Source organism: Delphinapterus leucas, chromosome 14 (genome assembly GCF_059928025.1).
Source record: "Delphinapterus leucas isolate spDelLeu-1000000601 "Yukka" chromosome 14, BTC_Dleu_Yukka2, whole genome shotgun sequence".
Classification (NCBI taxonomy): domain Eukaryota; kingdom Metazoa; phylum Chordata; class Mammalia; order Artiodactyla; family Monodontidae; genus Delphinapterus; species Delphinapterus leucas.
This window is the reverse complement of record NC_143142.1, coordinates 69769731-69913909: the sequence shown is the minus strand read 5'-3', so window position 1 is coordinate 69913909 and position 144179 is coordinate 69769731. Positions and strand designations below refer to the sequence as shown.

Sequence of the window (144179 nt, the reverse complement as noted above, 5' to 3'; positions counted from 1 at the left end):
TCAATAGTTCCAATAGAGCCAGTTTTCCCTCCAGCTTTGACACAGAGAGCATTCTTTCTTCAGTTAGCAGCAGATAAAGTGCAGTTGTTGGCCTGCACTTTAGGAATACTTTGTACAGAAATGTATATGTCAAGATCCTAGAGTTATACTTTGGATGGTGAAGTGTTCACACTTTGAGAGGCATGAACCAATGGAAGCAAAACCAATGGAGAGAAAGATTCACATTTCTCATCTTATATTTACACCAGAATATTTATGCTCATTGGGCGGAATATTGGGCTGAATTGCCTAGACAATTATAAATTGGGGGGTTTTTCCCCTCTTTCCATGTTTTCTCTTTCATGTCAAGTGCATGTAATTGAATATGAATAAGTATAATGTAGATATCATGTGACTTCATTGTAATCCAATGGAGGAAGTACATACGCAGGAACTTTGCTAAACAGGTAATGATGGAATTCATTCTCTGAGATTACTATAAAAGTGATAATCAGTAAAAAGAAGCCCTTTCAGCAGTTCAGCAATGATGCCCTGTTTTATTATTACCATTCATTAATCACCTACCACATGCTTGACCATTCGTCTACCTCTAGTCTAATACATAACTCAGCAAGGAAATGTCCCTATTTTACAGATGAGGAAATGGAGGCTCAGAAAAACTACTTAACTGGCCCAATCTAGGTTTGAAATTCAAGTTGAGCATCTCCAAATGACTAATATGTATACTGGTTGAACTTCCCTGCAGCAAATTCCACCCTTAGTGAATTGTGTCATAGTGAGATTTCGGTATACAAGTCTTTTGACATATTTGAAATACCCTGTTAATTTTAAAAGGAAATGTGATATTTCATTTGAAAATTGGTCATATATAATTAGATTTTCTTAAAAATATAGAAATATATAAGAAATCCAAGGTCTTCTAGTTATTAAGTTATTAGGTTCCATTAATAACAGAATGTATCAAGCTAATAAATTATATTTAAGTACATTAACTTAACTATAACAAGATCCTAAAGTGCCTTTTAATCACATATAGTATTGCAGTACATTAAGCGTGTTTTTTAAAAGCCAGAAAAAGTATCAGTGATCTAAAAGAAGTAACTCAATGTTTACTTTAAAAAGTCTACTTTGGCCCTTCATTTCCTGTTCAGAACTATAGTGAAAAATTTATGGGTAATCTCCTTGGTGCAAAGTAAACTTTTCAAAGCAGAGATAAATAACCAACCTTACTTTAATCGCATTGAGATTTCTACTAAAAAAGTTAATTATGTAGCTTGGACACGGGAAAAATTATTCCGATGAGCTTCTATTCTAGAATACCGATTGTAACTGGATTGGTAGCAAAGATCATCTACCTGATAAAGAGGGAAAGAAAACTTTGTGGCTGTTGTTGTTTTCACCTTACAATTAAGAGTGGCATAATTAGATACTATACTTTACAACCCTGTTATAAGATACAGGTTTAAACATATCCCTTACGTCATGAAACCGACAAGTTTCATTCCGGTGCCCCAGCAGCCCTTCTCAGTGAAGTTGAAATGCATTAAAGGTTCTGAGCAGGTAATGTTCTGCTCAAACTCTCGAATAAAGCTAGAACACCAAAGTTCCTCATTTCAGTTCCAAAACTACAGTATCACCTAGGTAATCATTGTTTCCTAAACTTTCCTGATCACAAGAATCAGCTAGGTACCAGTTTAAAATACCGTTTCCTAGACACGCCATCTAGCAACTTCAATTTAATAGATTGGGGTGGGGCCTGAGGATCAGAAATTTAGACAAATGTTACAGGTGACCAGGCATACTTGAGACACAAACTTTTAAAAATAAAATAAAGCATTTGTTGCTCTTACTGGATGCTATTAGAGTACTGGAAAGAATAGGAACTTTGCTATAAGTCAAATTACAGTTTTCCTCATTTATGAATTTTCTAATCTCTCCTTCAATGTCTGCTTTTAAAAAAATAATAATATCTATCTCTCAAATTTATTGTATTAAATATGAAGGATCTAGGCTTTTGCTACACAAACTGTGGTCTGGGGACCAGAATCTAGTAGTCACTGAGAATTTGTTAAAAATGCAGAATCTCAGGCCCTGCCCCAGACCTGCTGAATCTGAATATGTTTGCTAAGAAGATGCTCTGGGTGATTCGTACACACATTAAAGTTGGCCAAGCGCTGACCTCATCACCAAGTAAGGGTTCAGGAAACGCTAGATTCTTTCCTTCTCATTATATTCGTTGTACCAATAATTCAACTCAGCTGGGGTTCAGTGGTTGTCACCACCATTGCTTACTGTTGGTTTAAACCCAACAGGTACACTTTCAGCTCCTACACAGTGGAAAGGCATTCAAAAATAAACAAGTACATGGGCTGGACATCGGACTACTGCAAAAGGTAACTGAGGATTTCAGTTTCAGGCCTCTACTCTCACACACTGCTGCACACGAAGCCTACAGCACATTTTCCAGTCTTTTCTAGGGATTATTTCAGAGCTTCTCAGGTATGCTTCACTGATAGTTTCTTACACAGCTTTCACCACTATTTAGCAATTGTTGGTAGCAGGAGAAGTCAACTGGTCACTGTTAGAATAAAAATTGAGGGAAGGTTTCATAAAAAGGATTGGGGGTTTCCTTTTTTTCCCCCTTTTACTTCCAGAGTTTATCCTTGAACTATGCAGAGTCAGAAGAGGAGAATTAGGTACAGCTTGTCTTACTGCATCAAAGACATTTTCAGTAATTGCCTGCAGTTAAGGTGTAGAGCATGTGTTAGTACACAACAAATGAAAATGAGGACTATATTTTAAACTTTGGGGGTGCACTCAGGGAACAATGGAAAAGGCTGGCTGCTGCAATGAATATCCTAGCTGAAATGCTTTTATTAAAACAGAAAAAAAAATTTAGTTTAATGGTTAAAAATAAATGAATAGGATAATTCTCAGATTTATAGATATTCTGGCCACACACACAAAAAAGGCTTTTTCAATGCCTCATGTGTCTTAAAAAGTGTGCTCTCTGGGCTTCCCTGGTGGCGCAGTGGTTGAGAGTCCGCCTGCCGATGCAGGGGACACGGGTTCGTGACCCGGTCCGGGAAGATCCCACATGCCGCGAAGAGGCTGGGCCCGTGAGCCATGGCCACTGAGCCTGTGCGTCCGGAGTCTATGCTCCGCAACGGGAGAGGCCACAACAGTGAGAGGCCCGCGTACCACAAAAAAAAAAAAAGTGTGCTCTCCATCAGAACATATTGGTATCTGGTCTTTGTAAGTGTTCTGTCACTGATGTGTTCATTATAAAAATATTTTTTGTACATTCTTGCAGAAAGTAGTAAGGTGGGTTCTCACCTATTATTACTAAATTCTTGGGGAAAGATTTGTATACTGAAAAACTGGAACACCCCATTGGGTATGCCTGGAATACCACCTGGTAGGTCTTTGAATTCACTGTCAATCCTTTGCACTATTGTGGAGGGCAAGCCTATCTCTTCTTCCCCACTTCAATGAGACAGATTCAGCAGTGGAAATGAGACATGCCTTGAAACTAAGAAAGTAAAGAAGGGAGAACCATCTCTCACTGAACCCATTGGATCATCAAAGAATTTGGTCTTTAAGAAAAGGACCTACATTCACAAAAGAAACCATTCTTCATGTTATGGGTTGAATTGTTTTGCCCCCAAATTCATATGTTGAAGTCTAAACCCCCAGTACCTCAGATGTGGCCTTATTTGGAGAGTAGGTTTTTACAGAAGTGATCAAGTCAAAATGAGGCCACTAGAGTGGACCTTAGCCCAATATGACTGGTGTCCTTATAAGAAGAGGGAATTTGGGCACAGACACTTGTAGAAAAATACTAGGTGAAGAGGCATAGGAGAAAACAGGCAACCACAAGTCAAGGAGAAAGGCCTAGAACAGATCATTCCCTCACAGAAGGAACTAACCCTGCTGACACTTTGATTTTGGGCTTCCAACTTTAAGAACGTGAGACATTACATTTCTGTTGTGTAAGCCACCCAGTTTGTGATGCTTTGTTACAGCAACCCTGGCAAACTAATATACTTCATGAGTCATTGGGAAGAGAAAAGAGCAGTGGATTTCTGTCTATCAGGATTAGGGCAACTAAATTGTCTATTATGCGTTTATAGTATCAAAAAAGCAAGTCTACCAATCTGATGATTTTTTTTCCAATGCTAACCTTGGTTTTCTTTTAGCTTAATAGTAACAACTGTGTATACATTACAGTTATATTGCCACAGTTCAGGAATGCTTTCACTTTTATTACTCCATTGTCATTACCAAGTACTTTCTCCTTCATTAGCTCAGTTGATCTTCAGGGAAACCTTGAGCAAGACAGGAGTTTAGCATATCCCTCTCAAGAATGGGGCCATGTACCAGGACATAAACATCGCTAATACCTTCTGTCTATAACCTTTGCCTATCTCCCATATCCTTATGGAACTGGGTGGAGTTTTATTCCACCCACAGGAATAATTGTGTCAGACAGCAACAGAAAGCAGAAAGTTTTCTGGTTCGATTTACACCCATACATTATTTTTCTGAACTATTTGGGAGTAGGGTCCATACGTCATTCCCTTTACCCCTTAGTTTTTCAGTGTGCATTTCCTAAATCCTATCACATTTTGGCATATGATTTTGCAGTCACAAACATTTTTTTATTGCAGTCTAACAAAGTTTACATCCTTTCCTAGTCTTGGTTCATTCCAGCATGATACATACTGTGATTTTCGTGTGCCATTGTTTTTCAAATATTTTTAGTCTATGTGTTCTCCTACTTTACCTAGCTAAGCTGTGAGAATTTCCCAGTTCCTTGTGTTTCCTTATGACTTTGTTCCCCTACCGCCTGTACCTTATCTCTACATTTCTGGTAAGGAGTGGCCATACTGAATCATAACGTTGCTCTACATTGCAGCCTCAAACTTACCCACCCAGAGCTCAGCTGTTATCTTTCAATCCCTCATAATTACTCCATATTCATATCACAGTAAAGCACTGGTCATTTTGTTACTTTTATTTCTGTTACTTACTTTGAGTTTAGTGTGATTTAAGTAGCTCAAGGGCGTATCACCAGGAGAAGAAATTCATGCACACAATTAATGATTCCAAACAGTCATGCTTTCTCTTGCATCTTTTGGTGGCCTACACAGGCGTTTGCTGGAGTCAAAAGACCAGAGTTCTTGTTCCAGTTCTGCCATTTATCAGATAGGTAATCTTTGCCAATCACCTAATTTCCCACAATCTTCGTTACCACAGTTAAAATGTTACCCACCTTCTCTATCTGTTCTGCAAAGACCAGCCTTATCAAATTTAATGATTCTTTTGAGGATGAAATGATATGTATGTGAAAGGGCTATATGAGAAATGCCAGGGTATTTAAAAACAGTATATATTCAAATATTCTGAATTGGAAAGGATCATAGAGACTAAAACGACTGGGTCATTTTACAGATGAGGAAATGAACGATCAGAAAGATTAAATAACTTGTTCACAGTCATTGAGCTGTTTGGCAGAGCCAGGCTTCTTAATTCCTAAACCAGTGGTTTTTAATCTCAGCGAACTATCTTCCTAGACAGAGTCTACCTCTCAGGTTGCTCAAGCTTATGCTTTGAGGTTGTAAAGAACACCATCCCAAGTGCTAAAAAATTGTAAAGCGCTAATTGTGCAGAGTATTAAAAAAAAAATACAAGTTTAGAAAGAGGGAGACAATTTAAAGAAAATGCACAAGGATTATAGGTGACAGAATTTTTTTTTTAACATCTTTATTGGAGTATAATTGCTTTACAATGGTGTGTTAGTTTCTGCTTTATAACAAAGTGAATCAGTTATACATATACATATGTTCCCATATCTCTCCCCTCTTGTGTCTCCCTCCCTCCCACACTCCCTATCCCACCCCTCCAGGCGGTCACAAAGCACCGAGCCGATATCCCTGTGCCATGCGGCTGCTTCCCACTAGCTATCTACCTTACGTTTGTTAGTGTATATATGTCCATGCCTCTCTCTCGCCCTGTCACAGCTCACCCTTCCCCCTCCCCATATCCTCAAGTCTGTTCTCCAGTAGGTCTGTGTCTTTATTCCTGTCTTACCCCTAGGTTCTTCATGACATTTTTTTTTCTTAAATTCCATATATATGTGTTAGCATACGGTATTTGTCTTTCTCTTTCTGACTTACTTCACTCTGTATGACAGACTCTAGGTCTATCCACCTCATTACAAATAGCTCAATTTCGTTTCTTTTTATGGCTGAGTAATATTCCATTGTATATATGTGCCACATCTTCTTTATCCATTCATCCGATGATGGGCACTTAGGTTGTTTCCATCTCTGGGCTATTGTAAATAGAGCTGCAATGAACATTGTGGTACATGACTCTTTTTGAATTTTGGTAGGTGACAGAATTTTATCTGACATTATTTGAAGTATCTGTTAAGAAATCATTCTTGCTCACGGAGGTTCAGCCTTTGTAAAAGCATCAACATATAGGATCTATGTAAAGCTTGAACAGATTAGCCCTCAGTTCAAGGTCAATAAATGTCCAATATGAGCTGTCAATAATCCTCATTTGTCAACTGATTTTATTACAAGCATGCAAACACAGTATAACAGGTTAACAGTGGCATATTCTGCCTAAAGCTCAATTCAATATTGTTCTAAAAATTGAGACACACTCATTGAAGAGGCTACTAGCATACTTTTTAGACAAAACAGGCAACAGATTCATTTGTTGATAGTGCTGAGTGTTGGAAGAATATACTCCTGGACGTTGGGTTGAATCTATTCTGTGTCTGTTCAAACAGAATCCCACTGATAGAATTTTTAATAAGGTATAAAGGGAGACAAAGTTTGAAGCTCATGAATCTAGGAAGATTTTTGAACTGTTTTGTAGCAAAAGTCTTCACTGTGTACCCTATTTAAATCAAAGTTTTTATTCCAGTGAAATATATGAAGAGTTATTCCTAGGTTTCAAGAGAAAAGGCTGCAGTCTGCAAAGTTCAGAGCAATTATCTTAGGATGTTAGAGCTGAAAAAGGCCTCCAAAGTTTCTGTCAGGGCTTCTAAAATCTCACACATCAGAGTTATTCTACCGTTCTCAGCGAAGGTTTGAATGCTAAGACCCAAGATTTTACACATATTTTTACAGATAGCACATTTATAATAAGATTGAAAATCACTGAGTTCTCAAATAGCCTCATCCAGATTGTGCCTCTGACCTACTAATCGTGGAAGTTGAAACCTGAGAAGGATAACGTCAGTTGTAGGTTGTTATTGATCTGTTTTTTGAGATCTAGAGGGAAATTTCAATAAATAATAGAATTTGAAAGCCCATGATTTTCAACCAGGTCATTTAAGTCTTCTTTTTTTAACTTAATAACTCCCTCCCCTCCCCCAATATAAAAGCAATATGGCAATCCTTTATCAATTATGGAGGTTAAATTCCTAAAGAGTACTGTGGTTGGCAAAACCACTGTGGTTATGATCCTAAACACAAAAAGTATACAGTGTGAGGAGAAAAATGCACATCATAAAAATGTGATACGTGTTTTTAACTCAGTAAATAAAAGCAGAAGGCATCTGCTTTAGAAAGAAACCAGATTTGTTGGCATTAAATATTTCCTCCAGTAAGTCACCCTTTTCCTGAGTTGCCTTTATCCATTATTCAGGAAAAATTGCTGAGGTAGATATACAAGTTAACAGCATGTTATCAGATTATAACTATTTAATGTTTTCGAATCACCCCTCTCTACCTTAAAATTTACTGTTGTTTTCTTTTCTTATGCTTTCCTTTGTTTTTTGCAAGTCTCAGCAAATGCTTGGGTAACACCCAGACTTTTTACAAGGTATCTCAATATTCAAGTATTAGGGGAGAGAGGAGGGAGTCTGGTTTTGAAGGCATGTCAGAGAGGGTGGGGCAAAAAACAGAGCTGGCCATGAACCTCTGAACTGGGCCATACTTCCATGAAGGGAACAGAATGGAACCACACATTCACATAAGCCAGTGCAAGGTCTTTTTTTGAATCTCAAAGGCCATAGCTCAAATCCCCTCCAGATTCTGCTAACTCAAACACAGCCCCAAGGAGATGGAAGACATTTTGATTCAAAATTTTATTAGCAGTAAAACTAGGTTTGAAGTAAAAAGCTTTTTTCTGGGGCCCCTCCCGTACCTCCCATATTGCCCTACCCACCATGAATTGAAGATAAACAACCAAATATGAACAGCCGCGCTGATTTTTCCACCCAGGAACAGGGTAAGAAGCTGGTTCTCAGAGAACAGAGGCCTGTCAGGGCCTGCAGGAGGCTAAACACACCTGCCAACTTACTGATTAGAACCTGGAAGCACAGTGAACCCACAATGCCTCGGGGGAGGCGGTCCAGGAAGGATTCTAAAGGCTGAGCCTACCTGGCTTTAGGATTGTCAGGCTCTCCCCACTAATTAAATAAATAACTGTTCTTGCCTTGGGGAAGACAAAAGAGAGGATGAAGAGAGTAAAAGAGAGAAGGAAAGTAAATACACCGCCTCTGGGAGAGCAGAGCAGAAGTCCTCTTCATTATTAAAATGTTAAGAGCAAATCTTTAACCAACCACCCCCATATACACATCTGCAATAGTGTGAAAAATAGATCACTGCTATTATTTTGGATGGGACTCCATCTTTTTTATCTGTATTTTGTTTTAACAGGTAGTACAGATTTCAAAGTCTAAGTATGCACACAACTCAGCTCAGAGACAGCTATTCAAGATTTAGAGTAAGGAGATATGTCACCGTCTATAGAGTCCAAAGAATCTACCCTGAGCATGGGAGAGAGCAATGAGAGCTTAATTGTTTTTCAATCTGCCTCTCTCGTTTTAAATAGAAAATTCTAAGTCTAAGGGTAAATATGAGTTATTTAAAAAGTATCCCCTAGATTTCTACTGGCAATATCTCATTTACTAATTGATAGTTAGAGAAAATTTTCTGTTTAAGTCGACATTCTCTCCCTAGAAGGATAACCATAGATACAAAAACACACACACAAAAAACCTTTCTTCCGCTCTACATTGATTGCAAGGAGACTTTCAACAGCCCCTGCACTAATTCTAGTGCTCATGTCTCCAATACTAATATCTACCACAAGGTATGTGAAATAAAGAGGGCACCAAATTGTAACAAGCAGCACATGCCCTGGCAGGAAAGATCTAACTATAGAGATAGGGGACATCCAATATACTAGGTGATCAGATTGAGCAGTCCAGAACAGATTCTTATTATACAGAGAGGAAAGTATAAGTCCCCTCAAGTTCGGTAGAGATCAAAGTGGTTAGCTTATCATTTTCTGAGCCAAAATGTTCAACCTGAGGAAATGGATTATTTGAATGCCAAATCTTTCCCAGACACACTAAAAAATACATTGGACAACCCAGTAAGAAAATGGGCAAAAGATCTGAACACTTCACACAAAAAGATCCTTAACATCATTAGTCATTGGGGAAATGTAACTTAAGACCACTACACACCCATTAGAAAGACTAATCTTCTAAAAACTGTACCAAGTGTGGATGAGGCTGTAGAGCGACTAGAACTCTCATACATTTTTCATGGGAATGCAAAATGGTGCAGTGACTTTGGAAAGCGATGTAGCAGTTTCTTAAAAAGTTAAACAAAACACCTACCATATGCCAATTCCATTCCTAGCTATATACCCTAGAAAAATTAAAACATATGCCCACATAAAGACTTGTACGTGAAAGTTCATATCAGGTTTATTTGTAATAGGCCAAAATTGGAAACAACCCAAATGTCCATCAATATTGAATGCATATCAGAACGGCCATCATCAAAAAATCTGCCAACAATAAATGCTGGAGAGGGTGTGGAGAAAAGGGAACGCTCTTGCATTGTTGGTGGGAATGTAAATTGATACAGCCACTATGGAGAACAGTATGGAGGTTCCTTAAAAAACTAAAAAATAGAGCTACCATATGACCCAGCAATCCCACTACTGGGCATATACCCTGAGAAAACCATAATTTAAAAAGGGTCATGTACCACAATGTTCACTGCAGCTCTATTTACAATAGCCAGGACATGGAAGCAACCTAGGTGTCCATCAACAGATGAATGGATAAAGAAGATGTGGCACATATATACAATGGAATATTACTCATCCATAAAAAGAAATGAAATTGAGTTATTTGTAGTGAAGGATGGATCTAGAGTCTGTTATACAGAGTGAAGTAAGTCAGAAAAAGAGAAACAAATACTGTATGTTAACACATATATATGGAATCTAGAAAAAAAAATGGTTCTGAAGAACCTAGGGGCAGGACAGGAATAAAGACGCAGACATAGAGAATGGACTTGAGGACACAGGGAGGGGGAAGGGTAAGCTGGGAGGAAGTGAGAGAGTGGCATGGACATATATACACTACCAAATGTAAAATAGATATCTAGTGGGAAGCAGCTGCATAGCACAGGGAGATCAGCTCGGTGCTTTGTGACCACCTAGAGGGGTGGGATAGGGACGGTGGGAGGGAGATGCAAGAGGGAGGAGATATATGTATACGTATAGCTGATTCACTTTGTTATAAAGCAGAAACTAACACACCATTGTAAAGCAATTATACTCCAATAAAGATGTTAAAATATATATATATCCCCTAAAAAATAAAAAAATAAAATAAAAATTAAAAAAGAAAAAAGTATTGATGGATAAACAAATGTGGTATATCTGCACACTCAGCAATAAAGAGGAATGGACAGTTGATGTTCACCACAAAGATGCATGTGAAAATGAGTTAGCTGAGTGAAAGAAGCCAGGCAAAAGGAGAAGACATAGTGGATGATACCATTTAATTTCAGAAAATGTTAATTAATCTGTGATAATAGAAAGCAGAGTACTGGTTCTCTGGGGGAGGGGGTGGAGGCAGGGAAGGATTACAAAGAGGCAAAGGAAACTTTTGAAGCTGATGGAAGGGTTCATTATGTTGACTGTGGTGTGCATATGTTAAGATGGATCAAATTGTACTCTCCAGATGTGTGTGGTTTGGTACATTTCAACTGTACCTGAATAAGATTCAGGAGGAAATCCCCTGAGAAACCTAACACTTTAGGACATTTAGATTTAGCTCTTTCCTGACCCCAGTCCAGGAGAGGAAGTTTTTGTCCCATAGGAGGCACAGACCAAGGAATACACTGTGTTTGGAAAATTGTATTATGGGTTTTAGGCAGCCTACGGTTAACTAAAACTTCAGCTGACAGTTGAAAGAACTGACCTTGTCTGGTAAAATGCGACTAGTCAGATCTTAGTGGTAGGAGACTTACTTATTCAGATTTAAGGCTTACTCAGCGACAAAAGAAAGGCTATTGTATATCTCTGCAGCAGAGAATGAACGGGGTCTTGATCAGGTTCAACAAACCTTAGCTAGAGGAGGTGATGTCAGTAGTCCTGTAATCAGACTGGGTGGATATACAAATGATCAAATTATATAAAAGCTCCATTTGTCCTATTCAAGAAAGAATTGAATTAAATTATTAACTTGATTAAGCTCCTGAATTTCCTAGATTCATTTGCTAGCTGAAGATCCAGTCTTCCCAATACTATCTTGTTCAAACTCTTCTGTGGCTTTCAAATCTTTTTAAAGCAATAGACTCCTTAATCAAGCAAAACCTCACTCAGAACACCCACCTCAACCACTGCCCCTGCTGTAGATAAAAGCAGAAACTTATGACCATAAGTCATGTTTATTTTATAAGATTACATTTTAAAATCCTTATCGATGAGTATAATGTAACTAGAGAATAAAACACAGGCTTGGATGATCGTTGCTGATTTATCTACCTCAGCATCCATTTCTATATCTTGTTGGGATTGCCGAGTTTTCAGAAATTCCAGATTCATACAGATAAGGAATTTCAAGTGGTATTTTGTTATCAGCGCTCCTGGAAAACTCTTCAGTTAAACTGTTCCAGAAGCTTAAGAGGATGTTAATAAAGGTTTGCCCCTGAGTGGAATTCCCAATAATACCTAACAACTGATTTCATTCCTTACCAAAAAAAAAAAAAAAAAGGCAGGCAAAAAGCACAAAAGATTTACAATAAGTGTTAAAATCGCTTAACAGGAAAGGATCACAACCCCAGGGCCTGTGCATTTACTCTCATTGCACAACTTCATGGTAAGCACACATAAAGCAGATGTACCCGAGCCTCGCCTGATATTTCACAATGGTGCACACAGGCTGTAACAGTGTCTTTACTTGTACAGTTTTATGTGTTCAGACAGGCAAAAACAAATTAAGATTGAGAAAAGAAAAGCCTGAGTCAGAACCGAGTGACAAACTCAGTCGCCAGTAAAGCAGTGCAAGAGGCTCAAGCATCTAATTTGGATGGCAAAGGTGAAGAGGTTTTGCAAGGTGTAATTAATGTGCCTGATTAGTTTACACTGAGCTGATCAAAAGGGAGATTATCCTTGTAGCCTGACTTAACCAGGTGAACCCTTTCAAAGAGGGTCCTGAGATCAGAAGCAGAAGCCAGAGACCCTTTTGTGGGTCCTGAAGAAATAGGCCACTGTGAGTACTATGGCTACAAGGAATGAATACTGCCAACAAGCACGTGGGCTTGAAGGAAGACTAGGCTTCGGATTGAGACCCTGGCCCCAATCAACGCCTGGAATATTCTCAAAATCAGAGGACCTGGAAAACCATGCCCAGACTCCTGATCCGTGGAAACTGTGTGATAATAAATATGTGTTGTTTTAAAAGGCGAAATTTGTGGTAATTTGTTATCCTGCAATAGAAAAATGAATACAGATGCTTTATTCCCAGGCAAATAAATCCTGTGAGCACTTCAGGGCTGTCATTCAGTGTTAAAAATTCTTTAAGCTCAGAGATATAGCTGAGAGTGATTTCAGATTAGCTCAGAAAATTCAGCTCAGCTAAAGAGAAAACGCTATAAAGAATCACTCAAAATTATATCGTAAGAACCTGAGAAAGATAGTAAGCAACAGGCTAGGCTCTATGCAAACACAAGTTAAGGCAACAACTTGAAATGGCCTCCAAGGCGTTAAAAGTTGATTTATAAGATATTCTAGTGTGTTTTACCATGATTAAAACTTTTTTAGCCTATATACTAAAATACATGCAAATTACAAAAGTAAAAAATGTAACCTTACAGGGGAGGAGCTTGCTAGACACCACCATCAGGTGATCAAAGTTAACATGACCAGTAAGGGGCCAAATAGAAATCCTGTGTCTGCTGATAGGATGTAATGAGAACACAGCATCGCTTCTGTGGTGTTCCTGCCAAAGTTGCACATTACCTGCATTTAATCCCAAGGAAACATCAGACAAACCCAAACTGAACGACATTCTACAAAATAACCAACCTGTAATCTCCAAAAGCTTCAAGGTCGTGAAAATCAATGAAAGACTGAAGAATTGTTCCACAATTGAAGGAGACTAAAAAGACATGAAAACCAAATGCACTGTTATGATTCTGGACAAGATTCTTTTGCTATAAAGAATATTGTTAGGACAATTGGCAGAACTTGAATGGGGTCTGAGGATCATGATATATATAAATGTTAATTTCGATTGATTGAATGGTTTTACTGCTATTGTTTTGGAGGAGAATGTCCTTGTTTGTAAGAATTACACATTAAAGTATTTGGGGTTATAAGACATCACGTTCACAATTTAGTTTCAAATGGTCAGGAAAAAGATGTTCTTTAAATTTTTTTGTAAGTTTGAGATTGTGTTAAAATAAAAGGTACACAGGTCTTCCCTGGTGGCGCAGTGGTTGAGAGTCCGCCTGCCGATACAGGGGACACGGATTCATGGCCCGGTCCGGAAAGATCCCACATGCTGCGGAGCGGCTGGGCCCGTGAGCCATGGCCGCTGAGCCTGCGCATCCGGAGCCTGTGCTCCACAACGGGAGAGGCCACAACAGTGAGAGGCCCGCGGACCGCAAAAAAAAAAAAAAAAAAAAAAAAAGGTACACAAAAAACTACATACTTGGACATTTAAGAAATGATGCGTCTGGGCAACCCCTAAAGTACTTCTCAGGGAGCACTGTTTTTAAAAGGCTTTGGTTTATTTTTTCCAAATATAACACCATGTTAAATAAAACTACCTCTCATCTATATGGCAACCATTTACTTTTCTATTTATTTTAAAAACTGCATAATTTATCATTTTTCTCTTTTGTGGTTTCACTAATTGTTTAATTTTTTTTCCCTTTGTGATTAGGTCATGATTTGTATAATCATAGACTTTGAAAAATTTGTAGGAGATGTTTGCTAAAATAAGTACACATTTCTCTTCTCATATTTTCAGGCATCCACTAATTCTCCATTTCTCTCCAAAATGTAATTTAGTTTGGGATTTTTTTTCCTTATGCATCCTCCAGTGCTATTTATTTTTTAGAATCAGTTAATTACAGTATTCTATAAGTTGTAGGGGCTAATAGCAAATCTACCATGGATGTTCAAATGTTATTTTAGTGTAAACAATAAAAGGTATACAACTGGAAAACCATTTCTTTCTGACTTAAGTTTCGATACTAAAAGAAATCAATGTATAACCCTATCTTCTTTTTATTGTTAACTAAGTAGTTGTGGCATACGGGCTCAGTAGTTGTGGCTTGTGGGCTCTAGAGCGCAGGCTCAGAAGTTGTGGCGCACGGGCTTAGTTGCTCTGTGGCATGTGGGATCTTCCCAGACCAGGGCTCGAACCTGTGTCCCCTGCATTGGTAGGTGGATTCTTAACCACTGTGCCACCAGGGAAGTCCCTCCAAGAGCTTTCTACTATAATTTTCTGCATAGGTATCAGCATAGATAAATGGTCCTCTTTTTTTTTTCTAGAAATTTGCCTCATATAACCTTTGTCCTTTTCGCCCAAATATTGCTCCCTGGGCCTACTGCACATCTCTTAGGAGCTCCTTTCCCCATCACCCTGGGCATTCCTTTGCCTCTCTCCGGTGTTATTGGAATCGCCCTTTCCTGGATGCCCCCATCTTCCTCAATCTTGTTTCACCTCCATGTTTTGGTAAAGAACATCTTTTAGCAGCCTCCTGGGAAAGACCCCTTAGAAGGTTCACTTTTGAGATCTACCTTGCAGTTCTGAAATTGATTGTTGATGGAGTGTAAAATTCTAGTTTAAAAAATAACTTTTTTAAAAAAATTTAAGGCATTGTTTCTTTGCCTCGTAACTTTAAGTGTTGTTGAGAAGTTCAGTGGTATTCTTACTGCCAGCTCTTTGTATGTGAATTCTCCAGAGTTCAATGGTGTTGTTATTGCCAGTGCTTCGTATGTGAATTTTTTTCTCTCTGGAAGTTCAGGATCTCTCCTTTAACTATGATGTTCTGAAATCTCATGATGCTGTATCTAGGGGAGAATTTGTCTTTTTCTTCATTATGCTGGGGTCTCAGTGGGCCTATCCATCTGGAGGAATTTAAGGAATTTAAGGAATATCAATATTCCTTAAATTTTTTCTTTTGATAATTTACTCCTCTTTGCTTTTCCTATTCTTTATTTCTGATACTTTTATTGGTCAGGTATTGGAATTCCTAGGTTTTTTTCAATCTTTTTTCTGGGGGATTTTCTTAATTTTCTAATACTTCTATTGATTTTTAAATTTTGCTATCTTAGTTACATTTCTAAGAGCTCTTTCTTATTCTCTGATTGTTTCTTTTTAATATCATCTTGTTCATCCTGAAACATCTTCTGAATATGTTAATCTCTGAGTATATTAATTAGAATTTTTTAAAGTTTATTCAGTTCTTCTCATTGCTCTGTTTCTTCCAAAATTATTTTTTTCTACTGTTTTTTTTTTTGTTTGTTTTTTTGTTTTGTTTTTTGCGGTACGCGGGCCTCTCACTGTTGTGGCCTCTCCCGTTGCGGAGCACAGGCTCCGGACGCGCAGGCTCAGCGGCCATGGCTCACGGGCCCAGCCGCTCTGCGGCATGTGGGATCTTCCCGGACCGGGGCACGAACCCATGTCCCCTGCATCGGCAGGCGGACTCTCAACCACTGTGCCACCAGGGAAGCCCCCTCTCTGGCATTTTGATGCCTGTCCAGCCCATTTGTTCTTGATTGTTCTTGGCCAGGTTATAAAGACTAAAATTAAAAACCAGGCCCCTGGGGGTGGAGGGAGAGCCCCTATATAGTCTAGTCCTAACCAGGCAGGTTAGTCTATTAAATTTTGGGGTTCGGTGTCAAGCCCATTCAGCTGTCACACTATGCTCTGTCCTCTAGCCAAGCTTTTCTCAGTGAGAAAGGAGTTATTTTGGACATCATCTTTCTTGTTCCTTTTCTTATTTCTTTATTAGATTCACTACTCAAGAGTGATAGAGAGGTTCCAGGCTTTGGGCCTTTCAAGGCCTCACCAGAAGCCAATGAGTGTGATTCCCTTTTCACCTGGAAAACTGTTATCCGGTATCTATAGTGGGATGATCTTAGCATTGCTGCCTAAGCCATGTCGGCATCAGAGGACAGGGGTCAGCTCCTGTGGCTAAATCTGGTGAGTAGGTGACATTGCCAAGGGAGAGCATGTAGAATGAGAAGACAAGTCACCTAAAGAAGGACCTCGAAGAATACCGTTATCTAAGGAACTATTCAAGAAAGAAGCTATACCACAGGCAAGTGGAAAGCGATAGAATGAAAACAGAAGAGTATGATGTCTCATAAGTCAAGGAAGGAAAGAATTTCAAGAAGTAGGAGGTCACCAGAGACGAATAGCAATTTCTCAGAAATCTCTTTGCTTAGGAAGAAAGGATATGACTAGGAGACTGCAAATTAGGGCCCTTTTCCTTAACCTTGAGAAATACACATATTTCTTTTACAAGGAAACAATTCTTGAGGACCCTCCCCTCCCTGTGTTGAGTTAAATTATTGTTCTGATGTTACTTAAATATGTAAAAATATGAAACTTGTTTTAACCTCATTATGCTTATGGTTCCTATATAATTAAAAATGAACAAATTTATAAGTTAAATATAAGTAAAATTATCAAATTAACTCAGTTTACTATTGTGGAGGATTCCCAAACCCTCCAAAGTCTGTTCCCCCTCCCTGAAGCCAAATTACTGACTTCAAGTGAACACGCCACCGATTGCCACTAGTCAGATCGTTTGGGTTTTGGCCTATGAACACCACTGTATTCGTCAAGTAACAAGCTTTCCCACTGCTTTTCTCTCGTTGAAAGAGAGCAAAACTTTTTATTCGTTGTGGCCTGAAGTTATTTGGCTTTCATACGGCACAACCTCATCGTTCACATATTAAGTTGGCAACTGTCCCTCCCTTTGTCATTAGTCAATGTCATTCAAAACAGCACTGTTACCAACTAGATGAATCTTGGGCAGTGAAATAAGGTGGCGTGACTCAGACACCAGGTGTTTATTCTTATGTTAGGGATTTTTTTTTTAAACAAAAGATTTTCTTGAAATGGAATTTTCAGCTGTAGAAAACACTGACTAGGCTCTCCCTCCCCATACTTATTACTCTACTCAGGGCTCAGATGACAGTTGCAATGAAATGATCAAGTTCAAAGACAACTTGAACTCCAGATACTCTCTGGAGCTGGACCTGTCATTGTGTGAAGCAAGGGGATAAAAATTAGAGCCGAAGTAGTGGGGATCTCTTGGAATGCTTTTCCTTCTATCAGAGTATGAAAGGGAGGCCTTTCTTGGTTTGCTACTGTTAGGGGCAAAGCCTACCATCCATTCTCCTTTGCTTTCTCTCTTCCCTTCTCCCTGACTCTCTCCCTTACCCTTTGCAATCTCTTACCCAGCGATCTTAAGCTTGGGAGCTGCCCAATTTCCAGCAAGATACACACACTTCATTGAAGGTAGGAACCGTATCTCAGTAAAGAATGCTTTCTACTTCAGTTATCCAAAAACCCAAAAGTGGTTTAATCCAAACATGGTCTAGTTTCTCAAATAACACAAAGGTCTGGTGATAAAGAGTTTGCAAGATTTGGTTCAGCTGCTCAATAAGGCCATTCAGGCTTCATCCTCTGGCTCCACTGTTCTTAGGATGTCTGCTGTCTATCTTTCTGTTCTTTGCTTCACAGTTGCAAGTGGCTGTCAAGGCTTCAGAAATCATGTCCATATTTAAGGCAGGGACAAAGGGATGAGGGTAGTGCCAATCATGTTTTTGTTTTGCTTTAATAGAGAAGTAAAGACTTTCTCAGAGCCACTGCCAGTTCTTCTCTGTTCTCATTTAAACTACACTGGGATAGCTAGCACTTAGTTTTTTCAGTCTTTATAATAGAAGCAGGCAAGGGAGATTAGTAGTGGGTGTTGCATTAGATCAACCAATGTGTCTGCCACAGATGGTGACAGACAGCTGCTGGATCACTGCTGTTCCCACCTTCCATCTCAGAGGACAGACTTCCAGGCTGTGTAGAAGAATATGTGACATTAATAATAGATGCTTGGAGATAAGCAATATGAGGACTCAAGATTGTCTGTACAATTGTGATTAACTTGTTGGGGAGTCGAGGTAGTTGAAAGGTTGGGATATAAAATTTGAAAGTATTTCAGAATGGAATCAAAAGGCCAAATCATGGGCTTGCTCTTAGTTTTTATAAGCTATGCTAAAAAGTACCACAGATTAGGGGTAAGGCAGAAATTAGCAACTCAAAAACAAACAAACAAACAAAAAACACTCTGAGAACTTTGTAAAAGATTCCAAAATAAACAAAAAGACATTGAAATATATGTGTGCATATAATTTCAGACTATTAGGGGGAGTCAAGTTATTCGAAGTCAAAGAGGAGAAACAAATGTAGATAAATATACCAATTCAGGAATGGTTGTTTAGAAGTAGACTCTTATTTTGTGATTCTTTTATGATATATATTCCTCAAAATTTTTGAGGAACCGATGAATAGTTACTTTCAATTCATGTAGGAGCGACTACCCTAAAAAAATCTTATAACTGTTTTATAATTAAACATGTTTGTAAAATAAATTTAAGCCTCATTTTTAATTAAGTCAAATTTATTGTTAAATAACTCTTGGGACATGGAAACCTACTCATATTTTCTAAGATAAGAACAGCTGTTAATACTCTGATTTCACATAATCCATGTGATTATATATTTCCATTGAGAATAAAATATGCTACCCATTATTTTGAGAGCGCACAATTTTTACAAAATGCATTAATTTGATTTATTCATCAAGTATCTAATAACCTCTCCCATGTTCCAGGCAAGCCCAGTCATAGGTACTGGGATGCAATGGTGAACATGAAGAATGGCCTTCTAGGCTGGTAGGGGAAGAAAGACAAATAACAAATTACAATAAAGTACAATAAATGGATGGGGGAAATACTTAAGGACAGTGTGGCATCCAGCACACAACCCAGGGGGGTGCAGGAGAGGAGGGTTAGCGGAGGTCAGAAAAGGCTCCTTGGGGGAAGTGATGTCTAAGGTGAGACCTAAGGGATAAATAGGAATTAGCCAAAGACAGGTGCTGGGGTGGGAGTGGGGGTAGAAGCAAAGGAGCTTTTTCCACTCTGAAGTAGGAACAAGTTCAAGGGTGAGAAAACCAGAGACAACGGGGCAGTTTGAAAGCAGCTAAGCAGACAAGGCTCTAAACTTGGGAGTCAGGAGGATTGGGGTCTATCCCTAGCTCTGCTACATCTGAGACATATGTGAGACATTGGGAAAGCCACTAAACAGCATGAAATCTCCTGGCAAGATGCGTTTTCTGATTGATTCAGTTACTACTCCTCTACTTCTTGTGAACAGCAGCCATTGTCAGCCCTTACTTCTCTGGATCACGTGTCCTAGCATTCCGGTGGGTTTTTGTTTTTTGTTTTTGTCTGTCTCAGGTTTATTTGTACAAATAGCACAGGAGGACACCAGCCCCATGCAGCCCAGGGGTCACACCGGTCCTTCTGTCCTCACACTGGCGGAATTCATCAAGACATTCTGTCCTCACAAAGGCCTCTACTCTGGAGTCTTTGTGAGGGCCTGGGCATCTTTGGGAGCCTAAGCCTGAGCTGGAGCTGGAGCCGGAGCTGGAGCCACAGCTGCATTTGGCTTGGCCTTGGTTTGAGCCTTGGCCTGGGACTTTGGCCGGCAGAGCCTGAGACCCTTGGCGATGTGGGCACGAGCACGTTTCCCGAGGTTGGGGTGAGCAATGTAGGTAAGTCGCCTGAGGTTTGCGGCTGCCACCCTTTAGGAACTTGGGCTTGAGCATTCTGGTGTTTTGTAGCCAGAATTAAGTTAAAAAACTCACTGTTTGGCGTGTTAAGTGGTATCTTAGGACTCTGAAACCTAAATGTGGTTTTCTTTCTACTCCTAGTACTGTGTTTTCTATTTTTTAGGATGTTAAATCAAATAAGCATCTCTCCACCCCTTAATCCTAAACATTTAATACCAGCCACTTACCTATGGCTAATGTAACAACCAGCAGAAAATTTTAAAAAATACCAGACACTATCTTCTGAAATAATTTCTCTTGGTACAAAACTTACCTTTCCTTGTTTTCTCTTGCCTTTCAGGTAATTAACTCTTCTCTTTTTAGTTTGAACTATGCAGTGTAAGATTCCTCTGGAGTCATTCCAAGCAGCAGGTAAAAAAAAAAAAAAAAAAAAGCAAAAAAACCTTTATTTATACTGCATATACTTGAAAGTGTCATTTGGTTTCCTGACATGCCATGCCAGCAGCATTTTGTTTTAGTTGGGAATTAGGTGAACGGTAGTTGGGCCAACTCAGTGAATCATAAAACCTGCTAATTAGAGCTGGAAAATGGTTTTTGGCTATGCCCTCACTCTTATTTATTGTCTTGATGAATTCTGACCATACTGCTTGGACTCTGTTAAGAGAGGGAAAGTTATACCCCTGTTATCACTTGATGCAAATATGCTCATTAGAAACAAGAAGAATTTCCAACATTTAAATCCTTCATTTACTTAGTATCTTATCACACTCGAAAATTCAAATGCAGGTTATGTATTTGTTAATTAATATACAGATCTCAAAACCAGTCACTACTTCACGTTCTTTTAAGTTTCATTCCCTGAATTTGTTCTATTTTTCTTAATAAAAATCCAAACTAACACCTATTTTTCTTGAAAGCTGCATTTTCTGTAGTGGCTTAAACTCAGTTTTTCCTGGAAATAACAAAGCGAAAGTATTTTAAAGAATAGGTAGTCTTCCAGGGGTGACAGTTGGTGTTTCAGCACCTGCTTTTACACCTGGGAGTAAGAGATCAGAAGTGGTTAAATCTCTGTTTGCTTAATGGGCCAGATTTCATACATAGTTCTCTCTTGTTGTCTTTCACTTTTTCCATTAGGTGAAGCCAGCAAGACCTTTTCCACTGTAAGAGAGATAAAATTGAAAAGTTTGGTCACAGCTGTCCTGCTTGAGAAAAACAATGTTGCTATTCTTCAAGGAGTGATACAAAATGCACTTTCCCAGAATTAGAAAAGGGTTATTATTTGTCCAGTATTTTAAGGGAAACAAAAGGACCTATCTCTTAGGTATTTAGCATCTATCCTCAGTACTTTTAGGTGTCAATCTAATCCCTGTGAGAATTTAATGTTTACTTAATTACACTATTTTCTTCTTTTAGTGGGAGAATAAATGTTTTTTGTTTGTTTGTTTTTATACTTTGGTTTATGGTATCACAACAGAAAAATTCAAATGTGACCAGAAAAGCTTTTGAAATGCTCTAAATGAGATTTTCTTAACAGAGGGAACATTCCACTATGTCTAGTGGGATTTAGCATATAGAATCTGTTAATAGAAGTCAAAGTAATTACCTTAAAATGATAGTGATTTATTCTTTTAAACATGCTTTTATATCCATTACATCATTTGATCTATAGCCTTGTCAGACACAGCATGGAAAGGTAAAAATTTCCAAAAGTACATCTTTTCCCATCTCTTATCTCAACTACCATTTCTACTGAGATTTTTGCTCACATTTATCCTTTTGTTTTTAATTAGGTGTGAATATCAAAGCCCTTCCTCTTACAGAGGTTGTTTTTTTTTTCTGTTTTTCTTTTGTTTTTTTGTGCTTTTTTTGGCGAACTGCGTGGCATGTGGGATCTTAGCTCCCGGACCTGGGATTGAACCTGGGCCCCCAGCAGTGGACGCATGGAGTCCTAACCTCTGGACCAGCAGGGAATTCCCTGTTATCCAAACTTTGATCTCATAATTCTCTTTTACTCCTTCACCTGAGCCTTAAACGTAGGTGTTCCTTAAGATTCAGTTCTTGGTTCCTCTTTCTTTTTTTAATTATTATTTTAAAGATTTTAATTAATTAATTAATTGATTATTTTACCATGCATACTCTTCCTTGGCAATCTTATTGCAGGGTTTCCTTCAATGGTCACTTTCACAAGATGACTTCTAAATGCATGTCTCCAGCACTGACCTCTCTCCTGAGAACTTGACTTTCCAACTCTTTGCTAGACTCATTTCTAGACAGATTTCATGGAGGAAGCTATAGCTTAGCGTATCTCAACTCAAGGACATTAAAAGAAGTCTAAGATCAAGCTCAGAGATTGACAAGTTTGTGTGTTTGAGCTGGTGTTTGAATATGCTGCAAAGGCAAATCAAATAAATTTAGATTTTCCATTATTGTATATTAATCAATATTTTCTATCCATTAAACTTGGCCCTCAACTTTTAGGTCCTACGTATGCAAAAACTGAAGATAATTGAACACTATTTTCAGTATTCCAAACATTTCATAATATATCATCTTAAATTTCAAAAGGCTAAAAAAAGATACAGAAACTGTGCTCCTCCGAAATGGAAATCAGTTTTCTTAATCAATTTGGTATTATTCTTTAAAAATCACTCCTGAACAATGAGTTGGCAGGTCCAAGTGAATTCCATCCAGATTCCTAAAGGCTGGTGACAATGGGTTAAATTGGTCTTTCAACATAAAGGTGTATTTACCAAGTCAAAGGCCACTGATATTTGTCAAAGATCATTAGACAAGGAAGTATAAATTAAGAAAAGATCCTGAGAAATTTGGTAAATTCTAGGTGGATTCAGGAATTCTGGTCATTTTATGGGGAATTTAGCGGTAAAACCTGTAGAACTGGAGGGAACTTTCCAAGTTGTCACTTACCTTCCTGTAGCCTTACAAAGTTCTAAGAGAATAATCAATCCAGGGTCCTAAGGCCCGGAAGCCAGACTCTGGAGTATAGTGATACTCCTCTATGGAGACACTTCGACTCAATCCATCAATCTGAGCTCCCTGGCAAGCTACGATGTCGAGGCACGAAAGGGGGTATCTTCTATTCCTTTAAATGAATAGTCTCATATTTATATAGTAAACATAAAATATGAGATACATTTTGTTTGTTGCTCTTTAATTGGGAAGCAAACGTAGGTAAAATCCTACAGTGAGAGAGGTTAACCCAGTTTGAAACAAATAAACCGCAGTCCTGACATTTCTCTACAAGCGACTCTGGGCCCAAACCGCCCGCCTCGTGGGGGTGGGGGCCGGAAGGGCGCGGCCGGGGGCGGAGCGGGTGGGGCTGGGGGGGCGTGTCCTCGAGGAGGCGGAGACAAGATGGCCGCCCTGACCGCTTGGAGGACCTAAGAGGCGGTGGCTGGGGCCACGCCCCGGGCGGGAGGGCCTCTCTGTGCGCGCCCGCTCTATGATGCTTGCGCGCGTCCCCCGCGCGCCGCTCTGCGGGCGGGGCGGGTCTCCGGGATTCCAAGGGCTCGGTTACGGAAGAAGCGCAGCGCCGGCTGGGGAGGGGGCTGGATGCGCGCGCACCCGGGGGGAGGCCGCTGCTGCCCGGAGCAGGAGGAGGGGGAGAGCGCGGCGGGCGGCAGCGGCGCTGGCGGCGACTCCGCCATAGAGCAGGGGGGCCAGGGCTGCGCGCTCGCCCCGTCCCCGGTGAGCGGCGTGCGCAGGGAAGGCGCTCGGGGCGGCGGCCGTGGCCGGGGGCGGTGGAAGCAGGCGGGCCGGGGCGGCGGCGTCTGTGGCCGTGGCCGTGGCCGGGGCCGTGGCCGGGGACGGGGCCGGGGCCGGGGCCGGGGCCGCGGCCGTCCCCAGAGTGGCGGCAGCGGCCTTGGCGGCGACGGCGGCGTCTGCGGCGGCAGCGGTGGCGGCGGCGCCCCCCGGCGGGAGCCGGTCCCTTTCCCGTCGGGGAGCGCGGGACCGGGGCCCAGGGGACCCCGGGCCACGGAGAGCGGGAAGAGGATGGACTGCCCGGCCCTCCCCCCCGGATGGAAGAAGGAGGAAGTGATCCGAAAATCTGGGCTCAGTGCCGGCAAGAGCGATGTCTACTACTTCAGGTACCGCCTTGGGGGCGGGGAGGGGGCGGCAGGGTCAGGCCGGGGTCAAGGGTCGAGAGCTGACCTGGGTAGGGGATGTCAAGAGGAGAGCAGGGGCCAGAGGGGAGTGGCAGAGACAGACTGGCCTTGTAGTAGAAGGTGCCCGAGCCCTTGGGTGAGAGTTGACCCCAGTGCAGTGACAGTCACAGTGTCTGAATGGTGAGAGCCCATAGGAGGGCCTCTTATGGGTAAAGTGTTGGGGAAAATGGTTTGCGGAAAGAAGGGTTACTCTGGCAGGGATGATTATTCCTCTGAAGGGTTAAAAGAAGGTGTAATTCATCGAAACTATAAAACCAGTCACTGTTGGCTCCTGTCCCAGATTCATCATCACAAGAGTGTTTAATCATGCACATGTGGAAGAAAGGTATCTGCAGTAACAAGGTTTCAATTGCTTTGTGGGATCCACGAAAGTTTCTTATGAAGTAGCCACTTAGAATGCCTGTAGTTTCTTGGTGTTGCAGAATTTACTCCCTTTTGAAAGCAAACACTGTAATACGTTGTTAGACTCCTAGACCAAAATTTGTCCTCCAGGCGTATTTGATAATGTCTGGGGACATTTTTGGTTGTCACACCTTGGAAGGGGGTGCTACTGGCATCTAGCGGGTAGAGGCCAGAGATGCTGCTAAACATTCTACGATGCACAGGACAGCCCTCACAGCAAAGGATTATCTGGCCCCAAGTGTCACAAGTGCTGGATTGAGAAAACTTGGTCTGAATGATAACAGGTTTTCAGCTTGATGGTGAATCCTGTAATCATGCTGTCTGACCCAGTAAGCTCAGGGAAGTGTCTTTGGCTGTTGATACCAATGGAATTTTCTTAACAACAAATTTACTAACTTTTCTTATAAACAGTCCCATTTCTCAGAGAGTATAAATATAAACATGTTATACTCAGTGGCTTGGAGGGCCATGTTTGTGGGCTAATTTAATCATTTTCAGGGACGATATATGGGTGTTGGAGTAGATGTCGTCTGCTATTTAGCCATTGGAGTATTGTAGGAAGGATTTCCTTTTTCCATACATTACTCCTGGGTAAAAGTACACACACACACACACACACACACACACACACACACACAATACAATGTTTATGAATTGAAAATACTCTTGGACTTCCCTGGTGGCGCAGTGGTTGAGAGTCCGCCTGCCACTGCAGGGGACACGGGTTCGTGCCCCGGTCTGGGAAGATCCCACATGCCGCGGAGCGGCTGGGCCCGTGAGCCATGGCTGCTGAGCCTGCGTGTCCGGAGCCTGTGCTCCGCAACGGGAGAGGCCACAACAGTGAGAGGCCCACACACCGCAAAAAAAAAAGGAAAAGAAATAGATTAAATAGATTTAAGAGGTTAAAAAAATACATGTATATGTGTATATGAGTATGTACATATATACATACACACAAGAATGCGATCACTACTGGTATAACATGTAAATATGAACATATTCCTGATAGTTGCTCAAATATATGGAAGAGTAGTTTCAGTGAAGTTATTTCACCTATTGAAGTAAAAAAAAATAAAATGAAAGTGGTGTTGCACTACAACTTATTTTGTCACTTAATCCGAGACCACTCATTTTGAAATCTTAAATGATAATTAGAAAACTTATTTTAAACATACAAAGGTGATAATCTTGTTTTGTATTTCCCCATCATTACATATTAAATTTGTTTCAATAATACTAAGAAAGTTATTGTGGAACAAATGGTTACTCTCAAGTTCACTTGTTTCATTTAGTGCTTTTCACAATTGTTCATTTTTGCATATTCTTTCGTTAACAGCTCCTTCTGTTTTCTTTTTAAGCAAGTAGTATGCATAACCTTTATGTGAACTCTGTATTGATGTCTTTTAGCCAGTTATACGTGACAAGAACATTCTGTGTCTGGGATTGAACTCCTTGAGGAATAAGTGACTAGTCTATTCTCAGTAGAGCATCTTTAACTTTGAATTTCACTCCCTGTGGCATTTCTCCTGGGATATGGTTTGTTTGATTTTGGGATGATGTATTTGTTGGAACTTACTTTTGGTTGCTGCAAAGCTTTTTTCTTGCTCTTCTTCTTTCAGTACCTGGAAAAGTTATTTTAAAAAGGCAGATTGCTGTAGCGCTCATTCTGATGTGTGGTCACCTTTTTTTTTTTTTTTTTTTAATGTGTTGTAAATTTTCGATGTTACCTTTTTTATACAAGCCCAATAGATTATTTTACGGTAGAAAAACTGATATAATCAGTCTAAAACTTTCTTAACAAATTCATCCTGTGAAGAATCACAAACCAGTATAGTAATAATTACTCTCTAAAATTAAAGTCTTGGGCTTCCCTGGTGGCCCAGTGGTTAAGAGTCGGCCTGCCAGTTCAGGGGACACGGGTTCGAGCCCTGGTCCAGGAAGATCCCACATGCTGTGGAGCAGCTAAGCCTGTGCGCCACAGCTACTGAGCCTGCCCTCTAGAGCCCACGAGCCACAGCTACTGAGCCCACGTGCCACAACTACTGAAGCCTGCGTGCCTAGAGCCCATGCTCCGCAACAAGAAAAGCCACTGCAATGAGAAGCCCACGCACCGGGCTTTTAATTTATAAAATTAAAGTCTTTTTTTTTGTTGTTTGTTTTTGCGGTACGCGGGCCTCTCACTGCTGTGGCCTCTCCCATTGCAGAGCACAGGCTCCGGACGCGCAGGCTCAGCGGCCATGGCTCATGGGCCCAGCCGCTCCACGGCATGTGGGACCCTCCCGGACCGGGGCACGAACCCGCATGCCCCGCATCGGCAGGCGGACTCCCAACCACTGCGCCACCAGGGAAGCCCCTGAAGTCTTTTTAAAAATAAATTTATTTAATAAATAAATTTATAAAATTAAAGTCTTTTAAAAAAATAAATTTATTTATTTATTTTATTATTGGCTGCACTGGGTCTTTATTGCTGCGCGCCAGCTTTCTCTGGTTGTGGTGAGCGGGGACTACTCTTCATTGCGGTGCGCGTGATCCTCATTGCAGTGGCTTCCCTTGTGGAGCACGGGCTCTAGGCGTTCAGGCTTCAGTAGTTGTGGCACGAGGGCTCAGTAGTTGTGGCTCGCAGGCTCTAGAGTGCAGGCTCAGTATTTGTGGCGCATGGGCTTTCCATGGCGTGTGGGATCTTCCTGGACCAGGGCTCGAACCTGTGTCCCCTGAGTTGGCAGGCAGATTCTTAACCACTGAGCCACCAGGGAAGTCCCTTAAAGTCTTTTTATGAGACAGTGCAACATGATTTGCTTTTTACTTGTTTATGCCAAATGAAAAGACACATTGAACAGAGTTGTGCCACATGTGCTTAGTTCAGGGCTGGAGGGAGTGTTGTCTATTGTTGTCCACCTACAAAGCTTAGTTACTGTATAAGATTGTAACATCCAGTCTTGATTTCATTCTGAGAGGTTACATTCTGAGACAGGAGGACACATAGAGTGTGATGTGATACTTGTGATATAGTAGTTACTCTAACTTTGACTTCTGCTTTCAGTGATGAATGCTGCAAGTCACCTACTCATATTAGAGGTGAACACACTATTTTTCAATCCGCAGTGTCACTGCTTTGCATATTAGCATCCCTGTATACCTGCCACTCATTAAAAACCAGTAGCTCACAAAATACTAGCCATATCTGTTAATAGGTGGGTTAAGAGTCAACTCTTCTGTTGGTAATGTGAACACCTGCACACAGTTGTGTGCACATAGATTCTAATAATGCTAACTCCTGATTTAGCTTGCCCATGGGAAGATTAATCTAAACAAATCTGTGCCTGTTAATGCAGGGTGTGTCTTACACTTATTTTTTCTTTATTTTTTTGTGGTACGTGGGCCTCTCACTGTTGTGGCCTCTCCTGTTGCGGAGCACAGGCTCTGGACGCGCAGGCTCAGCGGCCATGGCTCACGGGCCCAGCCGCTCCGTGGCATGTGGGATCTTCCCGGACCGGGGCATGAACCTGTGTCCCCTGCATCGGCAGGCGGACTGTCAACCACTGCGCCACAAGGGAAGCCTTTACACTTATTAATTGGACTTAAATTAAGCTCATTGAGAAAGCCTCAAATTTTGGTAGAATTTTTTTCTTTTCTTGCTGTTTCCTGAGATTGCCAAGTTCTAATAGGAAGGTATGCCTCTGGTTGCTAGTTAAGCAATATAATTATGCCTTCTGTCAGGATTACTGATAGTACTGTGGCAGTTTGTATATGATCATCCAAAGTTTCTTTTTTAAAAGGGTGTGGTTTGATCAAGCGTTGGATCCATTGGTATAGTTTCTGAAAAAGTTCATTGCCATCATATGAGCCCATTATTTGAACAATACTTTTCTTACCGATCTACTTGACTCCTGTCATTTCTAGTTTTTGGTTCTTACACTTGCAGGTTGATATTTTTGAAATACTGTTTTCCTCTGCAGAGGAACCTTTAGTAGCTGTCTTATGCCTTTTTTAAAATCAAGTCTATGCTTAACCTTGGTGTGAGCTCTGTATCGATGTCTTGTTGGGTTCTAGACTTCTGGTTATAACTGGATTAAAGGCCTGGGAGTCATGGTAAACTGCTACAGCTGCTGCCATAAAATATCATCTGGTTGGGTATTGGAAACATAATAGTAACCATTTTTGACTCTTTTATCAAATTATGATGCATTCACACCTGATCACTTCTCTGAAAAGATAAAATGGAGCCAGAGAACAATTAAAATAATCATTAAGGAGCAGATGCATGATGAGAGACTAAAGAGATTTCATTAAGAAGAGGACTCAGAGGCAATATAATTGAGGGCTTTAAATCATGAGTGAGATGATAAAAGTAGGAGTCTCTAGGGAAAGCAGCAGGGCACAGGGCGTTAAGGTCTGGAATTGGTATTCTACCTCTGCATTTACCAATGGTGCAGCCTCGAGCATGTCATTTACACTTCCCAGTGCTGTGGTTTCTCTGTTTGTAAAGCGGGTATGATTGTACCTGTACCTCATAGTGCTATAAGGATTCAATTCTAGAACACCAAAATAAATATGTAGATCCCTTAAAGCTTTGGATATGTTTAAGGACTAACTAAGGAAAACAGTTCATTAAATAACTCAAGTTGTATGGACTGAACATATAAATAGGTTTAAAAAAGTCTGTAGGCATATCTCATTTGTTATGAAAGGCTGGTATGGTCTTTGAGGGCATGAATTCTGAATCATTGAGGATGTCAAAGTTCAACTAGGCTCTTTCCCTCTTTTTTTTTTTTTTTTTGGTTTAAAATAATAGACTCTCCCTTGTAGTCTTTGTTGGAAAAAACTAGCTCAGTGGACCAAGGGTCACCGTTCTTTTTTTTTTTTAAATAATTTTTATTGGAGTATAGTTGCAAGGGTCACAGTTCTTAATTGAAGTCTCGTTGACGTTCAGTAAACTGTCTTTCTCCATAATATTTTCTTTCTGGTCATCCCTGTGTAGTTAAACGTGGTGTCTCCTGTATTACTCTTGTTCATTCCCCTACGACCGGTGGCTTTCTCACCTAGCTGTCTTCCTCCCGCCAGACACAGTGCTGAACACACAGATACTAGATAAGTGTTTGATGTATGGCATGTAAAATTTTGTAAAACAGGGATTAAATGACCTCTTAGCCTTTGCTTTATATTACCTGTGATGTTGTGCTGTACAATTATCTCCATTTTATAGGTGGGGAGTTAGGACAGGGAAGTTAAGTAATAGGCTTGAGGTTGTACTGCTAGTAGGTGCAGAGTTAGAATCCTGATGCAGGTGGTTTGACCCCACAACTCTTAGCTACCCTGCTCTGCTGCTGCCTCACATAGAGATCTCTAGTTATATTCTGAAATATTGCAACATCTCTTGCCTAGTCTACTTTATTAAGCTTGGTGTACCACTAAAATAATGTAATTATTTAGTGTTGTGCTTGCATCCTGAAGTTGACAAGGGGTACATTTTAAATCCTATTTCGCAGTGAAGCTGTTGTACCAAAAGATGATCTTCCAGTTCTATGTAATATTGAAGGGGGAAAAAAAAAGGAAAAATTGTGGTAAATTAACATAATTAAAGCAGTTTTTCTCTGGGTAACAGAAGTGACCATTTTGTTCAGAAATATTTCTTTTTCTCTTTTTCTTGTTTATCCTAGGGTTGCCCCTCTTATTTATCAGATATTCAGATAGGCAGTGCTCCTCACATTCGCTGAGGAGCAAGCTATATAGATCTTCATTTTAAAAGCTTTCACTTAAATTAGAAGAAATCACATTGTAACTTGCAGGCTAAATGCAGCTTATGAGATAGTTTTATATGGTTCCTGGGAAAAGCTTTATATGTTTCTTTCAGAGTTAAGATATAGTTGAAATGTATCCTACAGACCAGTTTAAAAAAAAATCCCTTTAGTTGGAGAAAGGAAAAAAATACAATATTTATTAAATTCTTATTGCATAATTGAAAGTTTAACTTGCTTTTAGTCTCTTTTCTTGACGATGCCTGATTAAAGCCTGAATCCAGAAATAAAAGACATAGGTGTGGTGGAAATTGTGCTCTGATAATTCTTTTCTCAACTGTACCATCACATCTTTTTGTGATGTGCTAGAGGGATTTCTGTTAGGTTGCAACATTGCCATCTGTCCTACATCCGATTTTTAGAGTTTGACATGCAAAGTCTCACCTGCCAGAACACGCATAATACCTGTAGTAGAGGAAATACATAGCTCAAAAGGAACTGATACACGTACATTCTAAAAATAATCTCCAACAGAAACTGATGTACGATTTTTTTCAAATTGCTTTTAAAAGTTCATTTGTGAGATATGTAGTCACAATTTCAGTTTTCGTAATTTAACTTTAATTAGTGGGACAGAAGCACATGATTTGTGACGTCGATGATGATTTTGTTTGCTTTGTTTTTGTTTTACACTTTATAGTGGGACTAATAGAGATTCATAATGTTTAGCTTGTATTTGAGATTTGTTAGCCCAGCATGCTGAATTAGAAATAAGTCATCAAGGGCTTCCCTGGTGGCGCAGTGGTTGAGAGTCCGCCTGCCGGTGCAGGGGACACGGGTTCTTGCCCCGGTCCGGGAGGATCCCACATGCTGCAGGGCGGCTAGGCCCCGTGAGCCATGGCCGCTGAGCTTGCGCGCCCGGAGCCTGTACTCCGCAACGGGAGAGGCCACAACATTGAGAGACCCGCGTACCACAAAAAAAAAAAAAAAAAAAAAGAAATAAGTCATCGACTCTTCTTACATGGATTTACTGTTTGACTTGATAGGTATTACTTGCACCTCTTGTCTGTTGATCTTTTACTGTTGTTTGCCATTTCCACTAAGAAATAACTAGACAAATTGAAAAATAAAGTTTTACTTAATTTTGTCAGAACTTCTAAAAACTAAAACTTCTCAAGGAAGTAGAAGTATGAAATAGGGTGAAATTTGAATAATATATGTGGATCTTATGATTTTGCCTTATCTTATTAGAGTATAAACTCAAACTCGTTTGGGAACTTGACTACATAGGCAGTGTGTAAATGCAAATGATAGTAAATATAATTTAAAATTAGATCTTAAAAATTGAACACTTAGCATTTGTCAGGAACAATTATTAGTGATTTACAAATGTGCGGAAGAAGAACATCATCCTCTTGATGATTTCTGACTACTGTATCTTGGTATTCTTTTCCTCTTCCGTTTATACTGAAAGAATCCATAGATTAAAGCAAAAATGAATGTCCTTAGAATTCTTTTTAACATGTATGCAGTGATGTATGCATCTCTTTAAAAAAGAAAGATCTTTCCTGGAGGCCCCTAGCAGAAGTGGGCAATATAATACAGAAGTGGATATATGAAATACACATTGCAACTTTTTGTTGTTAGATGCTACAAAAGTCATAAATTTGCCATGTCATATTGCCATAGCAGTTTCTAAATGCTTTCTCTCCATTTCTGTACTTATTTGAAGACCTTGTTTGAAGTAAGTCTGTCCATAAACTATACTTGCATAGCACTGGTTTAGGATAAAAATAGGGACTCTGAGTCAGAAGATTGGGACTTGAATCTTGCTTTACTGTTTTAACTTGGACAGATTCTTAAACTTCTGTAAGCTTCCGATTTCTCAAGTGTAAATCAGGGGTAGGAATTCTACTTCATGGAATTTTGTGAGATTAAATGAAAATACATGTAAGGCATTCGGCGTGTAGTAGATGGTCAATAGATCAGTAAAATCTTTGTTCCTTTCTCTTCACTTAATTACCCAACATAAATAGAAGCATGTGCTTGTTAATTATGTGAGGATTTGCAATATTTTGTTGTATTTTGAAATGTGTTTAGGGTAGAGCTTAGGTTATACACGTTCATCAGAGGTTTAAAAAATATTCCGTTTTTTCCCTGGTTATAAAAATAACCCATGCTCAGTGTGGAAAATTGGGAAAATAGAGAAGAGTATATAAAGAGAAATGACAATCCTTACATAGTTCTAAAGAGAATCACTGTTAATATTTTGACACATTGTCTTCCATTCTGTTTTCTGAATATATTTGTCTGTGCACACACATATATACATACACACACCCCAACACATATGTGTGTATGTGTGTATGTTCTTTCATAGTTCTTTTCATACTGGAGGAATCCATAGATTAAAGCAAGGATGAATGAATTTAAAATTCTTTTTAACATGTGTGCAGTGATGTATGCATTTCTTTAAAAAGGCCTTTTCCAGAGACCCCTAGCCTCTTTTTAAGAAATACAGTTTGTTTTTTGGGTGTTCTTATCTATCTATGTGTATGTTTTTTTATTATGGGAAAGTTCAAACATATGCAAAAACAAAAGTAGTTAGAAAAGTGTAATGAATTCCACCTGTACTTGTCTACCAGTTTTAACAATTATTGACTCCTGGCCAGTCTCGTTTCATCAATATGCAGTCCCCTTCCCACCTCTCCCGTTATATTTTGAAATAATTTCCAGACATGCTTAATTTCTGACACTTCCATAGCAGTGTTCAGTCTCCAATTCAACCAAAATAACCAGTGTTTTTGCTTTTTCAGAAGGTGAGTGCTTGTGGCAGTGGGATGAGATTAGGTAGAATTCTATGTTCATTCATTTTTTAGTGGATCACCCTGAATTTTTAACCATATTCGTAACCATGATATAGAGATAATAGAATTTGCTGCCAATAATATACTCTTTGCATATAATTTTTGTTAAATAAATGCTAGTTTATGGAATAAGGATGATTGGTACAGAATTTGAATTCTACTAAAGGTCTTTCATACCATTTAAAATTGTGTGGTGATTCCTTAAACATTTAAGTCGAGAGAAAAGGTGGAATGCTGTCCTATCTTATCAGTAGCCAAATTGTAAATACACTTTTTTTCTTGTTGATACTTTAAAAATAATTCTCCACCCCAGCCCCCACCCCAGCTGCTAAGGAAATTCTTTCATGCTCCAATTTACTTGCCCAAACTCTTCATATTTAAAAAAAACTAGTTTTCAGTTTTCATGGGGAAATAGCTTGCATACTTTAATGTTTATATTTTAAGAATTTTATTATAGAACATTTCAAACATATATACAAAAGTAGAATTATATAAAGACCTACCAAGTATCCGGTTCAATAGTTGACAGCCTTATTTCATCCATACCCACATCTACTACCCTGACTCAGCCTTCATTATTTTGAAGCACATTTGACGTCCTATCATTTCATTCATTAATAACTATACTTCAGTATGCTATTTGTGAAGATAAGATTTGAACTTGTAGAAGTTTTACAGCCATACGGAACTCAGTATTTCAAACTAAAAGAGATGCCAACAGGTGGTTCGTGATTATTTACGTAATTCCTATTACTTTGTTCTGTTAAGGCTTTATGGAAGAGGTATAAGATGCATTAGTGTTTCTGGGCTCTTGGGGATTGCGGGTGGAGACACGCATGCTGGACCAAGTAAAATACATGGTTTGCATAGGGCTGAAGAGGGAAATCATTCAGCCTATTGATTCAGAATAGACTTGAATAAACCAATATGGCAGAAGTCACTGGGTAAGAGGGGTGGAAAATAGGGTTGAAAGGTTAAGAGAAGACTAGATGACAGAGGATCCTAAATGCAGGGCTAAAATGTTTGGCTCCCTTTTGCTAATGGGTTGAAGTCTGTTGAAGGCATTTAAACTGGCACTTTGGTAATAGTGGTGTTTGAGGAAGAGCAGTCTGGCTAGTTTAGGATGCAAAGAGGCTAGCAAATAGAAAATCAGCCTACTGTGGTGATTGAGACTTGAGGTGATAAAGATTTGATTTAGGCAGTGGCAATGGAAATGGAAAGGAAGGATGGATTCAAAGGTGATTATGAAGGAACTGGATTTCGTAATTGATCAGAGATGGGAGATAGTAAGATAAGAGTAGATAAATTCTGCCTGGGACACACTATAGAGGAGGGCTGAGGATGTTCATTTTAGGAAAGGCCTACATTTAAAGTTTGGGAGGAAAGGGATTAAGGGGGACTGGGAGCTGACTTTTAGATGGATTTTCCTGTGCGTATGTCATGTAGTTTTGAAAAAATTGGTATATATTTCTTCGAATTAATTGGTTTGGCAGTTTTGTGATTGTACTAAGGTACAAAAAGATAATGTTAATTTCAGATTTTTAGTCTCAGCTAAAATTTGATTTCTGGAGACAATTGTTATTTAAAGGTAGAGAAATCTTTCAATACTTAACACTCTTGTAAGTAACAAGTAAACTTGAACACTTAGAGGGATAGAAAAAATCGAAAGTTGACATTTCTTTATTCTCAAACTTCTCCAATGCTGTAGCTTCTGGAATTTTTATTATTCCCCACAAAGCACTTCCTGATGTTGTTGGAGAGCCATACACCTTAGAACTTACTCTTGAGACATAGACCTAACCATCTGCCATCCACGATGCTCCTTCCTGCTGATAGGCCGGTCCATCTTCTTCCACTCTGGTTGCCGCCACCCCCACAGTTCATCCTGTTAGAAACTGGTTTGAAGTTATACTTGTGTTTGCTCAGACCTCTGGTCTCCTCATAATGGACATAACTGGACATCATGATTATCCATTTTACCAAAGTAACATGAAAAAATACGTTTGCTCTACTACTCATTTTCAGAGTGCAGTTTCACATGCAAGCAGCGGTCTTCAGAGAGTTAATTTTCATATCATAGACTGGCAGGGCATATTACAGTTGTCCAGCTCCAGTAATGCCGTTTACAGATGAGTTTATAGAGTGACATAATGGGAATACTACTAAGTTAAGGTGACCGTTATTTAAGTCTTTCTGGTATCTCAATAAAGTTTTTTCTTAGATTTGAAAGTCAGATGCCAAATAAAATTTCTTTCCTTTTGATAATCTGTAGTTAGAAACCTCTAAGGTAGAGTTAGGTTTAAAAAGTGCTTTAAATCAACTATACTTCAATTAAAAAAAAAAGTTGCTTTAAACAGCTTAATCAAAATGAAGGCAAGCAAAGACATAGTTCAAGTGATGAAATGTTCTAATATGAACCAGAAAAATGTAACTCATGCTTTTGATTTTCATTTAATAGTTACTTTTCTTCAGGGTATTTAGTGGGGAGGACAAGTTAAAGGTGAGATCACAGGTTGGCTCAGGATAGGCAGATCTAGGGGGCAGTTGATAGGGAAATTTTTTGTGGCTGAAAGTGAAATATTAGTATTTCATTACCAGGATTAGAAGTAATCGCTTTGGGCAGAGAAAACTGAAAGTGACTAATATCCTTCACTAGTCTACTAGAGTTTTAAAAAAAATAATTTCCCTGAGTTACAACTTGATGCTTTTAGAATAAAAGCTTAGTCACATTAAGTCCTGGTGTGTCTGAGACTGTTACCTAACAGCAGCCATCTTAGAGGGCAGACAGATGATAACTTAGTCACTTTAGTGACATACAGTCGTTTTGTTTATCTAGCACTGACTTCCTCGGCCACCACTTCCAGAGTCATTTTGCCGTTGTGCAGTGGTCCCTATGGACAGAATTTCTGCTTAACCATTCCCATGGGCCTTGCCTTTCTAATATGCTTGCCTTCATCTCCTGCAGAGGAAGGTCCCTGGTCTTAAAATCCCCTGGGGCAGCCAGGTTGGCTTTCCTTAAAGCACCAAGCACAAGCTATAGCAGTTACGGAGAAGAAAATGGCTTATAGCACGTTCTGAAGGCAACAGTGTGTATGACCAGTACTTGTAGCTGTGCATTACAGATGCTTGTATCTGTATATCAAGTAGTTTATCAGAATCTTATTTACCAGTAACTGGAATATCTGATTATAAGGACTATATGCCTATTTTAGCTTAATTAAAATTATTCATAATTATATAAGGATATAATAACAGGGTACTCTTTACCAATTTTTCATTAACTTGGGTTTTTTAGTAATACTTCTTATGTAGTATAAGATTAACCATGAAAATATTTTCCAGTTCAGTTTTTAAATTCCAGACATTGTAAGTTTTATATAAGCATAGACTTTTCTGTTCCATTGTGTCTGCAAATGAAAACCATGTTCTTAACTATTCAACTGAGAGGTTTTTTTTTTTTTGCTCTCAGAAGTTACTTTGTTCAGTACTAGGCTATATACGTTATGTTTGAGGGTTTTAATAAGGGACATTGTAATTTTTGGTTGTTTACTAATCAAGGGAATGTTTAGAATTGTAATGAAGTAGAATTGAGGGATAGTCGAATTATTTCTAAGTGGGCTTTCAGAATCACAGACAACTTCATAGATGCAGTGATATTTTAGCTGGGCTTGGAGGATTTAATAGTTTTTGTTTTGTTTTGTTTTGTTTTTTTTGCGGTACGCGGGCCTCTCACCGTTGTGGCCTCTCCCGTTGCGGAGCACAGGCTCCGGATGCGCAGGCTCAGCGGCCATGGCTCACGGGCCCAGCCGCTCCACGGCATGTGGGATCTTCCCGGACCGGGGCCCGAACCTGTGTCCCCTGCATCAGCAGGCGGACTCTCAACCACTGCACCACCAGGGAAGCCCAGATTTAATAGTTTTATGATAGACAGGATATTGCTTATGCTCAGCCTTCCACCTGGAAAGACATGGCTGGAAGTCAAAGGTACATGGCATATTTTGGTGATGTTGAATTTAGAATGTGAGGTGTGTTCAAGGCTGGTGGGAAAAAGTCAGGAAAAAAAAAAAAAAACCTGAACAGATGGAAGGCTTTTGATGTTCTGTTAAGGAGGCAAAACTATTTTGTCAGCATTGGGGAGTCTCTGAACATTTAGAACTTGGTATTGGATGTGTGGGCTGAGGGATGGAGCATTGAACATTGTGTTTGGCCTCCTAGCTTGAAGAGTAGTTGCTAAGTAGACAATGATGCTACAGTAGAGGGCAACACAAGAAGATCAGGTTTGGGGGTGGAAGTTTGCAGTGAGCAGAAATGATTCAAGTTTTAAACAGTATTGAGGGTTACGTGCTATTTTATTTTGTGATACTGAGCATATTTGGAAATCTGGATTAGAATGGGAGTTGAGGTTTGTTTATACATAATTCTATATTCTTTGCTGTGTTCTGGTTGTTGTTTGCTTCTTTCTATTCTGTTACATTCTGGTCTTAACTGGTTGTTATCTTCATCTGTAGGCTGAATTCTATACCTTGAATTGTGTTTCAGGAATAGCTATGTCATGTGATTGTGGAAAAAGAATGTTGATACGATCTTCAGTTGTGTTGAAGGCTGTGGTGGCAGAATACCATGGAATTTGTGACAGACTGGGGTGTGTTGATTTGGACTTGACCCAGAGAGAAGTTTTGCTGTTCCAGGGAAATGTAAATTGCTTGGTTTTCCAGCCTTTTCTCTTTTGTCTTCCTGTTGAATTATTTTTCTTTTATTGTAGTCAGTTGGTGCAAGGTTAAGTTCTCAATATGACATGTTGGCTTCTTTGAGAGGTATTTGAGAATTCTCACAATTTTCTTCTGGTGACATACCCCACTGCAGTTTATTCTAGCACATTTGGTTCAGAAAATTTATTAGATGAGACTTTGGGGTATTCTTCCTATAAAATTTTTCTTACATTTAAGTGCAATATGGGAAAAATTTTTTTAGGAAAGACTAGTTTAGTTTAGCCCTCTATATAATTCCGTCACTTCTGTCATTTTCCGGCTTCGACAGTTTTTCTTACAGGAAGTGAGTTATTCTTGATATCCTTCTCTCAGATAAGAGTTAGGCTAACAAAAGTCATGTCGGCATCATACAAACACATTTGCAAATGTTTGCCTTAGTTTTCTTTCAGTAACGTTAGGGAGCATTTAAATATTGTCAGAAATTCAACAAATTTTTTTTTCTGTTGTGAATGTTATGAGTTCAAATCGGTAGCACAAAGATTATACGGGTTCCAAGTGTTGTGTAAATGTGTTGCTAACAAGAGTTGTTGACTTCAGAACAATTTGTTTTGAAGTTCTTTGTGATTACTGTTGGCATTGTGTATGTGTAATACAGAAAAAAAGATTTCAAAAATCAGTTTGGAAAATTTGTAAGATTGAAGACGTTTGCAGTGTGCACATTGTGTTGTGCATGCTGTTTGGGTTGGGATTCTGTTAATGGTTGCTGGGTGAGTGACCAGTGGGATAATCGGTATTCACATCTGTTATGTGCTCCAGGGGTGTACCTAGTGGAGTATTAGGTGACACATTATCTCTTTTTACAGGAGATAAAAAGTTCTAATTAAGTTCCTTTAAAACTTCTAATATTTCTTTGAAAAAAAAAATGTAAAATCGTGATGTGATAGTAATTGGGAGCAGAAAAGAAGGCATGAAGAAAAGGGTTATGTAGTGATCTAGGGTAAATATTGTTGTCTTTTGTACAATTAATGTTATCTTTCTTCTAGTCCAAGTGGTAAGAAGTTCAGAAGCAAACCTCAGTTGGCAAGGTACCTGGGAAATACTGTTGACCTTAGCAGTTTTGACTTCAGAACTGGAAAGATGATGCCTAGTAAATTACAGAAGAACAAACAGAGACTGCGGAATGATCCTCTCAATCAAAATAAGGTTGGTTAATTTACTTATAGCAAATGAGTGCTATTCCAGAAGCTCTCCCAAAAGTATCTTACATTGTACTATGTCACTGGAATTTTGGTTGTCTGAATGTTCCAGTTTGTTTTTCACCTCCCCCTCCAAAGCATTTTGACTTATATATCTGATTAATTTTCTGGTAGTTGGCTTACAGAGAGATAGCCTAAGTAAAATTGTGCACAGTTGAAAACAGCATTTCAGTATCTCTCTAGGCCAACATACATCACACTTTTGGCCCATTGGGACTATTTACAAAAGATTTCTTTGTTGATGTTAATTGTCTCCTTTATTCCCCCCCTTAAAATAGTTCCTGTTGCCCAAAAAGAGGCAAAATTTTATTGTGGCGCAAGTATCCTTACCTACCACATAGTTTATACTTACCTGTTAATTTTCAGGATCAGGATTTGAGAAGGAGCAGTTTTTATTTTGACTTTTTGATGATGTTGAGGATAGTGACCTTTAGGAATAATATTCTGATTCTAATACTGTGATTGGAGATTGTTCCATTAGCTCTTACTTTTACTGAGTTGCTTAGTTGATGGTTTATTGTTCAGGAATTTAAATGAGTAGCATTTGAATTCTGATGCTAATTTAATTGTATTAAAGTACCCAGTATCTTTACAGAGAAAGCTCCCCACCTCCCCGCGGCCCCGAAACAACTAATCTTAGATAACCTTTTTTTTTTTTTTCCAGTTTTTTTCCCTCTAAATTTCAGAGAAACACATGTATGTGTGTTGCCACCACCGTTGTCTCACACTGACCATGAAAATGGTGGAGGGAAAAGGAAGGGCTTTTCTTTCTAGGTATTTGGTTGATGTAGCCCTGTGTGCCCCTTGGGAGTGCCGCGTTCACTTGAGGAACTGGGGCGGCGTATGGAGTGGGGCGGGCATGGTTTGATGTACTGGCTCTGCCTCTTACCAGCTCATGCAGTCATGGGCAACTTTATTAACCTCTGATGGCCTCAGATTTCTCATTTATAAAATTTAGGTAATAAAATCTTTCCTTTAGTTGTTGTGAGGAGTAAACAGGAATTTATGTGAAATTACCTAGCAAGTTCCTTTCCTGTTCCCGTTGTAGCTTCCTAGGCAGTGAGCTACCTCAGTGAACAGTGTTGCCTGGTGGCCAGTGTAGGAAACTTTTCTGACCTGAGCTCTCTTCCTCCTCACCTTTTACTTTTCCTGGAGAATATGGGGTCTCTGCTTCATATCCCTCTTTTTTTTCAGAATTTAGCTTAACAGTTGTCTTTTTTTTTTTTTTTTAAACAATAGTTTGATTTCCAAAAAAATGGTGTGGAGGTGAGAATGCACTGTTTCCTCACATACTGCGTTAGTTACCTGGCATGGTTTCCAAAGGGGCATCAGCAAGTACCATGTTTAGAGGCAGAGTGGGAAGGGAAGGCTGGAATTGCCTCCGTATTGCTTAACTGTGGTGTTACTGTGGGTTGATGGTTCTGAAGGTGTTAAGGAGGGTATGAGGTAGTGGTAGGAGTCGGGGGGTACTCAGGTTGGGACCTTGAGTGTGTCGAGGCGAAGCTGGGTGATTTCAGCTTAAGAAAGTCTTTATTCTGGGCTTATTTTGCTGCTTAGATGTACGGAGGAAAATCACTATTTATTTTTCTGAAACTACCTTTTTAAAACTCTGAACAGTGCTGGATGTCTTTTGAAGGGGCTTAAATATTTATGAAATGAATGGAATGCTTTCAAACTACTCTGTTGTTACCAGAATCACAGTTAAGCTGCGCTAAGTGTAATATGAAGATATACTTCCTGGTAGTTATGATTCACTAAAAACCTAAAACTAATTCGTCTCTTTAGTTTGTATGCACCTTTCCGCTCTAGCTGCGCTGGACCGCTCGTCATCCTGCACCGTGGCATGTGCTTTCAAGATTCTGCTTGCTCATGTGCTGTTTCCTCTGCTTGGAGTGTGCTTCCCCCTTCCCCTCCATCTGCTGGACTGCTCCTCATCCAAGGCCCAGCTCCACTGTCTCCGTCTCTGTGAAGCCCGCTCTGCACCCTCCAGGCAGAACCAGTCCTTCCTTCCATAATGCCTCCCTGGTGCTTGGCCGTTGTATTTGTGATTGCTTGTCGGCTTCAGCTAGAGTGTGAGCTCCGTGAGGGCAGGGTCCGTGTCTTTTGTTTTGTTTTGGTATATTTAGTCCAAAGCCTAGCATACGGTAGGTACTTAATAAATGTTTGCTGAATGTTTGTGTATTATTCACCTCATTCCAGAAGTTTATAGTGGTCATAAATGTTTACTGAATAAATTAATATACCGTGCATATTTTGGAAATGCCTTTTATTATCATTGTTTTCTGAAGCTCTCTGTCTGAATTTTGGGGGGCCTGATTTATTTTTGTATCTGATTCTATTTTAGTTGAGTAGACAGAAGATGGAGTTTTTCCTTTTTTTTTTTTTTTTTTTCCCAAGTACGCTCTCTTTTGGAGTAACACCAACATTAAATATCTCTATAAAGCAGAAAACATGTTTGTGGGTAATTAATAATAACTATATTAGGTATTTTTTATAATAATACAGTATAGAGAAAATTGAGAGATTTAAAGTGATAAACAGGAATCTGAAGTAGTGTTTTGCTATGTAGTTGTGAACCTGGCTGAAGTGCTTTATTAATTGTATTATTATTTCTTAGTATTCACTGGTTTGTTTTATTTTTTAGATTCCACATGTAAATGATAACATACAGTATTTGTCTTTCTCTGTCTGACTTATTTCACTTAGCATAATACCTTCCAGGTCCATCCATATTGTTGCAAATGGCAAAATTTCATTCTTTTTTTATGGCTGAGTAGTATTCAGGTGTGTGTGTGTGTGTGTGTGTGTGTGTGTATCTATATGTATATCTTTATATATCACATCTTCTTTATCCATTCATCTGTTGATGGATGCTTAGGTTGCTTCCATATCTTGGCTATTGTAAATAATGCTGCTTGTGAACATTGGGGTGCATGTATCTTTTCAAATTAGTGCTTTCGTTTTCTTCGGCTGTATACCTAGGAGTGAAATTTTTTTAAAGACTCGTATCTTTAAAGAATTAGAAATGTAATGAACAAAATAAACTTTGAAACAGGCTAAATTGTTTATATTGACTGATTATAAACTGTGATTTTAATGTATCTTTTATATCAAAGGGGAATTTACTGGGTGAATATCTTCCAGTGTGTTTGGAAAAATATCTTTTGAAGATCTTTGCAAAATGGTTTTTAATTCTTTTAGTATTGGTGGGTTCAATGGAGTGGACATTATCTTTCGATTGATACTTACTAAGGTTTTTGCAGTATCTATTCCCGTTTGTCTCAAACTCAGTCTTAACCTTACCCTGAAAATCTGTTCCATTATTGATCACATTGTACCTTATTGATTTTCTTGCCACTGCCTTGATTATTTCCAGCCGCTACTTCCGTCTCTTCAGCTGATAAAGCAGAATTGAAATATCGAGTATGTTACTAAAGATATTCCATTAGGTTAATGGAAAAAGACTAGAGACGGATTTGGAAGTCATCAACCTAGAGCTGATATTTGAAGTCATGAGCAGCTTCCTCAAAGCTTACTCAGAGGGAGAAGTTGTAGAGCAGCACTATCAATAGCAGTTTCTGTGATGATGGAGACGTTTTAGCCACCAGCCACATTTGGCTGCTGAGTACTTGAAATGTGGCTAGTGTGATTGAATAACTGAACTTTTAGGGTTTTTTTTTGCGGTACGCGGGCCTCTCACTGCTGTGGCCTCTCCCGTTGCGGAGCACAGGCTCCGGACGCGCAGGCTCAGCGGCCATGGCTCACGGGCCCAGCTGCTGCACGGCATGTGGTATCCTCCCGGGCGGGGGCACGAACCCGTGTCCCCTGCACCGGCAGGCGGACTCTCAACCACTGCGCCACCAGGGAAGCCCTGAACTTTTAGTTTTATTTAAAGGTTAAGTAGCCATATGTGCCTAGGGCCTACCATATTGGACTGCACAATTCTAGAGCTATGCCTCTCAATACAACTTTTGCTTCGAAAGCTGAGTATTGTCTAGGTATTTATGCAGGCTTTGCTTTTTCAAAGAGGAGATGTTTCAGTGTTTTAGAGATATGATCCTCAACATTTTATGAAGGAAGTTAATTTCTTAAAAAGATACATTTCTTTAAAAATTAGAGAACAGTCTTAAGATTGGGTAAAGAAGAGTACGGTGTTTCTCAGCGCAGGATATGTTTAAGGAACTTGAGCAGCTTGGTTTTCTTGCTAGGAGTTTATTTTAATGTTTCAGATGTGTAAATATTAAACTGAATTCCTTGTGTTTCTAGCTCTTAACAACACTGAAATGTTTATGACTTAAATTCTACAAAACTAATAAAATTCCAGTTCCCTAACATTAACGTGGATATATTTTACAGCTTGCTCACAATATGAATATGGCGTGGAACAAATTGTATTTTAGCTTGACTTGTCAACTCTGCTAATACCTTGGAAAGACTCAGTTCTTTCATCACATTTCACAAATTTGAAACATTTGGAAATAAAGAGCATTATGTTCTCTTGAAGGAATTAATTGTATAAGTCTGCCATTATTTTCTCATGAATTACCTTGGTTTATGGTAGTGTGCTATTGTGATTATAAACACAGCATTGGATTCTGCATGGTTGTGTCCTAAGTACTTAATCAAACCATCTAGCAGGTGTTTGCTTTAATTATCTTCAACAAAATAATAACAAATTCTTGTAGAGAGCTAATGTATCTTGGGAGCAATATTGGTGCAAGTTGAGAAACTTAAGTGAGCTGGTGGTAATGGTGGAAGTCAGATTGGGTATTGGATAGGTGAATATCTAGTAGGTGTGATTTGGGAAAAGGGGAGACTGGAAGTAGGGAGAGCAGTTTGAGTTGTTTTAGTCCAGGAAAATAATGATGGCTTGAATTAATGCTGTGTTAGGAGGTATGAAAAGGTGTGAGACTCAGTCAACAGAAATTAGTAGATATGAGTACCTGATGATTGTAGAGAGAGGGAATTGTTGATGCTAGCTACAATTCTGGCTTGAGTCACTTGGGGCAGGGGTCAGTAGGACAAGAAGAGCAGGTTTGGGGAGGGGGTTGGTGAGGAAGATTGAGTTAAAATACTTTTGTTTCTTGGACGTCTGAAAAGAAATTGTGGACCGCCAGGGTTTCCCAGGTCACACTTCGAGAACTCCTGTCATAGTGGTTTGCTAAAACATATTGAGATCGCCCAACATAGGGGCAAACAGAAAAGTATCTTGTCACACTGTAGGCAGTGAATAAATTAGTTGTGTGGGGAGTAAGAAGGAACTTCCAGAAAGGTAGTAGGAGAATGAAGAGAACATGGTGTTATAAAAGCCTAGGAAAGATTTTTGGTTGGATGCCGTGGAGAGATCAAGGAGGATAAAGACTTTGTAGTATTCATTGGATTTTCAAATTAGAAGTCACCTGACTTTGATATAACCAACTTTTGAGGGATAGAAGGACCAGAAGTCATATTTAGAATGCCAGAAAGTTTCTGGGAAATGAGATATTAGAAGCAAAAATGTAGCCTGCTGTTTTAAAAGTTTAAAAAAATTTTATTTGATATTATTATTGGATTAGGATTTGCACACATGGTAGAAAGGGTATTCAATGAGAAACATCTCTCTCCTCTTTCAGTCTCTCAAGCTCAGCCTCTTCCCTAGAGGAAACTGTTGTTAACCAGTTGGGGTTTTTTTGGTATGTCCTTTCAGAGCTTCTGTGCATTTACAAACGTGTATGCGTATGTGCATTTCTGCATCTCCCCATAAAATGGTTAGACTACTCTTGTGAAGCTTGAATGAGAGGTGGAGGAAAGAGGACAATATTCAGAAGAGAATGCACCATCAAGGAACATTATTATTATTATTATTTTTCCTGTAAAAGTTGAAAGAGGCCAACTTGGCAGGAACCAGTAGAGTTAGGGAGGTGTCTAACCTGAGAGTCCACGTTTCAGTATGCTCTTCAGGAACCTTTGTAATGTGTGTAATACTTTCTGTTATGAATTTTTAAAAATTAATTTATTTTTGACTGCGTTGGGTCTTTGTTGCTGCATGCATGTGGGCTTTCTCTAGTTGCAGTGAGTGGGGACTACTCTTTGTTGCGGTGCACAGGCTTCTCACTGCGGTGGCTTCTCTTGTTGCAGAGCGCGAGCTCTAGGCATGCGGGCTTCAGTAGTTGTGGCTCACAGGCTCTAGGGTGCAGGCTCAGTAGTTGTGGTGCACGGGCTTAGTTGCTTCGTGGCATGTGGGACCTTCCTGGACCAGGGCTCGAACCCATGTCCCCTGCCTTGGCAGGCAGATTCTTAACCACTGTGCCACCAGGGAAGCCCCTGTTATGAAATTTTTAAGGAGAAAGTCTATCTTCATCAACTTCTCAAAGGAGACTGTAGCCGAAAAAGTTAATAACTACTGTTTTACAGACAGGAAGAGGGAGCAAGGCTTTGGCAGAAGATGTTAAAAGACCAGCTCATTTGCTGTAGCTCAAATTAGGCATTTGTTTAACCGATTAGGAATTTTTCAGTTATTGAAGTAGCACCTTAGAGGGGTGATTTATTTCTGTCCTAGGGACCCCATTGTCAGCCAGCACTAAAGGGCCCTGTGGTAGGATCAGTCTGATTACCAACTCCTGGTATTGTGGTAAGAAGTACCCCTTGGCTTCTACCTTCCTAGAATCTTTCCATCCAAACTGAAAACAGAGACCTCATTCCTTACATCAACATTCCTGGCCTATCAGGAAAGTAAAATCTTTCCCAAAGATGCTGGTGCTTTTTTCATCACTGTGTTAAGCCCTTGCTGAACAGAGTGTCTTTTGGTCTCTCTCTGTTGGATATAGTTGGGGGTGGAAGGAGGAGAGAGTAGATTACAGCTGATGAATCCAGCATTTCTAGGCCTTGAAGTCCTTACAGGGGTTACTGGCATCTCACTTAAGTGTGGGCCGCTCTTGAGTACAGGTTTCTGTTAATTGGAAATGAAATTGACAGAAGTGGAAGTGAGGAGCAAGTAGCTGTTAACAGTAGCACAATGAGGAATGACGATGGCCTAGACACGTGTGCTGATAGAAGTGAATAGACCCTAGTTCTGTTGTGAATATAGAATTGACAGAATTTACTAATGAATTGGTTGTGAAAGATGACAGAGAAGACTCAAAGTGTGAGCCCTTAGATTTTAGATAGATTGAGTGACTGGGTGGACTGGATTGCCATCTACTGAGATTGCCTTAGGAAAGAATTTATATGGGTGAATACAATCATTTCAACCTCGAATATGCAGAGTTTGAGATGCTTATTAAACATCCAAATGGACATGTCATGTCATGTGTGTATACTAATTGAGAGGTCTGAGCTGGAAAGTCATTAGCACGTAAGTAGTGTTCCAAGTAATGGGACTGGAGTTTATAGATAGGTAGATAGATAGATAGAAAGATCCAGAACAAAGCTCTGAGAAAGTCTGGTAATTAAAATTGGGTTAGAGTAGAAGGAATCAGCAAAGTGGATTGTGAAAGAATGGCTAGTAAGGTAGGAGAGACATAGAAGAGGAGAAGGTTTCAAAAAAGAGAGTGGTCTGTTAACAATGATTGTTGCTGAAAGTTTGAATGGCGGAAGACAAATTTCCATTGAGTTTGGCAGCATGAAGGTTATTAATAACCTTGATAGCAGTAGTTTCAGTGGGAAGAGAAGCTAGATTGGATTGGGCTGAAGGTGAATGAGAGTTAAAATTGTCAGCATGGACAATTCTTTCAATAAATTTTCTTGGCTAGGAAGGAGAATCACTAGATAGTAGATGAAAGGGATGCTGATTTGGGTAATCTCCCATTTTAATGATTGTCAAAAGGATAAGAATGGGGTCTATAGCACAAGTGGAAAAACCACAGAGGTCAAGAAAGTTAAGCATATTTGCAGTGTAATAACAATGATGATGGACCATGGAATCTATACTGGGTAGGGAGGAATGTGAAAGGTTATGGAAGAGTAAGAAATATGGTCAGTCAGTGGATGGGAAATACTGATGGGTTCAAGGAATGCAGAGAGCAGTCCTCAGTGAGTTACAAGGATGGGAAGTAGAAATTGGAGAGTTGGATGCTTGATTGAGATATTGGAGATGGTGTAGTTACTAGTGTTGGGAAGCCTGTGCCTGTAGTGTTAGGTGGGCGAGGTTGGGTGGACAGATAGGTCAGAGGACTCAGGATGTTGAGTGGATTATCCACATGGGTAGTGAGGCCTTTAAGAATGACAAGAGTTGGGATGGAGAGGAAAACATGAAACAGAAACTAAAGTCTTTAGTGAATAAGGAGAAAGCAGGGAGAAAGGGTAGACAGTAGTATAGTCAGATCCTCTGAGCTTCAGAGGAGCTCCTGTTTTTGGAGGAGGAAAAATAGATGATTTGAGAAAAATGGGGAGAAAGGAGGCAATTACCACTTCCTGATCCTCAGATACGTAGTTGTAAGAGAGAGAGAAAATACTCTTTCTCTTTAAATTTGAAAGAACTTTAGGGGAGATAGGCTCTTTGAGGGACAGCCAAGTTTCAGTAAGCCCAGCAACTTGAGAGAATGTTTAAAGAAAATATTGAGGGTATAGGAGAGCCTGCTGATCAGTCACTCGAGTGTACAGTGCAAGGACTGGGGGGGTGGGATGGGTAAGGTGGGGGGTTGGTTTTCAAACGTCAGATGGTTAAATCAATGTAATTGTTCATGACTGGAATTTTTAAGATATGAAATGCAATAGGATAGAAAATAGTGTCCATCCCACTTAGTAAGGATAAGTATTTTAGGTGACTTTTGTGATACACACCCTTGTGTATACTAAGTCATGATGTAAAGTATATATTTCTACTCTTAGTTAAAGTCAAAAAAGTTTGAGAGCCATTGAACTATGAAGTGGATGTACAGAATATTTTGGAGATGAGTACTGGGTGATGACCTATGATCTGGGGGACTTGGCCGTTTGGCTATTATGAAGATAGGATGTGGGGTGTGATGGGATTAATTTTGATAATTGCTAGAGTATACAAACATTTGAAATATTATTGTCCTGACTTTTTAGAAAGGAGGTACATGTACCTCTTCTAGATAACTATTGTAAGTGAACTCAGAAGAACTTTCTTAGGCAGGTAGGACCTGTCTGGAACTCTGAGCCCCCAGAAAACTGGCTTTATTCCTGCCTTAGTTCCCAGCCTCCTACATGAGTGATCTGCTACAGGACTACTCAGCACAGTATGGGCTCCTTAAACACCTTTGCTTACCTCCCTAAGAGAGAATAGTTTTACAGGCTGAATTCTCACTAAACGTTTTAGGATTCAAGTTGATTAGCTCTGTTTATCTCCAAGTTAATATTCTTCTTTTCTTTTTTTTTGGCTGTGTTGGGTCTTCATTGCTGCGCGAGAGCTTTGTCTAGTTGCGGAAAGTGGGCTTCTCATTGTGGTGGCTTCTCTGGCTGCGGAGCACAGGCTCTAGGCGTGCGGGCCTCAGTAGTTGCAGCATGCAGGCTCAGTGGTTGTGGCTCGTGGGCTCTAGAGCGCAGGCCCAGTAGTTGTGGCGCACAGGCTTAGTTACTCCGCAGCTTGTGGGATGTTCCTGGACCAGGGATCGAACCCGTGTCCCTTGCATTGGCAGGCGGATTCTTAACCACTGTGCCACCAGGGAAGTCCTATTATTCTTACCAATTAAACTTACACCAACAACCAAGAGATCACCTGTCTCATCTCTATAACTTACCTGTTGACATCCTGTTGACTTTACACTTTGGCCCAAGGTTTTAATCTCCATACCAGTCTCCTTTATCTAGACCGCTGCTAAATTTTAGGTTATTTTACTATACAGATGAGAAGTTGTTATGGCCAGTAAGTTATAGTGAGATGATCGAAGTTTTCAGATCCATAATGAACATTTTTCCTAAACCGTGGCTCTCTAGGAGCAATATGGCATGCTTTCTGCCAATGTATAGTTTGTTTTGATGTCTTAATCTCATGTTGGCAGTCTGCTGAGTTATAAGTTTTTTGTACTCTTTATTTCCCATTATTTCATGGTATAACATCACTATAATTGACAGTGACTTTGCCAAAAACACCATCTGAGGATTTATTTTCCCATGGGATGTTTGTATAGGACTGGCTGTGTATCTATAAGCATAACTTCATGTTAAATACTAATAAATGGAACAAGTCTGGGGATTATTTTACATTGGTAATCTTGAGGTATATAGTACAGATGACTATGCTTAATAATTTTGACATGGATATCATAGACCATGTTGAGTTAATAATTTCCACTTAACGTAGTAGCGTGGGTACGTTTCAGGCTGACAATGAGTATTCAGGAGTAAGGGCTGCATAACACAAGACCTTACATGTAACAGACATTTTATGCATCATTTATTCCACAAAAAATATTTAGCACATTCTGTGTGCTCAGACATTATTCCAGATTCTGGAAATATAGTAGAGGAAGATTATGTGTTTGTGGAGCTTATTATTCTAGTGATATGACAAACTAATACACAATATAAGTATTAAATGCTACACAGTAAATTAAGTAAGAATGGTTGAGATGGACTAGGTGGCTATTTTAGGCTGAGTGATCAGGAAAGCTTTTTGGAGGGTGCGATTTTTGGCCAAGATCTGAATGAGAAGGAGTCAGCTCTATAAAAACCAGAGGGAAGGGCTTCCCTGGTGGCGCAGTGGTTGAGAGTCCACCTGCCTATGCAGGAGACGCAGGTTCGTGCCCCGGTCCGGGAAGATCCCACATGCCGCGGAGTGGCTGGGCCCGTGAGCCATGGCCGCTGAGCCTGCGCGTCCGGAGCCTGTGCTCCGCAACAGGAGAGGCCACAACAGTGAGAGGCCCATGTACCGCAAAAACAAAACAAAAAACAAAACAAAAAATAAACCCCAGAGGGAAAAGTGTTCTAAGCAGAGGGAATAGCCAGTGCAAAATCCTTAAGGCCGGATACATTTAGCATATGAGGGGAGAAAGTAGGCCATGGTGGCTGGAGGTTAGTGAGTGGGAAAGGGGTACTTGGTGAGGTCAAGGAAGAAGACAAACCTAATGACAGGACTTGGGAGGCCACCATAAGGAGTGGTATGGAATGCTTATTTGTGGACTTTATGTAGGGAGCGATATGCCCTCTGGCTGCTGTGTGGAGAATATACTGTAGAGGTGCAGAAGTGGGAGCTGGGGGCCAGTTATAGCAGGAGGCTATTTACCCAGGCTGGGATGATGATGCATTGGACAGTGGTCATTTAATGAATAAAGAGTAAGGTGTAGCAAGAGACACTAGAACTACAGTTGACCTTTGAACAACACATTTGAACTGCATGCATCCACTTATATGCAGATTTTTTTCCATAGTAAATACTGCAGTACTACACGATCAGCAGTTGGTTGAATCCATGGATGCAGGACCATGGATCCAGAGGGCTGACTATAAGTTATATGCCAATTTTCATTTGTGCGGAGGGTTGACGCCTAAACTCCCGCATCGTTCAAAGGTCAACTGTATTTAGTATTCCAGAGAACTTCTGATTTTCTCATATGCAGAAATATCCTTAATAAATAAATAAAGGATGTTTATCTTTAGCTGATGAATGAAGATAATGAACAAGTTATTAACAACTAACGGCACTGGTCCATTTTTTGGCTGATTTGAGGTAGGTATTTAGGTATGGATTGTATAAAGATTGCCAGGAAGCAGAAAGTGAACAGAAGAACTTTAGCCATGTTAGCAATAGACTTGCTGATGAGAGTATACTGTTCAGTATGAGAGCAGGTTTAGCATGTTATAAGTTAGTACCTCAAAGGTATCAAAGTACAATAGACCTTTTGGGAGGGTCTGGCTTGGCCTTTGTGCTAATAGTGAAGGTAGACTTGGGGACATAGGTGCCCATGGTATGGTTTTGTCAAGATTTATTTTGGATGCTTGGTTTTCTGTCAACAATTGAGTGAATTTCACCAAGTTTTATAGGTCTTGAAGAGTTAGCTGACTTTGTAGACTCTAGGTCAGCGAGAGAATGAAGCCCTACAGAAAACGATTTGGGTGACTGTTTCCATAATTCTAGGGATGTGTACTCAGCTAGTGCCAACACAGATGTAAAGGAGATAATGAATTCCATGCAGTTGATGCCTTAGTTTGAGTAGAGCTGTTCTGGTTGAAACTCATTAATCTTTTGCCATCTGTCCTTTAATGACCCCATATTAACTAAAGCTCCAAGAAGTTATTTTTTCAAACAAAACTCTTCAAAACTTGATTTCAGTGATGAATTTCAAACCTCCACTTCTTCAGTTAACTACAAGTGTATGTTCTTTTTTAATGAGCTCAAAGTATAGTACACGCATTTCATTATTTTTTTTTAATATTCCGTTGATCTCCTTAAAAAGGTAATATTCCTCATTTAGGATATTACATGAAGTGGATTTTCAGTACAAAATCATAGATCCCAGGTATATTTTTCTTTACTTTTTGCAGAAACCTATGAAGCTTGCACAACCTTCTGCATCTACTAAAACCCACTGAGTTGTATACTTCAAAATGGTGAATTTTATGGTGTGTGAATTATATAAAAAACTGAAGGATTGTAAAGCACTTTGTATTGTTGGCTTTTGATTTTTGTGGAAACGCATTAGCTGTTGGCTACTGTGCATATTCTGGAGAAAGTCCGAAATTACATTTTGAGGATAATCTTGTTTCGACCTGAAGATACCACTCAGGCTCCTCTTTGTGTGAAGCAGCAGATGGCTTCCCTTATGGGAAAGCTTAGTAGGTCAAGTTTCTAAATTTTAGTAGCATGTTCAATAACATGTTAGTGCTGATAATAAAAATAGCTCCTATTTCTTCAGAATTCATGTGCCAACATGACTATAAACTCTACACCTATTTTGTTAATTGTCATCTTATCCCTACCCTGAGAATGTAAGCTCTGAGGGATTTTGGTGTTTTGTGAGTGATACTATACCCAGCGTATGGTCAGTACCTGGCAGATAGTAGGCACTCAGTGTTTGTTCAGTGACTGAATGGAAGCTGCATGAGCTTTCATTATCATACATGAATTATCTTGTTTGATCTTTATAAGAATCTTACGAATAGTTATTGTATTTACCCTCATTTACAGATGAGGAAAGTGACCTTAGAAAAATAAAGTCTTTGCTTCTCAAATTGGGGCATGAATATCTCTTGGGGATATGCAGAGCCACAGCATTAAAATGATACTTAAATGATCAGTTTTCTTTTTTTTCCTTTTGTGTTGTTGCTTTTTAAAACTGAAGTATAGTTGCTGTACAATATTATATAAGTTACAGGTGTATAATATATGATTCACAGTTTTTGAAGGTTACTCTATTTATAGCCATTATAAAATATTGGCTATATTCACCATGTTGTACAGTATATCCTTGTAGCTTATTTTATACCTAAGAGTTTGTACCTCTTAGTCCCCTACCCCTATATTGCCCCTCCCCCCTTCCCTCTCCCCACTGGTAACCACTAGTTTGTTCTCTGTATCCGTGAGTCTGCTTCTTTCTTGTTATATTCACTAGTTTGTTGTATTTTTTAGATTCCACATACAAGTGATATCATACAGTATTTGTCTTTCTCTGTCTGACTTATTTCACATAGCATAATGCCCTCCAAGTCCATCCATGTTGCTGAACATGGCAAAATTTCATTCTTTTATGGCTGAGTAGTATTCCATTGGAGGTGTTCAGTTTTGTTGAAGCATTTTGGGTAGGAGAGCAACATTTTTACATTAAAACAAACATGGCTAATTTCTAAAATAAAATGCAAAATTTGCATGCATTTTAAAGATAAAATGAATCCCCTAGGCGCTTGTTATAGAATATGTACAGTTCTGAACTATCATACTGTTTCAAAGCTAGGCTGAGGAAAGTGGTATTTAGAATATATAATTTAAGTTCCTGCTGTTCAAACTATGCTATGTGGAGGCTTAACATGGTATACACAGCATGGGTGGTTTTAAAGGAATTATTTCTGTATCCTTAGGTTCTGAGAATGTACCTGATATAGAGGTACAGGCTCTTTTTTCCCCAGTTCCTCTTCCATAGTCAACTCCTCCCATTTTATAGAAGAGTATATAATACTCTTCTCGCTTGTGTGCAGTTTTACCATGGTATAAAATGTTTGACCTCCAGTAAAGGGACAATTTGAAATATTGGTGTTGATACTGAGAAAATGAATGACTTGGTAATTGTCAAATCTTTCTACTAGTACAGTTCTTTGCCCACAATAAAATTTACAGAGGACTTAATGTAGATGTCAATTTTTGATCGTTTGCTATGTGATATTTTGACGTATAACTCAAAAGAAGTCCAAAAAATTGACAGACAGACTAAAACTATTCATTTATGTGAACAAGGTTTCTTAGTGTTATATCTATCAAAAAATGAAGAATAGGAATAGAATCGGTATTAAATCTTATTCTGTTCTAGCAATTGGGACTACTCATCTAAGGCTATGGAGTTAATTTTTAAATAAATTATTTTCATGTATAGCTTTTATCTCATATTTAATAATTTATTAAAATGTATAATTTACTGTTTTTGGTCACTTATATACTAATAATTGTCATAAACTAGAAAAAATTTTTTTTTATCACTAAGAACTTTAAGGTCACAGAAAGTTAAAAAAATAACTTTATGATGTATAAATGATTAATTAAAGGTTTTCAAGTTTAAAATAAATAATTCTGGGAATGGAATTGTTCAAAGGGAAAAAGGAGTATAATAAATGTATTACTATTGAAGATTTTGTTTATGTATACATGGCTGATGGTGGGTATATTTAGATTCTGTTAGCTGCATTTTAACATGATGTAACAGTTTATTATTAAAGTGTCAGTATTTAAAATACCTTAGCTCATTCTCCCCAACTCTTTTTTTTAAAATTTTATTTTATTTATTTTTTTATACAGCAGGTTCTTATTAGTCATCTGCTTTATACGTATTAGTGTATACATGTCAATCCCAATCTCCCAATTCATCCCCCACCCCCGCTCCCCAACTCTTTTCATTAAAATGTGAAATACTTCAAAATGTAGGTGGGGTATATATATTTGCAAAAAATTTTTAAGGGTAGGAATGAAACAGTATTTGAAAACGACCGGCTTATGAAACATGCTCTGCATCACCTCTTTAGTTATCCTCTTTTCTAGCCTTAATCACGTTAGATCACTGAAAGTTTACACAGTAATCCGAACACTCTGGTTTAGTCCTTTTCAGAATCATCTTCACTGAGTTGTCCTTTAAATATGTTCTTGGCTTTTATGGAAGGTCATTGGAGAAAGAAAAAGCATTTGAAATCTGCTAAATATTTGCTGTGATGTTAAGTGTCTTTAATTTTTTTTCTAGGTTTAATACCAGGACAGCTTTTGTTTTCCTCATTAATTGGTATGCTTCCTCCCTTCTGAGTGTGATATCTATGTAATTTAATATTTCTTTTTTTCATCCACACCCCTAGAAAGTTCAGATCCACATTTGATGCTCAGCTCTAGTATCAATCACTGTTAACCTTTTCAAAAGGAAATTTGTTTCCTCCTTGAGTTTTAAAAATTAATTTTAAAATTAATTTTTATTGCATATTTGTCCTTTGTGAGTTTTTAGAGCCATCTCAAATATTTATTGGAAAGAGATTAAGTAAAAATTAAAAAAAATTTTTAAAAGATTTATTTTTGTATTCATCCCAGAGGGATAGAATGAACCCTCAACAATTATTTGAGTTATTTGAATACTTCCAGCTTAATATACACATTATTATAAAATACATTAAATTTTGGTTTGAGCGCTACCCTGTATACTGAGAAGATTTATCAAAGGTTGGAAACTTTATTAGAATGTGTGTGTTTGTCAAATTAGGTTTTTTTTTTTTTTTTTTTTTTGCGGCACGCGGGCCTCTCACTGTGTGGCCTCTCCCGTTGCGGAGCACAGGCTCCGGACGCGCAGGCTCAGCAGCCATGGCTCGCGGGCCTAGCCACCCCGCGGCATGTGGGATCTTCCCGGACCGGGGCGCGAACCTGTGTCCCCTGCGTCGGCAGGCGGACTCTCAACAACTGCGCCACCAGGGAAGCCCTGTCGGTTTAGTTTTATGATATAAGGAACTTCTATTTTACTTTTTCTTGTATTGAAAGGGAAGATTTCAAATACATGAATAGCTTTAACTTGTCCCATAAAAAAAGTGTTGGCTTTATAACTCCTAAGTTCATGGCAGATTGGTAGTTATTTAGAAAAACTCAGACAACAACTGGGCGTGAATTAACAGTGACTCTTTGACAGTCCGCAGGGGAGAATGGTAATAAAATTTACTGTTTTTGTGACAGTTTCTGGGAAAACCAGTTCGTCCAGCTTCTCAGATTATTCTACACGATACTACTGTAGAATACAAAATTAATTAGTAAAAAATTCTTTCTGTCTTCAGAGCTTTCAGGCCAGTTTAAAAGAGAAAAAATAATAGAAACCAAAATAAGATGAAAGAAGAGCAAGGCAGCACACTCTTGAATAATCTCATTCCATGCCACTGGGAAATGAATTGTCTCATTGTCAGACAATGGAAGTTAATGGTGTATTTTGAATACTTTTAGCCAGTAAATAAATTTTTAATTGTACCACAAACATAAGTTAATGAAAAAAATATCAATCTAACCATTGTAGCACAGGTCGTTTTACATGTTCATGCTTCCTTCCAGTCTGTGTGGATTCAGGATTTTATAGTTTTGAATAGTTTAGGCTAGTCTGTGCTTCCTCCAGTCATTCTTTGTAACAATGAGAATCTTACAGGCTCGACTGTGTTTGCTCATACAAACAGTTGTTATATACTTCTTTGTCTACTGATGCCATCTTCATTATAATACCAGCAGAGTTTATTGTTCTTTATTAAAGAACAAAAACATTAAACACCAAACAAGATATTGTTTAGTGGAAGATACTAATTATAACTAATCAGTGACAGGATAAGTTCTTCATAAGCATTTTTGTGTTAAGCTTCTTTAGGATTGAATATTGACTATGTTATAGGTTGGATGGCTTCACTTAGGGCCTCAGAATGCTCTAGATGTCATAAATCAGAGGGATCCAAACCGGTGCATCACAGAATTACCAGGAGAGCTTTAAAAAATACACATTTCTGGGCCTCACACATTTCAGAGATGGCATCCTAAGTGGTTATTTTGCAGCCTGTTGGTCAAGTTTCCACACCTCTAAGTTTTTTGGAAAACCATAAAGATAAGAAAGTGAAATGCCTGAGAAATAATATTAAGAGTTATTAAAGATGAATATGTCTCTTAAAGGTAAGCACATACATGGGGAGAAAATTGAGTGCAAGAAATGACAAGCATGCCCAGTAGGTACAGATCAGTGTGTGTGTGTGTGTGTGTGTGTGTGTGTGTGTGTTTGGGGCTGGGGGTAGAGGTATATTTAATAGTGAGTCCAAATAATACTGTAATTGTAATAATGATCAGATTAATCTATTGTGATCCTTACCTTTCTAGTCATCCTGATATTCTTTAAGCAGAGATCAAAACTCAGTACCTGTAGGGCTCAGACAGCTTTGCAAATGTGAATTGAAGACTTTTGCAAAAGAACAAAACTTGACAACTCTAGTGGCAGCCATTACTAATCAATAATGGCCTGCTTTGGCGACATCAGTCCAGTATTTCTAGATCTTTGAGTTTTTAAGAGAAGCTAGAATTCCGCATTTTCTTCTCTTTTTTTTTTACATTTTTATTGGAGTATAATTGCTTTACAATGGTGTTAGTTTCTGCTTTATAACAGTGAATCAGTTATACATATACATATGTTCCCATATCTCTTCCCTCTTGCGTCTCCCTCCCTCCCACCCTCCCTATCCCACCCCTCTAGGTGGTCACAAAGCACCAAGCTGATATCCTTGTGCTATGCGGCTGCTTCCCACTAGCTATCTGTTCTACGTTTGGTAGTGTATATATGTCCATGCCACTCTCTCACTTTGTCACAGCTTACCCTTCCTCCTCCCCATATCCTCAAGTCCATTCTCTAGTAGGTCTGTGTCTTTATTCCTGTCTTACCCCTAGGTTCTTCATGACATTTTTTTGTTCTTAAATTCCATATATATGTGTTAGCATGCGGTATTTGTCTTTCTCATTCTGACTTACTTCACTCTGTATGACGGACTCTAGGTCCATTCACCTCATTACAAATAGCTCAATTTTGTTTCTTTTTATGGCTGAGTAATATTCCATTGTATATATGTGCCACATCTTCTTTATCCATTCATCTGATTATGGACACTTGGGTTGTTTCCATCTCCTGGCTATTGTAAATAGAGCTGCAGTGAACATTTCGGTACATGACTCTTTTTGAATTATGGTTTTCTCTGGGTATATGCCCAGTAGTGGGATTGCTGGGTCATACGGTAGTTCTATTTGTAGTTTTTTAAGGAACCTCCATATTGTTCTCCATAGTGGCTGTACCAATTCACATTCCCACCAGCAGTGCAAGAGTGTTCCCTTTTCTCCACACAGTCTCCAGCATTTATTGTTTGTAGATTTTTTGATAATGGCCATTCTGACTGGTGTGAGATGATATCTCATTGTAGTTTTTTTTTTTTTTTTTTTGCGGTACGCGGGCCTCTCACTTGTGGCCTCTCCCGTTGCGAAGCACAGGCTCCGGACGCGGAGGCCCAGCGGCCATGGCTCACGGGCCTAGACGCTCTGCGGCACGTGGGATCTTCCTGGACCGGGGCACGAATCCGTGTCCCCTGCATCGGCAGGCGGACTCTCAACCACTGCGCCACCAGGAAGGCCCTCATTGTAGTTTTGATTTTGCATTTCTCTAATGATTAATGATGTTGAGCATTCTTTCATGTGTTTGTTAGCAGTCTGTATATCTTCTTTGGACAAATGTCTATTTGGGTCTTCTGCCCATTTTTGGATTGGGTTGTTTGTTTTTTTGTTATTGAGCTGCATGAGTTGCTTGTAAATTTTGGAGATTAATCCTTTGTCAGTTGCTTCATTTGCAAATATTTTCTCCCATTCTGAGGGTTGTCTTTTGGTCTTGTGTATGGTTTCCTTTGCTGTGCAAAAGCGTTGAAGTTTCATTAGGTCCCATTTGTTTATTTTTGTTTTTATGTCCATTTCTCTAGGAGGTGGGTCAAAAAGGATCTTGCTGTGATTTATATCATAGAGTGTTCTGCCTATGTTTTCCTCTAAGATTTTGATAGTTTCTGGCCTTACATTTAGGTCTTTAATCCATTTTGAGCTTATTTTTGTGTATGGTGTTAGGGAGTGATCTAATCTCATACTTCTACATGTACCTGTCCAGTTCTCTAGCACCACTTATTGAAGAGGCTGTCCTTTCTCCACTGCATACATTCCTACCTGCTTTATCAAAGATGAGGTGTCCATATGTGCGTGGGTTTATCTCTGGGCTTTCTATCCTGTTCCATTCATCTATTTTTCTGTTTTTCTGCCAGTACCATACTGTCTTGATTACTGTAGCTTTGTAGTATAGTCTGAAGTCAGGGAGCCTGATTCCTCCAGTTCCGTTTTTTTTTTTTTTTTTTTTTTTTGCCGTACATGGGCCTCTCACTGTTGTGGCCTCTCCCGTTGCGGAGCACAGGCTCAGCGGCCATGGCTCACGGGCCTAGCTGCTCCGTGGCATGTGGGATCTTCCCGGACTGGGGCCACGAACCTGTGTCCCCTGCATCGGCAGGCGGACTCTCAACTGCTGCGCCACCAGGGAAGCCCCAGCTCCGTCTTTTGTTCTCAAGATTGCTTTGGCTATTCGGGTCTTTAGTGTTTCCATGCAAATTGTGAAATTTTTTGTTCTAGTTCTGTGAAAAATGCCAGTGGTAGTTTGACAGGGATTGCATTGAATCTGTAGATTGCTTTGGGTAGTATGGTCATTTTCACAATGTTGATTCTTCCAATCCAAGAACATGGTATATCTCTCCATCTATTTCTATCATCTTTAATTTGTTTCATCTGTGTCTTATAATTTTCTGCATACAGGTCTTTTGTCTCCTTAGGTAGGTTTATTCCTAGATATTTTATTCTTTTTGTTGCATTGGTAAATGGGAGTGTTTTCTTCATTTCACTTTCACATTTTTCATCATTCGTGTGTAGGAATGCAGAGATTTCTGTGCATTAATTTTGTATCCTGCTACTTTACCAAATTCATTGATTAGCTCTAGTAGTTTTCTGGTGGCATCTTTAGGATTCTCTATGTACAGTATCATGTCATCTGCAAACAGTGACAGCTTTACTTCTTTTCTGATTTGGATTCCTTTTATTTCCTTTCTTTGATTGCTGTGGCTAAAACTTCCAAAACTATGTTGAATAAGAGTGGTGAGAGTGGGCAACCTTGTCTTGTTCCTGATGTTAGTGGAAATGCTTTCAGTTTTTCACCATTGAGGATGATGTTGGCTGTGGGTTTGTCATATATGGCCTTTATTATGTTGAGTAAAGTTTCCTCTATGCCTACTTTCTGGAGGGTTTTTTATCATAAATGGATGTTGAATTTTGTCGAAAGCTTTCTCTGCATCTATTGAGATGACCATATGGTTTTTCACCTTCAGTTTGTTAATATGGTGTATCACGTTGATTGATTTGTGTATATTGAAGAATCCTTGCATTCCTGGAATAAACCCCACTTGATCAGGGTGTATGATCCTTTTCATGTGCTGTTGGATTCTGTTTGCTAGTATTTTGTTGAGGATTTTTGCATCTATGTTCATCAGTGATATTGGTCTGTAGTTTTCTTTTTTTGTGACATCCTTGTCTGGTTTTGGTATCAGGGTGATGGTGGCCTTGTAGAATAAGTTTGGGAGTGTTCCTCCCTCTGCTATATTTTGGAAGAGTTTGAGAAGGATAGGTGTTAGCTCTTCTCTAAATGTTTGAAAGAATTTGCCTGTGAAGCCATCTGGTCCTGGGCTTTTGTTTGTTGGAAGATATTTAATCACAGTTTCAATTTCAGAGCTTGTGATTTGTCTGTTCGTATTTTCTATTTCTTCCTGATTCAGTCTTGGCAGGTTGTGCATTTCTAAGAATTTGTCCATTTCTTCCAGGTTGTCCATTTTATTGGCATAGAGTTGCTTGTAGTAATCTCTCATGATCTTTTGTATTTCTGCAGTGTCAATTGTTACTTCTTTTTCATTTCTATTGATTTGAGTCTTCTCCCTTTTTTTCTTGATGAGTCTGGCTAATGGTTTATCAATTTTGTTTATCTTCTCAAAGAACCAGCTTTTAGTTTTATTGATCTTTGCTATCGTTTCCTTCATTTCTTTTTCATTTATTTCTGATCTGATTTTTATGATTTCTTTCCTTCTGCTAACTTTGGGGTTTTTTTGTTCTTCTTTCTCGAATTGCTTTAGGTGCAAGCTTAGGTTGTTTATTCGAGATGTTTCCTGTTTCTTAAGGTAGGATTGTATTGCTATAAACTTCCCTTTAGAACTGCTTTTGCTGCATCCCATAGGTTTTGGGTCATAGTGTCTCCATTGTCATTTGTTTCTAGGTATATTTTGATTTCCTCTTTGATTTCTTCAGTGATCACTTCGTTATTAAGTAGTGTATTGTTTAGCCTCCATGTGTTTGTATTTTTTACAGATCTTTTCCTGTAATTGATATCTAGTCTCATAGCGTTGTGGTTGGAAGATACTTGATACGGTTTGAATTTTCTTAAATTTACCAAGGCTTGATTTGTGACCCAAGATATGATCTATCCTGGAGAATGTTCCATGAGCACTTGAGAAAATTGTGTATTCTGTTGTTTTTGGATGGAATGTCCTATAAATACCAATTAAGTCCATCTTGTTTAATGTATCATTTAAAGCTTGTGTTTCCTTATTTATTTTCATTTTGGATGATCTGTCCATTGGTGAAAATGGGGTGTGAAAGTCCCCTACTATGAATGTGTTACTGTCGATTTCACCTTTTATGGCTGTTAGTATTTGCCTTATGTATTGAGGTGCTCCTATGTTGGGTGCATAAATATTTACAGTTGTTTTATCTTCTTCTTGGATCGATCCATGATCATTATGTAGTGTCCTTCTTTGTCTCTTCTCATAGTCTTTATTTTAAAGTCTATTTTGTCTGATATGAGAATTGCTACTCCAGCTTTCTTTTGGTTTCCATTTGCATGGAATATCTTTTTCCATCCCCTCACTTTCAGTCTGTATGTGTCTCTAGGTCTGAAGTGGGTCTCTTGTAGACAGCATATATATAGGTCTTGTTTTTGTATCCATTCAGCCAGTCTGTGTCTTTTGGTGGGAGCATTTAATCCATTTACATTAAAGGTAATTATCGATATGTATGTTCCTATTCCCATTTTCTTAATTGTTTTGGGTTTGTTATTGTAGGTCTTTTTCTTCTCTTGGGTTTCTTGCCTAGAGAAGATTCTTTAACATTTGTTGTAAAGCTGGTTTGGTGGTGCTGAACTGTCTCAGCTTTTGCTTGTCTCTAAAGGTTTTAATTTCTCCATCAAATCTGAATGAGACCCTTGCTGTGTAGAGTAATCTTGGTTGTAGGTTTTTCTCCTTCATCACTTTAAATATGTCCTGCCACTCCCTTCTGGCTTGCAGAGTTTCTGCTGAAAGATCAGCTGTGAACCTTATGGGGATTCCCTTGTGTGTTACTTGTTGTTTTTCCCTTGCTGCTTTTAATATGTTTTCTTTGTATTTAATTTTTGACAGTTTGATTTATATGTGTCTTGGTATGTTTCTCCTTGGATTTATTCTGTATGGGACTCTCTGTGCTTCCTGGATTTGATTAACTATTTCCTTTCCCATATTAGGGAAGTTTTCAACTATGATCTCTTCAAATATTTTCTTAGTCCCTTTCTTCTTCTCTTCTTCTTCTGGGACCCCTATAATTTGAATGTTGGTGCATTTAATGTTGTCCCAGAGGTCTCTGAGACTGTCCTCAGTTCTCTTCATTCTTTTTTCTTTATTCTTCTCTGCAGTAGTTATTTCCACTACTTTATCTTCCAGGTCACTTATCTGTTCTTCTGCCTCAGTTATTCTGCTATTGATCCCATCTAGAGTATTTTTAATTTCATTTATTGTGTTGTTCATCATTGCTTGTTTCCTTTTTAGTTCTTCTAGTTGCTTGTTAAATGTTTCTTGCATTTTCTCTATTTCCAAGATTTTGGATCATCTTTACTGTCATTATTCTGAATTCTTTTTCAGGTAGATTGCCTATTTCCTCTTCATTTGTTAGGTCTGGTGCATTTTTATCTTGCTCCTTCATCTGCTGTGTGTTTTTCTGTCTTCTCATTTTGCTTATCTTACTGTGTTTGGGGTCTCCATTTTGCAGGCTGAAGGCTCGTAGTTCCTGTTGTTTTTGGTGTCTGTCCTCAGTGGCTAAAGTTGGTTCAGTGGGTTGTGTAGGCTTCCTGGTGGAGGGGAGTAGTGCCTGTGTTCTGGTGGATGAGGCTGGATCTTGTCTTTCTGGTGGGCAGGTCCCCGTCTTGTAGTGTGTTTTGGGGTGTCTGTGGACTTACTATGCTTTTAGGCAGCCTTTCTGCTAATGGGTGGGGTTGTGTTCCTGTCTTGCTAGTTGTTTGGCATAGGGTGTCCAGCACTGTAGCTTGCTGGTCGTTGAGTGAAGCTGGGTGTTGGTGTTGAGATGGAGATCTCTGGGAGATGTTCGCCGTTTGATACTACGTGGAGCTGGAAGGTCTCTTGTGGACCAGTGTCCTGAAGTTGGCTCTCCCACCTCAGAGGCACAGCACTGACTCCTTGCTGCAGCACCAAGAGCCTTTCATCCGCACGGCTCAGAATAAAAGGGAGAAAAAGTAGAAAGAAAGAAAGAGGATAAAATAAAATAAAGTAAGGTAAAATAAAGTTTTTAAAATTAATTATTAAGAAAAAAATTAAAAAAAAAAAAACGGATGGATAGCACCCTAGGACAATTGGTGAAAGCAAAGCTGTACAGACAAAATCTCACACAGAAGCATACACATACTCAGAAAAAGAGGAAAAGGGGAAAAAATAATAAATCTTGCTCTCAAAGTCCACCTCCTCAGTTTGGGATGATTCGTTGTCTATTCAGGTATTCCACAGATGCAGGTACATCAAGTTGATTGTGGAGATTTAATCCGCTGCTCCTGAGGCTGCTGGGAGAGATTTCCTTTTCTCTTCTTTGTTCACACAGCTCCCGGGGTTCAGCTTTGGATTTGGCCCCGCCTCTGTGTGTAGGTCGCTGGAGGGCGTCTGTTCTTCGCTCAGACAGGACCGGGTTAAAGGAGCCGCTGATTCGGGGACTCTGGCTCACTGAGGCCGGGGGGAGGGAGGGGTATGGATGCGGAGCAAGCCTGCGGCGGCAGAGGCCAGCATGACATTGCACCAGCCTGAGGCGCGCCGTGCGTTCTCCCGGGGAAGTTGTCCCTGGTTCCCGGGATCCTGGCAGTGGCGGGTGGCACAGGCTCCCCGGAAGGGAGGTGTGGAGAGTGACCTGTGCTCGCACAGAGGCTTCTTGGTGGCAGCAGCAGCAGCCTTAGCGTCTCATGCCCGTCTCTGGGGTCCGCGCTGTTAGCCGCGGCTCGCACCCGTCTCTGGAGCTCCTTTAAGCAGCCTAGAATTCTGCATTTTATGTGAATTTTATTTGTCAATGTTGGCTTAATTTACTAAAGGAACTAAAAACTGAACAAAACACATCTATCTAGGAGTTAGACCTGGTCTCCCCGCCCCCAACTTGCAGTCTTTGTTTTAGAGCAGTAGTTGTCCAAGTGTGGTCGCTGTACGAGCATCAGCATCACCTGGACCTTAATAGAAATGCAGTTTCCCAGGTCCTACCTCAGACCTCCTGAATCAGAATTTCTGGGAGTGAGGCCCAATAACCTGTGCTTTCATCAGCCCTCTGGGTGACTCTGATGCATGCTCAAGGTTGAGAACTGCTGTTCTGGAGTCTCAAAGTTGATATAATTTTTATTTGGAGATAGTTATAAAGATAAAAGTTCACTGAATATCCTGTAGATGATTTATCAGGTATACTTGTATACTAAAATTATCTGATGTGTATTGCTTTCAGGTGTATTGGAGCCTTTATGGTTTTTGCCAGACTCAGAATACACAGTGATTAAATCACATTTTGTTGTTTTTCTTCCTCTTTTTCCTCGCCTCTGCCCCACCTGATGTTAGAGTATTTCAAATGAGCTTAATAGCAATTCTGTGCCACATTTGCTTTTCATTAGAACATAACTTAATTTTTTTACTGGTTGATTAAAAATATATAAGTATGTTGCTTGCCCTTCTGAAACTTCAATTTTAAGTTTTTTTTAAAAAGCATTAAATGTGCTATAAAATATTAAAGGATATTTCCTTATCTTATTACATTTTTCTAAATTGAGCTCTGTTTGTGGAATTACAACTTTCATTTCTAATTATCTTTTTTTTAATATAAAAGGGAAGGTTAACCTTTGTGGTTTTACGTAAGCCTGGCCCCCTGACAGCTCATGAGGTTATTTATATTTTAATGGCCAAGTGCGCTATTAGTTTCCTCCATTTTCAGAATGTAGAGACGACTGCTTTCCGATTATTGTCCTGAAAACCCTCCTTCCTTTTGTGTAACCTAACCTTAAACATATTTGTTCACCTAGAAGTTCCTAGTATCTTGCTAATCAAATTAATTATGAATTTTAATTTAGAGAATTTTCTTACATTTGAAAGAATACAGAAAGCTTTTTATTGTGAGAAAACTTTGCACGTCTTACATAATAAAGTGATTAAAGTGTACTTCAGAGTATTTAAAATGCTGAAATTGAGAAGTTTGGAATAATCCAAGTTAAAGTAATACATATTGAATTAATAAAAATTTATCTAATTGTATTTATATATAATATTTATTAATTAAAACGCACTTATATCCACAGGGTAAGCCAGACTTGAATACAACATTGCCAATTAGACAAACAGCATCAATTTTCAAACAACCGGTAACCAAAGTCACAAATCATCCTAGTAATAAAGTGAAATCAGATCCACAACGAATGAATGAACAGCCACGTCAGGTAAGGATCTAATTGGTTCTCCAATCTTATTTTTCAGAAAATTCTGGTATCTTTACCAGATATAGTTCAAGTAAACTCTGGTTAAAATGGAATATATTTGGAAAGAAAATTGTTTTATATCCTAGGCTATTTTACATGAATGCTGGAGAATAACTCTGATAAGACAACATTTTGGTAAAATGTTTTAAGAAAAAAATTAAGTTAATTAAAAAATCTAAAATTAATTTTATGGACTCCACTTTTATGCTTTTGTGTTGTAATGTACATCAGACTTGGTTCTGCTCTTCTTAGTTTTTTAAAGATTATCTTTCCGGGGTAATATTTCCTAAGGGGATGAAGCATGCAGTTTGCGTTGCCTAGTTTAAAAATATTTTCTATTATTTGGAAACTACTTTTTGTTCTGATTTCTTATTACAAGAAAGCAGCCCTCCCCTTTGGAAAAACAGAAGTAAATAAACTTTGTCAATATGGTATATTGTCCTGTGACTTCCATTTTTGTATAAATTGCATTTATTTTTCTCTTCCTTTATTGTTTCAAGCTGTATTCCACCAGAATCTTTTCTTAGAGAAAAAGTATTATCTGAAAGGCCTCCCTGCTGCTTAATGATGCCGCTTAGCCAGGGGAGGGAGACTTGACAAAACGCTTAAACTTTCCAAGCAGTCTTGCTCACTCACTCCCTAATTGCGGTCAAAAAGTTTAGGTACTTTGTGAAATTTTAGTAGCAATTGGGGTGAGGGAGCAGAGGGAGAAACATCGGTGCATTTTTTCTCTCCTTTCTCTGCCTCCTCCCACTTAAGGATTAGAAACACTGATTTACCTACGACCAGTATCTTTTGCTCTCGTATTCCCCTTTTAGATGTCTCACTCCACCTTTTCATTTGAATTTTGTTTTTCACTAGTCCCTCAAGTGTCTCATCTCCAGACTTCAAAAAGGATTGGGCCAAAACTTTCAGACAGTTGCTCTAGAAGAAACTACATAAAGAAATTCAGTTCCCACATCCTCTGTAGTGTTTTTTCCTCTTCAGGTGAGCCAGGAAAACAGAAGATATTTGGAGCCACATTGGATCAGCATCTTGCTATAGATGTCTCAAGATTTGAAGTTCTAAACTTGCTTTACTGTTGGTCCCCAAGAGATTCAACAGGGGCCATGTAAGTGTATCACATCCAATATAAAAGATGCGTACCTGCATGTGCCTTTAGGCTCTTGTCACCACTTAGGTTTTCTTTGGGCCATTCAGCTTTCTGTGCCAGGCTTTTCCCTTCTGTTTTACTACTGCACCCAGTGATAGCCACCAAACCACCGGCAGTTTTAGTATATTCATTCCAACAGGGAAGGAATTCTGCCATTCTGAACTTTGCCCACCTTGACAAAGCCATTCCCCGATTGTGTTCTTTCTTAGATACTGTCTAAAGTCTTGAACATCTTGTCCTTTGGCTTTTTGGTGATTTTAAAATCGTTTCCTTGTAAAGGTTTTTATTAATTGAAAAATTTGAAAGTATGTAATTGGGTAAGACAGTTTGCTTCAAAAAGCCCAAAAGATAAAGAAAGTGGAATAACTAATAATATTAGTTCCATGTTGAAAATTTGAGTTGTCTCATTGAGAACAGGTAGTATTTAGTAAATTTTATCCTCATCTTTTCCTTGTCAAATCATTCTCAGTATAGTCTGTGAACAAATATTTTGGTTAAAGACAAACCGAGTAGCAAATTATGGTCATTTTAACAGGAATTTAATTGTTTTCTGCACTTAAGTTCAGTCACAGATTTTAAAAACAGTAGTAATTATATTTACTGGGTGTTTATCTGGTTGTAGAGATATTGGCAACCTAGATTTTTAAAGCTGAAGTAACCAGATTAGTTGCTTCTTATTCTTTGGTATGTTGAGTAGTTGTAAGTTTTCCTTCTTTAATTAACGTTTATGAGATTGTTCTCAAGTGAAAAGAATATGTCAAAAAAGCTAAATCATCTCCTGCCCCCACCAAAAAAACCCCACTTATGTCATTTTAACCCAGATCTTTTGAGGGTTTTTATCTTCCTTCTAGCTTTCAGAGACAGGAAGTGTTAAAATTATTTTGGAGGTTACTTCTCCAAATGTTTGCACTGTTTTTCACATTATCCTCTTGTCACCTGACAATTTTTGCTGGATGTTTTTGATTACACTAAGACATTAGTTGTCTCTCCACCTTCTTTATCCTGAACGTAAGAATTGAGATAATATTTGACTACTGTCTCACTAACAGGATTTCAAAATATAGGACTGTGCATTGAGTAAATGCAGGAAAATAGTAAAGAGACAACTTTGGTATTAATGTTTTTTGAAATCATGATCTGTCACCCTGACTATTCCAGTTTAGATTCAGGTTTTTAAGTAAAGGAAAGACGTTGATTTAATTATATTTTGACATACATATGGCAGATGACTGCTAGTGAGCTATTATTGTTGAGGAGATAGTTGGCATAAAATACATAGGCAAAAATGATTCTTCCAATTTTGCTACCTTTTGCATAGCTTCATTGAACTAGATTAGTAATATAAATTGCCAAATACTTCATTTGGAGAAGTTATTCTGATCATAGAGTAAATAAATTAGACAGTGAGGTTTCTATTTTTTTGAGGTTCCTGCAGATATGTTTTTATCTTAACTGTATCACATTCTTTTAATAAGGTATTCAAGCTAGTGGTATTGTAATTCCTTTCGGAGTGTTGAATTTTGAGACCTAGAACTAGGATTTGATTTTTAGATCTTTTACCTTGAATCGGTTTGAAGTGATTAGTTTAGATGTGAAGCAATCAAAGAAATTCATAATTCTGTTTTTATATAACAAACATCATATGCCTAGTTCTGTCTAATATGGCAGTCTAATTTGAGTTCTATAAAATATATAAATTATGAAATTCTAATGTACTGACTCCTTGAAAATGCCTTAGTTTTAAAAGGGCAAATTAAGGTATGTAAACAAAAGTGCATTAAACAGAATTCAGCAGTGATTTCTGCCTACAATTAAAATTATAAGGTAGAGATGGCATTTGTAAAATCTGGTTATGATAGGGTAAGTAGCCAGCCAGTTTTATATATACTATTGGCATATTTAACATGTACTTGTCTTGTCATTAGATTAAAAAGAAATCTTGACTGGGGTGGAGGGAATTCTACCAGTTATAGGACTCTTACCCCAAACAGTAAGATCTTTGAACTATCCTTATTTGGCCAGATATGTAAAACATGCCCCTAATTCTTTTTAATCTAATTGAATAGTGATTTTGCTGTCAAGGGTGTCTTTCCTAGCTTCCTTCTTTCAATATATGAAGAACTCACATATCTGTTTCTTTCTTATTTCTTTAATGCTGTCATCTTTGACAGTTTATGGTCTCTTGCTTTTTCTCTTTTTTTATCCTCAAATCAAAGAAACTTCAGCTTTTGAGCCATTACTTTTTCCTTTTAATTAAAGCCTATAGGCTTTAGGTGTTTCTGATAGTCTTTGAATATTAATTACATTTCTTACAGAATATTCTTTGTTTTACCCAAAAGTAAACATTTAAATCACCAAAGAAGTGGATTTAAATCTTCCATTTGATCCTAGATATTTTTCCTTTTATTTTGCTAGCTAATTCTTTGTTCAAAGGATATGAAACTTGCCTTTACTCCATTCCAGAAATGTCTTTTTTTTAATGATTTTTTTCCAGCTTTATTGAGATGTAATTGACATATAACATCGTGTAAATTTAAGGTGTACAGTGTGACAATTTGATACATGTATACATTGCAAAATGATTACCAGAAAAAAGTTAGTTAATACATCTATTACCTTACATAATTACCATTTTTTTTGTTGTGGTGGTGATTGTGAGAACATTTAAGATCTCTCTTAACAACTTTCAGGTGTATAATACAGTATTGTTAACTATAGTCACCATGCTGTACATTAGATCCCAGAACTTATTCATCTTACAACTGGAAGTTCGTATGTTTTGATCAACATCTCCCCATTTTCCCCACCTTCAGCCCCTGGCAATCACCATTCTACTCTGTGTTTCTATGAGTTTGGTTTTTTGAGATTCCACATATAAGCAAGATCACACAGTGTTTGCTTTCTCTGTTTGACTTATTTCACTTAGCATAATGACCTCAAGTTTCATCTATGTTATCACACATGGCAGGATTTCTTTCTTTTTTATGGATGATAATATTCCATTGTGTGTGTGTATATACATATATATATATGTATGTATATACACACACACACACACACACACACATTATCCATTCATCCATCGATGGACACTTAGTTTGTTTCTATAACTTGGTTATTGTGAATAAAGTTGCAGTGAATATGGGGGTACAGATATCTCTTTGAGATGTTGATTTCATTTCCTTTGGATATATAGCCAGAAGTGGGATTGCTGGATCATATGGTAGTTCTATTTCAGATTTCTTGAGGAACCTTCAAATGTTTTCCATCATGGCTGTACCGATTTACATTCTTACCAATAGTGAATGAGGGTTCCCTTTTCTCTACATCCTTGCCAGCACTTAAATCTCATCTTTTTGATAATAACCGAGAGTGACTATTTTTACATGTTAGAAGAAACTTTCTAGGTGAAAGGTAAATTTTAAAAATGTGCACTTTAAAGACATTGTGTGTGAAGAGTTTATAAAATATTTTAGTATTCAGTTATTATAACCCTGAAAATTGCTGTTCATTCCAGGCATTTTAACATTTACTCCTTCCTAACCCCTGACTGTTACTTCTAGTTTAGTCTTTAGTATAATGCTTTTATGATTAAGAAATAGATAAGCTAACTCACAGAGTTCCATGGAGGATATTATATTCCTTGTCTCTAGACAGATAAATTGGCTGCCTGGGTAGAAGAAATAGATGATATGTTGTCCAGTATTATTTAAAAGCATTATTCTGGGTGATGTTGGAAAGATGCCATGTATATATACATACTTTTAAAACATTTCACCTAACATTGTATTATACACATTTAATCCATGTTTTATATAATTTGTGTGCTATAATTTTATAATTAACTGTATATTATTCCAAAAACTGTGCATTGTACTGGCATACAATTTACTTTATAATTTCCATATTATTTCCAATTTTTCACCATTATAGGTAGTACTCAAGTGAGTATCCTTATGTATGTAAGTTCCTTCCTATATTTTTCAATATTTCCTTGGGCTAGATTCCCAGAAATATAATTAGTATGAATATTTATGATTTTTGATACATACTGGCAAGTTGATTTCCAAAGACTTGTACCAAATTAAAAGTCTATTGACAAATTATGTGCAGTTCAGTTTCAGCTTACCTTCTATGGTATTATTATCAATATTTCTTCTTCTTGGTAGTTCATTGTATAAAAACGATTTCATTTTAAATTTGCACTTATTTGAATATTTGTGAAGTTGAACAGACTAAAGCATTTGTGTTTAAATTTGCAAATGAGAAATGATTAAAGGATCTGAACAAGGAGGTAGCTTTTTTATTACCCCTCTGAACTGAACTTGACCTATCTTGTGACCCAAAGGTAATACCAATATCTGTGCTTCCCAGATACATTCCCTCTTACCTTCTCAGACAGCTCACTCAATGGATTATGTCAGCTACCTTTCATCTTCAACTTCTTTCTAAACTGGCTTCTTCCCCAAAGCATTTAAATATATTCAAATCTCCCCTATCTTAAAAATTTATTTGTTTTACTCTGTGTCTCCTTTAGAATTCATTTTCTTTCTTTTCCCTTTACAGTCAAACTTCTTGGGGTTGTGTGTATTTACTATCTACTTTACCTCTTAGTTTTTATATCTCTGAAATACTGCTTTTGTTCTCACTATGCCACTTGAACTGTTCTCATCAAGATTATTGATGATCCTAATTAAATTGGTTGAGCAAACCTCAGTCCTTACATTACTTGACCTGTTTTAGTATTAGGCATTCTTGACTACACCTGCCTTCTGAAATATTGTCTTTTATTCTGTGACACTGTAGTCTCTTGGTTTTCCTCCTTCTTTGTTTTTTCTCAGTCCCCATCCTGTGTTCCTTCTGTGTCTACCTTTCAAAATGGTGGGGTTTCGTAGGGAATACTGTGCATTCTTCTCTGTAGGTAAACCCTCCATGGATGATTTCACTCATTGTCATGGCCTCAGTTATCATCTATATGTTAATGATTTCCAAATTTACATCTTTATCCTGAGCTTCATTTGTTTGTATCACTCAATCTACTAACATTGTTTGTTTAGACGTCTCACCAGTATATCTAATTCATCTTCCCAAACTTCATCATCCTTTCAAACCAGCTCTTTCTTCTATATGCTTTATCTCACTGTATGTACCACTGCCCACTTGGCCGCCTAAGCCAGAAACGTGAGCATCATCCTTGACTCTTCCCATCTCTTACCCCCAAATCTAATTAGCCAACAAGTCCTGTTGACTCTGCCTCCTAAATATTCACTTGCTCCATCTCTCTACCAAGGAACTATCATTTCATCTCTCTGCTTCTTGTCTTATTTTCTTCAGTTCTTTCTTCATATTGCATCCTGAAGATCTGTTTGACATAATGATCTAATAGTGTTATTCTGCTGAAAACGTTTTGATGATTCGTGTTAGTTTTTAGGTCAAAAAAAAAAAAAACCAAACATGACTTTTAAAGTCAAAACACCTAACATAACTTACAAAGCCCTTCATGATTTGGCTTTTGTGTATCTCTCTGGCCTCACATTCTTCCCTTGTTCTACAGCTGAATCATGTGAAACTGTAGATTTTTGAATGTGCTATTCATCTCCCCCTCTGCACTGTGCCCTTGCATCCCCTGATCATATTTCATGCTGCTTTCTTTCCCACTTTAATTAGCTATTTCCTGCTCATCCCTCAAGTCTGAACTTAGATATCACTTCATCTGTTCAAGAAACCTGATTCATGAAGTCTAGGTTTAGAGACCCTCCTTAGTGCTTCTCCTTTCTCCTTTTCTGATCATAACTGTATTAGCTGTTCATTGCTTTATCCATAGTGTCTCCATTACGTCAGTGCTTAACACATATTTGTTGAAGTAATGAATGAATGAATTTTTTTTAATTCAAAAATCATGAATTGAGCCCTCAACTTGTGCCAGGTACTTTTCTAAGTTGTGGGAATACTGCAGTGAGCAAAACCAAGTCCCTGCTCTCATGGAACTTACTTTCTAGAGTGATAGGGAGAGAGACAAACAGATAAATACATATATAATGTGTCATGGCATGGTAAATGCAATGAAAACAAAAAGCAGAGGAGTGAGAGAATATATGGTCTTTGAAAGAAGAGAAGTATGGGTAGGACATTCTAGACAGAGGTTTAAATTTATTTATTTATTTATTTTATTTTTGGCTGTGTTGGGTCTTTGTTGCTGCACACGGGCTTTCTCTAGTTGCGGCGAGCGGGGGCTACTTTTGGTTGCGGTGCGTGGGCTTCTCATTGTGGTAGCTTCTCTTGTTGTGGAGCATGGGCTCTAGGAGCATGGGCTTCAGTAGTTGTGGCGCATGGGCTCTAGAAAGCAGGCTCAGTAGTTGTGGTTCATGGGCTTAGTTGCTCCGTGGCATGTGGGATCTTCCCAGACCAGGGCTCGAACCCATGTCCCCTGCATTGGCAAGCGGATTCTTAACTACTGCACCACCGGCGAAGCCCGGCAGGCGGATTCTTAACCACTGCGCCACCGGGGAAGTGCCTAGATAGAGGTTTTAATCTGGCTCTTGTATGTAATATGATAACTGACTTAAGGCCAGGAGACCGTTGAAGAAAGTATAGGAAGCTAGGGCATAGATGATAAGATTGGTTTCATGCTGGTCATAAAATAATTGACAAAATTTATCTATGAATCAGCTGTGCCTATGAGGAGAGTTTTAAAATTTAACGTAACTGGGAAAACAATGTCGTTGACTGGAATGTGGAAATGTTTTTTAAATAATAAAATATGAATATAAGTATTAGAAAATGTATACTCTTAAAGCAGTTGTGGGAAGTAAAAGATCCAGGTAAAGGATGATGGGTTGGAGCCCTATAGAGAAAACCGGTTTGGTGACTTGTCAGCTTTATGGGGGTAAGAGTTGCAGCTGAAAGATTATATGTGAATTTTTTTTAAAAAAATAATGAATCCATAGATTTTTCATTCATAGTGACCTTTAATCATCATATATTTCTCTAGATCACTTAAAAATATTTCGCCGATATGGGTAGATCCATGGCATTTTTTGAGATTTTTGTATTTCTCTAAGAAACGTAGGAATATAGATGAAAAAAAATCAATGCTTAAAAACTTGTGTTTCATAACAGTAGTTTCCTACGTTTTGTGTCTTTTAGTTCCATTTCCAGAAGCATTTAATCTCAATTCTGGTCACTTCCCTTTATAATTACCTCTGTATTTCTGAATAATAAACTTATTATCCTATTTCTTTATTTATTAATTTTAGACATTATTTCTTGACTTCCCACAATGGTACATGAATACATAGTTCTCTCTCTGCTTCATGCTCCCAACATAGTTATATCACATTTTTAGTTAAATAGGTTAAATAGTCAGGGTTTACATTTTTATGACTGAAAGTTATTCATGGTTATGGCAAGTAATGTCTTTTATCATCAGCATCAGAATTCTTTATTGTTGTCAGTCTTAAGAATTGTATGCTACGTTTTCTTTATAACAGAGTTAATCTTTCCTCATGCTTGTTTCTGCCACGTGCCCATCAATAATACTTTCCTTATGCTGAAATCCATGGCGTTCCTTCTTGTGTCTTTCCTGGAATCACCTCTCCTCCTCTTCAGTCTGAATGCATTCTCTGGTATTGCTGTGTAGCTGTAGCTCTGAGGATTTTCTTTACTGTGCTTCTGTGGGGGGAGTTTGTTTTCTGGAATTCTGTCCTCCTCTGTCTCAGTAGATGCCTTCAGTTTGTAACAAATCCTCTAGTAGCTTTCTAATAAAATAAAATGGGAGGTAAAGTTGAGAACCTGCACATTGGAAATAAACTTTATTCCAGCTGGACACAACCAAGTTTGTCTGGGTATGAAATCTTAGATTGAGAATCATTTTCCCTGAAGTTTTGAAGGCGTTGCTTCATTGTTCTCTAGTTTTAGAGTTGCCAAAGAGAAATTCAGTGCCGTGCTCAATCTCTGTTCCTCTTTTATGGTCTTTTTTTTTCTCTCTTAAAAAGTTTAGTATATTTATGATTTTTAAAAATTCACTGATATGTGCCTGTAGGCCTTTTTTCATTCACCAGGCACTTAGTAGGTGATAGACGTGACTACTATCCTTTGCGTGGGAAATTTTCCTGTGTAATTTTTTCCCATTTTCTCCTGAATCACCTAACTTTCCATTCTCTCTTCGTATGAGTTGTGTATTAGCCATCTATTTCTACTTTTTCTAGTATTTCTACTTTAGTATTTTCCGTCTTATTATTGTTGTTTTACTTTCTGGGCTATTTTCTTGATTTTACTTTTAGTCCTTTTTTTGATTTTTTTATTTTGATGATCATATTTCTAATTTCCAGCAGCTGTTTCTTGGCTTTTGTATATAAAATTTTGCTGTCTTGTTTTATGGATACAACCTCTACTCTTTCCTCTCTGAATCTATTAATTATAGGGAAATTTTTTATTTGTATGATACTTGCTTTTTCTCTGTTCCCTGCATTGACCATTCTGTTGCTGTTATTTTAGTTTCTGTCTTTCTTGTTGGCTATTATGGATATTCTTCAGTGAATATTGTAGTATGTGTTTTTGGTTTTGAGCTTATAGAGGAGTAGAAGTGCTGGGTCATAGAGTATGCATATGTTCAGCTTTATTAGATGCTACCATATAGTTTTCCAAAGTGATTATACAAAGTTACTGTTCTACCGGTAGTGTGCAGTTGCTTCAAATTCTTGTCAGCACTTGGTATTATCAGTCTTTAAAAATTTGAACATTCTGGTATGTGTTTAGGTGTATTTGTTACAATTTTAACTTGCATTTCCTTGGTATTTAATGATACTGTGCACTGTTTGTATGTCTATTGGCTGCATAGATATCCTTTCTTTTGAAGTGCCTACTCTTTTATGCATTGTTCTGTTATGTTGTTTATCTTTTTTTCATTGACTTGTGGGAGTTCTTTGTATATTCTGAGTATCAGTACTTTGTCAGATATGTCTATCACACATATCTTCTTCCAGTTTGTGACTTACCTTATCCACTTCCTTAATGGCGTTTTTTGGTAAGTGTAAGTTCATAATTTTAAGAGAGTTGGGAGGTGGGATAGAGGCTGGGAGAGTGTGGGGTGGGGGCTTCTGGGATGCTAGTGATATTCTGTTTCTTGATCTGCATGGTAGTTACATGAGTGTTTACTTTATGTAACTCCAGTGAGCTGTATACTTATGTTCTTTTTACACTTTATGTAATACTTCAATGATGATTTACAAAAAGTAAAGGATATACTTTATCAGTCTCTTCCTTTTATTTCTGTGACGTGCTTAAGAAATTTTTGCTTACCCCAAGGTTATCAATATATTCCCCATGTCATCTTCTGAAAGCTTTGTTTTATTTTTGCATTTGGGTCTATGATCCATCTAGAATTGACTTTTGTGTATGATGTGAGGTAGACTTATTTTTTTCCCATATGGATATCCAATTGATCCAGCGCCATTTACTGAAAGACCATTCTTTTTCTGTTGCTTTGTGTTGTCACCTCTGTCATAAATGAAATGTGTAAGTGTGAAAGTCTTGTGAAAGTCTGTTTTTGGTCTGTTCTGCTCCTTTGCCCTATTTGTACATGTGAATCTGTTTCTACACTCTGTTTTATTCCATTGGTCTGTTTGTTGTTTCTCAATACTGCACTCTTTTAATTGCTGTAGTTTTATAAAAAGTCTTGATATCTGGTAGTGTAAGTTTTCCAGCTTTCTTATTCTTCATTTAAGATTATCTTGGTTAGTCTTGGCTGTTGGCATTTCCACATACATTTTATTTTATTTGTTTATTCATTTATTTAAAGTTTTTTTTTTTGATGTGGACCTTTTTTTGTGTGTGTGGTTCGCGGGCCTCTCACTGCTGTGGCCTCTCCCGTTGCCGAGCACGGGCTCCGGACGCGCAGGCTCAGCGGTCATGGCTCACGGGCCCAGGTGCTCCACGGCATGTGGGATCTTCCCGGACCGGGGCACGAACCCGTGTCGCCTGCATCGGCAGGTGGACTGTCAACCACTGTGCCACCAGGAAAGCCCGATGTGGACTATTTTTAAAGTCTTTATTGAATTTGTTACAATATTGCTTCTGTTTTATGTTCTGGTTTTTTTTGGCCACGAGGCATGTGGGATCTTAGCTCCCTGACCAGGGATCAAACCCGTACCCCCTGCATTGGAAGGTGAAGTCTTAACTACTGGACCAACAGGGAAGTCCCCCACATACACTTTAGACTCAGCTTGTCCAGTCTTCTTCAAAACCTGCCAGGATTTAAATCTATAGATCAATTTGGGGGAGAATTAACATTTTTACAATATTAAGTCTTACAATTCACTAACCTGGTATATCCCACCATTAAGATTTTATAGTTTTCAGTCTAGACATCTTACATCTTTAATTGATTTCTAGGTATTTGATGTTTTTTGATGCTATTCTGATTACATTTAAATTTTTTCTAGTTATCTGTTGCTAATATGAAGAAATAAGCTGAATTTTGTATATTGACTATGTATTCAGTTATCTTCCTAAATTCATTTCTTAGATAGTGAGTTTCTCCAACTTTGCACATGAACAAACATATCAACTGCAAACGAGAGTTTTATTTCTTCCTTGCCAATCCTTAAACCTTTGATTTCTTTTTTTCCGTGTCTTATTTCACTGGCTTGGAATGCTAATACGATCTTGAATAAAAGTGATAGCAGACATCCTTGTCTGTTATTGTAATACCAGGGAACGTTTTTAATGATTCTCCATTAAATATGATGCTTGCTGTAGGTTTTTTGGTAAATACCCTTTGTCAAATTAAGGAAATTCACTATATTCCTAGTTTACTAAGAATATTTTTCATGAATGGGTATTGAATTTTATCAAATTATTTTCCCTACCTAGTTAAATGATATAATGATCTCTTTTCTGTTAATAGGGTGAATTACAGTGATTGGTTGATGTGGTAAATTGCAAGACTTGATTTTTTTAGATGGAAAAACCTTTAAACATACCTTGAATTCCTGGATTAAGCTCAGTGTGGTCATGTTGTGTTATCACTGTTTAGATTTGGTGTTACTTTGTTTAGGATATTTTGCATTTATAGTCACAAGAGAGATTGATGTGCATTTTTCTTTTCTCATAATTTTCTTCTCAAGCTTTAGTATCAAGGTTTTGCTGGCCTTGTAAAATAAGCTGGGAGGTGATTTCTCTTTTAATATTCTCTGGAAGAATTTGTGGAAGATTGGTACTTTTCTTTAAATGTTTGGAAGGCTTAATTGTGAAGTCATCTCAGCCTAATTTGTTGTTGTTTTTAAGTGGGAGGCCTTGAAATTGCAGATTCAGTTTATTTAATGAGTACATGGATGAATATTCATAGTTCCTATACCAACTTTGAGAACATGTTTTTCTAGGAATTTGTGCATTTCATAATTTTCAAGTTAATGATATAAGGATGCTCATAATATTTTCTAGTAATATTTTTAATGTTTGTAGTATCTGTGATACCCTCTTTTCTCTGATGTTGGTAGTATCTAGGTGAAAGGGTGGAATGAAGTATTGGGGAGAGCTTTCTTAACAAGTTTTGAACTCAGTCTATACATGCACATTTCCCCATGGAAAACCAAACTCCTACTTTTATCATCAAATGTATTAAGATAATATTTATTTTATGGAAGTTAGTTAACTATAATGGGTTAAGCTTTGTCTTATTTGACACTTACTGCCTTGAAGTAATTTTCTAGTAATATTGGAACCTTTGTTTTCTCATTGTCTATATTTGCTTTCTGTTTCTTTACTCTTTATTGTCAGCTTTTTGAGTCCCTTTATTTTTAGAAATTTTTTTTTTTCCATAAAATATACAGTTGATTTTTTTTTTTCCTATCTGTTCTGAGGGTCTTTTTTTCTTTTATAGCTGAGTTGACCATTATATTTATTGATTTTATAGATATGTTTGGTCTTGATTCTATCATTCTATTTATATACTGTTTTTAATATTTTATTGTCATTTTCTGGTATTAATATTTTTGTTCTGAGGTCTGGGTTTTCCACTTAAATTCATACTTCTGATAATTTTGAGGATTTGTAACCTGATTTTAGTTCTAGTCATTGCTCAATGTCATGTTTTAAATAGTATGTATGTACTTTTATTTCTTGATTTATTGATATTAAAAAGGAAATAGTATCTATTAATGTCCCACTATAAAAATGAGGAATTACTTTATACTATTGAAATTAGTTTCAGGGAAGCTCTTCTGAAGGGCCTCTCTTCTGATAAACAACTAGTGATAGCTCTCTATCAGAGATTAAAGTTCTTGCGCTTGAGTGGGTTTTGAAATCATTAACTCATTTATTAAACAGAGTATATTGTTGCTTCTATTACAGGTGCTGTACAAACACACAAATCAGTCATGCATCCTCTCCTTATAAAACTTTCAATCTAATAAGGGAAACAAACACTGAACAAATAATTTCAACTGTGTGGAAATGTGACATACAAGAAATAAAGGAACATAGCTACATCCTTATATAGACTTACATATTAATAAGAAAATTGTTACAACTTTTCCTGTGGGAGTAACACATGAAAAACTTATAGGCCTCATGAGCAAGTATTCTTATTCCATGGTTATCTTAGGGTAACAGTACCTTTTCAGGTACTTGGCAAGTATTACCTACCAACTTTGTGTAAGTGAAGTGGCGTTCATGACAGAGTTCAGACGAGCAGCTGCAGCGGACGGCTACTGCACCTCCATCCTCCTCAGCTCTACTGCCTCTTGCTTCATCCTTCCATCCTCTCCAGCCCAAACTGTTATCTTTTGCCTTCACAAGTGATCTCACTGTAGTTTGCACAGCCACATGAGTCAAGCTTTTCCTTGATTTACATAATAATTTTCTTGTCATTATCTAGCCCTTTCTTCCTAGCCCACTACCCCAAAATAAAAGGGTATCTCATGTTTGTCTTTTGATGTTTGCAGGCCATGGTATTTAAGTTAAGTTGTTGTTTTTGCTGACCAAAACTAGCAACTCAGATATCATATGGGGTTGATTTGAAATAGAGCAGTTTATAAACTGGACAGCAAATTCCTTCTGGGCAGGAAACATTGTTCTTCTGTGTAGCCCTAACCCAGTGTCTTGCATATTTAGCTTTTCATGAATCACTGAATATAAAGTGTACATTTTTGGGGTTTTGGTTTAGTCTGCAAATACATGACAAGATCCTTTGTTCTTTGATTAGATTTAGCAAAAGCCTTAGAAAAGTGAATAAGATATTCATCGAATTTATGAAATCCTAACATTGGAAAATATTCTAAACAATACAATAAAATTTTTATGTTTTCAAAGAACTTCCTCGTTTTATATCAGTGTTTATCTTCTGAGGTAGATAAGGCAGTTATTAGAACTTATATTTTACTAGTGAAGATACATCCAAAGGCGATTAAGTGACTTCTCTAAGACAGCACATCTATTTAATGGTTGAGTCAGGACCAAAGCATTAAACTTCCAAACCAGTGGTTTTCCTGTTACCCTGTATTCCCTCTACTTAGCCACAAATTCATCCCATGAAATTTGAGTGTCTCGCATCATGCTCTTGACAGAGATGAAGACTGTGCAAGTTAAAATTCATAAAATGGTTAAATTTTAAATGTAACTTTTGGTTCTTCTACTTTGCAAAGTATTAACACTTCTGTGCTCAAATACTTTAAAAGGTATATTACATCTTTGTTTTTTAATGTTGATAATTATTTTGTTTTGTTCTGTTTTGTTTTAAATATTTATTTATTTATTTGGTTGCGCCAGATCTTAGTTGTGTCAGGCAGGCTCCTTAGTTGCAGCTCAAGGGCTCCTTAGGTGTGGCTCGCTGGCTCCTTAGTTGCGGCACACAGGCAGGCTCCTTAGTTGTGGAATGCGAACTCTTAGTTGTGGCGTGTGAACTCTTACTTGCAGCATGCATGTGGGATCTAGTTCCCTTACCAGGGATTGAACCTGGGCCCCCTGCATTGGGAGTGCGAAGTCTTAACCACTGCGCCACGAGGGAAGTCCCGGTATATTTCATCTCATACATTTTAAATATTTGTTTTTATTAGAAAAATTGCTTATAGTCTTATTTCTTTGATAATTACTGTTAGAAGTCTTTTGTTTTGTTAGAAGTCTTTTGTCAATCTGTTGCCTAACAGTAACAGAAAATACAGAAACATACAGAGAAGCATCATAAAAGGCAGACTTCCATAAGTCTTCTGACAGCAGGTAGGGCAAAGGAGGCTTGAATCAGGAATTGGATTGGGTAATTAGAAGGTTACTGTGACTTTGGGCAGGTCAGTGTTAATATAATAGTAGGAGTAGAGTCGAGGTTAGAAGGAAAGAATGAATGGAAGGTGAGGAAATAAGAAAGTTTCTCTCCTGGTGGAAGGAGGAAGACAGATGGTTTGAGGGAGATGTAGTTAAATAAGGACACTTTTTATGTTAGCCATGTTCCAGTGTATCTGTCACTTCAGGGGAAGAATTCCAAGGAGAGGAAGGGGTAAAATGGAAAGTGTGAGAGGAGGACTTTTTAAATTGATGGGCGGGATCAGAAGGAGGCAGGAGAAGATATGACCAAGCATCATTGTAGAGAAGCTGTCGGAAAGACAGCAGGACACTTATTCCTCTGAGACAGGAGAAAAGTAAAGGAAGGGCAAAATGGTCCAGGGGCGATCTTGTGGGGCAGGGAGGATAACTGAAGAAATTTGGGGCCTTTAGACTTCAGTTGCTGGTGTTTCTAGTCAGCTGTGGAGTCAATTATTACAGGCTTCTTGGCTTAGGAGCTAATATTCAGCTTGTGGTATTTAAAATGAGCAATAAGAAATAGAAGTTTGGATATATAGCAGTTTTAGATGAATTTAGTTTCATTATTGAAATCTCAGTGTGTTCTATATAGTCAGTTTGATTTTTTCTAATGGAGATTATAATTTCAAAAGGGAAGGGAAGATGTAATTTAAGACAAGATATGAAAATTATATGAAGATCTAAGTTTTAAGTTTTTGTATGGCTCAGTTTGGCGGGATGCGTTTTTCCCTGGACTTTTAATTTAATATTGGCCAGGCCCTACTGATAGCTACATACTAAGAATTTGTGGAAGTTAAAATGTTCAAGATCAACCCATGGTTCTATTTTGTTACCATACCTATATTTGAACACCTGAAGTCATTCTGAATGGAGCTGTGTTTTTCTCAGTAGTCAGTGACATCTTTGCACATACATATGGTCTCTGATCCTGTGGTAATAATAGAGAACTTCCTCTAAAATCTGTACACACAGATGCTTTTCAACTTACAGGTTGGGATATAAGATGTCGTGTTGCAGTCATTTGGAACTCCACATCTTCCAATGGAAATATTATAAATGGTTCTAGTGTCCTAGACCAGCCCATAAAAGACGATTAAATCTAGAGTGTGTCTGAATTACTAAAAATAATTACTGTTTATAACCATGTTTCTATCAGGAAGTGTGTTCAATTTCAACTCTTAAGGTAAGAAGTGTTTCTCCCACTTCTGCTTTATCTTACTCCCCCCCTGGCTGTCTGGCAGTGACGAAAGAGGCACCCAGCTCCAGGCCACTTAGTGTGGTTCTGGTAAGGCCCGGGAATGGAGAGCTGGGATAGAGACTCTTTGAAAGTCAAGAAAGGGGCTGGTGTGGTGATGCATATGCCAGGGGAGGGCCTCCCTTCTGTCTCAGCTGTGAGATCTGGGCCCCTGCCACTGTAAACCTCCTGTCTCCTCTCCCCTTTTTCTTTCTCTGGACACCTGGTTCTTAGCCAGACCTGATTTTGTCCTCCTGCCCCGACCCCAAATACCTGGGGAAATTTGGCAGTGTCCAGAGACATTTTGGCTGTTATAACTGGGGTGGTGCTACTCGTATCTAGTGGGTGTAGACCAAGGATGTCGCTAAAAATTGAGAACCAAGAATTATCCAACTTGACACGTCAGTAATGCCAAGATTGAGAAACTCAGCTCTAGGCTACTGCCACTGGTTTGAGTTTTTTGCCTTCTTGCTTCACTGAGGAACAGAAATGTCGTTTGTTTCCAGATTCTTTTCTACCTTCTGTTCTTGAAACAAGCTCATAGCCTTTTGAGGTTTCTCTAAGGGCTCTACTATCACCACAAGATGGAAATAGATGGAGTAAAAATAACAAGAAAATTACAGTTTCAGGAAATCTTAATGAAAAGCTTCCATGTTATCCACTCACTGTACTTTAAATAGAACAAAATTCTCATCCCTCTTTAGGCTTCTGTCCTTCTTCCCCATTATGGTTTCCTCATTCCCTGGGCTTCCCTTCTTCCTACCGTACAGCTCAGTCGCAGAGGCTTTGGCAGGGGTCCTCTCTCCAGTCCTCCAAATGAGGAGTGACAAGAGGGAAGAGAAATCCTTGGGCTGTTTTGACGCAGAGTGAGGGGAAGTTTCCTTTGTTATTGCGTAGATCCGGCCAGAACAATTTTCTATTGCCCTGCTACCTTTAAGGAATTCACAGAATGAGATTATACCACAGCGTTTCCCTAAGTGCTGCTACACGGCACGGGGGTCTCCTGTCTCTGCTGGTCTCTCCTCCTTTCCACCCGGCACGGTAGTTACCACCCCTTTGGCTTCCTGGGCATGTGACCTGAGCAGTTCCTTTCTAGGGCCCGTGCCTGGTCAAGTGCTGTGCTGTCATCATGAAATAATCTTAATAACTTTCGGAACAAGAGCCTCACATTTTCATTTGGTACTGGGCCTTGCAAACTGTGTAGCTTACCAGAGTTCTCCCAGCCAACCTTGGGCCCAGGAGGGGCGCAGACTGGCTTGGATGAGAAAAGGAAGGGGAAGGGTTTTAAGATACTTAGAGTAGCAAGAAGGCCCCCCCGCTGAAAATCTGGGCGGGACTGGCAGACCGGAATGCATGTCTCAGTCTTACTTTGTAAATACGCACCTTTCCGAGCTGACTCTTTTTGCTGTGTTTATATTTGTTAATTTTAGTAAGATGATGACCAATTACTTACTAGGTACTATTGTGTGATGAACAGTGTGCTAGACGCCGTGGGTAAAACGAAGTAGTAAACTGATACTTGCTCTCTATGGGTTATCTTCAAGTGTTTATAAAACCTCCTCATGTAGTGTCCATAACCATTTGAGATTGTTTTTATTGTCCCATTCCATAGGGTAGGAAGCTGAAACGGGCTATGTTACTTGTCTAAGTTTATAAAGCTAGTAAATGACAAAGAATGGATTTGAACCTAGGTCCGTCTGACTCTGAAGGCCAGTCCCGTTCACTCAGCTACTCAGAAGTTCAGTCTTCCTACTGTCCAGTTGACTCTCAAGTTGAGGTCATGAGTGTACATAGGAGGTCAATTTCTTTTAATCAGTGAATTCTTTTAAAACACTACACAGTGCTTTTCAAATTACATATAATGGTGGATGAAAATGTGTATTTGATCTAGATGCTTTTCCTTGTGTTCATGAGAAATAGGTATTTGCATAAGTAACCTAAAAAAGTACTCTTACAGAAAAAAACTCAAAAGTCTTCCATTCTATAAGCTTCATAAATCACTCCATCTCTCCTGTTTTATGAAACATCCATTGGAGCTAACACTCCATTGTTAATGTGACTTATCTGAAGGAGTTTTCTTGGAGTACGGGTTTCTGTCTTTAATTTTTATCCACCAAATAAAAAATGTGTTGTTCAATGTCATTGATATTTGCGATTAATTCTAAGAAAGTAATTTGTAGAGAATATATTTTATACCAATTCTTTGGTTTTTATCATGTGAGCTACCCCACATATTTTTTTTTTAATATTTATTTATTTTGGGGACTTCCCTGGTAGCACAGTGGTTAGGAATCCGTCCTCCAGTGCAGGAGACATGGGTTCGAGGCCTGGTCTGGGAAGATCCTACATGCTGTGGAACAACTAAGCCCGTGCGCCACAACTACTGAGCCTGTGCTCTAGAGCTCGTGAGCCACAAATACTGAAGCCCGCGAGCCACAACTACTGAGCCTGCGTGCCTAGAGCCCATGCTCCTCAACAAGAGAAGCCACTGCAATGAGAAGCCTGTGCACCACATTGAAGAGTAGCCCCCGCTCGCTGCAACTAGAGAGATCCCATGTGCAGCAACAAAGACCCAACGCAGCCAAAAATAAATAAATAAAAATATATATATATATATATATATATATATTTATTTATTTATTTATTTGGATGCACTGGGTCTTAGTTGCGGCAGGTGGGCTCCTTAGTTGCGGCTCATCAGCTCCTTAGTTGTGGCATGAGAGCTCTTAGCTGTGGCATGCATGTGGAATCTAGTTCCCTGACCAGGGATCGAACCCGGGCCCCCCGCATTGGGAGCGCAGAGTCTTAGCCGCTGCACCACCAGGGATGTCCCTTGGTATCATCTTGAAACCCTGTGCCAGCTTTAGCCAAAATACATTACACGGCCAGGCCTCTTAATTCTACATGAGGAGGAGGCAGGCGTCGGCACCAGTCACCTACAGTGGGCAATTTACACAGCATTACTTAGCTGGTAAATGGATTAAGAGCAACTTGACAATTTTCTTAGCAGTTACTGATCTTTCATCTGCCTTTGATTTCATGACTACAAGGGTCTCAGGCCTGTTACTGTTAGCACAGAGCCATGCATGTAAGTGTTCTTCCAGAGCTTTTACTGTTAAGACCAGGACGGTTTAATCACACTGACCTGAGTTTTAATTCCAGCTGCACCGCTGACTAGTTGTGCACCTTTGGTGAGTTACTGTAGGTGGGACCAATGATGTCTTCTTCAAAATGCTGTAGGAAAGACCGAATTACTGTATGTAAAACCCTGAGCACAGTGCCAGGCTGAAGGAAAGGGCTCAGTGGGTAAGTGGGAGTTGTCATCCTCCTCCTCTTATTCCACCAAGAGGATATGCCTGGGCACAAACAGAACTTTGGGCAAGCCCTTTTTCTGTTTACACCTAAATAATTTGGTATACTCTTAAATATACTTTGACACACGCCTTCCTGCAGTGAAAAATAGAAAGGCAAATACCTTCCTCCTGTTCTCTGTGAGGAGAGGATAGCATGATGTGTTTTTTATCTTTTGGTAGAATCAGGAATAACTCGGGGGTCTCGGTGATCAGTGTACACAGCCCTGTGTGTGTACTGCCGTTCTCTCAGCACAGACCAGACCAGCCTTTTTCAAATTGAGATCCCCGGCCTGCATCAGAATCACCTAAGACACTGGTTAAAAAAATAAAATAAAGGCCAGCTCTCTAACCCCAGACCTACTGAACAGAATCTCTGGGGCTGAGGTCTTAGAACATGCGTATAAAATAAGCCACCCTGGTTATTCTTGTGTATAAAAACCATTTAGAAATACTGGCCCATACTCTCTGTCTCACTCCCCTGCCTTTGCTTAAGCTATTTCCTTGGCTTGGAGTAGTCTTTCCTCTTCTATAGAATTCTTATACATTTTTGGAATGCTAACTCTTCCTAAAAGTCCTTCCAGATTCTCCCAAATTGGAAGTTAATTTTGTATCTTCATTATTGCAATTATTACAGTCTACCTCATAGAGTTTCGCTAGTTTTTCACCAAACAGTAAGCAGCCAGAGGGCAGTGGTTGCCTGATTGCCAGTTATCCTGATAACTATCCCTGGTGCCCAGCAAAGTGCTTTGTGTATAATGGGCACTAAAAGAGTATCTGTAATTTGGATGGATTCTCTACTGCTTTTTTCCAATAAAACCTTCTGTTCTGACTTCCTCCGAAGAGCACAGATCCCTTCAGAGTACGTATTATTAAGCTCAGGGTGATGGAGGACAGTCCTAATAAACATGATCAGCCTTACATCCCAGCACATCAGAATTGGGATGTGTGTTTGTGTATGATATGAGCAATTGTTTGACACCCCCATTTCTTCCTCACCCTCATCTTTGGATATCATTTGTAAGGCATGTTGAAAGAGTCTGCCAAAGTCCTAGTTATAACACATCATCATGCTTGTCCTCTGGGACTCTAAGATAAAGTACTTGCAGCTGTGCTTCCACTGATGTCATAGAGGTGTTTCCTACATTCATGTGAGGAGCAAAGGTGTAGAGATGAACTCCACTTTCTAGTAAGATGGTTTCTCCAAAGCTGCACTGTCCCTGTCAGTGATATTTTAGGCACTCTTTTTCATTTGGGACAACTTTTAATCACATCCTGTGCTTCTCTATCAACTGGCTTGTTGGACCGGGCATTGCCCAGATCGTTGGCAATATAAAGTGATGCACACATGGGAGCTATCCAGTTCTCTTATATACTGGAGGGTGACAAAGAAAACATGATATTAGAGGAGGGTCTGATTAGTGGCGATTAGAAAGGGATGTAATAACTGAGAGGGATAGCACATTAGGGAGTTTCTCCAAATATTAGATCCTTAAAAGTCTTACATTGATTATTTGACCTCACACAAGGCAGCAAGGTTAAGCCGTGAAAACTATTGGATTTGGCAGGTGAAATCAGATTTTCATTGGGTAGGTTAGGATTTATGAAGGCAATAGTGTTCATGAAAGTATGGTGGAGAAGACAGCTGTCCTAGTGGGGGACTCCTCACAAATTTAGGGAGATTCATCTTTTCGATATTTCTGTCTTTAGATTTCTACTGGAAATTCAATAAAAAGAACTCTAGATTACCACAGTTAATCACCTAGTAAACACATGGAATACATAAATGAGTAGATCAGAAATTTTAATTTCAGGCAGAGGAAGACCTCTCCCTTTTGCTGCAGCCCTCCAAAGCATTCAGGGCTATAAAGTGACCAGAGATAACGAGAAAAGGTCACTGAACTTGGTGAGAGGAGCTGACTAAGTTTTAACAGTAAATTTAATGGAAATTCATGGGATAGGGGGTGGGGTAATAAAGTTGAACTGGGCCTGGGAGAATGAAAATAGTGCATGTTGATCATTCCTTGAGCAATTGGCTTGGGAAAAAAAATGGTAATTGTATCAGCGGGATGAAGTTTATGTTTATAAAAAAAAAAAACAGAGAGTACAATTCCAGCACCCCAAGGAATTCCCTTGTGCTAACCCCTTGCAGTGAAACCCTCCCTCCACCCCTAATCCCTGGCAACCATCCCTATAGTATTTTCTTTTTTAGGCTGTCATATAAATTCAATCATACAATATGTAAAAGACTGGACTACTTCACTTAGCATAATGCCTGCTCAGTATAAATTTTAAACATATTTCAAAGTACAAAGAATCCCCTCTCCAAAACAAAACAAGCAGGAACCTGAGAAGATGGGTGTAGAGAAAGTGAGTTAGGGACATATTGAAATGTAAACAGACATCTAGCTCATGAAGATGGTTCCAGTCCTCATGGAACCTAGGCAAGCTTGTTAGCTTTGAACGCATGGTGGACAGGATGGAGAGGAGGGCAGTGGTACCCCTGACCAGTTAAATATTTTCTTTTCTCAAACTAGCCTCCTTTCCTGCTCTGAACTTTCCCACTACCTCCCCACTTCTCAGGGTGGGTAGGGGCAGGGAGAAATACACACATACGCACTTACACATTCATAAATACATGTATCTCCATTTCATGGCATAAGCATTTCATTTATAAAGAGCTCATCAACCTTTCAGTTTCAGCTTCGCATTTAGTTGAGGGCTATCAGATGACGCGTAGTGGTACCAGGATTTGTAATCTAGAGCTGTACACTTGTTTCTCAATCCAAGATTTATTCTGCAAAATTTTTCTTTCTAAATTTTTTTTCCTTCAAATTAATAGGAATTTAAACATTAAAAATTATAGAGGGTAAACAATTTAACTTTTGCTATCTAGAATTGGAATTTTTAGGTGTAATTTGTTAGTAATCATCTCTGTACAAGGTTTTCAAACTTGGTTTTTGGCAGTGTTATTTTTACAAATTATATATATATATATATATATAATTTTATTATAAAAGCACTTACTAATCTCATATTCACTGACTCCCTCTGTATGCTTTTTCATTAGGAATTAACTGCACTTTCGTTTTTCTTGTTTTTTTCCTATAGTTGTGATATTCAAAGCATAGATGATTGTTATTTCCCCAAAGAGGAAAAGCAGGCAGACTTTCTTGAGACATTTATCACATTCATTAATTATTACCTTCACCTAACTATTTTTCTCATGACGGTTGATATGTTCATGTCCTCATATGTGTTGACCACATACATATTCTGCTGCTGATGTAATTTGTGTGGAGATACAAGGAGCTGTTAACCATATACCAGAGGTCTTCAAAGGACAGTGAAGCAGGTTACTCTTGGTGCTAGCATTGTGGTTATTATATAATCTAACATATTATTGTTCTGCCATAAATAGAAGTATTTTACTGTATCTTTTCATTTGTCTGGAAGGCGATTATTTGATACTTTTCATATATCCTGAAGTTAGAATATAAGCCTGAAAAGCCCTCAGAGTGGTCAAAATTTGTTAAAAGTAAATGTGATGATCCTTATTCCTACTCTGTGACAGGTGTTTACATATATTGCTTTATTTAATCTCCACAGTAATCTTATGTGATAGTCATTGCTGCCACATTTTACAGAAGAGGAAATTGAAACTCTGGAGGTTATAGAACTTGTCCAGGGTCATACATCTATAGCTGGGCTCTCAACTTGGGTTTGTGTGTCCCTCAAGATCCTGATTCTGAGCCCATTTACTCCCACATTCAGTCATTCACACAAATATTTTTTCAGTATTTACCATGTGACAGGCCCTGGGTATCCAGGGTTAAAGACAGGTATATCGAATCCTGAGGAATTCCTTTATCTGTTTTTTGGGCTATAGTAAATATGAAGCAGACTAGAAAAGAGATGAGGCTTAAGGACAAAGACACTATCTTATCTACTGTTGCATCCACAGGACAAGCACAGCACATAGTAGGAGCTCAATAAATACATGTCGAATGGATGAATGATATTAGTGAGAAGTAATAGCCAACTAGGAGAGAGAACTAAGTGTAGGAAGGGTATAAAATCAAACAGAACTGTCCTGGACCATTTAGTGTTTGAATAAGCAATTGCGTACCTCACTAGCCCCAGAGGGTGTGAAGAGACTTCAGTGTGCTCACTGGTGCCAGAAGGATGACCTGGGGCCCCCGAGTGGCTAAGGCAACCCAGGCTCTGTGCAACAGGAAGAGAGTCACTCATGAACATTACATCCTGTTTAAAAAGCAAGGAAGTATGTAAGACATTTTAGGCAAGTTTCCATTAAAAAATGGCCTTTTCCCCTTAAAGTATGCTAAAGGCCTAAACTTCAGTGTCTTGGAAAAATCACATAGATGGAGGAGTTATTTCCCAAACAATATTGGATTAAGAGGTATTACATAATATAGTTTTTTTCTTTCCTGGTAAATTATAACATTAAATTTTCATGCCAAATGAATCTTTAAAAAATTCAAGTTATACTCTTTGGAAGATACCTTATAAAGGACTATATATAGTACATAGCACATAAAAATCTATTGTATGTAACAAGTGAATATAGGTTGCATAGAATAACAAAAGTTTTTGAGTAATATAACTTGAAAGAATTATGATGTGTTGAAGTCATGTTTGGAATATCATTTAGCTTTTTGTAAGGAAAAAGTGGGGAAATTAGGAAACTACTGAAATGATTTCAATTTCATTATTCAACAGCATCGATGCGCTACTTTCTTGTCCCAAGAATGTATCTATTAACAGTGATGTTTTGCCTTACAGCTTTTCTGGGAGAAGAGGCTACAAGGACTTAGTGCATCAGATGTAACTGAACAAATTATAAAAACCATGGAACTACCTAAAGGTCTTCAAGGTATTATCCAAGTTCAGTTGAGAAGTACCTACTATGTGCCAGGCTCTGTGTTAGGTGCAGTGGAGTCAGACATGATTGAGACAAGTCTTTGCTTTGGGGACTGTATGCCTTGCTGGATGAGGTACCTCTTGGGTTTTAGTAAACCCAGAGGAAATGTACCTGAAAAGCTTGTATGTTGCAGGGATGCGTCAGGGCAGTGTCTCACTTAAGATTTTTTTCTGCGTGTACATTTTGGCTTTAGGTTAGTTAGGTTCGTCATGTAAATTAACGCATGTTCTGCTTTTAGAACCAAATGCAGCTGAATGATAGGATGTCCCAAGCTTCCTGCTCAAAGCAGCATCTGGCCCCAGCACATGCTCTTTCTGTCCTCCTCTTATCAAAAGAGCAGCTAACAGCTCTCCTTCTGCCTCTCCCTCCACAAACTGCTGCTGCAAGTAGCAGTGGGAGCAGATGCCCGTTGGTCCAGTGACAGGAGTGAGTGGGATCTGGGGTGGAGAGCTCAGCTGCTGGTATGCTTGTCATATCATATGTTAATTCCAACTTCTAGAGAAGCATTATTTTTCAAGTATTGGAACTTTGGCTTCTGAAACTTGATACATTGTGGATTGCTCAAAAATCCTCATAATTCATGGTTAGAATATTGTCTCATCCCTCTGTGCTCTTGGAAATTATTGCTTTAACTGGTTTAACAAGTTTAGGACTTTAAGCAATGCACTTAAATGTAGCCATGGTTCCAGTCTCCTACATGTAGTCAAGGTGTGCAGTTTTTAATTCTGTTAATTTGAATATTTTGTTAGGTATTTGAAAAAGCTGTTAAAGGTGCAGGTACAGCGTACTTGCATTGGCTTTTCCTTTGAAATCCCTACACAAAAAAGATAAGTTTTGAGATATGGCTAGAAATGAATGTTAAACAGCTACAGGGGAAACTATTCCAGGATCCTAGGGACACATTAATAGGGATACTGGAGTGTAATATGACCTTAGAAGGGACTTAGATATTAAAATAATTGAACTTGCTTGTGGAAATCTAGCCAACTTTTAAAAAGTTTAATACTTTGGAAAATGTATTTTTAAGTTATGTTAAAGTTTTATTATAATACTCAGGTATTTTGTTACTGTTTCTTTAATGTTAATTCTTTGGTGTATAATAACTAAATAGATATGCTATTGTCCTTTGCTGCTTTGGCTTGTGTCAGTTTTAAATAGCTGATCCCAAATGAATATAAAGATATCAGTTGTTTTAGGTTACATAAGGTTTGCTCAGCACATCTAGAAATTTCCTTTAACTCATATATGTTTCTAATTGCAGGAGTTGGTCCAGGTAGTAATGATGAGACCCTTTTATCTGCTGTTGCCAGTGCTTTGCACACAAGCTCTGCACCGATCACAGGGCAAGTCTCCGCTGCTGTGGAAAAGAACCCCGCTGTTTGGCTTAACACATCTCAACCCCTCTGCAAGGCTTTCATTGTCACAGATGAAGACATTAGGTAAGGCAGCTTAACATGGCTTCAAAAGCTTGTCTTTTACACTTGTTACATTTTATACTGCCTGTTAGGTTCCGTGGCACATCTAGTAAGTGATGAATCAATCAGAAGGAGCTTTTGTGAAACTAATGAAAGGTGATAGAGAACATTTAAAACAAATACATGCTTGAAAAAGGTAGCAGTGCCGTGTATAAGGCATATCATCACGATGATGTCCAAAGGACAGATCAGTTGTACTCTCTCCACATCATTTTTGCAGTGTCTTATGAAATCTGGGGTTCTGCCTTTCTGCTCTAAGAACCCCTTCATTCAGTTATGCCTTTTGTGATTGCTGACTGCATTGGTTTGTCTGCAGTAGCAGTTCATTGCCGTGCTACTTTAAGTTCAGTTGTGTTTTCAAAATTCAGTTTACTTATCTTGATTATATTTACCTCACTTAAGCTCAATTTAGAGATTTATTTATCTCTACTTAAACCTGTTTCAAGTAAAAATTTAAGGTGACTCCAAAGACACACACACACACACACACACACACACACACACACACACACACACACACACACACACACACACACACACACACACACACACACTGAAGCCAGATAAGAAGCAAATGAGAAGAAAGACAAAGCAAATGAGGAGCGGACACAAGGTGCATCTTTTAACATCTTTTACTCTTTCTGAGGCTGGGCCACAAATTAGGTTTTTAGCAGCAAATTTTGAAAGGAAGACATATAGCTCAGATTGATAATGCCCAAGGAGTATAAGCAAACCATTGCTCAAGAGAAACAAAACTATTCCAGATATTTAAGACCACAAAGAAATTTTTATATGGGATTTATGAACTTCAGTATTATTACTCTAGAATGATTATATAGTATACTGTATTTTCTTTAAATATAGGGCAGTGTGTACACTTCACTATTTCTATCCTCTGAATATAAACCAGAAAGCTTTACTGGAGTATTATTCCTAGACCAAACCGGCAGAAGGCACTTTTGAATTAAAAAATATGTATTATATTTGTATTTTTTTTGTAAATCCATGAAAGTTGGCATGAGAATGTTTTTAAATGCCTGAATCTAGCTAGGTTTATAATTGGAAAGCCTTTCCTGGGTTTTAAAGTGGTTCCTTTTGCAAAGATGTAGAATGGTTCAAAGTTGCATTCAGATGCCTTTATTACATAGAATTTACGATCAGTGTTATTTTTTAAGAAAAACAAAATGTAAAATCAAGGAAGGGAATCAACTTGCTCTTTGGACGATTCTTACCTTTGAGGAAGGAAATTACTCAGGAGACAAGTTCCTATCTGTCTTGGAATGAGTACCCAGTTAATCAGCAGGGATTCCTCCAGGTCATTATGGGGGTTGACTGAGGTTCTCTGAGTGATGTCTTGGGAATGCTGACAGCTTCAACACCAGATCTTTTGACAGTGGAGGAAGCTGTCTCAAAGCCAAATCTGGATGCTTTCCTTTTAGGGTAAACTTGTCTAACAAATTGTCCATTTGATTTCATTGTCATAACAGAAATTATTAAGCAAACATTTCTTGTTGAATTAGTACAGGTTCAAAATACATGACTGCAAATGGAATTGTTACCCTTTCTCCAATTGGGTAGCCAATAATCTGTCTGTATTAAACCTTCAACTAAGAATCTCAACATTAAGCACATATATTTTCATCAGTCTTGATACTGTTTTCACCCACGGGTGTATTTGTTTTCTAATACTGAGTAACAAGTTCTCACAAACCTCACAGCTTAAAACAATACCTATTTATAGCTCTCAGTTCAGTAGGTCAGAAGTCTGGGACAGGCATGACTGGATTCCCTTCCCGGGGTCTTACAAAGCTGAAATCCAAGCGTCGGTAGGACTGCAGGCCTTCTGGAGCTTGGGCTCCTCCTAAGTTTGTTGCAGAATTCATTTCTTTGTAGTTGTAAGAATGAGGCCCCTGTTCTCTTGTTGACTGTGGGATGAGGCCGTTCACAGCAGTTAAAGGCTGCCAGCATTTCCTTGCCCCATGGCTCCCTTAATATCCCCTCTCCTGCTTCTTTCTGGAAGGGCCCAGCCCCTTTTAAAGCCTCTTCTTATTAGATCAGGCCCTCTATGATAATCCCTTTTGATTAACTCAAGGTCAGTTATTAGTAACCTAATCATAGAATGATAGCTCAGTCATATTCGTAAGTTCTGCCTGCCCTTAGGGGAGAGAATTGTACTAGGAATGTAAGCAGGGGCAGGTGGGGACACCTTGGGGACTGTGTTAGAATTCTGCCCACCACATCCAGCAGATGCTTTAATTTCAGTTTTCATAAATGTGGGAAGCAGTGCTCAAGACAAAAGAGAAACAGTGGCCAATGTCAAGAGTTTCAGATATACTTCTCTAGCCAAAAGCACCATTCCTTCCATTTTCTTTGTCTTCCTGATGGGGTGACTTTAGGGCAGTTGTGTAGACTCTCATACACTGTTACTAGGCATGAGAGACTGCCATGAGACTGATAAGCCATTTATCATAAAGCTGGAGTCACTGAGCCAGTGGCAGGGCTAACTGTATAAGAAATAAACATTGTGTTCTTCATGACTCTGCTCCACTCTATGAAAATCGGTTGAACTTCAGTTTCTGTTAATATGATCGAGGCTACAGAGCTCGATTAATTCAGTGACAGATCCCCTCTTTTTGAAAATTCATTTAAAACGTATAAGTCCAAACCTTTTATCTCTTTGTGCTGTTTTTAGAGTTTAGTAAAGATGACGTCTAAAGTTTCTGTGTTTACACAGTATATGTTAATTTTACTACCTTGGACATGGTCTCATGAGATAGACGTGGGGACTAGACTACAGTAAACACGACTTTACAACTGGTTGAGTGCCCAAGGGGTGAATACTCAGGGCATCTTAGTGGAGTCTTCTGGAACATTGCTCCTCTACCCTTCTGCTTTCCCAGGTTTGGGGCATTGTTATAATTTGTCTTCCTCAACTATTGATGGAGAAAATCACTTCTTCTTTCAGTAGAGCCATCAGTATTCCTTGTTGCATCTCTTATTTGTCCCAGGGCTGCTCCGTCTCCCATTCTGTATCCATCCTAACCACCTTTCCTTTGGTCTCAGGAGGTGACTCGTCCTGTTTTCTAATCAAGGCTCATCCTCCCAGCTGGGCCTTTGCCTCTCTCCCTTTCTTGCTTTTTTCTAAGTCTTTTACTTAGCCAGTCTTGTCCCTTCCCTTGTGTCTTCAACCATTGCCTCTCCACTGGGTTCCGGAGGCAAATTTCTATTTACCATCTTCATTTGCTAGAACTGTTTTAGGAATCCCTCTCTTGCCCTGTCAAGGAGCTAGTCTTCGTCTTTTTCCTGCTTTTTTAAGATGAGTTGTATACCAATAGCCTTTCTTCCTGTGCTTTGTTTTTCACCTAATGGTTCTGAACTTTTTTATGACTCGGTGTTATTAACTCTCACTTTTGAGGTTCCCTTAGAGTCCCCAAGACACAGGGAAACTTGTGGCATATTCTTAACCTACTCAGCTCATCTCAGTTCAAGAGTCTTTTCATTCCCTGTCCTTGGTGTACAGGATCACGTGGTCTTGGTTCCTTCCTGATGGCCTGCTCCCAGCAGGCCTGGGAACCCAGGGAGAACTCCAACTACCTTTCCCCTGACATAGCAGAGAGTGGCGGCGAGATCCCAGCTCATCATGCCTCCACCTCCTCTGTCTTTCTCAGTGCTTCACTGAGCAAATCTCTTCTCCTTCTTTATTTTCTGTATTCCTTCCCTGCTTTTAAATTATTTCTAATTATCCTTATAGGAATAACCCTGAATCTTCACACATTTGAAGTTTGTGAAGTTGTAGAAAAGGTCACGGAAATAAATCTACTCCTGCCGGAATTCTCTGTGAGATGAGGGCTATCTGCCTGTCTGAATGTCCCTCTTTTTGACAGAGTTCATTCCCCATGTGACTTGGTTTTGTGAGGGTAGAAGCAACTTTTGCAAAGTCTAAGGAGAAGGAAATGTATGTTTCTCAGGAATTTTCATGACTTTGAAGTAAAGATAAACCATTTCGGCAGCTTCATTGTTCCAGTACTGGCCAAATTATTAGTATCTTTTTACTCTGTTTTTAAAAAGGAAACAGGAAGAGCGAGTACAACAAGTGCGTAAGAAATTGGAAGAAGCACTGATGGCAGACATCTTGTCACGAGCTGCTGATACGGAGGAGATGGGCATTGAAATGGACAGTGGAGATGAAGCCTAAGATTAGCATCAGGTAAAGCAACACCGGAGAGACGTGGAACTTAAGGTCTTTTATTTCCTCGCTTTTGCCCTTGTCGCCTGATTCAGCAGTGCCCACAAAGCCTTCTCGTCTGCAGATCCTGTGCATGTGCTGTTGTTTGGCCCCTCTATACTGAAGGACCATATAAGCGTGGCATCCTTTTGTTCTCATTATGTGAAGATGGTCACACCCCTGCAGCCACTTGCAAGGGATCTGGTCTCCAAGGTGTCACCAGAGAAAAGCAGAAGGAGGAGGAAAGGACTCTGCCAGGGAGGGAGAAGCAGCTGCAGGAGATGAAGGCACCATCACCTCTACCACAGTAGCTCTCTGGGGTCTGTTGTCCCCTCTGTAAAATTATGGTCACAAAGTAGGCCAAAATCCCTCCTTCTTTCCCTCCGTTTCTGTTCTCTCTAGCACAGACTTGGTGCAGGGAGAATGAGAAGGACATTTTAAAGTAGGATAAATAATTTACCTTAAAAAGCACAAATTATGAACCGGTCCTGAACTCACGTAGGAGTCTCACAGTCTGTTCCATCGGGTACATGTTCTCTTCAGACGATTACGCTCCCGTCTCCAAGGGTTTATGTGGCATGTTGCTTCCCAACTTCTATCCTGCTTCGTTTTGGGGGCCATGTCTTTCTGCCACCCCCAAGCCAATTATTTATTTGCATCCTCTGAAGGCAAAACTGAGCGGTGGGTGGTGGTGTTGGGAGGGAAGGAGAAAGGGATGGGCCGAGAAGCAGAGCGAGCGGAGCCGAGTGGGAGTCTCACCCCGTGGCGCCCTTCGAGCCCGTCTCTGCCCCTCACACCTCGTCCTCATAGTCGGTCCTGCATTCAGTGCTGGGTCCTGGGGACACCCCCACGCTCACAGAGCTTTCCATACAGTTGTATGAAACAGATGCTCACATAGCTGTATGATCACCAACTGTGATCAGTGCGATAAAGGGAAAATGAAGGTGCTGGGAGAGCCACTGGCGGGGGAGCTAATGCGATGTGAGGGCCAACAAGAATTTGGGGATGTGGCATTTACAGTGAGCCTGAAAGGCGGGTAGGAGTGAGCAGGAGAAGTTAGGGGGAAACGGTTCTCATCCAAAGAAATAGCAGGGACAACTCAGTTCCTTTAAGGAGCAAAGGAAAGGTCACTGTGGTTGGCATGTAGGAAGTCTGGGGAGGGTTAGAAAGTGTGGAGACGAATCAAATCCTGGTGAGCCTTGTGCATTCTTAAGGATTCTGAGCTTCGTCATTGAAACCACTGGGAACCCACTGAAGGCTGCGTAAAGCGATTAGATGTGCTTATTTATAAGGTCCCTACGGCTGCTGCGTGAAAAAGGATGTCCTTTCTAAGGAAAGCTTAGAAGCAGGGAGACCAGTTAGGAGGCTGCCGTAGTCCCCCAAGAGGTGATGGTGGCTTCACGAGGGTCTCAGCAGCGGATGTGGAGAAAAAGAGGAAAAGGCCAATTTGAGATGTATTTGGAGGTAGAATCGACTTGACTGGGTGACTGACTGTTAGTGAGGGTGAGAGAGTGGGATGAATGACTCCAGGTGTTTTACCGGAGCCACTGGATGGATGGGGAGCGGTCCTGTTTAGAGGGTCATACTGAGGGTGTTGTATGCAGGGGGGATGAATTCATTGTTAACACAGTCTTTCCTTCCCATCAGTGCTTTGTCTTAATTCAGGGAGTGGCCCATGCCACAGTGACACAGATCAGGTAATAATCACAGTGTCTTCCATTTACATAGTCAGGGACAGCAGCAACATTTCGGTCACACAGTTTCCTGACCACGCAGAACCTTTTAAATCGAGTTCAGTGCTATTTTAAGTGGTTTTGTTTTGTTTTCCATATTGAGGACAGGAAGATGCCGTGTTGACACTGAATCTTGTTTTCCACTCCGATCAGGATGTGTTTTATGGACTTTGATGAGCGGACTTAATGTGTGTAAAGTCTCTCAGAGGCAAGTCTGCAGCGTGTTTCTTTTCTGCAGAGACTTCAGTGCAGTGTGGGAATCTGGACCATTGCGCCTGCACCACATCAGAACCGACTCTGGGAAAGCCCTCTTCTTCTCCAGAGCTTTTTGTTGCTTTTCAGACTTTTTTCCTGAAAACAATTTAGAATAATCAAGGGTCATGTAGTTGAGGTTTTACGGGACCCTCACTTACTTTGCAGATTAATTTGCAGGTTGACGTCAGGGCAGCACCCTAATCTATGTAAGCGAGCCTGTGGTTAATGCACGAATAAACTAATTAAAGTTGAGGGATTAAAGTTTTAATATGTACTTAAAGAGTAGCCATCACTTTGGCATGGTGCTAGGGAGAGATCTGCATTACGTGTATCATATTCTAAACTTGAGAATGGTATTATTAGACCAGGCCATTAGACTTGTAGGTTATGGAAGATTTAGATGTACTTCTTAATTATCAAAATTAAATTTACCTAAATCACCAATTTAGCCCCCCACGTACATCTAAAGTGTTTAATAAACCAGAGCACTGCCGCATGACTTAATTAGGTGTTCATAATAACCTGTGGAATAGGTAGGACTTAGCTTGACTAAAGGTGGGACATGGTCAAGTTCACATGGCTGCCAAGAGATGGAACCTGTAACATGCGGTTCTATTTAGGTCTGTTCACCGCATTATGACATGGATGCTCTTTCTGACGGTCCTTATTAGCAAAATGGACCTTAATTTGTATGTATACATATATTTGGCAGGCGCAGAGTTTAGGAAGCTGTCAGCGGAGGTGTAACTCCAAGTTTCGTGCAGTCGCAAGGAGAGATTTCAGCTCTGCTCCCTTAGTCACACAGCCCCTGGGGCTCAGCTGTGGTTTCAGCCCACCTCTGCGTGTGTTCCTCCCGCCAGAATCTGCTCCAGAGATTGCCGGAACAGATGAGCCCGTCAGGGAGGACGGAACTGAGGCTGTTATTGGTCGGGGCGAGCAGGCGTGCGTGCGTGCGTGCGTGTGCCCATGTGTGTGTGTGTGTGTGTGTGTGTACACACACCATCAATAGCAGGTTGAGGTTTGCTGTGTCACTTAAGATTTTACACTCAAGAGGAGTGCCCAGCTTATCAAACATTTTAGGAGTGACTGCAAGAAGAAGAAAACTATAAGAACAAAAGTGTTAAAACCTTTAGCTGTAAATGAGCTGGAGTATCAAATACATAAGCAGTTGAATTGGCAGTTGCACAGTACCATTTCACCCAAGTTAAGCAGTAATAAAACTTCAGTACATTTCTATCATCTGTAGATTCTGAGAAGTAAAATAAATTATTGTGAAATAAAATAAATCATTGTTAGAAATTTTCCTAAAAAGGTATGTTTGGATTTGGCTACGTCTGTTATGTTTTCTTCATTTGTATGCCCTGTGATTTCTCTTTTTATGCTGATTTAATTAATGATAGAAAATATTTTCCTAAGCATACAAAGGGATACATATGATTTATTTGAAAATGAAGTGAGTATTAAGGGTTATTTTCAAAATAAAACACTTGAAACAATGAAGGGAAATGTTGAGCACTTTTTATGTACAAAGTGCTGTAACTAAATGCTATCAGGCTCTAAAAATCCTGTTCTGAGTGAAATTTGGCCTCTAACTGTTTTGCTGACCTTACCTGAGAAATCACTGAATTACTTAAGTTTGTTTGTTTTTTCTTACAGGTAACTTTCGACCGACTTTCCCCAAGAGAAAATTCCTAGAATTGAACAAAAACGTTTCCACTGGGTTTCACCTGTAAGAAAAAAATGCACCCAAGCACATAGAGCTTTTTAATAGCACTAACCAATGCCTTTTTAGATGTATTTTTGATGTATATATCTATTATTCAAAAATGATGTTTATTTTGAGTCCCAGGACTTAAAATTAGCCTTTTGTAATATCTGTCAAGCAGGACCCTGAAGATGAAGCTGAGCTTTTCATGCCAGGTGCAATCTACTGGAAATGTAGCACTTAACGTGAAATATTCGTCTCCCCCGCAATTTTAATATGAACGGATCAGGAGTTACCAAATAAATTTCCCAATGAAAGCTTATCGTGACTTCACTGTATATAAACAGATTTTTATACTTTATTGAAAGAGGACACCTGTACATTCTTCCATCATCACTGTAAAGACAAATAAATGATTCTATTCACAGACTGATTGGAATTCTTTCTGTTAAGGAGCAACAATACATAGCCCCTCCTTAGGATTCCTGGTTCACATTCAACTGTGATCCCTGGGACTTAGGTTTGAAATGGAGGTAGTAGCAAATAGTTCATACATTTGCAGTGTGCCTCTGGATATCATGACAATTGCGCTGCTTTCAGCAGAATTATAAGTTGTTGTGTAGCATGGGTAATTTTTTTCCCCTTGCCTGTAACGAGTACTTTTGTTAGTTCTATAAAAATAAGGCATTTTCTTCCCTTGGGCATGAGTTAGGTACACAGGTGCGCTTCAGATGTTACTGGAAGTCCATGTCTGTTTTTCTAGAACATTTTACATTTTCCAGCGTCTGCTGGCTTACAGAGTTAACAGGTGCAGGTCAGACCCTTTGCCACAAAGAGAGGCATTTTTCTGGGCAGAGTTGCTTAATGAACCAGATTGTAATACTTTGCTAACTACTACCCGGCCTCCAAAGTATTAACATCTTTTTTTCTGTTGAAACTCACAAGCGTTAACTTCATTACCAGTTAAATTCCTTGATATCTAATTACTAAAACTGGCATAGCATTGAGAAATGAGTTTTAAAAATCAAAACATACTTAAAGTAATCTGATGCCAAAGAAAGGAGGGAGTGGTTATAAGCAAATTTAAGTACATTTTGAGAAATAGAGCAAACATGTTTTCTTTCTGTACGAAGGGTTTATGCACTTCTTAACTCTGAGTTCTTTCAAAATCAGATGTGATGTGATCAAGGACGTGACCAAACCCCTCTAAACGTCACTTGTACACTTCTTTTATCACTACCTCCAGCACCCTTCCCGTTTCCGAGGAGGGGAAAGAAAAGAAAACAGTGAAAGCAATATGACTGGCTAGGTTTGAGCTGCTGTCTCTCTGGACCTTATGCAAAACTACATAGATATCACCTTGGAATTCCTGATTTCCATGCAATTTTGATCTCTGGGCTTTAGGCCACCTATTTCCACAGAGTAATCCTGCTGGCAAAAAAGCAGAGATACTTGCAGACTCTGGGAAGACGAGTGGCAGAGGGTGCCCGCTCTGGGCCCTTCCCACTGTCCCCGTTGGGGTGGCAGTGGGAAGTTAACAATAGTATTGATTTCTTTTTAAGAGCTATTATGACTAGTTAGAATGAATGTCTAAAGGCTTTGCTTAGACTCCTCAAAGTTCACGAGTCTTCATTTGTAATCAGGCTTGGGGTAACTTCACCTTGGTGATCATATGTTCTTTTCACAAAGCAATCCAACCAAGACGTACATGCCTTTATAAACAAATTTTGTAAAAGGAAAAACACACACGTACAAAACTTTGATTTTTGTCCTTATATACATTGCTCAGGTAGAGAACAAGGTTTGAAAGCTGTTACATGGTGTCTAGCTGGGAACTATCCCATAAGTCCAGGTGTTCCCAGTATACCCGCGGGACATGTCCAAAAATAAATGCATCATCTTATCCCCCAGACCTACCACCATCTTGCATTCCCTAACTTGTGTAAAAGCAAATCATCTGATCCAGTTGCCCAAGGCAGAAGCCCAGGAGAGATCCCAGATGCCACTCTTCCCCTTGCCTCCAATAGCCCATCAATCCTGTTAGAATTGTTAACCACATTGCTCACACCTTCATCTACATCTCTTCTCCGTTCCTGCACCCACTGCCTCCTTTGCTCTCCTCTGCTCTTTCAGCGGCTTCCTTTTATTTTTCACCTGTCCCCTTCCCCTTCTTCCCTCCCCATCCCTCCTTCTCCTCCATGTAGTCATCAGAATGGTCCTGGAAGCAAATGTGACCTTATCATTTCCCTGCTCGAAACTCCTCACTTCTCCGTGTATGCAGTTTAGAATCATGCGTAAGAAGGAGCACTTTGAAATGGAGAGAACCTGTGTCCGAACCCTGGTTTTGCCATTTGTGTGACTTGTCAGGTTACTTAATGTCTTTGAGCCTGTTCCTCCTCAGTGAAATAGGAATAATAATACCTACCTCATAGTGTCGTTGTGAGGACTAAAGGAGATACTGTTTGTCAAGTGTTAGCACAGTGCCTGGCGCATAGTGAGGGCTCCTGTTGGAGCGGGCGCTCTCGCTATTATCTCTGCAGGTGTCATTTTATGTCACTTCCAAGAGGCACTCGCTGATAACCCTAACTACCCTCCACTTTATAAATACCCGCAATACTTTATTTTCTGCCTTGGCACTCTGTTTATTTCCTTTGTAGAAATCTTCTAAATCTGTATTTTATTTATTTGTTGACTTTTTGTCTGTCTATCTACTAGAATGTAAGCTCCCTGAGGGCAAGGATGTGTCTGTCTTGTTCCCTGTTATAACCCCAGCGCTTAGCCTAGTGCTTGGCACACAGTGAGCACTCAATAAGTGTGTGTTGAATAAATGGACAAATGATCAAAAGCCTCTTCACGATCTGATGCCTGCCTACTTGTCTAGCTCATCCTGCCACTGTCCCCGCTGCACCTTCGGCTCAAGAAAAACCACATCACCTGCTCCTTTGAAGTGCCCCTTGGGCCTCTGTGTCTTTGCACCTGTCGTTCCCTTTGCCTGCCTGTCTACATGGCCAATTCCTGAGCACTGGTCAAGTCACAGCTCCCTCCTCTGAAGCTGTCCCTGGTTTCTCCAGGCAGATGTTCTTTTCCCCCCCTTCCAAATTCCCACTGCACTTTGTCAATACCTCCACGGAAGCACTTTACTGTATTGTATTGTAAATTGTTTGGATGTCTGTTTCTACTTTTAGACTGTAAGCACAGTGAAGGCAGAGATTGCATCTTTTCATCCTCATGTCCCCAGAGCCTAGCGCTGTGCCTGGCATATAACAGTTTGTCAATAAATACTTGTTGAATGAATTAGTGAACAAAGCGTCTTGCAGTTGGAAAAATCTTGCAAGACGTATGTATTATTACAGAAAGGGATGCCCCTGGCGGCTTCCGGGGTAGTTTTTTGTGCTAGAGAGGAGATCTAGAAAGCATTATGTAATCTCTTTGAATAGAAGATGACTTGTTTGAATTTCTAAAATAAGTTGAACAATATAGATCTTCATAAATGATTGCAAAAGATATCAAAAAGCTTTGTGATCCCTCAAATGCTACGAAGTCCAAAATAAATATTTGCACTATTAGTATTTCCATAGTAAATGCTATGCGAAAATGTACAGCAATAAATTTTGAAGCTTTAAAAATGTTTGTGTAAGTTATCTTCAATGATCTATGAATCTATGGAGAACATCTAGGACCTGTGTTTCCCAGACATAGGGGCTTCAGACTGGGGTTAGGGGCCCTAAGCTTTCAAGCTTATCCAGTGATACTGCTTTCATTTGTTACTGAGACAAAGTGCTCAGTCATGCTGCTGGCATGTCCAGTGAACAGAAAGGTCTGGAAGGGCTCTCCACAGAATCAGGTGGCGGCCACACTTGACCTCGTGAGGCCATAGCCTCCGAACCTCCACTAAGACTGTCATAGCTCCCTTGTCCTGCCCGCCTTCACTGCTGGGATGCATATATGACCGCTATACGAAATCTACTTCAGTGGCTACCAAATCCACAGGTGGAGTCATCACATCAGTCAAAATAGCATTAGCTATGGGATTGAGAATCAGCAGTGGCTTATCAAACCTGCATGTCTCAAAGGGTCTGGGGTGGACTTTAAAATTTCCAGTTGCATACTGATTTTTCCAGAAGGGCACATGTAAGTTACTCTGTCAATTATTTGGCTTTTGTTTTTATGACAGGAGGACACAAGTTTTTATTTCCTCTCATTTATATGGCATTTTATGATTTATAGAGCACGTTTACCTCCATGAATGTCATGTTTGAATTTCAAGCTACATATAAGCCATGTCATATACACATGCTGTTACCCCCATTTAAGAGTTGAGGAATCTAAGAAGCAGACAGGTTAAATGACTTACTTACTCAAGCGGTAAGATACAGAGAGGGGCATTTGAATGCAGAGGTCTTCTGTTTCTAGAACGCCATGCAACCTTCCAACACTCTTCTCCACTCACATCTGAAGCTGCCTTTCTCTCTGTGGCAGAGAACAAAACAGTTTGGTTTATCAAGTACAGTGTGACTGTAGCCTGAAAGCTTACACAGGGCAGAGTGACTCTTTATGGGAAACTTAGTTCTTTTCAGTCTGAATAGTCAAAGCTTTTCCATTGAATTCTTCTGCTGAGAAATCTTTACTAAGATTAATCCTTTATAAGAGGTGGGAAGAGGTGCAGCTTCTCAGTCGCAGAATGTTGGGAGTTATTTTATCTGAGGGGGTTAGCATTTTCTTTCTGCTGTAGTACTTTCTATTTTTTGCTTCATGAGCTTGATGCTGTGAGAAGTCTGGCATCAAGATGCAACTGGACCGCAGGGCCTGGGGAAGGGGCTGCAAAGTGGGGCACGTGCATCTAGGGCTTGTGTAAAAGCATTCAGTGGGGGTGGGAATGTCACCGAACCAAACTTGGGTCTGCCCACCCAAGCGCAGTAAAGCCAATCTACTGACACTGGGTCTTGGTGAGGCAAAGTGCAGTGTTTACCGCAGGGTGCTAGACAAGGCGTCTAGGGAAGCTAGTGCTCAAAACAGGTAACCGGGCAGTGTCACAAGGGTTAACATTATCAATCCTTAGGTGCCAGTAGGTCTGGGGGCTACATGCTCATGATCATCAAGTAGTTAATTTCTTCCATTTGGTGGTGGTTTTAGCATCTGAAAAACTCAGGAAATCTGCATCAGATACTATTTTCTAGATATTTCACAGAGGAGCTGCAGCCGAGGATATGGAGGAGGGGTCTGTCCCAGGAAAGCCCCAAAGGGTCCTGCTCAGTTACAGGAAAATATCTGACCTTTTAATATTTGTTTTCATCTCATCTGTTTGAGATTTTAATGAGTATTTAATTAAAGATATAATACATTAGGAGAGTAGTACATGTATATGATTTATAAGTAAAAATCCATAAATTGGGGACATATACTTTTGTTTTTGAAAGGGCTTATTATTATTAAAAGGGTTTGTTATTAAACTCTTACTATTAAAAGAGTTTTGAGGGAGGAGAAGATGGCGGAAGAGTAAGACGCGGAGATCACCTTCCTCCCCACAGATACACCAGAAATACATCTACACGTGGAACAACTCCTATAGAACACCTTCTGAACGCTGGCATAAGACCTCAGACCTCCCAAAAGGCAAGAAAGTCCCCACGTACCTGGGTAGGGCCAAAGAAAAAAGAAAAAACAGAGACAAAAGGTTGGGGACGGGACCTGCCCCAGTGGGAGGGAGCTGTGAGGGGGAAAGTTTTCCACACACTAGAAGCCCCTTCGCGGGCGGAGACTGCGGGTGGTGGTGGGGCGAGCTTCGGCGCCACGGAAGAGAGCGCAGCCACAGGGGTGCGGAGGACAAAGCGGAGGGATTCCTGCACAGAGGGTCGGTGCTGACCGGCACTCACCAGTCCCAGGGCTTGTCTGCTCACCCACCGGGGCGTGCGGGGCTGGGAGCTGAGGCTCGGGCTTTGGTTGGAGTCAGGGAGAGGACTGGCGGTGTGATCACAGCCTGAAGGGGGCTAGTGCACCACAGCAGCAGGGAGGGAGTCCAGGAAAAAGCCTGGAACTGCCGAAAAGGTAAGAGACTTTTTCTTCCCTCTTTCTTTCCTGGTGCGCGAGCAGAGTGGATTAAGAGCTTAAAGGAGCTCCAGAGACGGGCACGAGCCGCGGCTATGAGCGCAGACCCCAGAGACGGACATGGGACGCTAAGGCTGCTGCTGCCGCCACCAAGAAGCCTGTGTGCGAGCACAGGTCACTCTCCACACCTCCCTTCCGGGGAGCCTGTGAAGCCCGCCACTGCCAGGGTCCCGGGATCCAGGGACAACTTTCCCAGGAGAACCCACGGTACGCCTCAGGCTGGTGCAACGTCACTCTGTCCTCTGCCGCCGCAGGCTCGCCGCGCGTCCGTACCCCTCCCTCCCCCCGGCCTGAGTGAGCCAGAGCCCCCGAATCAGCGGCTCCTTTAACCCCGTCCTGTCTGAGCGAAGAACAGACGCCCTCAGGCGACCTACACGCAGAGGCGGGGCCAAACCCAAAGCTGAACCCCGGGAGATGTGCGAACAAAGAAGAGAAAGGGAAATCCCTCCCAGCAGCCTCAGGAGCAGCGGATTAAAGCTCCACAATCAACTTGATGTTCCCTGCATCTGTGGAATACCTGAATAGACAACGAATCATCCCAAATTGAGGAGGTGGACTTTGGGAGCAAGATAGATTATTTTTTCCCCTTTTCCTCTTTTTGTGAGTGTGTATGTGTAGGCTTCTGTGTGAGATTTTGTCTGTATAGCTTTGCTTTCACCATTTGTCCTAGGGTTCTGTCCGTCCGTTTTTTGTTTTTCCGGTACGCGGGCCTCTCACTGTGTGGCCTCTCCGGTTGCAGAGTACAGGCTCCGGACGCGCTGGCTCAGCAGCCATGGCTCACAGGCCCAACCACTCCGCAGCATGTGGGATCTTCCCGGACCGGGGCACGAACCTGTGTCCCCTGCATTGGCAGGCGAACTCTCAACCACTGGGCCACCAGGGAAGGCCTGAAATTTTTTTCTTAAAAATTACTTTTCATTTTAATAACTTTATTTTATTTTATCTTCTTTCTTTCTTTCTTTCTTTCTTTCCTCCCTCCCTCCCTCCCTCTCTCTCTCTCTTTCTCCCTTTTATTCTGAGCCATGTGGAGGATAGACTCTTGGTGCTCCAGCAAGGCGGCAGGGCTGTGCCTCTGAGGTGGGAGAGCCAACTTCAGGACACTGGTCCACAAGAGACCTCCCAGCTCCACGTAATATCAAACAGTGAAAATCTCCCAGAGATCTCCATCTCAACACCAACACCCAGCTTCACTCAACAACCAGCAAGCTACAGTGCTGGACACCCTATGCCAAACAACTAGCAAAACAGGGACACAACCCCACCCATTAGCAGAGAGGCTGCCTAAAAGCATAATAAGCCCACAGACACCCCAAAACACACCACCAGACGTGGACCTGCCCACCAGAAAGACAACATCCAGCCTCATCCACCAGAACATAGGCAGTAGTCCCCTCGATCAGGGAGCCTACACAACCCACTGAACCAACCTTAGCCACTGGGGATAGTCACCAAAAACAACAGGAACTACGAACCTGTAGCCTGCGAAAAGGAGACCCCAAAGACAGTAAGATAAGCAAAATTAGAAGACAGAAAAACACACAGCAGATGAAAGAGCAAAGCAAAAACCCACCAGACCTAAAAAATGAAGAGGAAATAGGCAGTCTATCTGAAAAATAATTCAGAATAATGATAGTAAAGATGATCCAAAATCTTGGAAGTAGAATAGAGAAAATGCAAGAAACATTTAACAAGGACCTAGAAGAACTAAAGAGGAAACAAGCAATGATGAACAACACAATAAATGAAATTAAAAATACTCTAGAAGGGATCAATAACAGAATAATTGAGGCAGAAGAACGGATAAGTGACCTGGAAGATAAAATAGTGGAAATAACTACTGCAGAGAAGAATAAAGAAAAAAGAATGAAGAGAACTGAGGACAGTCTCAGAGACTTCTGGGACAACATTAAATGCACCAACATTCGAATTATAGGGGTCCCAGAAGAAGAAGAGAAAAAGAAAGGGACTGAGAAAATATTTGAAGAGATCATAGTTGAAAACTTCCCTAATATGGGAAAGGAAATAGTTAATCAAGTCCAAGAAGCAAAGAGAGTCCCATACAGGATAAATCGAAGGAGAAACACACCAAGACACATATAAACCAAACTGTCAAAAATTAAATACAAAGAAAACATTAAAAGCAGCAAGGGAAAAACAACAAATAACACAGAAGGGAATCCCCATAAGGTTCACAGCTGATCTTTCAGCAGAAACTCTGCAAGCCAGAAGGGAGTGGCAGGACATATTTAAAGTGATGAAGGAGAAAAACCTACAACCAAGATTACTCTACCCAGCAAGGATCTCATTCAGATTTGATGGAGAAATTAAAACCTTTACAGACAAGCAAAAGCTGAGAGAGTTCAGCACCACCAAACCAGGTTTACAACAAATGCTAAAGGAACTTCTCTAGGCAAGAAACACAAGAGAAGGAAAAGACCTACAATAACAAACCCAAAACAATTAAGAATATAGGAATAGGAACATACATATCAATAATTACCTTTAATGTTAATGGATTAAATGCTCCCACCAAAAGACACAGACTGGCTGAATGGATATAAAAACAAGACCCATATATATGCTGTCTACAAGAGACCCATTTCAGACCTAGGGACACATACAGACTGAAAGTGAGGAGATCGAAAAAGATATTCCATGCAAATGGAAATCAGAAGAAAGCTGGAGTAGCAATTCTCATATCAGACAAAATAGACTTTAAAATAAAGACTATGAGAAGAGACAAAGAAGGACACTACATAATGATCAAGGGATTGATCCAAGAAGAAGATATAACAATTGTAAATATTTATGCACCCAACATAGGAGCACCTCAATACATAAGGCAAATACTAACAGCCATAAAAGGGGAAATCGACAGTAACACAATCATAGTAGGGGACTTTCACACCCCACTTTCACCAATGGACAGATCATCCAAAATGAAAATAAATAAGGAAATACAAGCTTTAAATGATACATTAAACAAGATGGATTTAATTGCTATTTATAGGACATTCCATACAAAAACAACAGAATACACATTATTCTCAAGTGCTCATGGAACATTCTCCAGGATAGCTCATATCTTGGGTCACAAATCAAGCCTTGGTAAATTTAAGAAAATTGAAATCATATCAAGTATCTTTTCCGACCACAATGCTATGAGACTAGATATCAATTACAGGAAAAGATCTGTAAAAAATACAAACCAGCTTCCCTGGTGGCGCAGTGGTTGGGAGTCCACCTGCCGATGCAGGGGGCACGGGTTCGTGCCCCAGTCCAGGAGGATCCCACATGCCGCAGACCGGCTGGCCCTGTAAGCCATGGTCACTGGGCCTGTGTGTCTGGAGTCTGTGCTCCTCAGCGGGAGAGGCCACAACAGTGAGAGGCCCACGTACAGCAGAAAAAAAAAACAAAACACACACATGGAGGCTAAACAGTACACTACTTAATAACGAAGTGATCACTGAAGAAATCAAAGAGGAAATCAAAAAGTAACTAGAAACAAATGACAATGCAGACACGACGACCCAAAACCTATGGGATGCAGCAAAAGCGTTTCTAAGAGGGAAGTTTATAGCATTATAATCCTACCTTAAGAAGCATGAAACATCTCAAATAAACAACCTAAGCTTGCACCTAAAGCAATTAGAGAAAGAAGAACAAAAAAAACCCAGAGTTATTAGAAGGAAAGAAATCATAAAGATCAGATCAGAAATAAATGAAAAAGAAATGAAGGAAACGATAGCAAAGATCAATAAAATTAAAAGCTGGTTCTTTGAGAAGATAAACAAAATTGATAAAACATTAGCCAGACTCCTCAAGAAAAAAAGGGAGAAGACTCAAATCAATAGAATTAGAAATGAAAAAGGAGAAGTAACAACTGACACTGCAGAAATATAAAGGATCGTGAGAGATTACTACAAGCAACTCTATGCCAATAAAATGGATAACTTGGAAGAAATGGACAAATTCTTAGAAATGCACAACCTGCTGAGACGGAACCAGGAAGAAATAGAAAATATGAACAGACCAATCACAAGCACTGAAATTGAAACTGTGATTAAAAATCTTCCAACAAACAAAAGCCCAGGACCAGATGGCTTCACAGGCGAAATCTGTCAAACATTTGAGAAGAGCTAACACCTATCCTTCTCAAACTCTTCCAACATATAGCAGAGGGAGGAACACTCCCAAACTCATTCTACGAGGCCACCATCACCCTGATACCAAAACCAGACAAGGATGTCACAAAGAAAGAAAACTACAGGCCAATATCACTGATGAACACAGATGCAAAAATCCTCAACAAAATACTAGCAAACAGAATCCAACAGCACATTAAAAGGATCATACACCATGATCAAGTGGGGTTTATTCCAGGAATGCAAGGATTCTTCAATATATGCAGATCAATCAATGTGATACACCATATTAACAAATTGAAGGAGAAAAACCATATGATCATCTCAATAGATGCAGAAAAAGCTTTCGAAAAAATTCAACACCCATTTATGATAAAAACCCTGCAGAAAATAGGCATAGAGGGAACTTTCCTCAACATAATAAAGGCTATATATGACAAACCCACAGCCAACATTGTTCTCAATGGTGAAAAACGGAAACCATTTCCACTAAGATCGGGAACAAGACAAGGTTGCCCACTCTCACCACTATTATTCAACATAGTTTTGGAAGTTTTAGCTACAGCAATCAGAGAAGAAAAAGAAATAAAAGGAATCCAAATTGGAAAAGAAGAAGTAAAGCTGTCACTGTTTGCAGATGACATGATACTCTACATAGAGAAACCTAAAGATGCTACCAGAAAACTACTAGAGCTAATCAATGAATTTGGTAAAGTAGCAGGGTACAAAATTAATGCACAGAAATCTCTGGCATTCTTATACACTAGTGATGAAAAATGTGAAAGAGAAATTAAGAAAACATTCCCATATACCACTTCAACCAAAAGAATAAAATATCTAGGAATAAACCTACCTAAGGAAATAAAGGACCTGTATGCAGAAAATTATAAGACACTTATGAAAGAAATTAAAGATGATTCAAATAAATGGAGAGATATACCATGTTCTTGGATTGGAAGAATCAACATTGTGAAAATGACTCTACTACCCAAAGCAATCTACAGATTCAATGCAATCCCTATCAAACTACCACTGGCATTTTTCACAGAACTAGAACAAAAGATTTCACAATTTGCATGGAAACACAAAAGACCCCGGATAGCCAAAGCAATCTTGAGAACGAAAAATGGAGCTGGAGGAATCAGGCTCCCAGACTTCAGACTATACTACAAAGCTACAGTAATCAAGGCAGTATGGTACTGGCACAAAAACAGAAATATAGATCAATGGAACAGGATAGAAAGCCCAGAGATAAACCCAGTCACATATGGTCAACTTATCTTTGATAAAGTAGGCAAGAATATACACTGGAGAAAAAACAGCCTCTTCAATAAGTGATGTTGGGAAAACTGGACAGGTACATATAAAAGTGTGAAATTAGAACACTCCGTAACACCATACACAAAAATAAACTCAAAATGGATTAAAGACCTAAATGTAAGGCCAGACACTATCAAACTCTTAGAGGAAAACATAGGCAGAACACTCTATGACATAAATCACAGCAAGATGTTTTTTGACCCACCCCCTAGAGAAATGGAAATAAAAACAAAAATAAACAAATGGGATCTAATGAAACTTCAACGCTTTTGCACAGCAAAGGAAACCATAAACAAGACCAAAAGACAACCCTCCGAATGGGAGAAAATATTTGTAAATGAAGCAACTGACAAAAGATTAATCTCCAAAATTTAGAAGCAGCTCATGCAGCTCAATAACAAAAAAACAACTCAATCCAAAAATGGGCAGAAGACGTAAATAGACATTTCTCCAAAGAAGATATACAGATTGCCAACAAACACATGAAAGGATGCTCTATATCATTAATCTTTAGAGAAATGCAAATCAAAACTACAATGAGATATCATCTCACACCAGTCAGAATGGCCATCATCAAAAAATCTACAAACAATAAATGCTGGAGAGAGTGTGGAGAAAAGGGAACCCTCTTGCACTGTTGTTGGGAATATAAATTGATACAGCCACTGTGGAGAACAGTATGGAGGTTCCTTAAAAAACTACAAATAGAACTACCATATGACCCAGCAATCCCACTACTGGGGATATACCCTGAGAATACCATAATTCAAAAAGAGTCATGCACCAAAATGTTCATTGCAGCTCTATTTACAATAGCCAGGACATGGAAGCAACCTAAGTGTCCATCAGCAGCTGAATGGATAAAGAAGATGTGGCACATATATACAATGGAACATTACTCAGCCATAAAAAGAAACGAAATTAAGTTATTTGTAATGAGGTGGTTGGACGTAGAGTCTGTCATACAGAGTGAAGTAAGTCAGAAAGAGAAAAACAAATACCGTATGCTAACACATATATATGGAATCTAAGAAAAAAAAAAAAGAAAAGGTCATGAAGAACCTAGGGGTAAGACGGGAATAAAGACACAGACCTACTAGAGCATAGACTTGAGGATATAGGGAGGGGGAAGGGTAAGCTGTGACAAAGTGAGTGAGTGGCATGGACATATGTACACTACCAAACGTAAAATAGCTAGTGGGAAGCAGCTGCATAGCACAGGGAGATCAGCTCAGTGCTTTGTGACCACCCAGAGGGGTGGGATAGGGAGGGTGGGAGGGAGGGAGATACAAGAGGGAGGAGATATGGGGATATATGTATATGTATAACTGATTCACTTTGTTATGAAACAGAAACTAACACGCCATTGTAAAGCAATTATACTCCAGTAAAATTGTTTAAAAAAAAAATAAAAGAGTTTTGAGAACACTACTCCAGTGCAGGACTCGTCATCTGGGGTTCATGTACCCCAGAGTCAAGGAGCCCACCAACATTTTGCCATCAAGTGCAAAGTTTTGTGGCAATGTGCCCTTCTCCTGGGCTGGTATCCAGAGCTTCCATAAAATTCTCAATAGGGAATACATATCACATTTTCCGTATTTCATAAATGGTACAAACCCCTTCCCTCAAAAAACACCCCGATGATTTTTTCAGGATTGAATCTGCTTTGGGGAGAGTTATCCTGAATTTTGCTTACTTGACAGATACCTCTTGGTGCAAGAGAGAGCCAAAGTGGGGAGTTGGGTGTGTTGGTGGGAGGTTGGTGCCCAGCTGTCAGAGTGCCTTGTTGATCGCAGCATGATTTACGCTGAAGAGCCTTGGACCCAACAATAGCTAGTTGTGTGAAAATAGAAACATTTGGAAACTTAAAGGGAAAGATATGAATAGCAGCATGGTAGAATGTTCTATTTATGAAGGGAATAAATGCCTTCTTTTAAAGCCTTTTTTTCTTCTGTCAGCCCCAAAACCTGAAGTCACTTAGTATAATGTTGTAAATGAGAAAACCACAGGCTTACAGCTATGACTGTTTTTTTAAAAAAAATAACATTGTGGCTCTTTGTAGCAAGCCAGATTTTAGTTTATCAGAACCTGCTGTGAGAAGGGGATGGATTAGTCACCTAACCCTGAAAACACTTAACGCTGGGGAGAAATGCAGTATTATTCAATGAGTCAAAAACACGTACAACTTTCCTGGAACTTTAAATTCATTCAAGGAATGATCACAATCTTCGTTCTTCTGAATTTTTTTTTTTTTTTGCGGTACGCGGGCCTCTCACTGCTGTGGCCTCTCCCGTTTCCGGATGCGCAGGCTCAGCGGCCATGGCTCACGGGCCCAGCCGCTCCGCGGCATGTGGGATCCTCCCGGACCAGGGCACAAACCCGAGTCCCCTGCATCGGCAGGCGGACTCTCAACCACTGTGCCACCAGGGAAGCCCTGAATTTTTTTTTTAAAATGAAATCCGATAGGCTCCATTGCCATTTCCTTAAAGACCAATTGAGAGGCAAGAGGAAATACAGGTGAGAGGTAAAGAATGGAGATAACTCAAACCACTCAAGGAGATTTCTACCTGGCACAGAGATATCGCAGAGGACATTTCGGGAAGAAACAAATGTGACAGTGAAGAAATGTACACTCTCACAAATATGTCCACTTAGTACTCGCTTATTCAAATATCTATAAAAATCTTGGCTCATATTCTCAAATAAAAAGGGAAACTTCTTTTTTTTTAAAAAAAAAAAATTTATTTAGGCTGTGCCTGGTCTTAGTTGCAGCATGCGGGATTCGTTGCTGCACGCAGGATCTTTAGTCGTGACGTGAGAACTCTTAGTTGCGGCATGTGGGATCTAGTTGCCTGATCAGGGATCGAATCCGGGCCCCCTGCATTGGGAGCGCAGAGTCTTAGCCATTGGACCACCAGGGAAGTCCCAAAAAAGGGAACCCCCTTATTTGGTTATTTAACCACGTGATGTGTGGCAGACAGAGAAGGTTGGCTGACCCGATAGCCATTCACAGATGTACTGGTGCCACACTTATGCTCCTAATTAAGATCGGATGCCTAGATCTTCAGCAGCCATTGCTAATTAGTACGTACCCAAACTTTAGACTCAGCTTTGAACACTCATATTCAGTTAGTCACTGGAAGCCCCACCCAGTTTCCCTTCTCATTCTCATGGTTTCGTATGCTTTTGTTAACCCCTGCCTGGATTCATGCAGTGGCTTCTATCTGCTGTCCCTGCCTCTAGTTTTTCCAGCTCCATTCCATTTTGCCTATTGCTGCCAGATGTTTCACCTATACCTCTTAGATAATCTGATGTTCTCGGTCATGTGTACAGTGGGCTTCTATCCTTCTGAACCAGGTGTGTATTCCTCAAATGACGTCTGGCCCTTGGTCGACACACCTTACCTGAGTGAGGATACTCCCAACTAAACTACTTAATCAGCTCAGACACTGTGTATTCATTTTCTGCGGCTGGGGTAACAAATTACTAAAGTTTTAGAAACTTAAAACAGCATCTCTTTATCATCTCATAGTTTCTGTGGGTCAGAAACCCCAGCACAGTGTGACAAGCTGGTTCTCTGCTCAGAGTATTATGGTTGAAATGGAGGTGTTGGCTGGTCTGAGATTTTATCTGGAGGCTCTGGGGGAGATCTGCTTCTGGGTGCATTCAGGTTGTCCGCAGAATTCAGGTACATGCAGTATAGGACTGAGGTCCCCCTTGATGACTGTTAGCCAGGGATCATTCTCAACTTCTAGAGGCTGCCCACATTCCCTGGCTCATGACTCCCTTCATCTTGAAAGCCAGTAAAAGCAGGTCAAATCCATTCTACGCTTTGTATCTCTCTCATCTTCCCTTCTGCCTCATGTCTCCAACTCCAGCCAGAGAAAGTTCTCTGCTTTTAAGAGCTCATTTGGTTAGACTGAGTCCACCCAGATAATCCAGGATAATTTTTCCTATTTTAAGGTTGGCAACTTTAACTGCATCTGCAAAATCCCTTTTGCCATGGAACCTAATATATTGATGCTACCAAGAATTAGAGCATGGACATTTTGAAGGAACCATTCTGTCTGTCACATACTGCTAGCTACAAGTAACAGAAACATCAGACTTAGGTGGTTTAAATATTAAATGTATATTAAAGACAATCCTAGTGGAGGACAGACACCCAGGGCACACCATCAGAGCTGCCCCCCAGCTTTGCTTCTGCGTAGTCTTCTGTTTCTGGCCTCCCCTCCATGTATTAGCTACATCCTCATCTCAGTAGCAGGATGGTTCCAGATGACATGTTTAGACATGACAGTGGCCAGAGGAAGAAGACAGACTTTCTTCCTATGTCTGCATTTTAAAAGCCCCACACACTTTCCTCCCTACTTCACTGGCTGGATTTGGGTACCTGCCCATTCCTAAACTAGTCACTGAAGAAGGGGGTTGGAATTACCCCAAATGGCTTAGATTAATCATATCAGAGTGATATGGCTGTTAGGAGTCAACCACAATACCTGCTTCAAACGACTCACTATACTTCTGTGTCATGCTTTCCCCACATTTGTGCTTTCAGTTTTACTTGTTTCTTTGTAAAAACTAGCTTGTTTTTCTCACAATCATCCAAGTCCTATATTTCCTTTAAGCCCGAGAACATTGCGTTGCTTTCCGCAGTGCTTCTCATGCATCCCTCCCTCCAATCTATCCCTTCCAGATAGCATGACTCTGTCTGACACACTGTCTGACACACCCTTGACTCCATATGGCGCATTCCTCAAATGTTTCTCATCTTAACTAGGTGTTAAGTTCCTCCAGGATGTGAGCAGTGAATTTGGGGGTGAGTTTGTCAGTTTAATACCTGGCATTAATTTCAAAATCCCCATTTTCCTCTCCCTGCTGAGTTAGGACACACTACCTTCCCAGCGTCAACGTGATAAAATGCACTGGGTATTGCCAACCCAAAGAGCTCACCTGAGCTTCAGTGTTCACTGTTTCATTGGGGCTTCACTATCTAGGCATGGCTGATTGATTGATTGCCCACATGGTCAAACTCAGTCTCCACAATACTGCTTGACCCAAAGCCTCTACCCAATTCACACGGTTGGTTCTTTCTGGAGTGGCTAGCCCCTCTCCCCCTAAGACAGTGTGGCATGGTCAGCCCCATTCTAAAATCTATTGTGACCAGGCCTTTCCATAAAAAGAGAGACTCCCTTCAGGTATATATAGATTACCTCCCAGAAGCCAAGGGCAATGGCCACTCTTTTCTCTAGGCAAGGCCAAATTCTTTACTACACACTTCATGGTAAGTATTTTAGTAATAAGAAATACTAACCTGGTTATTACTAGAGCCTTCAGCAAAGAACTGTGATAATCAAATTAATATTTAGATATGCTATAGAATGATCATACTTAAACAGCAATTAGCATTTTGTGCCATTCCACTAAAACCTTATTTTTCAGCTTTGCTCTTATTATACAGGAATAATTCCTTGCACTTGTAATATAAACTAAGCAAGAGTATCTCTCTGTTGCTTTTTCTTCACAAGTTATATAAGATAATTAAGACATAATTGCTTTCTTTTTTCTCAATCTGGAGCAAATAAATGGTGTAGGAATAACAACAAGGCCACAGACTGAGTAATCATGCAAACACTTTACCTCCTAGAAAGAAAAAGCAATAATCTCCATTAAACTTTAACAATAATAAGTATTGCAGCAATTACCAAGTCATAGGTCTTTCCTACCTCCAATTCAATATTTTTTAGACCTTTTAAAAAATCCATCCTTTCATCTATATCACATTAGAACTTTCTTGATGCTAATCTTATGATGCTAGTCATAAAAATCTAGTAAAAGGGATAAACCAATAAGTGAGGTTATAGGACAGGAGAACAAGTCTTGACACATTATTTCTCCAATAGAGTCATGATCTCTGGGGGGTCCTGAGGTTCCAAAATACATATGGTCAAAATGTAGATATATCGGAGCATTTTGCCTTTCAAGTAAATGTCACTCTCTAGATGTGAATTGGGGTTGGTGGATGGGTGGGTGGGTAGAGAATTCTCAAGTGCTGCTGCCTGCCTGGAGGATTTCATATAATTTTGGTTTTAAAAAATATTTATTTTAAAGATTATATACACTAAAATTCTTGATGTGCAGGCCTGTGAGTATTGACAAAGGAAGAAAGTCGTATGTCCACCACCATAGTTGATATGGAAACGTTCTATCATGATCACCTTTCCGAATTCCTTTGTTGTTAACCACTTCCCTACCCTAAACCCTTGTCAACCACTGATCTGTTCTCCATGTCCATAGCCTTTCGCTGTTTCCAGAATGTCATATGAATGGAATCATGTAGTATGTAGCCTTACAGGACTGACTTCTTTCACCTGGCATAATACATCTGAGAATAAGTCATGTATTGAAAGTTCATTCTTTCATTGCTGTGGAGGTTTGTTTATCCATGGTTATCCATTCATCTGTTGAAGGACATTACTCCACTTTGTTTTAGGATCAAAACTTGATCATCTTAACACATCTTATGGCTGAGAGGTTCAAACAAAAGAGTAGCATCAATATTCTATGCATGGTGAACTTCCAAATTCAATGTAAGTCAAATTCAAATAGGAGACAATTGCTCTGTTTTTAATCATTCTGCTTTTTGTTTCAGAGAGTTGCACTTTAGTATATGCTCGGGATTGTGCTGGCTACAGTAAAGAAAGTACAAAATACTCTCCAAATGCAGCACATGAGTTAGACACCATCTTTGTCCTCTGGCCTAACCCAGCATAATATGGGAATGCTGTTTGCTTGGTAGTCACAGTCATTGTGGGTCTAAAGAGGAGAAGAAAAAAACACTATCATATAACCTTAATGATATTCTTTTGGAATCATAACTGTAGATTCACCTGAACATTTCCCTACCAAGTATTTTAAGTGACATTTTTCTTGTTTTAGCTACTTTCACCCTTGGCAATCAGCATTTCTTTGGCTGCTCTAGTACTAAACAAACATGGATAGGAGGGCTTTCTGGCTGCAACATCCCCTATACTGCTAATCCAGAGGGTAGATCCAGAGGGTGGATCCAGCTGATCTGGCTGGAAAGGAGTGTGTTGCCTTTCTCATCTATCAGTGTGTGACCCTCCTGAATCTCCGTGAAGAGGCAGACTTTGCAGATGGATCTTGGTCAGCAGTTGTCAAATATGGAACTTATGTTACCATAGCATCTCCCTTATTGTAAATTTCAGTTTTTAATTTCTTTGCTTCCTTGTGACCAGTTTCTTTCTTTTGTTGGATGGTTTTGGTGGCGGTTTTGGTTAATTCCTGAAGAAAAATGCTGACTTCTGACTTCACACTCTATGGTGGTGTTTAATGGAAAATTGGCAGGCTGGACTAGTGAACTTAATAATTAACTTTCAGTTTGACCCAATGATGGGCTTTCAAAAGATCCAATTATGTTTAGAACTGTGTATGAAGATACAAATGAGCGGGGGTAAGGATCCATGGGGCATAAGCCCAGGGTCACCCTTGTGATCACATTAAGATGCCACGTAAGGAAGGGAGATGATCTTTGCAGTGACTGGACCTTCTTCCACGTGGTTCTGCTGGCACAGAGGGAAGTGACACAGACCAAACACTTCCAGGAGAAGCATTACTCTGTTTCCTATTACAATCCATTTTTCTTTCCATGAAAAGGCTTATCAGTTCTTACTGAGTTGGAGAACTCCCAGAAAATAGCTTATGAGATAACATATAATAATGACAGATGTCTACATACACTCATTTTAGACTCACAATATCCCCTGCAAGAAAGACATTACTATCCCCATTTTGCAGATAAGGAAACTGAGTCTTAGAGGACCTGCATCAAGGCCACCCAGCTGGTGCCAGAGTCCATTCAGGACACCATTTTCAACTCTCCATTCTGTCTCTGTGGATCGGGTTAGCATATTCACAGAAAGAACAGAATGAGGGAGTGCCCCAATTCTAGAGAGGAATGGATTATGTTAAAGTGGGAGAACAACCTTTTTGGCAACATTTCTGTAAAAACCCCAGAACTGAGAGAAATGGCATGAACTCAAATGAGTGGAAAGTAGGGATATCTGAGTGGAGTAGTGGACCTGGGAATGAGAAAAGAATGAGAAAAGGTGAGAAAATATGACTTGAAATAGAAATATATATATATTAATTCATATTCAATAATATATATATATATTTAAACAGGGAATGGTAAAGAAAATTGTAAAGAAAAAGCCTGTGTCAAAATATGAAAGAGGGCTTCCCTGGTGGCGCAGTGGTTGAGAGTCCGCCTGCCGATGCAGGGGACACGGGTTCGTGCCCCGGTCTGGGAGGATCCCACATGCTGCGGAGTGGCTGGGTCCGTGAGCCATGGCCACTGGGCCTGCGCGTCCGGAGCCTGTGCTCCGCAACGGGAGAGGCCACAACAGTGAGAGGCCCACGTACTGCCAAAAAATATAATAAAAAATCGGAAAGAAAACAGGATCAAGAGCCCCATGTTGAAAGAAGCCACATTTAGATATTTTAGAAAATGTTGCTTCTTCAGCATTTTGCATGTTCACTCAAATGACATGTTTTATTTCTTTAATGCTTCACTTTTCCTAGCCTTTGGTTGGAGAGGCAGCCTCATTACCTTTATTTTTTACTGGCTGTCGAGGTAGCTCAGGTTCAGATGGGCCAAGCCGAGGTAATGACCCAGGCAGGGTAAATGGAAAACTTTCTGTACTCTTGGGAATAAGTCATCAACATAATATATTTCCTGAATGCTACATTCTTTCTAAAAATCATATACAAAATGTATGCAAGCTAGTTCCTGAATTGTTTGTATTCAAGAAAATTTAAGAGGAGCATTGCCAGCTCATGCATCAATGTCCACGAAATACTTACAATGAAATGTGCTCCAAGAAGCACGTGTTGAAAAGTCAGTGCTGAGTTTCCAAGAGACCTCTTCTGAGGTTCCATTTACCATACTCGTTCAGAATTTTGTCCTGAGTCTTTTCCAGAGCTAATAGGCAATTCTTGCCCAGGCTGGATCGAAGGGAAGGCTTGACATGATGGGGCTGCTCTTCCTTCTTTGCTTTTTCTCTCCTCTTCCCTTTCCCTCTCTTTAGTCATCACCATGGCATGCAGGGCTGCCATGAGAGAAATGGCATGAACTGGTCTCAGGACCTGTTCTAAAAGAGAAAAACAACCTGGCTCACAGACTTGCGCTCTTATTTTCCTAGAAGCAACATTTGGTGCTAACATTCATGTCCTTTTTGCTTGCAGTAGCAGCCCTACCATTACCTTCAATTATGCATGGCCATAGCTTGAGTATTGTACAGGGAGATTTCAATCTCTGCTCTCTGGCCAAACGTGATTACCGTTTTGACAAAGGACAGCGACAGTTTTCCCCCTCTCAGAAATATAACATCTGCATCTACATCATTCATGCTTGCATACACTTGCCTATGGAATCTTTTCCTCTTGCCACGTAATTAAATTCATCCGGATACAAAGGTTTTGTATTTATTGTTGGTTCATTCGGACAGTCTCATAGAGTCTCATGTGGGATAACAGTTTGAGAATTTCAAAACAAGGATGTAGTATTTCAAACAAGGTCTCAGTAAAATTCATAATCGCAACTGTTTTTCTTCACCTCTTTTCCATATTCACACATCTAAGTGTAAAGGAATAAGTGTTCCCCCTCTTTTTTGCAACTTTTTCAGCTCTTCGGTTCAGCACACCCCAATGCTGTCACTATTTCTATTACCCTGTGTGTTAGTTTGCCAGGGCTGCCATTAGAAAGCACCCCAAAGTGGGGGGCTGACACAACAGAATGTTTTATTCCCACACTTCTGGAGCTTAGATGTCCAAGATCAAGCTGTCAGCAGGTTTGATTTCTCCTGAGGCCTCTCTCCTTGACTTGTACATGGCCATCTTCTCCTTGTGTCTTCCCATCATTTTCCTTCTCTATATGGCTGAGTCCGGTTTCTTCTTATAATGACACCAATCAGATTGGATTAGGGTCATCTCAAATGACCTCATTTTAAGTCATTTACCTCTTTAAGACCCTATCTCCAAATGAGTCACTTTCTTAGGTACCGGGGGCTATGACTAGACATATGGACATGAATTTGGCGGGGTGGCACATTTCAGTCCATAACTCCCTACATCCTTGATACCACATCTTAGATGTTGAAGTTTAAAAAATATCTTAATGCTCATTGTGCCATCATGTTTTCACTGTAAACCTGATTTCAGCATAAGGCGAGGCTTCTTATCTAGAGCCCATGGACTACTTGGGGTCCATACACATGCTGAAATCATAAAGCAAAACTTGTGTCCTACATTATGAACACACTTCCATCAGACTCTTAGTGCGTTTGTAGTGCAAAAAATGCTAGGGTCTAGTGGTTGACATATGGGTGGTGTTGTTAGAATACCTTTCCCATAAATAACAAGCACTGTACATTTTGTCTCCACATTCAACATAGACAACATTGTACAGCCCTTATAACGTACCCAATGCTCTTTCAAATGCCCCACATATGAACTCAGTTAATCCTCACAGGGACACTGAGAGGAAGGTAATATATACTTTTTAACATCTTTATTGGAGTATAATTGCTTTACAATGGTGTGTTAGTTTCTGCTGTGTAACGAAGTGAATCAGCTATACGTATACATATATCCCCACATCTCCTCCCTCTTGCATCTCCCTCCCACCCTCCCTATCCCACCCTTCTAGATGGTCCCAAAGCACCGAGCTGATCTCCCTGTGCTATGCGGCTGCTTCCCACTAGCTGTTTTACATTTGGTAGTGTATACATTTGCATGCATTAGGCTTCTTTAAATACAATTGGAGGAGGTCACAGAGAGGATATGGCCACCAGTTGACCATGACATCAGAGGCTCCTCACCCCGTCCCCTGTCCTTGGGGTGTATGTTCCACCCGTCCACTGTTCTCATATTAGCAGCAGTTGCAAGGAACAAGTCTTGAGAGAGTAATGTCTGGTTGAGACCACCTGGACCATGTATGTGACTGAACTCCATTAAGGGCTTTATATAAACTTAAGATGCTGGTGCGCAGGTGCGGAGAGTTACTCATCTTGCAGCGGCCCAAGACAAGCCTTGTAGGTAAGTTCTCTTGCTTGTTACACCTGCCACTTACCAATCTGGAGTGGCCTGCCTATGGTCACTCCTTGTCCTCTGCATACTGGGGCCGGTTTTGAATTTCACCAGGGGAACTCCTGAGAATGCAAACCAAACAACATTCTATCATTTCTAGGCCAAAAGATGAAATTAAAGGAGAAATTGCATCCTTGGACTGGGGTGGGTACAGGAGTTAGCCAACTAGCACTTGCTTTTTCCGCCTACTTAGCCGCTGTATTTTCTACTTTCTTCTACCTTCCAAGCCCAGAGGACAACTAGAAATGCCTCATTCCCTTGGGCAAAAGGTGCCTAACTAACAAAACACAATTGAAAAGGAAAGTAAGTATAAATCACATCTTCTTGTAATTTGGGAAGATTGGTATGCTCCCAGGTTTTTTTAGAAATTATAGACATAACTATGAAGGCTTACAAGTTGGTAGCAAGTGCTTGCTCTGATACTTTTTTAGAACTCAAACTCCACATGGGGAAAAGGGATATATTTGAAGGCACAATCAGTGTTATAAGTCTTAGGACTGACTGCGTCAGGATTCCTTGTATATGAAAGTGGGAACCCCTTAGACTGGCAGTAAGGTGGAAACATTTGATAAATGCTCACATACTTATGTATTTCTTTTCCTTGGTTTCTGGACACACTTTTTAAGTGACAACTGCAGTGGGGCGCTGGAAAATTTTGTGAATAATTATGATGCTCTATGGATCTACTGAAGGGAATGCATGAGATCCTAATGGACAAAAGATGGTGTGTAAGCCCCTCATCTGTGGAAACTGTCAATCCAATTATTTCAGCTAGTCCCCCATCAAATCAGATCACTACCTGATCAATTATTAGAGTATCAGTAGTAAAGACAGCCTGAAATTCCAAATGGATAACGTCAAGGACAGTGACACTAATAGTTGTTATTTTCATGAAATGGGTAACTGGTTTAGCCACAAGACACGAGTTGTTTAATTACCGTCTATGTTTCTAATTTTTTGTTTTTTGCGGTACGCGGGCCTCTCACTGTTGTGGCCTCTCCCGTTGCGGAGCACAGACTCCGGACGCGCAGGCTCAGCGGCCATGGCTCACGGGCCCAGCCGCTCCGCGGCATGTGGGATCTTCCAGGACCGGGGCACGAACCCGTGTCCCCTGCATTGTCAGGCGGACTCTCAACCACTGCGCCACCAGGGAAGCCCTATGTTTCTAATTTTGGTGTCAAATCAAGTGTCTAGATGAGAAGTCATCCCCCCTCCCCCCACCAGGTATTCATTTTTAAAAAGAAAAAAAGTCAAGTATATACCGGCTTAAAATTCCTTCTTCCACAGTTCATAGGGATAAAGAGATTTATCTGCGATTATATTTCTCAGACTCACCATTTTTCAATAAATTCAGCCTCTTCCCAGGTGTATGCTCTGGAGAGGCTGGCTTTGTTTGAGATGTTAACGATTACCACTGCTGAGGAAAGGAGCTTTAGGGTAGCGATCTTGTAGGTGAGAGTATTATTGCCCAGAGGAAAATAGATTAGAAACCTCATCCGAACTCTTGCCTGCTCAGACCAAGACAATCGAGGACCGAGGAGTGGACACCATGTTGCTTCACCCATGGACTGCAATGACCTCTCCAGGTTAGTTGGCAATCCCTTTGGGGAGCATCCTCCAGTTCCAATCAGGTAGCCCTGAGCCCCGGTGTACGACCAGGTGCAAACAAAGCCTCTTTAAACCAGAGATGTCCTGGAAGGGGAGGGCCCCTTTAGGTAGGTCTGGGCTGCTTCAAGGATAAAGAGGCTTTACATGACGTTTAGAGGGTGATCGAGCTATGGTTTTGGAGCTGTTTCCAAAGTTCCTTATGTTTTTCCTTTGTCCCTATTTGTGACACTATGTAGATTCCCTGACCATAACTCCGGATCATTTGAATTTCAGAGTACAATCCCAGCTCCTTCTGGACTGATTGACGTGGGCTGTCTACCCCTAGGGGGGTTCATTCCTTATTGCAACCCTAGAATGCACTCCGCAAATCGCCCATCCCTTAAAGTTAGACTTGCAGACTCGGAATCTCAGCTCCCTCAGTGTTCCATGTGCTTCTTTTCCTTCAATCCCCCTGTATATGGGGACAGATCTCTGGGTGATCTGTGTATTACAAATCAAAATTTCAGTTGCCAGAAGTGTGTCATTAAGACTCTTGGGAGAAGCTGACACGCCACAGCTGTTTTCCCCCCACTCGGTGGCAGTGCTGCAACTTGTGTCCGCCGCGCCCCCAGCCTCCGTGGCAGCGCTGGTATTTCAATCTAGTGTGACTCAACCTTCTCTTCTCGATGAGGAATGAAGCAAGGCAAGGGGTGACGCGAGTGATGCCGTATCCCAGGCAGCCCGGGGCCTCCACGCAGGGACACAGCTCCCGGTTGCCTTCCCTGTGTTGGGAGGGACTGGAGTGGTTGGCAGCTGGCCTAGGGTCTCAGCTGCTACACGGGGCAGGAAATCAAAGTTGCACATTTAAAATGCAAGCGCTTGTTTCCAATCTGTCTGACTAATACAGCAGCAAGCTTAACTGCTGGCGCTCGGGTCGTGAGAAATACGCTGATGAAGTTTGCTCCTATTAAGGCGGTTTTAATTGATGGCACTTGGCAGTGAGATCCCGCTCTCTGCTTTACCGCTACTCTCCACACCCTTTCTGATTTTAAGAAAGCGAAGCAACATTTTCCCATACTTTATTTCTTTTCCCCTGGGCCAAACGCCTAGCATGTTCTGAAGGAAATGAAGAACCTCTAGGGGTCAGTGCAACGTAAAACATGGCCAAGGCTCGCAGCTGAGCTGAATCCCAGAGATTTCAATCACAGCTTTGTCCCTATTTCATCATAATGAGGGACCCGTCCCATTACTTCCTGCCGAGGCTGGCTCCAGAACAATCCCCCAGATGGTCATTTTCCTTTAATGTAACTTTAAACATGTACAATGAAAGGCAGCTCTAATTTGAAATTCAGGACTGTTTGTGCTGTTTTCAAATATGTTGCTTTTCACCTGTTCTGTTTGAACCTGGAAGGTTGCCCACTGTCCTTTCAAAGCTTCACCCCCAGGGTGGGCAGAAGCCTGTTGCCTTTTCACCTCACTTTAACTCCCCCTTTTTTCCCTTGTAGTAAAAGAACCCGTGTATGTGTGTGTGTGTGTCTGTGTGCGTGTCCCCTTTTGTATACATATGTCATTTTGGCCTTTGTTTTTCAACGTTGAAAAGTCCTAATTTCTTTTGTTGTGTTATCAAAGGATATTTCAGTTTTAGGGCGCCGTGGAGATGGTGTGGAAGTGTTGGGGGAGAGAACGATAAACAGCCACAGGACACACTGAAACGGCAGGTGGCGATGGAGAACTTGAGATCCCTGGGCAGGCACTGTAGCGTGTGAAGGATACTGGGAATTTCTTGAGCCGTAGTCTCTCCTTATTGAAGTAGTTTCAACTCCTCCCGTTTACTCCTCAACCTTCTTCAGTTCTGCCCCCACTACATCACTGAGACAACTCTCAAATCACAAAGGTCCAAATTCCAGCATCCCTTTTTCAGCCCTTAATTCTATTAGCTCTCCCTGGGGCACTTGCTCGTGTTGAACATTTCTTTCCGACGTGCTTTCTTGTTGGCCTTTTGCACTTTTGCATTTCACAACCTCCTAAACCTGGCATGGTAGCCTCATGGCACCGGTGTCTCCACTTCATTCCCCACTAACGACCTTGTGAATCCATCCTGGTACCTGTTTGTGGCCCTAGCATGCTCTCTCGGCGCTCCAAGCAGACACTGCCAGTCGATCAAAGTGGGCAGGATGGATGATACCTCCCGTTCAGCCTGCCTTAATTGTGCCTCTCCTACAATCCTTGATTCCATTTCATTTTGATATCCATCCTTTCCCTGGATGACATCATCCCTTCCCACAGTTCCAATGAGTACTCATATGCTGAAAACACCCCAATCTTTATCTCCAGAACACATCTTCCCCCTGACCCCTAACACTGATAGTTCTATAACCTATTAGATTTTCCCATCTGGAATGCCTACAAGTGCTTCTAATTCAGCATGTCCCAAACCAAGCTCGTCATCATACCTCCCAAATCTGGGTCTGCTGTATTCTCCAACTTTGTTAACGGCATCATAATCCATCTAGTGGCCCAAGCTAGAAGCTTCTCTTCTTTTTTTCTCAATCTCCCCCCACCCCATTCCTACTCCCCACATCACTACTGCTTTCCCCTCAAAATTCACCCAGTAACAAAGACTCTATATGATAAATGACAAATGGGTAATTATTTGGTGGGAAGGGCTTTAGCTTCTCCATAGTCTTTATTAAACCACCACTCCCAACCAGTCATACCCTGAAAACACACACTCTAAGTATACTTATCCAACCTCTCCTTACAGAAAAGCAGCCCTTAACCTCTTGTATATGAATTCTGGAGTTCTCTGCAAGAAAGCATAAATCTAATCACACCATTCCCCAACTTAATAAACCTTTACTGGTTTCTCTTTGCCTGTAAGGTAAAGCCCAGAACTCTGAGCATGTTATCCGAGGCTCTGCCTGGCTTCAGTCCACATTTTCAGCCATATTTTCTGCCCTTTCCCCCCTTCACATCCAGCCCTCATGCCTGGCATGTTCGTTATACACTGAATTAGTTCATGTTTCCAGGACATTTTTTTTAAACATCTTTATTTAAGTATAATTGCTTTACAATGGTGTGTTAGTTACTGCTGTATAACAATGTGAATCAGCTATACGTACACATATATCCCCATATCCCCTCCCTCTTGCATCTCCCTCCCACCCTCCCTATCCCACCCCTCTAGGTGGTCACAAAGCACCGAGCTGATCTCCCTGTGCTATGCGGCTGCTTCCCACTAGCTATCTATTTTACATTTGGTAGTGTATATATGTCCATGCCGCTCTCTCACTTCGTCCCAGCTTACCCTTCCCCTTTCCGTGCAGGACACTGTTCTTACAGCTATCTGCCGGTGTAGCTTTTCTTCGTAATTCTCTGTTTGGTCCCCCAGCTCAAAGGTCACTTCTGTGGAACCGTCTCCAACTCATCCAAGTAGACCAATCAGAATTAGGTATTCTCTGCTCTGTGTTCCCCTAGCATATGATATTATACATTTCTCAATAGCACGTGCCACGCAGAATCCTGATTGGGTGTCTTTTTGGCCACCAAAATTCGAAGTTCCTACAGGGAAGGACGTCTGCTTATTTTTTGAGTCTGCAGCACCTTGCATGGCGTCTAGCACATGGCAGATGCCTATCAATTGTTTTGTGAATGAAGGAGCCAGTGGATGTGCTAAAACAGGAAATGAGTGTCATCAGCGACAGACTGTTAAGATTATGTTTCAGACCAATCCTTAGTAAAGATATTTACAGTCTAGAAGTTCTGGGGAGGCAAGCAATGGAAAGAGGGAGGATCCAGGGAGAGTTGAGGTTTTGACAGTAGGTGACTGGGAGGGTGGTGGCCCCAAGTTAACAGAGAATAAAAAAGTAGATGGAAATGGTTTGGGGGAAAATAATTAAGCTGGGAGAATTTGAAATGCTTTTGCTTTTGATGTTAAGAGTAAACTACATGCTTACTTTCGAAAACCTGGATAATGCAGGAATTATGGAAGAGGATTTCAGCATCTTGTGATTTTGATGCATCCCATTCCTGGGATATTCCTGATGGCCTATTAATTCTAAAGAAATAGGTGGAACAGCAGGAGGGGTGAAGGTAGACCTGATTTCTATGGAGTTTTTCAAATGGTTTGCCTTCTGTGTCTTAAAAAATATTTCACTCATAAAAATGTGCTTGTTTAAAACTTATTGGTCCCTTACTCTGTGCCAGGCACTGTGGAGGAAATGACATTAAGAAGTAGCAAGGAAAGATTTACAGGTGGAAACTTATGGGACCAGTATCACGGGAATTGTGATAGAGTTTACAGAACGGAGAAATCAGATACCTGAATGAAAGGCCCTATTGAAATATACCCACCAAACATGAATTCCAGTGGTGGGAACAATTAAATACAATGAAGATGCTGACAGGTTGCTTGTATGTTTGAAGTTTATACAACTAAAGATTCTCTAGGGTTTATTCTCTGTGAAGACTGGGTTGTTCCATCCTTAACTAAACTAGTTTCTCCCAGCCTTCTTCTGTTTCCTTCATTCTTGATCTATGTTCACTCATAAGAACTGTTGTTCTTTTATCAGCAACAGTATTTACGTTGAATATCAGTGAGTCGTGACAAGGCTAATTCTATGACATCGTCTAAAGGTTCTCCACTGTACACAGCAAGACTGTTGTAACTTTATCAGGCCACATCAGTTTGAGCTTAAAAAGATGCTGACGATAATAGTAAATACTACTCTTCTGGCTCTTTCCTCTCCTCCAATTTCAAAATCTCCAACAGCCAGTTATTTCTAGGGGTCTTCTGAGAATCTCACTTTGCTCATGAATAGAATCCTTTTCAGCCCCTGCAAGGCATCCTCATGTCTCTCCTCTTTGACGACACATCCCGACATTTTCTGCCAAGGCGATGCGCTTGGTTCCGGTGATGCTGCTGGCAGAGCTGCTCTGGGTACCAGCATCTGCTGATGCCCCTGAAGTTGTGCTGTGCCAACCCCAAAGGGCCCTGCAGCGTTGCCTTGTGCTAAAGCACTGATGCTGCTGAAGCCATTTGATGCCCAGCCCCCTTGATGCGACAGCACCATGCTTCATGGACAGATGAAGTGAGGGGACATCCTTTCCCTAGCTTTCTGCTGCATCCTCTTGGTTCCAAGGCAGTGCTACCTTCTGCTCCCCAAATAATACTGAAAATAGATCTTTCAGTTTTTGTATGCAGCCCTTAGCTTTCTAAGACCCTAACACAGGACCTTCTGAGTGAAGGATACCTGCCGTACTCAAAATTCTTCCTCCCCTCAGATTCTAGGACACTGTCATGCAACCAAGTATAAGGGTCTGCTGGCTTCCCGTAGGATTTGCTCTTTCTTACCCAGGGTTTCTCCATTTCTCATGTAACTATATCCCTGCAGAGCTGACTTGATTATTCTGAAGGACATCCCTAGATGTGTCTTTAACATCAAGTCAGGATGGAATTATACTCTTCTGCTGGTTCAATAAAGATGTCCCTCTTGTTGCAGGCAAATTTCTGTTGCAGGATCCACAACAGTGGTGCCTGACATGCTAAACCCATCTTTCCACCAGAGGGCAGATATGTCATAGCTATTGAAACACTCAGCGTATGTTTTGCAATAAAGAAAGATCAGGTTAATAAAAAATGTAACATAAAAATTACGTTCCTGTATCTTTCTCTGTATATCTTTAATATTTATAAGCTTCTATAGGGTATATTAGTATGTATAACACTGATATCTATCCTAAGTGAATATGTATAGTCTTATGGTGGTTTTACTTATACTTTCACTTATAGTGGTTTTATGGACCTTTTATGGACCTGGAAAGGGTAGTTAGCAATAGAAATTGGTTTGTGTTACCCCAGATTTCCTTTGAAGCATAGAACATACATCGTGGGAGATTTTAAGAAGAAATAAATGTTGAACTAATTGGCATGGCATGCCATTTTGCAAGAACATTTGTGGTCATATCCTAGTTTTGCCTGATATATATTTGAAATAACAATTCTGATATACTGATTTATTTCTACTTCAAGATATTTTTTCATCAGCTTGGAGAAGAGCTATGTGCAATTTCTAAGTGGGACTATTTTGATTCTGAGTATCCTTTTTGCCAATTTACTTCTACTATGTAGGAAGTTAAATCCTAGTGAATGTTATGGCTGATTTGTGGTTTTAGGGAATTCTCTAAACCATGTAGAAATGGAAGCCTTATAATGGCAATGTGAGGTACAACTAATTATGTATTTCTCTTTGGCTGTTGAGAAAATCAAGGTGTAGAAATTATCCTGAGGCCCTGATAAGGGGAAGTTCTTTATAAGCTTTTATTTGGGCCAAGGCTTTTATTTATTTTATTTATTTATTTATTTATTTAATTTTATTTTTATTAGGATATGATCTGGCAGCATCCCTTTATTTATTTATGTATTGCGGTACGCGGGCCTCTCACTGCTGTGGCCTCTCCCGTTGCAGAGCACAGGCTCCGGACGCGCAGGCTCAGTGGCCTATGGCTCACGGGCCCAGCCGCTCCGCGGCACGCGGGATCCTCCCGGACCGGGGCACGAACCCGTGTCCCCTGCATCGGCAGGCGGACTCCCAACCACTGCGCCACCAGGGAAGCCCTGGGCCAAGGCTTTTTAAAAAATTGGTGCAATAGCATACCTACAATTTTTCAGTAAATATGTGTTCCTAGAAATGTAGAGCTATAGTCTCATAGTTTCAAAGTTGATACAGTGCTTGGAACCCAAAGGTGTTCTGGGGCTTATGTACTCCCTTTGCCTTAGTTCAAAGGAAAAACTTTACATATATAACACTATTGTTCCGGAGACATCTCAGGAGGGGGAGAGAGCCAGAGTAAAAGACACTGCCTTAATTTTGCTCAGAGAGTGAGCTTGGGTGGCTCAGTGAAATGATATTGCGTGAGATCAAAGCTAAAACCTTTGACCAGCCCCACTATGCCCTGCCTTTTCATTGCTGTTATGAAATACTATGAAGACTCCTCTGAAAAGTGTTATGGTAGCTGACTTCCTGCTTCAAATAAAGCCCTCCCCAGCAAAAGTGAGGGTGGGGTTGGAAGTGCAATAGAAAAAAAAAATGAGGAACAGGAAATATTGTCTCAGTGAGTTCCCTTTTTCTCTTGATCTTTTTCCCTCACTGATATAAAGACCTCAAAGTCATTTTGCCTGGATGTTCAAGTTGCTGATAAACTGCATAGTATAAGGTATCCTTCTAACCATTATTTTAGAGACTCAGTTTAGACCCTTGCTACTTAAAGTATGGTTCATGCACCAGCAGCATTGGCATCACCCAGAAACTTGTTAGAAAGCAGAACCTCTGTGCCTCACCCCAGACCCCTGAATCAGAATCTGCATTTTAACAAAATACAGGTGACTCACATGAGCATTAAATTTTGATAAGTGATGGCTTAGATAATCCCTTTTTCCTTCCTCTTTCCCTCTTTCTCTCCCTTTCTTTCTTCCTCCCTCCTTCCCTCCCTCTTCTTCTTCCCTCCCTCTTTCTTTATTCCTTTCTTTCTCTCTCTCTTTCTTCCTTCCTTTCTTTCTTTTTCTCCCTTCCCTTCCCTTCCTTTCCCTTCTTTCCCCTTCCTTTCCTTTCCTTTCCTCTCCTTTCCTCTCCCTTCCCTTCCCTTCCCCTCCTCCCCTCCCCTCTCCTCCCCTCTCCTCTCCTCCCCTCCCCTCCCCTCCCCTCCCCTCTCCTCTCCCTCCTCTCCTCCCCTCCCCTCCCCTCCCCTCTCCTCTCCCTCCTCTCCTCCCCTCCCCTCCCCTCCCCTCCCCTCCCCTCACCTCTCCTCTCCTCTCCTCTCCTCTTCTCCCCTCCCCTCTCCTCTTCTCTCCTCTCCTCTCCTCTCCTCTCCTCTCCTCTCCTCTCCTCTCCTCTCCTCTCCTTTCTTTTCCTTTCCTTACCTTTGTTGTCTGCAACTCAGTTTTCCTCTTCCTATTCTGCCTCTGTCCTGGGATACTCGTCTACCTGGTACAAGTGATTTAAAAACTAGAACAACCGATCTCATGAACCTAGTGACTAGAATGCATATGGAGATAAAGTTGGCCAGTGTGCTGCCATTTCCTTCATAGTAATTTTTTTTTTTACATAAACTACAAGGTGCGGTTTGCCTTGCATTAAGTAAACTTGACAAAACTCCAACTTACAAGACATAAAATGAGGAAGTGATTATTCACATTGTAAGAGTCTCTGCTTTAGAAGGAGATTTACTAAATTATTTCTTTAAATTGCCCTGGGGTACATTTCAAATAGAATTTGACTCAAGTGTTGATTCACAGTCCAGTTTCTGAGATGGCATGTAATACATAAATTGAGACATGATTGCACAGATAGTAGTTTGGGGCATCTTATTAATACATTTCTGAAAGAGCTGTTGACCACCCGTTTCATTTCTTTTCTCCATTTCATTCTAATTTCTTTAAGTCTATAATCTGGAATGACTTCTTTTTATTCATCTACCAACTCATATAAATCTACCTCTTCACATCCCTGTGAAGTCAAAGACTTAACCAGGATTGAATTAGCAGAGAAGACACCTAAAGACGAATCCCAGAAAAATGACCCTTTAGTGTGATAAATAGTAATAGTGGTATTACGCTTGGTTTGAGCCTGTAATCCTCGCTGGTAGTAAAATCCTGCAAAGGGAAAGCAGATACGTTCCTGCAGAACCCTGAACAACAGCATAGAACTATTTCTGGCAGGTCTGAGATGATATCTCATTGTAGTTTTGATTTGCATTTCTCTAATGATTAGTGATGTTGAGCATTCTTTCGTGTGTTTGTTGGCAATCTGTATATCTTCTTTGGACAAATGTCTGTTTAGGTCTTCTGCCTATTTTTGGATTGGGTTGTTTGTTTTTTTGACATTGAACTGCACGTGCGGCTTGTAAATTTTGGAGATTAATCTTTTGTCAGTTGCTTCATTTGAAAATATTTTCTCCCATTCTGAGGGTTGTCTTTTCATCTTATTTATGGTTTCCTTTGCCGTGCAAAACGTTTTAAGTTTCATTAGGTCTCATTTGTTTATTTTTGTCTTTATTTCCATTTCTCGAGGTTGGTCAAAAAAGTTCTTGCTGTGATTTATGTCATAGAGTGTTCTGCCTAAGTTTTCCTCTAAGAGTTTTATAGCGTATGGCCTTACATTTAGGCCTTTAATCCATTTTGAGCTTATTTTTGTATATGGTATTAGGGAGTGTTCTAATTTCATTTTTTTACATGTAGCTGTCCAGTTTTCCCAGCACCATTTATTGAAGAGGTTGTCTTTTCTCCACTGTATATTATTGCCTCCTTTATCAAAAACAAGGTGACCATATGTGCATGGGTTTATCTCTGGGCTTTCTTTCCTCTTCCATTGATCTATATTTCTGTTTTTGTGCCAACACCATACTGTCTTGATTACTGTAGCTTTGTAGTATAGTCTAAAGTCTGGGAGCCTGATTCCTCCAGCTCCATTTTTCGTTCTCAAGATTGCTTTGGCTATTCGGGGTCTTTTGTGTTTCCATACAAATTGTGAAATTTTTTGTTCTAGTTCTGTGAAAAATGCCAGTGGTAGTTTAATAGGGATTGCATTGAATCTGTAGATTGCTTTGGGTAGTAGAGTCATTTTCACAATGTTGATTCTTCACATTCAAGAACATGGTATATCTCTCCATCTGTTTGTATCATTTTTAATTTCTTTCATCAGTGTCTTATAGTTTTCTGCATACAGGTCTTTTGTCTCCTTAGGTAGGTTTATTCCTAGGTATTTTATTCTTTTTGTTGCAGTGGTAAATGGGAGTGTTTCCTTAATTTCTCTTTCAGATTTATTATCATTAGTGTATAGGAATGCAAGAGATTTCTGTGCATTAATTTTGTATCCTGCTACTTTACCAAATTCATTGATTAGCTCTAGTATCATCTTTAGGATGCTACTAGATGCTACTTTTCTGGTACAATCTTTAGGATTCTCTATGTATAATATCATGTCATCTGCAAAAAGTGACAGCTTTACTTCTTTTCTGATTTGGATTCTTTTTATTTCTTTTTCTTCTCTGATTGCTGTGGCTAAAACTTCCAAAACTATGTTGAATAATAGTGGTGTGAGTGGACAACCTTGTCTTGTTCCTGATCTTAGTGGAAATGGTTTCAGATTTTCATCATTGAGAACGATGTTGGCTGTGGGTTTGTCATATATGACCTTTATTATGTTGAGGTAAGTTCCCTTTGTGTCTACTTTCTGCAGGGTTTTTATCATAAATGGGTGTTGAATTTTGTCAAAAGCTTTTTCTGCATGTATTGAGATGATCATATCATTTTTCTCCTTCAATTTGTTTATATGGTGTATCACATTGATTGATTTGCATATAATGAAGAATCCTTGCATTCCTGGGATAAACCCCACTTGATCATGGTGTATGATCTTTTTAATGTGCTGTTGGATTCTGTTTGCTAGTGTTTTGTTGAGGATTTTTGCCTCTCTGTTCATCAGTGATATTGGCCTGTAGCTTTCTTTCTTTGTGACATCTTTGTCTGGTTTTGGTATCAGGGTGATGGTGGCCTCGTAGAATGAGTTTGGGAGTGTTCCTCCTTCTACTATATTTTGGAAGATTTTGAGAAGGGTAGGTGTTAGCTCTTCTGTAAATGTTTGATAGAATTCACCTGTGAAGCCATCTGGTCCTGGACTTTTGTTTGTTGGAAGATTTTTAATCACGGTCTCAATATCAGTGCCTGTGATTGGTCTGTTCATATTTTCTATTTCTTCCTGGTTCAGTCTTGGAAGGTTTGCTTTTCTAAGAATCTGTCCATTTCGTCCTGGCTGTCCATTTTATTGGCATATAGTTGCTTGTAGTAATCTCTCATGATCCTTTGTACTTCTGCAGTGTCAGTTGTTACTTCTCCTTTTTCATTTCTAATTTTATTGATTTGAGTCTTCTCCCTTTTTTTCTTGATGAGTCTGGCTAATGGTTTATCAATTTTGTTTATCTTCTTAAAGAACCAGCTTTTAATTTTATTGATCTTTGCTATCTTTTCCTTCATTTCTTTTTCATTTATTTCTGATCTGATCTTTATGATTTCTTTCCTTCTGCTAACTTTGGGGTTTTTTTGTTCTTCTTTCTCTAATTGCTTTAGGTGTAAGGTTAGGTTGTTTATTTGAGATATTTCTTGTTTCTTGAGGTTGAATTGTATTGCTATAAACTTCCCTTTAGAACTGCTTTTGCTACATCCCATAGGTCTTAGGTCGTCATGTTTTCATTGTCATTTGTTTCTGGTTTTGATTTCTTCAGTGATCTCTTGGTTATTTAGTAGTGTATTATTTAGCCTCCATGTGTTTGTATTGTTTACAGATTTTTTTTCCTGTAATTAATATCTAGTCTCATAGCATTGTCGTCATGAAAGATACTTGATATGATTTCAATTTTCTTAAATTTACCAAGGCTTGACTTGTGATCCAAGATATCATCTATCCTGGAGAATGTTCTACGAGCACTTGGGAAGAAAGTGTATACTGTTGTTTTTGTATGGAATGTCCTATAAATATCAATTAAGTCCGTCTTGTTTAATGGATCATTTAAAGCTTGTGTTTTCTTATTTATTTTCATTTTGGATGATTTGTCCACTGGTGAAAGTAGGAAGTTAAAGTCCTCTACTATGATTGTGTTACTGTCGATTTCCCCTTTTATGGCTGTTACCATTTGCCTTATGTATTGAGGTGCTCCTATGTTGGGTGCATAAAGACTTACAATTGTTATATCTTCTTCTTGGATGTATCCCTTGATCATTATGTAGTATCCTTCTTTGTCTCTTGTAATAGTCTTTATTTTAAAGTCTAGTTTGTCTGATATGAGAATTGCTACTCCAGCTTTCCTTTGATTTCTATTTGCATGGGATATATTTTTCGATCTCCTCACTTTCAGTCTGTATGTGTCCCTAGGTCTGAAGTGGGTCTCTTGTAGACAGCATATATACAAGTCTCATTTTTTTATCCATTCAGACAGTCTATGTCTTTTGGTTGGAGCATTTAATCTATTTACATTTAAATTAGTTATTGATATGTATGTTCCTATACAATTTTCCTAATTGTTTTGTGTTTGTTATTGTGGGTCTTTTCCTTCTCTTGTGTTTCCTGCCTAGAGAAGTTCCTTTAGCATTTACTGTAAAGCTGGTTTGGTGGTGCTGAATTCTCCTAGCTTTTGATTGTCTGTAAAGGTTTTAATTTCTCTGTCAAATCTGAATGAGATCCTTGCTGGGTAGAGTAATCCTGGTTGTAGGTTTTTTTCTTTCATCACTTTAAATATGTCCTGCCACTCCCTTCTGGCTTGCAGAGTTTCTTCTGAAAGATCAGCTGTTAACCTTATGGGGAGTCCCTTGTTTGTTATTTGTTATTTTTCCCTTGTTGCTTTTAATATTTTTTCTTTGTATTTAAATTTTGAGAGTTTGATTAATATGTGTCTTGGCATGTTTCTCCTTGGATTTATCCTGTATGGGACTCTCTGTACTTCCTGGACTTGATTGACTATTTCCTTTCCCATATTAGGGAAGTTTTCAACTATAATCTCTTCAAATATTTTCTCAGTCCCTTTCTTTTTCTCTTCTTCTTCTGAGCCCGTATAAGTCAAAACTTGGTGCACTTATTGTTGTCCCAGAGGTCTCTAAGACTGTCCTCAATTCTTTTCATTCTTTTCTCTTTATTCTGTTCTGCAGTAGTTATTCCCACTATTTTATCTCCAGGTCACTTATCCGTTCTTGTGCCTCAGTTATTCTGCTGTTGATTCCTTCTAGAGAATTTTTAATTTCATTTATTGTGTTGTTCATCATTGCTTCTTTGCTCTTTAGTTCTTGTAGTTCCTTGTTAAACATTTCTTGTATTTTCTCCGTTGTATTTCCAAGATTTTGGATCATCTTTACTATCATTATTCTGAATTCTTTTTCAGGTAGACTGCCTATTTCCTCTTCATTTGTTTGGTCTTGTGGTTTTTTTCCCAGTTTCTTCATCTGCTTTGTGTTTCTCTGTCTTCTCATTTTGCTTAATTTACTGTGTTTGGGTTCTCCTTTTCACAGGCTGCAGGTTCATAGTTCCCGTTGTTTTTGGTGTCTGTCCCCAATGGCTAAGGTTGTTTCAGTGGGTTGTGTAGGCTTCATGGTGGAGGGGAGTAGTGCTTGTGTTCTGGTGGATCAGGCTGGATCTTATCTTTCTGGTGGGGAGCACTGCATCTGGTGGTGTGTTTTGGGGTGTCTGTGACCTTATTATGATTTTAGGCAGCCTCTCTGCCAATGGATGGGGTTGTGTTCCTGTCTTGCTAGTTGTTTGGCATAGTGTGTCCAGCACTGTAGCTTGCTGGTCGTTGAGTGGAGCTGGGTCTTAGCATTGAGATGGAGATCTCTGGGAGAGCTTTCACCATTTGCTATGATGTGGAGCTGGGAGGTCTCTGGTGGACCAATGTCCTGAACTCGGCTCTTCCACCTCAGAGTCACAGGCCTGACAGCTGGCCAGAGCACCAAGACCCTGTCAGCCCAGTGGCTTTTGGGAAGTCTGAGGTCTTCTACCAGCGTTCGATAGGTGTTCTGTAGGAGTTGTTCCACCTGTAGATGAATTTCTGCTGTATTTGTGGGGAGGAAGGTGATCTCCACGTCTTATTCCTCTGCCATCTTGAAGGTCTCCTCTCTACAGCCACATTTAACTGAGCATTTCAGTAGTGAAACTAAATATGCACTTGACTGAGTGATTCCCTGGAATGTCTAGCTCCTTTTCGCTTGGGCGATGCATGAATAATTTATGAGAGTGTGTGCTCTGGGCTAAGACCTGGGAGGGAGGGAGAGCGTCTGAGATAGGTCCTTAGCATTTTCTTTCTTTGGGGCTTTCCAAGCTGCTTGATACCTTGGACTTTAGCATAAGGTAGTTCATCCAGGGAACATTTTCGGTGACTGTTGGAGGTAAGACCAAAATTGTTACAAAATGTAGCTCAGGCAGCTGACAAGTGTTAAAACAGTTGATCTCTAATCTTTTATGGGCTGTTTTAATACTCTAAGTACTCTCTTGAAGGAGCTAGGAAACATAATTATTGACTTTTGCTCCGTTTGGGGGAGGTTAGGCTATAGTTGTATTGACAAATGTTTGTCCTTTGTGAATTTGTTGGGAGGAATAAATATATCCCTGGGTCAGACAGCCCCTTTCTCCAGAGGGTTCTAACTAAGGGTGAACATGGAAATATTCCTCAGACTCATGTTTTATACTACAAAGGAGTACCACCACTTAGTTGAGAATGTTGGCTGTTACTATTTCTTTTTCTTAAACAGATTTAGAATCTTTGGGATTATCTGGTAATTTAGGGTCATCAGTCCCAGTTATCCAAAGATCAGAACCTCTTGCCACTGGCTAGAGTAATTGGAAAAAGCTGTCTAATCATGCATCCATGTTCCTTAGTATCTGCCAGCCAATCTAGAATTATTACATTAGCCTATGATTGTTGGTCCCAATGTTCAAATTGTTTCCAGCCAGGGAATACTGATAAGGGAAAAATCAACCTTTAGCATATTGGAAGATGTATACAGCCAGGTCTGACCCATGAAAAAGCAGAGAGGAACACAATGTTCAACTTTAGCACCTTGGGTACTCCCTTTGGGTGTTAATTTCCCTTTTCTGTATTCCCTATCTGGCCTGGGGGTGCCTACTTTTCTTTTTTACCTTAATAATAGATTGTCTGCATCTTTCCATTTCAATGAAATATATGTATTCATCAACAATTTTAATGGCTACTTATTATTTTGTGGGATACATGTTTTTAACCAAACCTTAACTGATGGCAATTTTACTTCCAATTTTCTTTTTGTTTACAATGCCTAGATGGGCATCTTCACACATACAATTTTGTATTCTTATCAATTTTTTTTTAAAAGGATAGTTTCCTTCGAGTGGAATTACTAAGTCAAAGTGGATGTGCATTCTAACATTGGCCCATGTTACCAAACTGCTTTCCAGAAGCTGTCAATTTACATAATCATCAAAAGTACATCAGAGTTCCTTTTCCTCCAAACCTAGCCTGTACTATTCTTTAGAATTTCTTTAGTCAGTTGGAGAGATGGAAATAATTTCTAATTATTTTAATTTTTGATTGTCAGTGATTTTAAATATTTTTTCATGATTTCTAAGAGTTCTATAGCATTAACTCTTTCACTGAAATTTTTGATTCACTTTGAGTTAATTTTCATGTGGGTTGTAAAGGAAGGTCCAGTTCATTCTTTGGGGTGTGAAAATGTAGTTGTCTCAGCATCATTTGTTGAAGACTATTCTTTCCCCATTGAGTTGTCTTAGTAACCTCATCAAAAATCAATTGACTATAAATGTATGTGTTTATGTCTGGACATTCAATCCAATTCCATTGATATGTACATCTATTTTATGCCAGTATCACACTTTTTTTCTTTTTTTAAACATCTTTATTAGAGTATAATTGCTTTACAATGGTGTGTTAGTTTCTGCTTTATAACAAAGTGAATCAGCTGTACATATACATATATCCCCATTTCTCCTCCCTCTTGCGTCTCCTTCCCACACTCCCTATCCCACCCCTCTAGCTGGTCACAAAGCACTGAGCTGATGTCCTTGTGCCATGTGGCTGCTTCCCACTAGCTATCTATTTTACATTTGGTAGTATGTATAAGTCCATGCCACTCTCTTACTTTGTCCCAGCTTACCCTTCTCCCTCCCCGTGTCCTCAAGTCCATTCTCTAGTCTGCATCTTTATTCCTGTCCTGCCCCTAGGTTCTTCAGAACCTTTTTTTTCTCTTTTAGATTCCATATATATGTGTTAGCATACCACACTGTCTTGATTACTGTAGCTTTGGAGAAGTTTTGAAATTGGAAAATATGAGTACTCCAACTTTGTTCTTTCTCAAGATTGTTTTGGTTATTCTTTTAATGATTTGATTAATTTTTCTATTTCTTTTTCGAATTGCCTATTAATGCCTGCAGTTAATTACTTATTCATTTGATTTGTGAAAAGAGAAGTTTTGTGTTTTTTTTGAGGTGATTGTTATTTTTTTTAAATTTTAATTTTATTTATTTTTATATTTATTTTTTTATTTTTGGCTGTGTTGGGTCTTCGTTTCTGTGCGAGGGCTTTCTCTAGTTGCGACAAGCGGGGGCCACTCTTCATCGCGGTGCGCGGGCCTCTCACTATCGTGGCCTCTCTTGTTGCGGAGCACAGGCTCCAGACGCGCAGGCTCAGTAGCTATGGCTCACGGGCCTAGCTGCTCCATGGCATGTGGGATCTTCCCAGACCAGGGCTTGAACCCGTGTCCTCAGCACTGGCAGGCAGATTCTCAACCACTGTGCCACCAGGGAAGCCCGAGGTGATTATTTTTTTTAAAAATTGAAGTATAGTTGATTTACAATGTTGTATTAATTTCTGGTGTACAACAAAGTGACTTAGTTAAACATATATATATATATATTGTTTTTCATATTCTTTTCCATTATGGTTTATCACAGGATATTGAATATAGTTCCCTGTGCTATACAGTGGGACCCTATTGTTTATCCATTCTATATATAATAGTTTGCATCTGCTAATCCCAAACTCCCAATCCATCCCTCCCCCACCCCTCCTCCCCCTTGGCAAACACAAGTCTGTTTTCTATGTCTGTGAGTCCGTTTCTGTTTCATAGATAAGTTCATTTGTGTCATATTTTAGATTTCACATATAAGTGATATCGTATGGTATTTGTCTTTCTTTTTCTGACTTACTTCACTTAGTATGATAATCTCTAGTTCCATCCATGTTGCTACAAATGGCATTATTGCATTCTTTTTTATGGCTGAGTAGTGTTCCATTGCCTATATATATACCACATTTTCTTTATCCTTTCATCTGAAAAGAGGAGTTTCTTAATCTCTCTTGGTTTTGGGGAATGACATGAAATGACTTTGTGATATGGGACCCAGCACAGCACTTTGGGCATTATCGGTCTTTTATTGACTTTTGTGTGAAAAAAAAATCTGGATCAGGTAAAACTGTGAACAGAAAAAAAAAATATTAGACTTTATTTACTACCATGAGCAAAACCACCATAAGGCAAAATGGTTTGAATTGAAAAGAAGCAGGCACAATCCTTAAAAACATAGACTGCCTCAGTCAACTCATCAGTAGTTTCTAATAAGAGAGTGAAAGTATTCCAGGATGTGCAATGATCCATTGGTGTGTGGAAAAATAACATTAACATTTATTTTTTATTTTTTTAAAGGAATTAATTTTTCTTAAATTTATTTTTGGCTGCATTGGGTCTTTGTTGCTGCACGCCGGCTTTCTCTCTAGTTGCGGTGAGCGGGGGCTACTCTTCATTGCGATGAGAGGGCTTCTCATTGAGGTGACTTCTCTTGTTGCAGAGCACGGGCTCTAGGTGCTCAGGCTTCAGTAGTTGTGGTACACGGGACCAGTAGTTGTGGCTGGTGGGCTCTAGAGTGCAGGCTCAGTAGTTGTGGCACACGGACTCAGTCATTCCGCGGCATGTGGGATCTTCCTGGACCAGGGCTCGAGCCTGTGTCCCCTGCATTGGCAGGCGGATTCTTAACCACTCTACCACCAGGGAAGTCCCCATTAACATTTATTTTTAAATTAATTTCATCACATTAAAAATATTTATTTTTCCTGTGGTTTAGAATATACCAATGCAGTGATACATGTATATATGTTATAATAAAAACCCTATATTAAAAGCATATTCTAAAATACCACCTGATAGTGGTGAAACAAAGGAAAATTGGAGGCCACCAGTCTGATTTTGTCTTAGGCTATCTCTTTTAGGCATTCTCATGCATTTCCTTGATTTCTAGGCACGTCTTCATACTGATTTAATTTCCTCGTAACTTGAACCCGGTTACTTGGCCATCCAAGTTCACTTCTTCTTGGTTAGGTGGGTTTTTGTTGACGGTTGAACTTCTGGGCTCCTACACATGAATGGTTGTTGGGAGACTCTGAGTCCCGACTACAGGGGAAGGTAGCTCTGTTTGTAGGAGATAGAACACATTGTAACATTAGATTTTTATATTATATAATTGTAATATCTTGTATATAACGTTGTATCTAATGCACTTTTAGCAAATTATTGGCACCTACAGACCTTTTCCATCATCACTGGGCAAGGCTAACCCTGCTTTTTTTTTTCTTTTTTTATGTGGGCATAAAAATTGGTGGGTCATATAATTTCTAAACTCAGAATGCATATTTTGGAGACCATATCCCTTAATCTCACAAGTGCATTCATAGAAATTTATCAGATTTTGAAACACTCCAAAACATTAACAGTGCTTATCATTCAATTAGTGGGATACATTTTTTTTTGTTTTCTGTGTATATCTTCAGAATTTTAAAACTTTTCAATAAAAAGAACTTTTAAGTTAGAAACATTCAATTAAAAATTGGATGTTTTGAAAAATACAGCGCAAGGAATAACTGAATAGCAAGTCACCACTGACTAACACTATGAGCCATTAGGTACACGTTTTACGTCTGGGCTTTGCTACTTCCTACCTGTTTGACCTTGGACAAGAAACCTCTCTAGGCCTCACTTTTCTCAGCTCTATAAAGTGGACATTTACTGAGCATCTACTGTATGCCAGAAACTATTTTCAGTGATAGAGATAAAGCAGTGAACAAAACAGACAAAAATCTTTGCCTTCTTAGAACTTACCCTCATCTACTTTATCAGCTTGTGAAAATTAGAGTTAAAACATGTAAAGCAATTAGAACAATGGCTGACATAAAGAAACTATTTAATACATATTACAATGATTGTTATTGTGAGCACTGCACACTTTTTTAATGGCAAAATGAGATCTTAGCAAATAGCTGAATTAAAAGCCAATACGTGAAGGGTGAATGTTGGTAAGTCAGGACTTGACTTCATTGGAGATGTGTCAGGGCCTAATGAATGATTCATATGAGGTCATTCTGTCATATTAATTAACCCAATTGCTCTGTGGGCCCACAAACTAGGTACAGGACGGATACTAAGAAATTCTTATTCCTCTGAATATAACATAAATCAGGGGACTGGGGCATTTCAGTGGAAAATCTTCCCATCACTCAAGCTAGTACCATGGGATACTATAAAATCTATTCTGTCCACATTCTCCCTTACATACATTTTGAATTGCATCTGTTTCATTTTCTTATTACGGCATATATGTGGAACACCTCAGGGGAGAGAAATCTTTCAAGAAAAATGATGGCTCGCAAAGTTGCCCCAGGGGAAAAACAAAACAAAAATAAAAGTTGTCTTTGAAACACCTGTAAGCAAGCATCTTCCTATGTGCCAGTTATTGTTGTAGAGAATTGTTTTCAAAACCAAGAGCGTGGGCTTCCCTGGTGGCACAGTGGTTGAGAGTCTGCCTGCTGGTGCAGGGGACACGGGTTTGTGCCCCGGTCTGGGAAGATCCCACATGCCGCGGAGCGGCTGGGCCTGTGAGCCATGGCTGCTGAGCCTGTGCATCTGGAGCCTGTGCTCCGCAACGGGTGAGGCCACAACAGTGAGAGGCCCGCGTACCGCAAAAAAAGAAAACAAAAACAAAAACAACCCACGAGCACAATTTTTTTTGTGTGTGCCATCTCTGAGTTCAATTTGAGTGTCTTGAAGTTCCTTGCATAATTATTTGTAAAAGAATTAAAGAAGAAAAAGAAAGAAACCCTCCCCCCTGCCATATCCACTTTCCTCCTTTTCTCTACCAATTCTGTCCATCTACAGCTTCATTGAAAATACTGTGTTTTCAGGTTTTATGTCTGACTCAAAGCTCTTGAGAGAGTTCTGTGCAATTTAAAGGCTATTATAAAACTTTAGGGTCTCATTGTTATTGTTTATAATAAGCTCTCATTGGTTGGGGGAAGGTCACTACTGCTGCTGAAGTAATCTTTTCCTTCTTCAGAAAAAAAATATCTAAGCTCTGATGACAAGAAAATTAGATCATAAAGGAGAAAATGGGACAGTATGGTTTATTTTGTAAGCAGTACCTACTTAAGAGATACATTGTTTAATAGGAATTTTATAGCGCTTCTGGCTATATTCCCTTCTGTCATACTTAGTGAGGAAGTTTACAAGGCAAAACATTGAACACCTTCAGGTTTTGCCTCAGGCTTCATGTTTCTCTGGCATAGATCTCAGCGAAGGTCAGTATTACTATTTTATTAAGAGTTTTGTTTAAGGCAATGAGTGG

At 39.7% G+C, this 144179-nt stretch overlaps 1 protein-coding gene across 1 annotated transcript; it reads left to right on the top strand.

Annotated features, from left to right (window-relative positions):
• Positions 1-23675: 23675 nt before the first annotated feature.
• Positions 23676-100084, top strand: MBD2 (methyl-CpG binding domain protein 2). The gene is made up of 7 exons (XM_022584464.3): positions 23676-24259; positions 39094-39253; positions 65115-65252; positions 90124-90214; positions 91524-91701; positions 95806-95944; positions 99607-100084. The coding sequence occupies exons 1-6, from the start codon at positions 23724-23726 to the stop codon at positions 95930-95932; spliced, it is 1230 nt and encodes a 409-aa protein (XP_022440172.1). The 5' UTR covers positions 23676-23723; the 3' UTR covers positions 95933-95944; positions 99607-100084.
• Positions 100085-144179: the final 44095 nt, after the last annotated feature.

Bases quoted from the DNA above. Each gene is read 5' to 3' on its own strand.
- MBD2 (XM_022584464.3), top strand. From the start codon at position 23,724: ATGCGCGCGCACCCGGGGGGAGGCCGCTGCTGCCCGGAGCAGGAGGAG. The intron at 24,260-39,093 runs GTACCGCCTTGG...TCTTTCTTCTAG, and splicing joins AGCGATGTCTACTACTTCAG to TCCAAGTGGTAAGAAGTTCA. The intron at 91,702-95,805 runs GTAAGGCAGCTT...GTTTTTAAAAAG, and splicing joins GTCACAGATGAAGACATTAG to GAAACAGGAAGAGCGAGTAC.